Here is a 144,179-nt window from a genome sequence, read left to right as displayed (position 1 = left end):
CAGTTCTAATAACACCAAACATTAGCCAAGCGGCACGAATGCTGGCCGACTTTGACCATGAGTGTGGAAAGGTTGGACTGCAGTGAATCTCACAAAGACAATGTTCATGAGAAATGAACTAGTTCCTGACATTCCATTTGCTCGCAACAGAACGAACATCCCTGAATGCAGCAGTTATGTGTACCTATGTCGAGATTTCAACATGACCAACAAATTGGCACCAGAACTGCACAGGAGTAAGAGAGCAGTGTGGGACGCCTTCAAGAGTATGGAAGAAGTTCTTAAGAGGACGAAGAACCTCCGGCTCTGGGCACATCTTTTCGATTCCACCATTCTTCCTGCACTAAATTACGCCCGAGAGACCTGGGCCTTATGAAAATGGGATGAGAATGCTATTCGAGTCTCCCAAAGAGAAATTGTAAGAGCTATGCTTGGAGTATCATATTTCATTCAATGTGAGAGAAGGAATCCGAAGTTCTGACCTCCATCAACGATCAAGAATCAAGGATGCCAATTCGTTTCCCAAGGTGTCGAAATCAGATGGGCTGGACATGTAATGCTATTTGGAGACGACTGCTGGACTAGAGCTGTTACCGACTGGTTTCCACGGGACACCAAAAGAACGCTTGGCCATCCACTACGAGATGGTCAGACTTCTTCGTCAAGACCGTGAACAAATGGTTTGATGCTCTTCGTGTTCCTGGAGCGAGCAGATGCCGTTGGGCTACTCTAGCACAGACAGGGACGAATGCAGACCTTACTGGAGCCTGCTCGAGCAAATTGATGAGTAACAGGATGACAAGTGATACAAGTGATACTTAAAAATAATTGCTTCAAGTTTTTGTTATTATGATTAAAGATGGTGCAAATAGTCCTCAATAGGTTTAAGTCCTGTAAGAAAATACTAAGAAAAATAAAATAGTAAGAAAAATATTTTCTGGATTATATTCTAAGACTACATTTAATTTTGCAAAAAAAATCTAACTTTTTAAAGTTTTTATCATTTTTAAAAATTCCAAGTACCTATGAATGAAAGTCTGATTCTTCACATCCTCACAAGCATTTGGTGTTTTCAGTGTTTTGAATTTTTCTTATTCTGAGGTTATCATTTTTCTGATCAGCATGCAATTCCCAGTACAATTGAGCATCTTTCTCAAGATTTTCTCTTTAGATATCTCCATACACCACTACTTTCTATATATCTGTATTCATTCTATTGTCTTGCTTGATGATTTCTTTTGCACATTTTTAATTGAGTCCTGGTATCTCTTGTTTTCGGTTACTGTTCTTTATCAGATGGCTTTAGCAAATATTTGACAGCCTAAGGACAGTCTTCAGCTTGTCTGTTCCTTTTGCCAGACTACTGATCATTTTTGACAAATAACTTAGGCCTAGAACTTTCTCACTGTGTGAGTTCTGAATTAGGTTAAATAATAAACAACTCTAAACTGGCTTTTCATGGGAATTGTCAGGTGAAATAGAGCAATGTGATGGGGAGAAATTTTTTTAAGTACGCCAAACCCTGGTTGTCCCCGCCAGCAGCTGCAAGGCCTGTTTTCACACAGACAGAGATTGCAAAGGAATTGGTTTTCAAAGTTGCCAAAAAGAAGGGAATGAAAATAGGGCAAGTTAAGACATCACAGAACTTCAAGTTCTTAACAAGATTCAGCGCTGTTTCTTCTGGAATGTGTTCCTTGACTTACTGCAAAAAATTGCTAATTTCTAGAATTCTAAAAAATCTGTTTTGACAGTTTGTCACCAGTACTCTTGTTGTCTTTTCTGATGAGCATATTTTTCCGAGATCCTTTTTCTGCTTCTAGAAGTCTGTCTTTTTTCTGCTTGTGTTTTAAGAGGGCATTTTCCAAATGGTCTGAATTGTGAAAAGGTGTTTTGTTCCATGAGAATTCTATGTGCAAAACTAGTTTAGGAAACAAAATATATGTAGATTTTTTTCAAAAGTCCTCTTTGTCACTTTCTCTTGCCCTCTTGTTTGTTTTCAGTCTTGCATGCTGGTAGTACTAGTTTCTGCAACAGTGTGTGTGTGTGTGTGTGTGTGTGTGTGTGTGTGTAAGAGGGGGGTAATGAGGGAGCAGAGGAGAGTGAGAGAGGGAGAAGAAGAGAGTTAGGGGGGAGAGAGGGAAAGAGGGAGAGAGGAACGGAGAAAGGGAGGGAGAGAGATTATTTCCCTTAAGCTGTACCAGGTCCTTGAATGAAGAGGGCTGGGGGAATATGAGCAGTGAGTTTAAGCTTTGAGAATCAACTCTCAACAGGGAACCAGATTTAGTGAATAAGTTGCTGGCTTGTTGCACACTGAAGAGATAGGCATGAGGAGTACTGAAAACCAAATAACCCTTCCAGATTACCAATTTCCAGGTTGCTTTAGGGGCTAAGTAGTTCAATGTTTCAATTATTGCTTTTCTTTTTCACTCTTGCCCCCATTTTGTCATTATTTCTCTCAAACATCTTATGATCACGTGCCAAAGAATTTGCATAAATCTTTATTTCACACTTTGCTTTAAGATAAATCTAACTGAAGATAAGATGGTTTTAGGAAAAGTTAATTCTTTTATATTACATTTCTTAGGTAATTTTATTGGTTTTTTAAAAAAATTATTTGCTGCCACAAATTATTACAAAAGAGAATAACGTGGTAAGCTTTTAGTTACTGAAACTTTTAAAATGTATCATTTTGAGGGTCTGGGCCTCCTGGAGTATGAAAATGCTTTCAGATATGTTGGTTAAACATATACAAACACATATCCAAGCTTAAAATGTCTTTTACTTTTAAAATATATTTTGTTTAGACATCATTATTTACATCATTGTTGACAGTAGGGTTTCAAGTATATAATGTTCCCAGCTCCAGTTCCACCAATTGTCACTGCATCCTTCCACAATGACTCCAACTTCTTTCAAGTGCCCCAAAACTTGGCTCTAGACAGACACATTTTAAGACTATTTTAGTTTGAGTCCTATGTGTACAGTAGTATTGGTCTAGTGGTTTAATATGATTTGCCTCTAGCACAAACTATTCTAAGCCCTTGACTCTTGTCCCTGTGTTACTTCCAGAATTCTTTTTCCTGTGTCCACTCTCCATTTCTCTCCTTTCCTTGAATTTTCATTCTGTAGTTGAGAGTTAATGTTTGCCTCATCTTTCACTTTGATATTTTCTGTTTCCTGGCTATGTTGTTCTATACACCACAGATTAGTGAGGGCAACAAGCTAATAACATTTTTAATGCCAATTAATGAGAGGTAAGTCTCACCCAACATTAAAGACATATGGTGTTGTAAGGATACAGTCACTGTCACTATCACTGTCATCCCATTGCTCATCGATTTGCTTGAGTGGGCATCAGTAACGTCTCCATTGTGAGATTTGTTTGTTACAGCTTTTGGCATGTTGAATACGCCACGGGTAGCTTGTCAGCTCTGCCATGAGGGAGAGATTCTCTCGGTAGCATGATGGGCTCTCCGAGAGGGGTGGAGGAATCGAACCTGGGTCGGACACGTGCAAGGCAAACTCCCTACTGCTGTGCTGTCACTCCAGTCCAAGGATATAGTAGAAAAGTAATTTAGGGGCAGGGAAAAATATCATAACATCACAATCCTTCAATGCTACAAACTTTATAATATCCAAACTTACATTATAAGCCAAGGCACCATGGTTGGCATTAGTCAGTCTAATGTAGAATTATTAGCACGCTCTATTAAACAGTTAATAGTTAATATGTGCTTTATTTCATATTTGATGAAAAATTAAGTATTCTGAAGTAGAATTTAAAAATTAAAACTAGGCAGTTTTATGTTTTTATGTTTTGAAGTGCTTTATATTTTACCATTTAAACGTTTTAGAAATACTAGAATTATGTTGTAATATTGCACTGTATGTAGGTATGCATTATGCATGTAGCATACTTGCAGAACGTGGGTTAGAGCTTGGGTTGGCCATACACCTCTTGTTTTTGTTGCTTCATGTTTCCCAGGGTGATTAAAAATGAACCATGGTTTTCAGCCACTTGGAGATGTTCCCTGGGCATTTCCATATTGGCAATGGATGAGGAGCTGTCTTTTTCTTTTGAATCAAGTGCTGTAAGCATGTAAGCCTGAGGCTGGTACTGACTGTTTTCCCTGTCATGCTTGACTATAGTAAGAAAATAAAACCACTCAACAAAGGGAGGAACATAATGGGACAGAAAGATGGAGTACTACTGTCATTATTTGAGCCCTTATATATAGCTATGCCTGAAGGCAGCTTTATCCTAGGACTTGCAAGTTGTGAGAGTCAATAAATTATCTTTATTGCAACTTGCCGAGCTACTTGGTCTTGGAATTCTTTCACTTGTGGCTAGAATTCTTGACTTAGAGTAGGTTGTAATATAAAGTGAATAGTAAATATCTTGCTTCATTGGCTCAGACTCTCTCCTTCCTCATCTACCACTTTTCCAAACACAAACCTTACACTCCTTTGCTCTTGTAAGTGGAGAATGTGTTTACTTTTGGTTCATAAAGGCCAGGTTATACAATTTGATTTTAGAAAATGTAATTGTCAAGGACATTTTGAGATATAAGCATCCCAGTTAAAGTACAGAAAGTATGCTCTGAATTGATAAAAACTGGGATTAAAATCCTGCATATGTCTCTGTCTGACTTTAGATTTTATAATCTAAATACACATATGTCTCTGTCTGACTTTAGATTTTATAATCATTTGAAATGTTTCTTTAACATAACGTGTGAATTTCACATCTTAACTTTCGTGGCAACTTTGATAATGAGAATGATTTAATTTGTAAGACTGATACTTGTTATGTTTTTAATGTATCTTTCATGTCTTGTTTCAAAAAGCAAGCTCTTTAAAAATCCTTTGACTCTAATTTATGTACAAACACACAAACAAATGGAATAGATCAAAAACATTCGACCTTGGAATCCTATATGATTAGAAGCTTAGAAATATGCATTAGAGGATATTGTGACTTAGATATACAAGATACTATTTTCAGTTTTGCTGAAAGTACTAAATTGATATAGCAAAAGTCCTAAATTAATCTTATTGACCCATGAAAGTATGATATTCACAAGTCTAATAATATATTTTATTTGAAAAAACTCCTTTTTCTTGTCAAAATAACAAAAGAAAGAGATTCCTGTCCCCCCCCCCCCACATATCCACTTCATCCCACATTCTGTTGTTGATCCTCCTCAGAATCGAGGGAACACCTGATTACTCATAAAGAAAGAGCAAAATGAAATTTCTTGTGCATCAATTGTATGCTAAGAATTTTATATTCCATTGCTCTTAATTCATCGTGAGCTATCCTGTAAGGAGCTATAGATATATTTTGCTTGAGGAGTCTTCTAAGAAATTAATTTTTTTTCTAAAAAGTCTATTCAGTACCCTCAATTGGATAAGGTAATAGTGGAAATATTTAAAGGATTCATTCAATTTTTCTGGATGAGTGGGTATTGAAAGGTTAATTTGAAATTGAGAGGTACTAAAATGATATCAGAAGTACTCTGTAAAGGAAGGAAGTTGATAACAATGAGACACATGAAGGAACATGTGTATTTTAAAAAAAATTTTATTAGTGAATCACCATGAGGTACAGTTACAAAATTATGAATTTTCATGTTTGCATTTGGTTTACATCCCTCCACCAGTGCCCATTCTCCTCCACCAATGTTTCCAGTATCCCTCTCACCATCCCCATCCCAACCCCCACCACCCCATCCTGCCTCTGCGGCAGAGCATTCCCTTTTGTTCTCTCTCCTGTTGGATGTTGTAGTTTGCAATAGAGGTATTGAATGGCCATTATGTTTGGTCTATAGTCTATTTTTGGTATGCAGCTTTCAAACCGAGTGGGTCCTCCCAACATTCTCTACTAGGTGAAGAACACATGTATTTTTTAAAGAATAAAGTATCACATGGTATACAAATAAGATTTGAATGAAATTTTAATTTAGAAACTTAAGATCAGAAATTTGAAAAATACATTATTAGGACTGCTATAGTGAGACGATGGTTAGAATTAAAATTAATTTTATAGTTCCTGGGTAGTCTAATCTAAAAATAAAAGTTTAAATAATAAAATATCCAATGGTTATTGTGAGAAGCTCAATAATAATAAAACTTCTAATGGTTATTGTGAGAAGCACAATAACAGCCATAATGAATTTAGAACAATACCTTAGGCAAGTTAAGACACTTGCCTAGCAAATGTTCAATCAACCTTGACTTGAATACTGGCATTGGGCCACTAGGCCCGGGCCCTGAGCACAGAACCAGGAGTGTCCTCTGGGAGCTTCTGAGTTTGACCTAAAAATAAAAGTTCTAATAATAAAAATTCTAATGGATATTATAGGTGTGTATGTAGTATAGGTGTGCACACCTCATGGAATTAATTGAATAAGTATTGGCTAATGTTAGTTTTTGTTTTACTTTATTTTTATTTTTGAGATACGTGCCCACACTGTTCAGAAGGCCTGGAGACCCCTTGAAGTCAACTGTTCATCCAGTGATTTAGTGTAAACTCCCTTGGGCTCTGTGCTGTTCAGATCCTGCAGAGTTTACCTGAGTTATTTTGGTGGTTCTTAGTGGCCTCTAAGTCTGCATCCAGTGATGTCTGGGGAACCATACATCACTCTATGTTGGGAATTTAACCAGTGTCCACTGCATACAATCATCTACTTTAAACCTATGCTTTCTCTCATGCAGCTATTTTTAGTTTAGTTTGGTTTTGAGGGATCAAACCCAGAAGATTTTAGGGTACACTCCTGGCTCTGTGCTCAAGAACTCTGACTAGAGTCCAATGATCGTATTCAAACCAAGGTTTGTTGAACACTTGCTAGGCAAGTAAGTGCCTTAAGGTGCTTTAGTATATAATCTTTTAAATCTTATTTTAAGTTTTAAATGCACAAAGTATTAACATATATTTTGCTTTTAAAATAACATTTTTATAGATACATAAAGTATTTCAGCATAATATGCATATGTTGATCTATGGGACTACATGCACACCTAGTATTCAGAGTAAATTAGATAACAAAAACATGGAAAATCAATAATAGTTAATACTTCTAGTTGAACAGCATGCACACAAATAATCTTCTGATGTATGCCTTCTTATCTCCTCTATGTCCTGTTTGTCTTTTAATAAAAAGGAGAAAGATGCTCCTGAAAAGAAATTGACAAATCAAAGCCACAATGCCATAACTGGGCAGCCATTATATTTATAGATGTAGTTTTGCTGGAATAAAGCCATCACATTCATTTGTGTATTGTCTATGGCTGCTTTTATGCTTCAAAGATCAAGTAATTGTGATAGGAACCAATTGGCTCACAAACTAAAAATATTTACTATGTGGTTCTTCACAGGTAAAAATTGCCAGCTCATGGTCTATAATATAGTAGAGTTGCTTGGAAAGAACAAATATGAAGAGGAAGGAGTCTGATGAGAAATTCTTGCCTCATTCTGCCCAGATCCACCCAGTGGTCTGTATTTAGAGCAAAATACAGTGCTAAATATCTGATACTTTTGGTATAATAATTACCTATGCTCCTATGCTTTTTAATTTAAGTTGTAACATTTTCTGAAGTGCATAAAGGAAGCATTCAATAAGGAAATATTAAAGAGAATAAGACACTGGATCTGTTGTTAAAGGGTGAATGAGTTCCATGGGAGAATTGGTTAGATTTTCCATAGTGGTTGTATATCAGCCAGTGTTAATTATATGTGTAATGAGAGTTCTTTTAAGATCTAGAATTCTTGTGGAAATGTGAGATTCATACATAGGACCTTGCCATTGGTTACATAGATGAGGAAACAGTAGCAAGTGTGGGAAGCTCTTAAGTGCTCTTAAATGAGTTTTGCTACTTTTTCTTTCTTTCATTTTTAACAGGTCACTGGATTTATTGATATCACTTTAGGGTCCATATCTGCTGTACCCTCCTTCCTATTTTCTCAAAGTATTTAATGGATTAGTTCCTATAACTGAGTAAAAACGAGTTAATATAAAATCCCCGGCAGAAGAGTTTGTGGGTTCTGCATCACTAGAATTAATGGAGAGATCTTATGTTTCAATAAGCCCATGATGCTGACATATAAGGATAAACTGCATAAAGGAGAAAATGGAACCAGGAGAACATTTACAGATGTTTCCATATTCACTAAAATTACATTAAGAAATGAGAATAATATAGTCTCTTTCACATTCAGGTGAGTTGAAATAAAATTCATGTTCATCTGTTTTGTATCTTATATCTTATATATGTTTTGTATTTTATATCTGCTACTGTTCATTATGCGTGACAGTGCTAGGAATGGAACCCAGGCCCTCACATATGAAAGGCAAATAGTCAACCCTTCAACCACTCCCCAAATATCCATAAATGTCTTATCATTAAAGATAAGTTCAAAAGCGTCTTGGTGTCTTCTTTTAGTGGCAAGGTTGAAAGGAGAAATGTCAGTCTTGGACCCATTCTGGTAAAAGAATGAAAAGTCTGAGCCAGCACTTGGCTATAAAAAGTAGAGTATGAGCACAATCGATCATTTTTCTAATTTAACCAAATTCTAGTTTAGTGATAAATACATAGATGAACAAACCTGAAGCTCCTTCTGTGTCCTCCATTCCTATATGTGCAAAAATTGTTAATGGGATGATAGCAATAGTAAGAAATGCCCGTGGGTTTGGGATTTAAGTACCCAGTTGTCCTTTGTCACTTTCTGCTTTTGTTAAAAACCAGAAGCCCTCCTTGAAGTCAGCAGAAACTTTAGGTTCTTGGCATGACATAAGCTCAGGCCTTGAGACATTCTATTTTTAATAGACAGGCATGGTTGAGCTTTTGTAAATAAAAAAAATCAATAAGACTTTGATATCAAGACTTGGCTTTTAAGATTTTTTTGGTCAGAGTGAAAGTAACACTGTACCAAAGAAAAATGATGTCCACAGATGAAACATGTTTTTACTGATGTTTTTTGATCAGCTCAATGCATACCAAGTGCCTTTAGGGACTCAGAATCCTGCAGAAGCTGGGGCAGGCATGTGGAAACCGAATTTGTGCATCTGTTGGCATTTTTTGTGGACTCTGTGTTATTTGAAGGCATATATTGAAAGTCAATCTTTTCATGGCTTATTGGACTTAGAAATAGAGCTAACTAGATAAATGGTGACTGCTCATCTGGAGGGTATGAACTCTTCTTCTAATCTGGTCCTTGCCAATTTTTACATGCACTTGGTATCAAACCTTGATGGATGAACTATTGTGTAACTTCTTGAAATCTTTTCTAGCTCTCTTTAAATGCAGGACAAAATCAGAGTACTCAGACAACCACTCTTGATGTAATACAATTCGTAGCAAATGAAAAACTCTTGCCTAGATACTCAGTCATCTAGGTCATGGTGCAATGAGGCTACTGATTGACCCTACGGCTCTGCATGAGACTCCATATCTCTCTGGGATTCAAGAGTTCACTAAATAGGTGAACCCCTGGGAAAATGAAATCTTTAAATTCTTTAAAAAAATTCTTGGCTTTTATTTAAACACTTTTAATCTGTGCCTGAAATTTTCAAACATTTCTTCAAATAGTATTTACAGTGTATGTACTATATTCTAGAAATTATAGCTAATTATATTCACCATCCACTTTGTAATGAGATATTTGTATGTTTGAGGAAAGAACAGAAATTCAAGGTCACATGGCTGGAATGCGGCAGAATTGTGACAGACAGAGCAAAGGTTCAGGTGATGTTGGTACCCTCCTTTGCTCTGCCTGATGTTCAGTATTATGAGTCTTACTGAGTTGACACCACTTCTACAAATGAAGGCTGAAAGGTCTCAGTGTCATAATAAGGTGAGAATTGACGCTAGTTTTCATGAATAGTCTAGGAAATTGTTGTTTTTTTTAAAGAGATATAAAAATAAATATGCAAGAACAGTTTGATCTAGTGGAAATAATCTTGTATTAGCCACGAGGAGCGAGATTTTTCTGAGTCATGTGTGTTCAATGTGTATTGCCTAAGTGAAAAGGCTTTGTTAAAAAAGGATTCATATTCTTGAATGTCATTAAAATCTCCATCATTAGTATATAATTGTACTTATTATCACCTACGCTAAATGAAACAGAACTCTAACCTTAGGTTTCTCATTATGCAATAGTAGAGCTAAACATCAAATAGTTCTTGACATAAACTACAGAGCAGTGGGTAATGCTATAATAATCACTGTATCACTGTCATCCCATTGCTCATCGATTTGCTCGAGCGGGCATCAATAACATCTTCATTATGAGACTTGGTGTTACTGTTTTTCGCATATCTAAATGCCACAGCTAGCTTGTCAGGCACTGCCATGTGGGTGAGATACTCTCGGTAGCTTGCCAGTCTCTCCGAATGGGAGAGAAATCGAACCTGGATCTGATGAATGCAAGCAAACACCCATCGTGCTATCACTCCAGACCCAATGCTATAATAATAATAGTTAAAAATATTGGATATGAAAGAACCATAGAAATAAATGTATGAAAAAGGGTGGGCAACATTTTTTATCATAAGAGTCATTTGAATATTTATAGCATCATTTGTGGACCATATAATACAGGCAAACAGGTCTCGAGCAGCTGATGAGAAACATATTATCATGCACTAGTATGGCACCAGTCCAGTCATACACTAGGGCTAGATGATATGATTTCATGGACCTTATATGACCGGTGGGTTCAGATGTTCCTCACTCTTGGCATAAAAGAACATCTTCGTCTGAACAGGCAGTGGGTTATTGGAAGATATCAATTAATTCCAAAGCAAATATCACCAAACTTTTAGCCAAAAGGAAAGAGGACATAAATTCTCTCCCCTTGGAAGACTTTTGTTCTGTCCATTGAGGGCTGCTATCATATTTTAAAACTTCATTTGCATTAATTTTTTCCTTCTCATTTTAATACATTTAAGTCATTGCATCTTTAAATAGATGATCTGTTGGACTGATATGATTTCTATAGAAACCTATCATTTCTTTCTCTATATATCAGCTATTTGTTTTTTCTTCTCCACTTTATTATCTAAATGCTCATCATTTCTTATAATTATTTACTTAACCTTTTTAATAGAACCTGATAATTAAGACTGCTGTCCTCACCACTCCCACGGTATTGCATTTCCCAAGGTTTCCAACATTCTTTCTTGATAATTAAAACGAGTCAATGTTTCTACATTTTTGTAGCATTGGATGGTGTTTGAAATACTTTGTGTCCATGCTGCCATGTCCTTGATTTCATAATGTCTTAGTCTCATCTCTCTCATTCTATATTTTACACGGTTTAATTGGTTTTTATCAACCTCTTTTTAAAAAAAATTGAATTGAATATTCGTGAGATAGACCATTACAAAGCTGTTCATAATTGGGTTTCAGCCATGCAATGATCCAGCACCCATCCCTCAACCAGTATACATTTCCCACCACAAATGTCCCCCGTTTCTCCATCACCATACCCCAACCCCCCACCCTGACTCCAGCCTCCCTCTCTGGGAGGCACTTTCCTTCTTGCTCTCTGTCTTCTTTTCCTTTTGTACATTAGGGTTTGCAATACAAGTGCTAAGAGGTCATGGGTAAAGGTGTTTGTTCAGAGCATTTGGTATTTTGTAATCCCATCAATGGCCAACATCCAGAGACTATAAAACCAAGCTTCCAGAAGAGAGCGATGCAGTCTCTTGTCCTGTGCCTGGCTGTCTTCACCAGGGCACATCGGAGGGGGTGGGTTGAGTTTCCCTCCCTGCACCAAGCAGAGTCCTGGCAGCCAAAGAACTCTGGAGCCCAGCCACAGCCACGCTCAAGGCCCCTCTCCACATGTTTGGATAAGCCTCACGCATGAAGGAACTGGCAGAGAAATACAGGTGTGTGGGACCTGGGGCTGAGGTCTCCAAGCCTGTTCAGGTTGAGACTGGCCCTCTTCCACCCAGATCTCAAATTTTCCAGTAGCTAGGCGGTCACACCCAGAAACTGCAGCGGTGCCATATAATCCCATCAACAGCCAACATCCAGAGACTATAAAACCAAGCTCCTTAAAGCATGTGGTGCTTTGGGGGGCTGCACGACATCTTATAGCCTTGTTCTCCCTCTCAGAGAATCTGACAAGCTACTGAGAGTTTTCTGTCTGCATGGGAGAGCCTGGCAAGCTCCCCGTGGCATATTCTATTGCCAATACCAGTAACAATGATGGGTCTCATTCCCTTGACACTGAAAAAGCCTCCAATGTGGCACTGTTGGGAAGGATGAGTGGAGAGAGGCTTCTAAAATCTCAGGGCTAGGACGAATGCAGACATTATTGAGACTGCTCGAGAAAAACGACGATCAACGGGATGATGATGATGATGATATGATGAGGAGGAGGAGGAGGAGGGGAAGGAGGAGGAGGAAAAGGAGGAGGATAAGGCTAGAGTAGCTTTTCAATTGGGTGACCACTTTGGTCTGTGAATGTGACTGCTGAGGCTTCCGGAAATACAGGGAGGTAGGGGGAGGTAGTCCATCCTGATGCCGAGAAAGCATAGAGATTTCAGTAACAAAACTTGCATACCAGAATTTTCAGCAGAGTATGTCGCTGTGAAATTCGTCCTGATATGGTGGAGTCAGGCAGGGCATATGGCTGTGATTTTGGATTGTGGAAGCAAGCAGTTGCTGGGGGCTCTGCTTGGGTAAGCACCAGGCCAACCTGTCCCCCTCCAATTTACGTTGGTCTCTCTAGCCATGCATGGGTCTGAGATTAACTGTGGTTTTTGATATCTTTCAAGATTTATTTATGGGTGTCTGAAGCAAGGCTGGTAGTAAATCTTAAAGGGTGGTGCTGGAGTTAGTTCATTGGGGTGACTGCTAGTGCTTCTAGGAGTATTGGGAAGTGGGAGAGGTAGCCCTTCCCAGCTCTAAGAAAGTCAGGAAATTTTAATCACAAAACCCACATACCCGAATTTTCAGCACATTATGTCTTGGTGAGGTCCATCCTGGGGAAGTCAGGCTGGGGGTATGGTGGTGATTTTGGATTGTGGAAGCAAGCGGCTTCTGGGGGTTCTGTTTGGGCTCAGGCACCAGGCTAACCCACTGCCCTCTAATTTATCCTGGTCTATCCAGCCATGTGTGTGTCTGGGATTAAATGTGCTTTGGATCTCTTTTGAAATTTATGGGTTTCTAAAATAAGGCAAATTAATTAGCTTGTATAGCTGAGTCAGAGGTGATTTGTGGGTGTGGCTCCCACATATTACCTAACTTTTGACTCTTTAATGTCTTGATAAACTTGGCCCCAAGTTGTTGGGGTCCAGCCAAAGGCACAGTGACAATTTTGGGGTATTTGGAGCCTGAAGGCACCATCAGGCTGCTGATGCACTTGCCCCACAGGTACAGGTTGACCTGCTGGGGGCACCATCCCCCCTTTTGATTGATTTCTTTAAGTAATTTGTAAGTTTTTTCCTTCTCTCTTCTGACTCATTCAATACATAGGCAAGCATGTCTTTTCTTAAAGTCTCATTTGATGACAGCAATCTCTGAATGTCATAATTCTATAGAACAGCCTCTTGTATATGGCGTTTGTGCCCCTAAAGCACCATGGTCTCTTGAAACTCTTCTGCTGGCCAGAACATGGGTCTGTCAGCCTGCATAGTTGGGACAAGCATGGCAAGGTATTGCTCTATTTCCCACCTACCAAGCACTGCAAGGGGAGGCTCCTGTGGATGAAAAAAGACCTGATAACTACCTATTGTATGACATTTTTTATTTGTAAAAATAAGATAAGCAAAACTGAATGGCATAAAGTTTATGCATATGTGTGCTTGTATGTAAGTGTATGATGAAACTATACTAAAAAGATTTTAAAAAACACAAAATTAAGAGCCACTATAATTTTTGGACTTGGGCTATTAGAAGGCAAGGATAAAGGATGAAAGGAGTCTTAGGTACCATTTTTATTCATGTGTTATGCAATTACTTGTATCATTGTCATCCCGTTGATCTTCAATTTGCTCTAGTGGGTGCCAGTAGCGGCTCCATTCATCCCTGTTGAGTGTTAGTGTAGTCCAATGGTATCTGCTCGCTCCAGGAACATGAAGAGCCTCCAACCATTTGTTCCGGGTTTTGATGAAGAAGTCTGACCATCTCCTAGGCGGGCGTCCACATGGTCTTTTGACATCCTGTGGAATCCAGTCGGTAACAGCTTTAGTCCAGCGGTCATCTCTAAATCGCATTGCATGTCTGGCCCATCTGATTTTTGATGCCATGGCAAACAAGACAGTGTCCCTGATTCTTGACCATTGATGGAGGTCGGAACTCCAGATTCCTTCTCTCACTTGAGTGAAATGTGATATTTCAAGCATAGCTTGTTCGATTCCTCTTTGGGAGACCCAAATAGCATTCTCATCCTGTTTTTGTAGGGCCCAGGTCTCTGAGGCGTATATTAGTGAAGGAAGAATGGTGAAGTCAACAAGATGTGCCCAAAGCCAGAGGTTCTTCATCCTCTTTACAACTTCTTTGACGCTCTTGAAAGCGTTCCACACTGCTCTCTTCCTCCTGTGCAGTTCTGGTGCCAAGTCGTTCCTCATGTTGAGTTCTCTACCCCGGTACCCATAGCTGCTGCATTTGGAGATGTTCATTCAATAGTTATACAAATAATCTTGCTTGATAAAATAGCAGTAACATAAAATAAATCTTGGAAAATAGTTTTTATTGAGTAAAGTATTGTAATTGATATAATTTGTGTGTTTTTTGTTAAAAAATAAACAGTACAAAACTAAAATCCTGGTTTACTCTTTCTTATATTTACATGTCACTATGTCCCTGCCCTAGCTCTCCCAATGCCTACTCTCATTAGAATATTGCTAGGATTTAGAAGGGAATATAAGAAATGTAAGTTATGTGAAGATAATAGAATAGATATTTCCTTTGAAATTTTTTTTATTGTTTTTTGGAAGCATACCTATCTATACTTAGGATTTTCTCTTGGTTCTGTGCTCAGGGATCAGTCCTGGCCATACTTGAGTGATGAGTGGTAGTGCCATTGAAATAAAGAATATATATGAAGGATTTGATTCAATTGTGGAGAAAGATAACACCAGGGTGAGAAAATCACATCTAACAACCCTTTAGTTGTGGAAAGAATAATGAGTTGGGGTGCTAAGTGGAACTAACTTCATTTTACTGTTAGCTTAGTATTAGGATGTTCTAGATATTTGGTCTTTTTAGCACCATAAGTATGAAGTGCTGTTTTTTTAATAACCACTGTCCGTTGCCGAATGTTATCCTTGCATGATAGATCTGAAAACATTTCACTATTTGTGAGATACTTTGCTTCCATACCAAAAGCATTAGTTTCACGAGGCAAAACCTTCATATGAATTGAAAAAAAAATCTAGGTATAAGATATAGTCTTTATGCCTTATTCAATGAAATATTTATTTTAGTATATTACCTGCATTTAACTAAAATCACCCCATATCTGCTCTTTCTTACCATATTATAAAAATAAAAAAAAATTACACTTAAGATTGAGATGTCAGTGGGAACTCTTATCTAAAGTATTTTTGTATCAAACAGAATGTAGATAGTACCACACTTGATATATAGAAGAGACTTATTAAATAAATTTGTGGAGTGATATATCTGTGAAATATTTGAATTTGGCATCAGAAACCATCCCTTCTTCACTCCCAATGGTGAAGCTCTGTCTGTATGCACCTTAATTTGATTTATTATTTCAAAACATTATTTCATAGGTTTTTACAGCTCTCCTTCAACTCTAAGAATTATGCCGAGATGAAGAGAAGTCATTCTGATTAAGTCTGCAGGATGTCCACAGCTCGGTTTATTGGGAAAAGAATTTACTGGAAATGAAACCTCATACAAATAAACATAAAAGATTATCTTTTTTTCAGCTGCCTAACAGCTTCTTCTAGATCAGAATTTAAATACTGGTGCCTTATATAAAAGATAATTTCAGGAAACCCTTTCAAAAGGGGCAAGTTAAACAAGGAAGTCAAAGAAGTCAAGGAAGCCAGTTATGTACATATAGTCAAAAGTTGCTGTGGTGACCTTAGCAGCTCAATCTTGATGTAGCACTTTGTAAAACAGGATTGAACATGCAACTTTGAACTACAAACTATTTGGTTGTTAATTCACTACCCTTGCTTCTTTCTTTGAGGAGAGCCACTTCCAGGGCCTTCTAGTAGGAAGAGGTATGCATATTTAGTAAGAACCTTTCCAAAATACAAGTAAATTCTGAACAGCTGTGAGGGGTCATTAACAGTGTCTGCCACAAAGTTGATTCCATTGAGACTTGACTAGTCAGTGGTCCTGAGAAAACAAAAAATTACCCTTAGAAACAGCAGAATTGAATAGCAAATTAAATGGAATCTTGGATAGAAGTTTTTTTTGAGAAAAGGTAGGCAATTCCTCTAATGAGGATATGTAATATCAAATAAAAATCAAATCAGAACATTTAACCACATGATGACACAGTAGCATTGCCAATGTATGTCAGCACTTTTTAATTTACAAGGGTGATGCTGCATAATTTTATTTTCAAGCTAATAAGTATCAGGAAGTGTTAAGTTATTTTTCTTGTTTTTGTTTTAATCATGCCAACATTTGTTGATTTGCTCTTGGCATGCAACAAGACCTCTATGTACTGGAAATGGGAAATCTGCGAAAAAGTTCATGTGGGACAAATGTCAGACAGAAGAGGCATTTTACAATTTAATAAAATAGGGACTGCGATCTTTTTTCAAACAGAAAATGCTAAATAAACTGAAAGTATTACAGCCTTGGTTAGACTGGAGATAGAGAAATATGCCTTTCAAATTCTGCTTTTTAGGAACAGAGGGTATCATTTCTTTTGAAAGTTGTTATAAAGTATGGAAGCTATTGTCATACTGACCTTAAGTCAGCTTGTTGCTTAAAATCATTTTGAATATTGAATTAGAAAAAAAGAAAAATAGAAATCTGGTATAACTGTGACTATGTAAACAATACTTTTACTATGTAATTTTAATGGCAGTCACTTTTCTGTCAACTCTTTACCACAATCATTAAAGTTGTTTTAGGGCATGAGAGAAAAGTAAGAAAGGTTAGGACCATCTACTTTCTATTTGCTGATACTGTTAGGTAGTTCTTTTATGCAAAGGTTTGTGTTGGCAACAGAAGTGATATATCAAAGTAGATAACATTGATCCTGACTCTGGGAATGTTCTGCTTGTAGGAAAGATGATGAGTGGTCAGGAATTTATATAATAAAAACTAGTAGTTATTCTAGTGGATTTTTTAGTTTTATTTTGTTGCCACACCAGGCAGTGCTCAGAATTTACTTACCAGGCTTTGAGCTCAAGGATCACACCTGGTAAGCTCAGGGAACCATTTGAGGTGCCAAGAATTGAGCCCGTATCAGTCACATGGTAGATAAGTGTGCTTTCTCTCATGCCTATAATGGATTTTTTTTTTCTACTGTCCAGAATGAGTGGAAAACAGTGAAGTTTTCTTTGTTTGGGGTTTTTGTTTGTTTGTTTGTTTGTTTGTTTTGGTGCCACACCAGTGATGCACAGGAATTACTCCTGGCTCTACACTGAGGAATCACTCCTGGCCATACTCCAGAGACCATGTGGGATGTGGGGGATTGAACCTGGGGCAGCTGCATGGACGGCATATCCTCTACCTGCTGCACTATTGCTCTGACCCAGTTGGAGGTTTTGAGTGAAGCAGATGGGCATTGCAGAAGATGTGACTCATCACACACATGTTTAGTAAGAAAAGTAAATCTGGAATTAGCTTCTCTTGCATGATGGTTAAGAAATAGGAAGCGATAGATAAAAAATATGGTACTTAAATGCAAACTTAAAAAATATAAACTTATTATGGACTATAGATTTTTAAAAAAATACTTTTTAAGTCACCATGATTTGCAACGTTTTTCATAGTTGAGTTTCAGGCATACAATGTTCCAACACCAATCCCATCACCAGTGTCAATTGTAGTTTTATGTGTGTTAACTGTGAAAAACTAGGATTTCACTGCTGACTAGAATTTGCTATTGATCACCTCCCAGTCAATAACATGTCTTATAGAGTAGGCTTATATAGTAGAATAGCAGGTAGACCAATCCCTATATACAAGGCCTTTCTTACAAAGTCAATTGTCAGATAAGTCATTTCCCCTTTTGAAAAGTGAATGATGGGCAGAGAGGAAATGGAAGAATTTCTAGTGATTTTTACCTTTTAGAAATTAGAGTAGATATTTCTTCCTATACTGGAAATTATAAGTAATGGAAAAACAAATAATTTTTTTTATACTCAGTGATCATGCCTGGTGGGCTTGGGACATCATATGGGGTACTGGGGATGGAACCCAGGTTCCATAACATACAAGGCAGTCATCCTACCCCCTGGACTACCACTCTGGTCCCTTTAGCTAGTAAACTTTCAATGGGTCTTGATTTGACTGGTTCTTGTGTTCATTTTTGCAAAATGAGACATTTCTAGGCATATACCTATCTCTCATGTCTAATAATTTATATGGATAGTTCATGTGGATCTTTTTAGGAAGAACCATCTTTTTGGAAATCTGACCCTGGACTCCCTTTCTAGCTCTATCTCAGCTATCTTTGTGTGCCCTGTGATTTTTCTGCCAGGTCTGACTTTCTCCTAGAGAAAGCAATACTAGAGGGTAGACTAAGCTTGCAGATCTTATTTTTTTCTTAACTGGTATTTGGAATAAGTGTTTCTGTTGCTCCATTATGGGGAACAAGTTGCAGTCCTTGCATAAAAATACTGGAGGTTTTATATTTTCTACTACGTAGCTAAGTACAATAATGGGATAAATACAGGATACTAAAATATTGAGTGAATGTACTTGACACAATCTGGGGAGGTTTCCCAGAAAAATTGACAATTGAGTTTTGTTTTAAATGGCAATTTATAGCCATCTATGAAAAGAGGAAAATGTAAATACATTTTCATCAGACGGAAGAATACTGATCAGAGATCAGAGGTGATGAAAAAATTTAAGGCATTTTAGAAACTCCAGGAAGTTCAAGGTGATTGATTAATAAAGGATGGAGCAACCCAGTCCTGGGGCCGGTACAACAGTGATGAAGATGAGAAAGTGGGTCCTGGTCAGTGTTAGGGCCGGGTTCTGCATCCGACCCCCAACAAGGACCACACAGGAATGCAATTAGCAAGTGGGTAGTTTATTAAGCTGGTTAGCCAGGGTCGTGCACACGCACACAGCGACACGCAGGTTCCGTGTGCGAGGCAAGGCCCTGACCCAGGGTGCAGGGGTTACTTATATAGGCCAGTGTCGGCCGTTACCGTGAAAGCGCAAAAGCCCGCGCATTCCCTAGCCAATAAGTTCATAATTCGACATGCCTCTCCCTCCAATCCCATTGGGCCCATCTGCTTGTCCAGCCTATAGATTTACAGATCACAATTGCATAAGCGCCTGCACGGGTCCGAGGGCTGAGCCCGGGCCCTGGAGACTATCTGTCTAGATTATACCCTCATATGGTCGTAGCTCAGGAGCCCGCACATTCCTCTTGGAGCAAGCAGAGAGCAGAGGCCTGAGTGGAAAATACACGGTTTTCATTGTCTTTGGCCCTGCCCAGGGCAGTCCTGCCCTAACAGTCAGATCACACATAGAACTTCACTTAGGAGTGATCCCATTGACAAAGCTAATCTTCTGCAACTGCCCCCTTGTCCTATGCAGGCTACATTCCCTAGTACTGTACCAAGCCTAGGATGTAACCAGATACCCTGCTTACAAACTGTGAGTGCAGCACTCTGGTCAGCCATACTCTGCCTGTACTATCCTCCCTGGCTGTTTCCAAATTCACGTTTTTCTGAATTGAATTCTTCTTTCCAAAATACCAAACAGACCTTAGGACCGCATCTTTTTCTAGAAACAAAAAGTCATTCCAGATCATACATAATTTGGTTTGCTAGTGTGAGAATATGGGTTGAGTCTTCTTTTAGTTTTCTTAGGTACCATGATTTATAGAGTATTTTTAAAGAAGAAGGAATATCTTTGGTCCTGCTACTTTGGTGCACTCAGTCATCCTAATGTAAAGAAATTAGATTTGAGTGACACTTGTAATGAAGAAACAGAGGATAAAACAATACAATGCAAAGCACTTAGTGTTGCATTCGAAATCACCTAGGTCTCTTTCCCTGCTATGCCCAGAAAAGTAGGACCATTTGCAGACAGGGCAGAGCTAGGACTATTGCCTGAACTTGGGCTCTGTCTCATATCTCAGTCCCACAAGAAAAAGTTATTGAGTCTGTGGGAGAATGTTACCCTGCTGACACTAGCAGAGAGTCGTTGCGTAGCCAATGCACTGGACCACAGAGACTTCCCCCAACCTGGGTTGTTCTACCCTGAATAATGTCTAATTATATATTTCCATGGTTACTTTCAGAGATAATAATGAGTCCCCCATCCCCCTAAAAACATCACAAGGACTTTTGGAAGCATGTCGAAGAGAGAGCAAAACAAAACCACACAATTACCATATTCAAGCAAATAATCAGAGGCAAAATTGGCTACTGAGGCATATTATCTCTCACTAATTATAATTTTAAATGATGAAAAACTCAAAATGAATGGTACTTTCTCCACCCCTGTGCTGCACAGAGTCTGCCTTTTCCCAACTCCAGGAACCCAGGGCCTAATTACTTGCACTTAATAATTCAGCGCCATTTCCTTTGCACAAATTCCATTTGTTGCTGTAAATGAGGTCCACATTTTTCACAGAAAGTTCAGTTGTTAAAAATAAAACTCTCTCCCTGCCTCCCTTTCCCTCTCATAGAATGAAGAATGACTATAATTAAGAATAGCCCGATTAACTGTAAGAACTCAGATTCCTTTGACCCCTGAACCAACAATTCCTTGCCTTGAGTGGAATGTCGTACCTAGAGAAGTCAAATTCAGATATTCAATCGAACCACCTTGGGCTCAATAAAATTATATATTAACTTCATCTGTCATCTCACCTGTCAGGTGTTTCCAAAGAGATTTAAATAAATATTGGAATAATAAATAAAAATTAATTATTTAAGTAATAAAAGAGTCCTCTTAAAATGTTATTTAGCTGGCTTGACACTTTTCATGGGCTAAACATGGTACTGGCAGTGACTTGTCTCCAAAATATGTGTTCAAGAAGCTCATGTTCACTCAGAGGGAGATGAGTTTATAAAAGACTCTGATACAGGGATAAACTACGTATGAGCAAGAGCTTATGCTGGGGGACAGATCAGGGAATACAATGCAGGGAAGTTAAAAAAAATTCATAGGCACTCTTCTGAAGTGAGGTTCAAAAGAGTGGATATGGAATTGCTAATGGTGAGAAATACTATGGAAATGGAGCCAGAGGCTGGCCAACCACAAAGGACTTTTATGCTTTGTCACAATCTCTTTAGAAAATATGACTAAAGCACTATAGCACTGTTGTCCTGTTGTTCATTGATTTGCTCAAGCGGGCACCAGTAATGTCTCCATTGTGAGATTTGTTACTGTATTTGATATGCCCAAAACAGTAACAACAAGTCTCACAATGGAGACGTTACTGGTGCCCGCTCGGGCAAATCAATGAACAATGGGTCAACAGAGCTACATTGCTTTAGTCATGTTTTCCAGGTAAATCTACATTCACACTCTGCTTTGGCAATGTAAAAACTCACCCCCACCCCCATTTCCCTGATACAATGTTCTTTCATGTCTCTAGCTTCATTGTTTTCATCAATTGATATCTGATATAAAGCTATGGAATTTATCTGACTTGTTTGAGGCAGCCTGATCTCCTGAAAGTCATGTCTTAGAGAAAATCCCTGTCTTTATTAAAGGCTCTGCAAGTGACTAACCATGGACAAGTTGTTTATTCCCTCTGAGCTCAGTCTTGTCATATATTAGTATAGGTACATGATTCCGACTTCAAAGAATAGTTATAAGGATGAAGTGAGCAAATGTAGCAACAAAATACAGCATAGAGGAGACTTCATTACTGTTACTTTTCTTTCTGCCTTGGTAGAATCAGTGGCCATAACTTAGATTGAAGACACATATAAGAATTTGTTCGTAGAGAATGGAGAAAATATTGTCATTTTCAGAAATGTAGGTGGACCTTGAAGACTTTGTGGAAATTGAGACAATTCAGAAGTAAATATGATATTGCTTATATCTTACATTTAAAGAAGCTAACACTGGTAGAGAAATGGGTGTTGGAACACTGTATGACTGAAACCTAATAATAATTAGCTTTGTAAGGGACTACCTCACAGTGATTCAATAAAAAAATAGAAAAGCTGACAATTGGTGGATACTAGGAGCTGAAGATATGGGGAATAGATATTATTTAAATATATAAATTTATTAGTAAATAAGTCCCAGAGATCTCATACATAGTATGGGGAATATAAAAGAGCATTTACTTATACTCATAAAACATGCTAAGAGATTAGATTTCAATTATGCAAACAAACAAAAGGAAATAAAAATTATCTAATATGTGTAATATGATAGTGGTGCTGACACTACAATGACAATCATATTACAAAATGTACAGGTGTCAATCAGTGCACTACACATCTTACACAAGTTTATACACTTTTATGTGCAAAATATTTTAATTAGAAATAAAACACAAGAAAATGCATACACCACTAAGAACAATAACAAAGGAACATGTAAGCATTTTGTTTATGTACCAACAAGAAGATATAAACCATCTCCTAAGGTCTAAACCTCAATGAAAGCAGAATTATGAGACTGGAGTGCTCATTAAGGTACCACTTATCAAAATATAGAGATAGATAGTCTTCACATGCATGAAACATAGCAGGTCAACCTGTGTCAAAGCATTTAACTGTGAACAACCCGAGGACAAGAGTTTTCATTTGGAGTACCCAATGTCTAACAAGTTCTTACTTCTGTCGAATGAATGTGCCTATGACTGAATTGAATGAAGAAACAAAGACACAACATTTCATTTCTACATAAGAACTAATCTAAATTGTTATATGCATAATAAATTGCTATTATTAGAATGCAAAGTGATTTGCCTTATATATAATAGACAGCTTATCACTGTCATACCATTGCTCATCGATTTGTTCAAATGGGCACCAGTGATGTCTCTCATTGAGAGACTTATTGTTACTGTTTTTGGCATATCCAATACGCACGGGTAGCTTGCCAGGCTCTGCCACACAGGCTCGATACTTTTGGTAGCTTGCTGGGCTCTCCGAGAGGGGCAGAAGAATTGAACTCGGGTCAGCCTTGTGAAAGGCGAATGTCTCACCACTGTTCTATAGCTCCAGCCCAATAGACAGCTTATGACTATAGTATATGCTAAAAATTGGGGCTAAGATAGAGTACAAGTTATATCGGATTTGGCTACCACTTTCTCTCCAGTGAATATTTTACATTGATAGCTCCTTAAGCTTTAGAATAGAAGGTGTAAAAAAACCAAAAATCTCTTCCTCTCTGAATGAATTTCTGCCATATGCCACCGTCTCCTCCTTTCTCTGTAGTCATACTCTTCACCCACAGATTAGATGCTTAAGTAATTTCACCATGGGCCTTTTTCAAGAGTCCTTCTTGGGTTAGGATAAGCAGATAAGTAGGAGTTAATTGGAAGTAAATGAGGGTAAGGGAGCTATGTTTCAGAGACCATGCTTCCTTCTAGAGGCAGGGAGATGTATAACGATGAAACAGATTGAATTACATCAGGAGGCTAAGCTGAATGTACAAAGACAATTAGAGATGAAGAGAGAATAGCAAGTGAAGGAGCAGGTGAAGCGGAAACGTTAAAGATCTTACAAGAAACTCTAAAACTCTTGATTTGGATCAATTAAAACTATTATTTAATGAGGCAATTTTCTTATACCTGGTCCATGTCAGACAAGAAAATTATGGACCCTGCATAGTTATACTGGGAACAAGAAGAGGAGGGACAGAAAAAGTCAAAGTGACATGGTTAATGCCATAATAAACATAAGTATAGGCTTCTGGAAAATGCAGTAAAATGTAACTATGATATCATTGCGCTTTACAGATAGAGAATTCAAGCTTTTTCTCTTAAACTTGACCTCATTCCACTGCGCCTGGGATGGCAGACAAAATGCCAATGACAGTGATTGTGTTCCGAGGCAAGTTTTGGGAATAAGATCTCTCATGTTGGCTGAAGGACCAGGGAAACGCAGCATCTCCCTTGAGTTTAAATAGCTGTCAGAAGATTGGGGAGGGCAACTTTCCTGAGCTGGTCTTATGTCCTGCAGTGCCCGAGCCTCAGTGCCTTTTTACCTTTCCTCTCCCTTTGCCCCCTGACATATTGCCTGGCTGTTGCTTAGCAACGTCTCCAGCAAGACTGTGCATCCCAGCATAAATTGCTGTTATGCACAGGAGCGATTTCTCCCTCCTCTCTCTCTTGTGTTTTAAGCAGACATTCTAAAATAGGGCATTTTTTCTCTCCCCCCCACCTCATTTTTTTTTTGACAGACAACTCTGTGTAAATGTTGAAACCTGTGTTGTCTGTCAGGAGCAGTCAATCTGAAAACTTTGCTGAAGAGAATGTATATTTAGTAACGGGTGACAAAGAGAGGAAGACATTGAGATGTCAATTATTCTAGTGAGTTAATGCAAATGCTGGGTATTTAAATCAAGTGGGTTAGAGAAATGAAAAGGAAAAAAGCGAGGGGATCAGTACAGATCTTTGTATTTTAAACAGTGCAGGGCTTTATTTTGTCTGACTCCATCTGTCGCTTCGGATGTCCACCGCGTCAGTCTAACCCCGTGAGTATCTGTGAGGGCATCTAGGATGCTAAATTTGTACTCACTCTGCATTCTTTCAGAGAGAAGGCGCTTGAAAGCAGCAAGTCTAAATTTGAGCTCCAACCTCTGCGGATTTTATTTAACAATGGACATGGCTGTTCCCATTGTTAAAATATCAAAGTTTGCTCAATGAGTTGGTAAATAGCCTGCCTACCCACCCACTGCTTTACTATCTCCCTTCCACTCATTCCCCGGAACCCTCAAGCCCTCCATTATTTGTCTTCTGTCCCTTCCCTTCTCTACATAGCCAGGGGGAACCTCCAGCCTCCATTCCAGTGTTCTTTCCTGTGGTCAGCATGCAGCTATCCTGTTTATAAATTCTGTCCAGCCTCCTCCTAGCAACTAAGAGTACTTGTTCTCAGCAGGAAGACTGTGTTGCTGGGGGATATTTGGCAATGCTTGACATCTTTGGTTCCCACCACCGAGGGCTTCTGAATCTCATGCCTGATACCTCACGATGCATAAGATAGCCCCTCACCATGCAGAATCTCTAGCAAAATGGTTCAGTGGTTCTGAGGTTGCGAAGCCTACTCTTGAGTGATCATTAGAAGGAGAAAAACTGGGCTGGTTCAAACTAGCATCTTCCAGCTGTTCACACTTGGCTGCTCAGCAAATCAGTCTTTAATGAGTAAGTAGTTGTCTGAGAGATGAATGAATCTAATGATTGCTCCGATATTTTTCTTTTCATCTCTAAATGCTAAGACTAAAATCTTTTTAGTGCTCGGTTTGCATATAACTTCATGATGGATTTATTCTGGAAATCAGCTAGAATTCAAATGTAGCGATGGGACGTTGAGAAAAAGATTTATAAAAGTTGCTATTAAAAAAAAAGTGTGGTACAAAGAATTGAACACAGTCCCTTCGCACGTGCCAAGCAAGTGCTCCACCACTGAGTTATGTCTCTGCATCAGGAATAGATTTATTATAAAGTAAGGATGATGAGAGAGTAAGTATAATGTACTTACGTATAACGAGTCACGTGAACATAATTGTGCAATTAATCTACAGTCTCCTGATCCCCACAGAATTGAGTCTGAATCCCAGTCCAGGGCCATACCCAGCAATACTCAGCCAGCCGGATTGGTGGTTTAATGCTAAGACTAATGACCATCTTTCTACTCAGGCTACTCAGAGCTGGGAGCCTCCAGTGTCATCCTAGTGATAGCATTAGGGGGTTTACCCAACAATGCTCTGGAAGCCATGTGGCGCAGGTGACTGAGTCAGAATGGGTGCCTGCACAATCCCCAAACCCTGTACTATCTCCCTGGCCCCAAGTGTGACAGTTTATTTACATATGAATGAATCTGAGTAGGCTGAGAAGTTCCTACATCTGGTTAAATTCCGTTTCAGGGTGGTTCTGTGAGAAAGCTCTCACAGAGAATGGCTTTCAAATTGTTTTTGTAGATTGGCCTTCCTAGTGGGGCGGAGATTATTCTAGCTTCAGAGGTTCTAGATAAAATAGAAGACAAATTAGAAGGCATCAGCTAAGGGAAGTCAGTCTGAAGCAGAGGGACAGGTAAAAAGATGATTTCTTTCCTTTGTGGGATACAAAGGAACAAAGTAAAAAATACAAATGTCCCAAAGCAACAGAACTTGAACTTTGGCATGTAAAGCTCGGCCTATGAAGGGAGGGGCAGTGAATGGGACAAGTGCTTGTGACATTGGCGAAAGGTAGCTGACACTCTGGTGGTGAGAATGGTGTTAGAACTTAGTATACATGAAACTATCATTAAATGTATTGTAAACCATTGTAGGCTAATAAAGATTGGGAAAATAAAAATAAACAAAATATTATTGTATTGGGGCTAGAGAAATTGTCCAAGGGGTATAGTGCTTACATTGATTGGGTCTACTAGTTCAATCTCTGGTACTATGTGTGGCATCCTAAAGCATAACTAAGAATAGCCCCTGGGGATTTGAGGGATGGAGTGGGGTGTGGGGAGGAGGAGAAACAAGCACTTCTTTTGTCTGAATGCTTGTGTTGGAATATTTTCTTCTGCCACTAAGCTAGACCTAGACCTGCTTTTTCTACTTTCAGGCCTTTGGGAATGAATTGAAACTTCCCTGGGTTTACAATTTAGGGATAGGAAAGACAATAAGACTTCTCAGCATCTGTAATCCTATTAGCCCTTTCCTTTCTCTCTGTGTCTCTGACCAATACCCACCCTGCTGACCACTTGATTTCACAGTCCTGACCTTGTAAAGGAGAAGAGAGTATCTGAGGCTATCAGCTACCCAATTTGTAGTAATCTATCACAGCAGCCCAGAAAACACATCTGCATACATCTTCACACCTTGTGTTTCATCTCCCTGAGTGGCACTGTTGACCAGCTAGTTGTTCAAGTCTGATTCACACCCTGACTTCTTCCTGCCCAATGGACCTCTGGCATCTGGCCAACTAACAAATTCTGTCAAATCTATCCCCTTAATAGTTTTTCACTCATGCTCTGAACATTGCTATCATCCATCCACTTGAGGGTTTAATAATGCCCATTTTTTTTTCACCGCACCAGCTTTTTTCTACCCCCCTACTTTCTTCTGTCTGGTTAGTCTGTTCTCCATCCTGCTGCTTTGCACTTGCAGATCTGACCAGAGGCTGCTTAGCACTCGGCATCGGGTCCTTCTTATGATCATGAAGCATTTAGCCTCTATTATGCATGTCTTTCTTGAACAGACTTTCTTTTTTATATTTATTTTATAAGAATGAATATCTTTTTATAAGAATTTAAATATTTTACTATTCATTCATTTTTAATTTACATTATATTTAAACATTTTAGTAGCTACAATGCACTGGTCCTGTTGCTTGTCCTAGGATCAAAGCCTTATAACTGAATGCAGATACTGACTTCATCCCAATAGAGGTAAGTGAAAAATGCAGAGATTAGTATCTGAAAGTGATGGATTGTGTGTGTGTGTGTCTGTGTGTGTGTCTGTGTGTGTGAGATGACTCAATTGCTAATCTCTGTGGAAATCTTTCCTGAGAAAGAAGTGTTTCACTGATAGCTGGGAGATGAGCTAACAGAATAGAGTGGGAGGAAGGATCGGAGTAGAAATCAAGTAAATAGGATGCACTTTGGATTGGAGGAATCCTTGATGGGAGTGAGTAAGACTGAGTGATCCTTAAGACAAAGACTATCTGATGCTCGTGGGAGAGCATAAGGGACCACAACACAGGCTCTGGAGTGGGTCTCAAAAGGGGAATCTGGCTTTTATTCCAATTGAAAGGAGAAGTTCTGGAAGGGTTTTATGTGGAGAAAAGATTTGTTGTATTTGTCTTCCAAAATGCCATTTAGGCTGCCTGTGAAAGTGGACTAGAACAGGGCTAAGAATGGTCTACAGAGACCTGCATACATACAAGAGGCCTTGACAGTGGCAGAATTGATGGAGGCTCTATCCCATCAGTAAGACTCAAGAAGTACAGTCAGCAGAATCTAGTGATGGATTGTGGGGTAAGGTTATCAAAAAGGATTCTTAGGATGCTGGCTGAGAAACTGAGGTTGGCCATCTCCCCGGAAACTGGATGGTTAGTCCAGTTTGCTGAGGCAGAGAAGACAGGAGAGCGGACAGATGCTGGGGAGAGAAATCATTAACACTCAGTGCGAGCTCCTTGTCTCTCTGAACTTCCCTGCTAGTTTTTCCCATTTTCTCTACCATTTATCTGGAAGTTCCGAGAGTCTTTTGTCTTTAACCTGTCAGCCTCCCCACCTGCTGCCTTCAGCCTTGAATATTTGATGTGGTTTTTCCTTCCCTGAGGTGACCTTTCTTTGGAAAGTTTTATCTAACCATACCTTCCTCCTTCCCAGACAGACATCTGGAATTTACTTCTTGACATCTCCTTTCACTCCTCGAACTGGAGTATGTTCTCATTTTGCAGTTATTTTTCTCAGATAAATATGCCCACTGCTCACACACACATGCAGTTAGATGAAAGGAGGGTCGCCTACTGTTTCCTATCAGCACATCTTTGCCCAGCTCATGTCTAACCAGGACTCGAGGTACCAATCATTGAACAGGAATAATGCTGTTCTGCCTGCCACAATAGAGATGCTATGAGGGCACCATGAAACCATGGATGTGAAAATGTTTTTTATAAACTCAAGGAACTAGTTATGATGAATTCTATGAAATAAAATACAGTCAGCACTAACTTCACTATCTCTGGAATGTTGGATCCAGCTATGAGAAATGGAAAGGGGTCTCATTTGATTGCTTTAGTACATTATCAAGTAATCACTCTAAACAAAGAAAAGCAGAAGCATTATGGAGAGACTCTGGCTGATATAATTTTTAGGGTAACTATTTCTAATTAGTCTTTGTGGAATGAAACTAGTATATGTTGAAATTTGACCTATCACAGTAAATAATTGAGTGAATGGTCAGTATCACATTACCAGCCTACTTATTCTGGTAAAAACACTGTCACTGTCACTGTCATCCCGTTGCTCATCGATTTGCTCGAGTGGGTACCAGTAACGTCTCCATTGTGAGACTTGTTGTTACTGTTTTTGGCATATGAAATACACCACAGGTAGCTTGCCAGGGACTGTGAGAAGAGTAAGAAGCTGTGATTTATTAGGCTCTGGGTACAATGTACCTTAAAGTTATCTAATCCTACATCCCAAGAGATGCTTTTCTGTCTTCAGTAATGTCCCAAAAATCTGTGACCCACTTCTAGAGGCCAAATATCCTTTAGATACTGAGAAGGCCATGCCATCTTTGAATAGTTAGAACTCTTTTAATGACTTTTTCTTAACTAGAGCCCCATATCACTTAATTCCACACATTTATCTAAATCACCCTTATAGACTCTCAGGGAACATTTAAATTTTCTTCATATTTTTTATTTAAAAGTCAGAAGTTAGTTATCTTGTGTCTTTGCAAAATCAGCTTAGATTACCTGAAAATGCATGGGAGTGAATCAAACTGATTATCTTCTCCATTTCAGTGGTTCTTTTCAATCCAATTCTATTTCCTACTGCTGAGTTCTGATGGCCCTGTACAAATTCCCTCTGCTGATACATTTCATTACTTAGGCTGTGCATTCCTACGTATATTATATACAGTCTGCCTCATGTCCCTCCTTGTTTGGCAATCTTGCCTGATGTTTGTCCCTGTCCATCTCTCTTTCTGATTTTCCTCTGCCTTTTTACTTGGTTTACTTGAGTATGTGTTCATGAATGAGACCCAGAGGGTCTGCTTTGCTCCAGCAGTGTCCGTGTCCCCCATAGCCCACTCTAGTTCTCCCTACTGTGCTCAGTTCTGGGAATATTGGTTCAAGCTTTATGGGAAAGAATATGGACTCCTTTCAAAAAACTACAAATTGAACCTTCATATGATCCAGCAATTCTACCTCTTGGCATCTATACCCGAGAAGGCCCACAACTCTATGCCAAAAAGACTTTTTCTCTATGTTTATTGCAGCACTATTCAAAATTACCAAAATCTGGAAACAACGCAAGTGCTCAAAAACAAATGACTGCAAAAGAAACTTTGGTACATATGCAGTGTCAGTGTTTTGAGCACAGTACTTCCGATCAGTGGTGTTCCCTGAACATGTTGTTCTTAGACTTGAAATGGACTTTTTGTGCACTTTGACCTGATGAGTAAAGGGAAAAATAGTTGGGCCTCTTATTATTTATCCACCAAACTAAAATGGATTTTATTTATACCTTCTTTTAATAAAAGAGCTCTTCTAATTATCTCTTATCTACCCATTGGTGAATGCCACCTTAAATAAATAGTACATGATCACCAAAGACACTGGATGGAAGAGATTGATAGCAGATCGTATATACTCAAGGCCAAAGACAGGTGAATGTTTGATGCCATGTTGCGTCACACAGAGAGTCACCTTGGGAATAAAGGTTACTGGGACTGTGGGAGATGGACTTTCTAGTGAGAAGAGAGTGAGGTGGCCCCTACTTCCTATGGGATGACATGATGACTTCTCTGAACAATTCTATTGGTTCGTGAGGAGATGAACTCTGTTAGGTTAAGGTCTGGGCAAAGTGTGCTTGCTGGTATCATTCCTAAGGGGAACTTGGTGTGGGTAAGAGTCAAGGAGAGTCTTTCCTGCTGGCTGGGAAGAATAACTGAGGAAGGCAGGGGGATTCATTTTTAGGTCTTTGGAACCCTGTGAGGCTTAGAGGTGCTAAAGAGGCACCATATGAAACAATAGACCTTACAGCAGAGGGAAGAAATCTCATTTTGAGATTCTTGATTGGCAAAAACATTTTTATATTGATCAAGTTTGAGGATGTGTATGCGATCAGCATACAATGTGACTGGATATTTGTATATTCCCCTATTTCTGGCTAAGTGTTAGAGTGTCTTTACTGAAGATACTCAGGGAAGTTAGAGAGCAAAATTATGTTATGTGACTTTTGGGATGGAGCAGGCAGAAAGAATGGAGAGGGTAGATGTGACTGGACCTAAATTTACTTTTCATTGGAACCTGTGAAAGAGTGGCTATGCCAGTTATGACCATGATGTCAGTTATGACCATGATGTCATATTATCACGGTCAATCAAGGTGGCCATGGTTAGACTTTTCTTGGGGCCCAGAAAGAAAACAAGAGTTTCCATATTTACATAGGGATAAAAATAACCCTGCTTAGTCATTTGGGTAGAAAAGCCATTGCTATCAATAAAACAGTTCTGTAAGCACAATGAAAATTTCATTATTGCTATCTAAGACTGGCTAAAATACATAGGTGAATCCTTAAGGAGAGAATACTATTATTGTGTTTAATTTGTGATTTCAAAGATATGGAGAATATGACCAAGGAATCAGATTGATTTTTCTCAACAGTTGTCATTTAATTCGGGGGAGAATTAAAAAACAACATACCCAAAAAACACTTTCACATATTTTTTAATGCAAAGCATAATATGTAAAATATGTAAAATCCTCAATCTTCAGGAGACGTGAACCTGAAGTGAAATAAATTATGCTTCATACCAGGAATATTCATCTCCAACCATGGTTAATGAGTTCTGCTCTGCAGACATATTAGGGAATGGTAAATTGCTGACACAAAGGAGAAACAAGGCTTACAAACAGTTGAATTCAGTTTTTTCCCATGATACTACCCTCCAAGGTTTTCTTGGTCTTTTACCCCTCAGTTTTATTGAGCCATAATTAAAAAATAAAATTACGAGAGATTTAAAATATGCATTGTAATGATTTGAAAATGCATTTTACATTGTGGAAGGATCCCACAGTCTAGTTATTTAATACATGCATTATCTCATGTAATTTTTTTTATGTGTGAGAACATTTAAGTTCTGCTCTCTAAGCAAATTATAGTTATACAATGCATTGTTGTCAGCTATATCCTCTAAGTTATACATCTGATCCTCAAACATTATTCATTTCAACAGACGGATGCATATATACGTATATATATGTATATATATATATCACTGTATCACTGTCATCCCACTATTTGTATATATACTCAAGCGGGCATCAGTAATGTCTCTATTCCTCCCAGTCCTGAGATTTTAGCAGCTTCTCCTTACTCGTCTTTCCCAATGATTGGAGGATCTTTCAGAGTCAGGGGAATGAGACCTATCGTTACTTTTTTTTTTGGCATATCGAATACACCACAGAGAGCTTGTGAGGCTCTGTCCGTGAGGGATGGATACTCTTGGTAGCTTGCCTACTGTTTGAACTCCATCAAACATGGTGTGGTAATTATGGAAAATGGGTAGGAAGTGTCTTATAATGTGTCCAGTACAGAAAGTGGCCTGGAGCATGGCGGTGGTTGGGTAGTGGAGGTTGACTGCCAGGGCTGGGTCCCTTGGGGCAGGAAGTGTTCTCACCCGTCCCCCTCTGGGGCACCCCTAGTGAAAAGAGCCTGGCGCAAAGTCCAGTGGCATGGCTATGGGGGCTTCATTTTATACTCCTGTCTGGGAGGAGCAGTCATTGAGATCTAGAGGGTGGCCAATGAGGAGATTATCTGGTGCTGGCAGGGTGTGGCAGGGTGTGGCTTATGGGTATAATTCCTGGATCACCGGAGATTGGATGATAGCAGGCAGAGGATCTCTGCTTCCTGGTCCCATTGAGTCCAGAGTCCAAGGTCACAAATTTCTGCATTATCTGTGTTCCATGGGACTTCATTCATGCGTGAGGCTCAGCCAGAGAGTCCAGAAAGTGGCCTGGAGAATGGCAGCGGTTGGGTAGTGGAGGTTGGCTGCTGGGGCTGGGTCCCTTGGGGCAGAGAGGATTCTCACCCGCCCCCTCCGGGCGCCTCTAGTGAAAACAGCCTGGCGCAGAGTAAAATAGTAAAATGGCTAATGAAAAAATGACCAGGGGTTAGAGGGAATGAAGAGAAAGCTAGTTATATATATATATATATATATATATATATATATGTACATATAAATATTTTTCTTATTACCTTCCCCTTTGGGCTGGGGCCATAGTACAGCAGGTAGGGCATTAGCCTTGCATGCAGACAACCTGGGTTCGATTCCTCCGCCCCTCTCGTAGAGCCCAGCAAGTTACTGAGAGTATCTCACCTGCACGGCAGAGCCTGACAAGCTACCCTACCCGTGGCAGATTCGATATGCCAAAAACAGTAACAGCAAGTCTCACAATGGAGACGTTACTGGTACCCACTCAAGCAAATCTATGAGCAACGGGATGACAGTGACAGTGACAGCTTTCCCTTCATTTCCTTTAACCCCTAGTCACTTTTTTCATTAGCTATTTTACTATTTTCTATTAGGCAGTTTTCTGTTAAGGTAGAATAAAGTATATTTTTTATGGATTTGGCTTTTGATGCTGTTTAATTCCAAGAAATTGCTTCAAGTCATCTTAGGACAATGATGTATTATGAAGGATTAAAACGATTTATAGAAACAAAAGTATCTTATTTGTTTAAGGGTGACTATATGATCTAAAGCATGAGAAACAACCTAACTTTGAGAATTATACATTTAGTTTGGATTCATTGTCAAATATAGGAGTCTTGTGTAGTGGAAAGTATTGTGTTATTTTCAGACTGTGTTAAAGCCTTCCTTTCATTCTTGTACAATAAGTTGATGAATTTCTGGAATGTCAGTTCTTCTTATGTTGACAAGAAGGACAATGAAACTATTGCTGCCACATTGTTGGGAGGAGGGAGAGCATGAATGGTAAATAAGAAAACATATGTGAACATACAAAACATACAAAGAACAAAGCCAGGCAGGTCACTGGGCCTCAGTTTCATCACTTATGAAACGAGAAATAGAAACCACTTCTGAGATTACTTTAAGCTGGAAATCTTAGAAGATAGACAGAGGTCAATGTGGCCTGATTATTGTTATGGTGCCTGTTATATGCAGTGTATTCCACCAACGGGAGAAATGAATGATGGGAAAGAAGATGCTGTCTTTCTTCATCTAATTCACAACTTAAAAAGGAAGATGGACATGAACATAACCTCAGTAGTTATTAAAGGTGGGGGTTGGGAGGTGGGCAGTGTGCTAATATGTGTTGGAAAGAGCATAATATATATTTGGAAATCTTCTCTCCTATATTAGAATGTGCTCTAAAGACTTTTTTGGTTGGACCAACTGGGCTTTTGGGGATTCAGTTTTTAAATGCCCTTCTGGTGGCATCATCAGATCTAGAATTCACATAGCAGGAGTGAAAAGGATTGGGTCTTCTCATCTTTGGCTAGCAGTGGGATTTCAGGGGCAACAACTGCTCAGCCTCCCTGGAATGAGGGCAGGTTGAGTCCCTTATTCGGGACTCAAATAATAAAAATATAATTTAGATGGGTGCTTAGAGAACATCCAGTACATAATAGAAAGTAGGCCCCTGGAGAGGGGAGCTCTTGATTATCTATCTTCTCCAAACCTTTTTCATGTCTACATCATCTAATCCAGGTTCTCAATCTTGACTGTATTCTCGAATAATGGAGAATAAACATTTTTCAATGGAGTCAGAAAATTTAAAAGTGGAACCTATCTATCATATTCTGAAATCTCCATAGATTGTTAATTCTAATACACAGCTAGGTTTGAGAAACTCTGATCTGAGATTTATCCTTCTTTCCTGTTTTCTCCTGTGTTTTTTAGTTATAGCCACTTCATCTGTACTCAATTTTTAACTGTGTTTGATTCTGAGTTAGTGCTTGCAAAGGAAGGCTGGCCACAGGCACCAGATTCGAGAATAGTATCATTGCTCCAATCCAGTAAGTTGGGCCATCTAAGCCCACCTTTTTGTCTTCTATAAGTGTCTCTTACTCACTTTACTTTTTTTCTTTTTCTATTCATATTTTATTTTATTTTTTTCTCCTTTAATTCTTTATTCATATTTTGTGACAAAGTGTTCCTCTACAGATGCTTCTCATAAAATTAGAAATTGAGCTTCCATTTGATCCAGCAATACCAATCCTGGGAATATATCCTGGAGAAACAAAAAAGTATAGTCGAAATGATATCTGAACTTCTATGTTCATTGCGGCACTGTTTACAATAGCCAGAATCTGGAAAAAAACCGAGTGCCTGAGAACAGATGACTGGTCAAAGAAAGTTTGGTATATCTATACAATGGAATACTATGCAGCTGTTAGAAAAGATGAAGTCATGAACTTTGCATATAAGTGGGTCAACATGGAAAGTATCATGCTAAGTGAAGTGAGTCGGAAAGAGAGGGACAGACATAGAAAGATTGCACTGATCTGTGGAATATAAAATAACAGAGTAGGAGACTAACACCCAAAAATAGTAGTATATAATACCAGGCAGTTGGCTCCATAGCTTGGAAGCTGGCCTCACATGCTGGAGGAAAGGCAGCCCAGATAGAGAAGGGAGCACCAAGTAAAATGTGATTGAAAATCCCGAGCGGGGAGGGAGATGCATGCTGAAAGTAGACTAGAGACTGAACATGATGGCCACTCAATACCCCTATTGCAAACCACAACACCCAAAAGGAGAGAGAGAGGACAAATTGGAATGCCCTGCCACAGAGGCGGGGTGGGGTGAGGGGATGGGATTGGGGTTGGGAGGGATACTGGGTTCATTGGTGGTGGAGAATGGACACCAGTGGAAGGATGTGCTCTTGAACATTGTATGAGGGAAACACAAGCAAGAAAATGTGTAACTCTGTAACTGTACTCACACAGTGACTCACTAATTAAAAAATAAATAAATAAAATTATTAAAAAAGTGCTCCTCTACCTGTCTTATTTTTTTAATTAAAAATTTTTTTCTTAGTGAATCACCATGAGGTACAGTTACAAACTTATGAAATTTCTGTTAGCATTTCAGTCATACAGTGATCAATTACATCCCTCCACCAGTGCCCATTCTCCTCCACCAATGTTCCCAGTATCCCTCCCACCACCATCACCCCATCCTCCCCCACCCCACCCTGCCTCTGGGGCAGGCCATTCCCTCTTGTTCTCTCACCTTTTGGGTGTTGTAGTTTGCAATAGTGGTATTGAGTGGCCATCATATTTGGTCTGTAGTCTACTTTCTGCATGCATCTTTCAACCTGAATGGGTCCTCCCAATATCCTCTACTTGGTGTTCCCTTCTCTATCTCAGCTGCCTTTTCCCTCAGCATGTGAGGCCAGTTTCCAAGCTGTGGGGCAGACCTCCTGGTCTCCAACTGACTTTCTTTAACATAGCCAATATACCAAACCAAATATTGCCTCATAACCCTGGATGCTGTTCTGTTCATAAGCTGCATGTTTCTTTCCTTCCATAATTGAATAGCAGTTCTTCTTTAGTAATCAGTTCTCAGCTCAAAATCACCATCTTGATATTTGTACTGATACATCACCATGAGGTACTCTGAGAACCATCATTGTTTCCCCCACATAGCACTTATTTGCCTAGTTGCTAATGATTCTCTTCATTTCATCACACACACACAGATACACACACACACACAGACACACACACACACGGTTCCAGAGATCAAACTCAGGGTCTCAGATAGGTGAGGGAAGTGTTTTATTTACATCTCTAGCCCCATTTGATTTCACTGTGAAAAAAAGGCCTGAAATGATAGCACAGCGGGTAGAGCATTTGCCTTGCACTTGGTCGACCCGGGTTTGATTCCTCCCTTCCTCTTCGAGAGCCCGGCAAGCTACCGAGAGTAACCTGCCCACATGGCAGAGCTTGGCAAGCTACCTGTGGTATATTAGATATGCCAAAAACAGTAACCAGTCTCACAATGGAGACATTACTGTTGCCCGCTCAAGCAAATCGATGAACAATGGGTCGACAGTGCTACAGTGCGGTGCAGGTTAGCTTCCAGAAAATGGTGTTGCTTTATTACTCTTCAAAAGAACTAAAAATTGATTAATATTTTTTTCAGTCACACAGGCTTTGCATTATCATTGTCTGTCCCCTGCTGATACATTTATGTTTTTCATTGTCCTTATTCTCACATAGCATTGTATTCACTGTTGGTGGACCTTCACTGATGTGGAGCACCAAGGGACAAACCCAGAAAGTGCTAAGTCTATAAAATTTTCCATTCACAGAAGCAGCCTGTCCCTAGAAACAATTTCTCCCTTCCAGCTGCATTTTCACCAAGTTTGGGTAAAATTTTTCTAGAACAAAATGTTTCAGTTGTGAACTATTTGTTTGCTCTGCTACATTTACTTCCTTGAGGGCTTTTATTAACTTAAAGTGGAAACTTTCTCTTGTGAAAAGTATTTAAATTTATTTTCAAAACATGTTGGACTGCAGTGTGTAGGTCGATCATAACCAGACCTGGTCCCTTCTCTCCATTTCCTTGGGGCTTTTGCTATAGGCAGAGAACTGAGGAACTCTCCATAATGGTGGGCCTGAGAATATAATTTGTCAGTCACAAAATTAAAAGCACTGTGAGTAAAAGGGAGTGAAAAGAAAATTTCAAGGCCAAAATCAGGACTGAGCCACCAGAAATGAACCGCATGGCTGAAGCAGAGAAACATGGATGAGATAATCATATTATTATTTCTTTCAACTATCTTTCTTTCCTTGCACACATTCCACTTTGATAAAGGAGTCCAGACTTTAGAACTTCCTTTCCATCTTTTTCAGTTACTCTTCCATGTCTTTTCTATCACATGACTCTCAAACACATGTGAGCAAGGTGGCTTTGATATGCTGATGGTTTCTTGCTTTGATTAAAGTCAAGTGAGAATGAGAATGCATAAAGCCATAGAGGTGATGGGCCAGTGCCTTCTGCGATTGAGTATACATTTGGTACACTGTACACCGTGTTCTGGTAGGTAACAAGGAGTAGAAACAGATTCACTAGTTTTGGGGCCATACGCAGTGGAGCTCTCTGTTCAGCGATCACTCCCAGTGAACTTGTGGAACAAGTGAACTTATGGGATTCTGGGGGTGGCAGTTGAACCCTGGTTAGCCACCTGCAGAGCAAGCACCCTATTCACTGTGCTATTGCCTCGGCCCCATCTTTTCCTCTATAAAATTTTTGGTCTACAATTTTTTGGTGGCTCAAAATAATTGAGCACCCAAGATTCTTTTCTCTTCATCTCATCTCTCATCCTATGTCACTGGCACTTTTGTATAACCATTCTCTATAAAATATTAAGCAATCATAGGGGTTTTTTTTGGGGGGGGGAGGAGGGAGGTGATCACATCCGGAGATATTCCTAACTCCTAGCATTGTGTTCAGGGAACACTCCTGGTAGGATTCAAGGATGCGCAGTGCTGGGATTGAGCCCAAGCTGGGCATATGCAAGGCAAGGGCCTCCCTCATACTATTTTTCTGTCCCCCATTATGGGTTTCTGTAGTAAGTGTTGCTCATAGGGGTCACAAAAGAATTTAAATACAGATGTCTAAATATTAAAATATTTCGGTAATATTTTCCTTGGGCTAGAGCGATAGCACAGCGGTAGGGCGTTCGCCTTTCACACGGCCGACCTGTGTTTGATTTTTCCGCTACCCGTGGCATACTGGATATGCCAAACACAATAACAATAAGTCTAACAATGAGAGACATTACTGGTGCCTGCTCAAACAAATCGATGAGCAACGGGATGACAGTGACAGTGAATATTTTCCTTGGCGAACAACTACAATGTGAATTAGAAAACTTTGTTATATTTCATGGTTTGTCTTCACTTGCTGTAATTTTTTCAGAGCTTAGTGTCCTGATCTGGGTGTTGTTTATGGTATTAATACTTAACTTTCACGAGATTGAAAGGACTAAATAAAATAATTAGCCTGAACATGTTAAATCCTGAACATTGGTATCATTAAGTGGAGAGTAAAGCAGGAAGCTCTTAGTGATAGGAATGGATTTACCTGGTAGTCCTCTAAGTCTGATGTCCTGTTTCTTACTGGGGACACCATGGTCTGATATTTGTTTGTTTCTTACTCTACCCCAGGTCCTGTGTCTGTCTTTATAAATGTAATGTTTACTTGTTTGCCTTAAACATGATAAACTTTGGTTAGACCAAATAGGTTTTTCTTGGCATTTTAGGTCAAACCTGGCGATTCACTGGGGTTACTCCTGGCTCTGCACTCAGGAATTACTCCTGGTGGTGCTCAGGGGACCATATGGGATGCTAGGAATCGAACCTGGGTCATCCACGTGCAAGACAAACACCCTACCCTTTGTGCTATTGCTCCAGCCCTGAGACCAAATACTTTTTATAGAGAGTAATAATACTATAGGTACCTTGTGCAGAGGGTCATCCTAGGCCCTGATCCTGCATGCTACAGGTAGTTTTTCCAGACCACCACTGAGACAGAAAACAAGCTGACATTATTCTGAAGTTCCCTCAGTATGTTCACTTTTCCTTTACTTTAAGATCATAGTCTGACTTCATCGGATTTGCTATTCATTGAATTTATCATTTTATTGGGATGCTGGGTAGAAAAGAGCAGTGTAATTTATTGAGCAGCATCACCCCTCGCCCCTTAACATTCCTCACTCCCAACTCCTACTTGACTGGGCTTGGACTTGCTTCTCAACATCTGACATTGAAAATGATTCCATCTCCTTCCCGGTGATCTTCAAGGGGAACAGATGACACACCTCATCCATCATTTCTTCCAGTGTTTCATAACCCTCATCGACATGTTCTCCTTCTGGAGTTAACCTACATTCTACCTACTGCCATTTATTATGCCCATTCCCTCCTGGTACATGGCACCCTGCCTTTTTCAGGGAAAGAAAAGTACTTCAGTCACAGTCACTCTCCTCTACTACAAAGTCACCTCTGCCTGCTGCTATTTATTGTTTAGAGAGATGACCAGAATGCAGCCTCTGTTGAGCTATTTTTTCCAAACACTGTTAAATATCAGACATATAGATTCTAAATTAAGAAAAAAATATTGGTACCTCTCTTCAGATATTCTTGGCCTCCTTTTAGGCATTAAGTATTTCATAATATGTAGGTCAATTTTATAAATTACTTTTTTCTGCTTTGACCAGGTGTGTCTAAAACACTTAAGTATGTTGTAGATATATAGCTTTGATATACCAGAAACCCTCTCTGTGATGGTTACTCAAATCTTACAAGAACTAACCACATAAATGACATCACAGAATGGTCTGGAAGTTTCTGGGGAATGGGGTCTGTGTGTATATGAAATGTGGCATTTAAATTTGATATAATTTGCTGGCCTGTTCTGACAGCTGGAACCTGTATCTATTCAAGGATAGTTGTAACTCTTGATCTCATAGTTTGTCCTCTGATAAGAGTCCTTTGCTGTGAAATCAGATGACCTATTCATGCTTCATTATGAGTTATTGAATCATAGAGTATAGTATAGTCTGTACAACAGTTCCTCCACTATCTCAGTGCCTTAATTCCTTGGTTAGCAGGGAGTGCTTTACTAACTCTGCGCATTCAGAGGTGGGAACTACAGAATAGCCACCATCTCAAATATTGCCAATTGTTAGACAGGATAAAAAATGAGATGAAATGAACTGTACTGGGTGGTCTGCTTAATCCTTAAGCCTATGTGACAATGATAAGTATCGCTATCTATAAGCACTATCTATAAGCACTAATTTATAATTTATAATCCTTAAGCCTATTATTACAAATGAAAAATGTCATTTGCTCATATTGCATGGACCAAAGTGTTATATGGACACATCTAACTGGTAGGATTGACAACAATCCTAACACATGTCTGTAAGCAAAGAACCAGAGATTACAGGTAGGGAAGCACTTCATGACTATTACCTCACTGACTCTCTCCCCAGAGTGGATTGGGGAGTTATCGAATTTATCTATTACATGAAGAGACTATCCAAGTATGCATTATGATTTACTCAGTTCAAAGAAGAAACTACGTGAATTAGGAATAGTAATTTTCTCAAGATCAGACAATGCATAATGGCAATTATTACTGGAAATCAGGCCTTCTGATGAAAACATTTTTCTCTTTTTCTACTAAAAAGTCATTGAGATATATAATTTTATTGATTTATCTGCATATCTATATAAGCATCTGAATCAATAAGTGTATTACTGATTTTATTTTGAATGTTTGAGGGTAAGGGTACTATATATGATATAAGCAAGACTTTTTAATAACCTGTCCCCAGCTTGCAAAATAAAAATGAGGTTAATATACTTCATAAAAGCATATGTGCATCTAAATAGCTAGATGCTATCTTTCCCTATCAACATACCAAGTCTCATACCAAGTCTATGTAAGCTGAGTAGCTACTCGTTGTGCAACAAAATTCTAGGCTCTTAAATTTGGAAAAGCACCTGAAACAGTTACCTTAGGCAGCATCCCAATAACATCTAAAGATATCCCACTACTTAAATAATGTTACTTGTTCTACTTTCATTAGTTTATTTAATAGACCTGTGAATTTGGTGTGGAGGGATTGGTAGTCACAATTATATTGAAGACATTTTGGCCATACAAGTTAAATAAGTAGCTGAAATAGAATAACTAGTGCTTATAGATAGCAATACTTATCATTGTCACATTTACTCCAGTCAGTTGTTCATAATGTTTAAGTCAACTCTGGACCACAAATATTAATGGGGGGGTCTTAACTGGCAAACATATATAGCTTTTGTGTATAGTGGGTCTTAACATCTAGCTTTGTAAAACTAAACTTTATCATGCATAATAATAACATAACCCAATTAATTTCTCAGACTGTATCCCTGTTGTTAACTGATGAATGATTGTGTGATATAATTTATTGTGATAATTTGTTTAATTTTTATCATCGCAACCAGTGGTGATATGCAAGTCTGGTGAATATAGAAACCGGTCTGTATTGTTACCTCCCATCTACACTTCCTAATGGTTAAATTCTGAAATGAGAAAGTACAAGTATACATCAGAAACCAACCTTTGATATGGCATCATGCAATCTCACTTAATATCTATGCTCATTACTGCACTGAAATTCTCCTTAATTTTTTTATTCATTTCATTTTAATTTTGTAATTTAACTGTGAAATAAAATAATTGGGTTTGGCATATCTGAGCCCTACTGAAAAATGGTGCAGCTTATAACATACTTTTCATCTGTGCTTCAGTGACTTGCCAGTTTAGTAGCAATGTTAATAACCAGCGAGTTCCTTAAGCAAGTACTAAGTGTCACATTTGGCATGGTGCTGATTATGGTGGCATAATGAGTTGGACATGGTGCCTTGCAGCAAAATATTTACACAGATAATCAGGGATAATGACACATAAACAGAAAATCATTATGTTTGCTTAATAAATATCAAAGTAAAAGAATGTATGAGAGTATTTGGAGTTCAGAGGAGGATCTGTGATCCAGTCTTGTTGGAAGTGATAAACTCTGAGATCATCCTTAATAATTCTAATAATCATGTCCTTGCATATGATCTCTATGAGGGATTTGAGACTTTTTTCTATCCAATGGAAATCAGAAAAGGCGACTGCTGTCACTTTATTATAAAATATGAGGGTTATATAAATCTGGTTACCCAACTTACTTTCACTGACTTTGGCAAAGAATGTGCCCATATGAATTGTCCCAAGAAGATATCCCATAGGGAATTCAGAAAATTCTCAAGCCATGAGTCAGAGAAGAACTAAAACCTTTAATAATCTTCAAGGAAGCAGTTACTACCAGCAACCAGGTGAGCTTGTTTCAGAGCCTTCTCCATTAATCTTGGGCTGACATCTAAATCATGGCTGAAAGTTCCACTCTAGACAGTGAAAAGCAACACCAACCCATGATTGGACTCCTGACCAGTGGGAAGTGTAAGATAAAACACGAATATTGACTATAGTTGAAAATGTCAGAGTTTCCATTATCTATCAATAGATAACTGATAAATAATTTTAGAAAATCTTCTTGGAGGAAACAATGCCTATACTTTGCTTAAACCAGTTAGTAGTGTTTATTCAGGTAGTAAAAGGAGGTATGTGTGTTATAGGGAAAAATACATTTACAACATTCAATATAGAATGCACAGCTTGGTAAAAGAGCAAGAAAAGACCTGGGTTGTAAGAGAGCGTCTTAGAACATATGAATTTGTTGCTTTTTCACATTTTTTGATTCACATAAACTCCAACTTCATTGGGATCAGCCTATTATAAGCAACTCAGTGCTAAAATCTTGAAATGAAGTCAGTCCTATAAATATTCACTTTGGCTCATCTAATGTGTTTTTACTTAAATAAGAATGAAGACAGTCTTTTTTATAAAATATATTGTATTTCTTTGAATTAGTTCAAAATGTTGATATTTTTCCAGGCATGTTTGAGCCTCATAGACCTGCATTTCTTCATGCTCCCAGCACCGGAGCTTTGCCGGCATCAGAGAGTGCTCTCACACCTCTGCGTTCATTGCAAGCTGGACATACTTTGCCTTCATCTGGTGAACAATAACATTGTAACTTACGGAAGTTAGTGTCCAAAATTTAGGGTGGGAATTATCTCACTTTGCTAACACTATCTTTCTAAAACCACAGTTTTGCATACTTTGCTCTCAGTTAATTATAGTTAATTTTCCTATCATATAAATCCAACCATTCCCCATTGAGCATGAACTTAGCCCACTCCCCATACTCCTTCATTTAGCAATGATACTCTCCCTGTATGCTTTATCCTTTGTCCCTTCAGCAACTTATCCTTTTATCCTCTAAAGATGGCTAAATAGTTATAATTCCTAAATAGAGTTTTCTTTGAACTGTATATTTTCTAGATCTGCTTTTAGTCTTTCTCTCTCCTTGTCCTTAAAAAAGAGCAATCCTTAAATGCATGGTGAATTCTCCCTGGTTTTTTTTCTTCATCTCCTGTCTCCTCTTCACTGCACTGAGGTTTGAAAATTGAGTTTGAGTTCTCTCTACAACTTACTGGTTCCCAGGTCAGCCCTTCACTATTGTAGATGGCATGGTTAATCACACCTATTTCTTTTGTACATTCTTTGCTCTTGGTTTCAGTGTTGGCATTTTGCCTTTGTTCAATTCCTTTCCTTATACTGGGCCATTTTTCTCCTTTTTCTTTTCCCTCTCCACCTTTTCCCATTCTGCCCTTTAATTAAACAGTGATATTCCCCTGTGTCTGGGGATGCTCGCATCTCCTCTCCTGGGTTTAGCCTCCCCTGTAAGAAGATGGCCATCTGATACATGTTTCAGCCCAGACCTCTGTGAACCAAACACTTCAGAAACATTGATTGATCTTCTCTCTCCACGAAATTAAAACTCTGTACAGAATTCACTTCCCATAAACATTAGGGAGCTCCCTCTGTCATTGATTCATGTTGCCAGGCCTCCTTAAAGCCTCATGGATCTCCGGAAGGGTCTAGTGAACTTACCCAAATAAGCCTACCCATACTCCTACTGTGGTGACAGTGTCTCTTTGTGGCTGTCTCATTTCTTCCCTAAAAGGTGAGAGACAAGACAGATTCCTTTTTCTTCCCCCATTTCAAACCAAGAAATGATCAACGTGCCATTCATTCATTTAAAAATTGATGACATGATGCCTAAGTGTCCTCCCATGCACTGGTGACCTTTTGTGAGTAGTATGATGGGGTCTACCCTCAGAGAGCTGAGTGTAATCAGGACTCAGGAGGAAAGCTACAATATTACAGGGTTTGTGTTTGCTGTAGAATTTGGAGAAGTGCCAGGTAATTCAGACGGGGGAGCTTTATGAATATAGCTTCTTAAAGCACTTGGCATAGGGATTTATGGAGTAGGAATAGTCCAGGTACAAATGATATTTGTAAAATTGCGCAGAAGGGAGAGGAAATCAGACTTGCTAGAAAATGTGGAACTGGCCCTTAATACTTGACCTGGTGTCTGAAGTGGGTCTGCAGGAAGAGGAGGCAGAGGAGATCTTAGAACTCTAACAATATCTGAGGCATGGGTGGAGATGACCAGAAAGCACACATGTTGGATTCATTTTATTCTACTGGTTGCTTCAACATAGCATCAGAGAGCACCCAGAAATGCTACTAGGAGGTGTTATGCAAACTGAGGTGGGAGATACTGGTGCAGAGAGCTTCCTAATTCAGACTCAGTGATATTGGATTGTGGAAGATGTGAACAGATGACAAGTGGTAAAGACCCAATGTTGAACTAATGCCTCTACAATGGTCCATTTATACTCCACTGCACAAAGTCATGGAACAGGGCCAGCAATAGTTTTGATGGGCATTTGCTACTGAGACATGCATGTCTCAGTAACTGATTCTGACAGGAGCTGACTGTGAATTTCCCTCTTAATAGAAGATGGCATATATATTTTTTTTTTGGGGGGGGGGTTGGCGGTGGTGCTTCTTGTATTTAGATTTTACTTTTGTGCTAGTTTTGAGTGACCACATTGGCTGCAGGAATTTTGCTGACTTAAGTGACAGAAAGAGAACAGATGTCCATGCTTTGCTTTCCTCAGTCTGCCTTGATCAGAAACAATCACAGCGAAAGGCTGCTGCTGGGATCTGTGGGGAAATCAGCTTCCGCTGGCCTTAGCACTGTCTAAGCTGAGAAAGCAGGAGCATTACTGAAGGCAGTCTGCATCCCAGCTGGCCCAGATGCAGCCTTCCTAAGGCGGGTAATAAAGCCGACTCAGCAGGACAATTTAGAGGAATATTCGTCTGTTTCGAGAAGCAGACGGGAAAGAAACCCAGAGAAATGACATTAATGTTAGATGTTACCTTTCTGGGTTTTGCTTTGGAAGCTTGGATGATTTCTTTTTATGTGGCTCTTGGAAAGGCATTTCTAGTGCTCATCTTCCGGTAGAATGAGGCTTTGTGTGTTGATATGAATCAGCTGAATAGAGAAGAGGGTCTACAGAGGGAAGATAGCTTTTCACCTTTTAATAATAATAATAATAACAACAATAATAATAAATACCCTAATATTTTTCAGCTGCTTACTTATTTCTGATTTATCTACCATACTACACACACACACACACACACACATACACAGGCAGAGCACACAATTGCCAGCTAACTTTGCACACTTTGCCCCAAGACTGTTTGGAATGCGTTTTTTTTTCTAAAGGTTTTTCATGGCCAACTCATCTTAATTCTATCAGAGTCAGAACTGAACACTGTCCGTGACTGTGATGGTTAACTACTGGGTAAGCCATGGTGCCCATGCACCCTGTGTGTGTGTGTTGTGTGTATGAACTTAACATTTGATTCTGTGACCTTTAGTAAGGCGCATTTCTCTCATGACACCAGCTGGAAGTTTTACAGAAGAGAGATTGTCAGCAGGCATCTTTCAGATTCAACCACAACACATGCCCTTCTCTGGGTCACCAGTGTGCCAAACTTTCTTTCAGAACTGGAAGTTGCTAGTTTCCACCACCACATGACTCAATTTGTTGAAATACATTTTTTTCTATATACATAAACACACATGTATCCCCTACTAGTTCTCTTGGTCTGGAAAATCCTGACCATTATACTCATCACCCCCACTAAGTACTTGCTTCTCTTTCAACATATCATTGCCCTGTATTCATGTCAAAATTCTTGGCACTACCTATTTTTTTCATCATATAGGGGAAGGAATACCTAAGTGGAGTGTAGGTGTCAGTCCCAGCAGTGATTGAGGGTCATGCCAGTGGTACTTGAGGAAAATTGCAGTGCTGGGGTTAGAACATGAGGCTCCTACAAGCAAATCATGAGGTCCAGCCCTTTGAACGATCTACCTAGCTGTGATCATCACAATTTTTCTTAATATATTTATTTATTTATCTAACTATTTATTTACTTATTTTAATGAATCACCATGAAGTACAGTTACAGGCTTACAAACTTTTGTGATTGCGTTTCAGTCATTCAATGATGAGTACCCATCCCTCCACCAGTGCCCATTCTCCACCACCAATGTTCCCAGTATCCCTCCAGCCACCCCTCCTCCCCGCCTCTGTGGCAGGCACATTCCCTCTTACTCTCTATCTCTCTTTTTAGGTGTTATGGTTCACAATACAAGTACTATGTGGCCATTATATTTGGTCTATAGTATACTTTCAGCATGCATCTCTCATCCCAAGGGAGCCCTCTAAGCATCATTTAGTTAGTGGTCCCTTCTCTATCCCAGGTTGCCTTTTCCCACAGCATGTGAGGCTGGTTTCCAAACCATGGAGCTATCCTCCTGGCCCTTATCTCTATTGCCCTTGGGTGTTTGTCTCCCGTTCTGTTACTTTATATTCCACAAATGGGTGCAGTCATTCTATATCTGTCCCTCTCTCTCTGACTCAGTTCATTTCCATGTTGATCCACTTATATACAAATTTCATGATTTCATCTTTTCTAACAGCTGCATAGTATTCCATTGTGTAGATGTGCCACCACAGTTTCTTTAACCAGTCATCTGTTCTTGGGCACTCGGTTTTTTGCTAGATTCTGGCTATTATAAATAGTGCTGCAATAAACATACAAGTCCAGATGTCATTTATGCTGTGTTTTTTTTTTGCATCTCCAGGATATATTCCTGGAAGTGGTATTGTGGGGTCAAATGGCATCTAAATTTCTAGTTTTTTGAGGAATGTCCATATTTTCCAAAAAGGCTGGACTAATCGGCATTTGCACCAGCACTGAACAAGAGTCCGTTTCTCCCCACATCCACGTCAACACAAGTTGCTTTTATTCTTTCGGATGTGCACCAGTCTCTGTGGTGTGCGATGATATCCCATTGCTGTTTTAATCTGCATCTCTCTATGATTAGTGACAAAGAGCGTTTATTCATGTATGTTTGGCCATTCAGAGTTCTTCTTTGAGAAAGTTCTGTTCATTTCATCACCCCATTTTCTGATGAGATTGGATGTTTTCTTCTTGTAGAGTTCAACCAGTACCTTGTATATCCTTGATATTAACCCCTTATCAAAAGAGTATTGTGTGAATATCCTTTACCATTCCAATCCTTTACCATTCCATAGGTTGTCTTTGTATTTTGATCACTGTTTCTTTTGAGGTGCAGAAAGTTCTTAATTTAAGATAGTCCATTTGTTTATCTCTGTTTCCACTTGCTTGGTCGCTGGTGTTTCATCTTTGAAGAAAACTTTATCATCAATGTCATGGAGGATTTTGCCAACCTTTTATTCAATGTACCTTATGGATTCTGGTCTGATGTTGAGGTCTTTAATACATTTTGATTTGACTTTTGTGCATGGTGTTAGATAGAGGTTTGAGCTCATTTTTTGCACGTAGTTTTCCAGTTTTGCCAGCACCATTTGTTAAAGAGGTTTTCCTTGCTCCACTTTATACTTCTTGCTACCTTATCAAAGATTAGATGATAATATATGTGAGGGTGTGTATAAGGATACTCAACCCTGTTTCATTGGTCTGCGTATCTGTCTTTTTTCCAATACCATGCTGTTTTAATTATTACTGCTTTGTAATACAGTTTGGTGTTGGGGAAGGTGATGCCTCCCATCATTTTTTCCCCAAGAATTGCTTTAACTATTTGTGGGGATATGTTGTTCCATATGAGTTTCAGGAGTGTTTTATCAATTTCTTTTTTTCTTTTTGCTTTCTGGGATATACCTTGCAATAAACAGGGGTTACTCTTGCACTCAGGAATTACTCCTGGAAGTGCTCAGGGGACCATATAGAATGCTGGCAATCGATCCTGGATCGGTCATGTGCAAGGCAAATACCCTACCTGCTGTGCTATTGCTACAGCCCCTTGATCAATTTCTTTGAAGAATGTTATGGGAATCCTTATAGGGATCGCATTGAATCTGTATAATGCTTTGGAGAGTATTGCCATTTTGACACGTTAATTCTCCCAATCCATGAGCAGGGGATGTGTTTTCATTTCCTTGTGTCCTCTTTTATTTCTTGTAGTAGCATTTTGCAGTTTTTTTTTTTTTGTACAGGTCCTTCACCTCCTTAGTTAAACTGATTCCAAGGTACATAATTTTCTGAGGCATGACTGTGAACAGGATTGCTTTATTCAAATCACTTTCTTCTCTCTCATTATTTGCATATAGGAAAGCCATAAACCTTTGGGCATTGATTTTATACCTTGCCACTTTACAATGCAAGTCTATTGTTTCTAGGAGCTTCTTGGTAGAGGCTTTAGGATTCTCTAAATAGAGTATCATGTCATCTGCAAATAGTGACAGCTTGATTTCTTCATTTCCTGTCTGTATGCCCTTAATATCTTTTTCTTTCCTAACTGCTATGGCAAGTACTTCCAGTACCACATTGAATAGAAGTGGTGAGAGTGGGCATCCTTGTCTTGTCCCTGAACTTTGTTGGAATGCTCTTAGTTTTTCACCATTGAGGATAATGATTGCCATGGTTTTGTGGTAGATGACTTTGACTACATTGAGGAAAAATCTTTCAAATTCCATTTTGGTGAGTGTTTTCATCATAAACCTGTGTTGGATCTTGTCAAATGCTTTTTCTGTGTCTATTGATGTGATCATATTTTTTTCTCTTTTCTTTTATTGATATGATGGATTGTGTTGATTTACTTCTGAATGTTAAACCATCCTTACATTCCCGGGATGAATCCCACTTGGTTGTGGTATATGATATTTTTGATGAGTTGTTGGATTCTATTTGTTAACATTTTGTTGAGGATCTTCGCATTTGTGTTCATCAGGGATATCAAACTGTAATTTTCTTTTTTGTGGTGTCTTTGTTTGCTTTTGGTATTAGGGTGATATGTGCCTCATAGAAACTGTTTGGGAGAGTTTCTGTTTCTCTAGTTTCCTGGAAAAGCTTGAAAAGACTGGAAATAGGTCCTCTTTAAATGTTTGGAAGAATTTGCTAGTGGATCCATCTAGACCTGGGCTTTTGTTTTGGGGAAGACTTCTGATTAGTGTTTCAATTTCCTTTATACTGATAGGTCTATTCAGATATTCCAAATCTCTTTTGGTTCAGCCTGGATTCCTATAGGAATCCAGGAATTTATCCATTTTCTTCTAGGTTCTCTTGTTTCGTGGCATACAAACTTTTGCAATAATCTCTGATGATCTTTTGAATTCATTTGGTTTCTGTTGTGATGTCCCTCTTCTCATTTCTGATTTGGATTATTACGGTTCTCTCTCTCTTGTTCTTTGTGAGTCTTGCTAGTGGTTTATCAATCTTGTTTATTTTCTCAAAGAACAAGCTCTTGGTTTCATTGTTTTTCAGATTGTTTTTTGGGCTTCCATATAATTAATTTCTTTCCTAAGTTTTATTATTTCTTTTCTCCTGCCTGGTTTGGGCTCCTTTTCTTGGTCCTTTTCTAAGATATTAAGCTGTGAATTCAAGTTACATTTGTGGGCCCTTTCATCCTTCCTGAGAAATGCTTGCAGAGCTGTAAATATTCCCCTTAACACTGCTTTTCAGTGTCCTACAAGTTCTGGTAGCTTGTGTCTTCATTTTAAATTGTTTCCAGGTATCTTTTGATTTCTAATTTGATTTTCCCCCAAACCACTTGTTCAACATTGAATTGTTTAACGTCCTGTTTTTTTTTTTTTAATTTGATTCTCTGTTTCTGTGTGTGATTAACTTCTAACTTCAGTGCATCATGGTCTGAAAAGAGAGTTGATAAAATATCTATCTTCCTGATTATATTGATTTATGTTTTATGAGCCAGCATGTGGTCTATCTTGGAAAATGTTCCATGTGAACTGGAAAAGAATGTGTATTCAGTTTTGGGGGGATGGAAAGCCTGGAAAGCCATATATATATATATATATATATATATATATATATATATATATATATTAGCCCTCTCTCTTCCATTCCTTTCTTCAACGCCAGCACTTCCCTGCTGAGTTTTAATCTTGTTGATCTGTCAAGAGTGATAAGGTGATGTTGAAGTCTCCAACTACTATTGTGTTGCTACCAATGTCCTCCTTGAAGTCTATTAGCAGTTGTTTTAAGTATTCTACTGGTTCCTCATTGGGTGTGTATATTTTTAGGAGTGTGACTTCTTCCTGATGTACATATCCCTTGATTATTAAAAAATGGTCTTTGCTGTCCCTTCTAAGCTTTTTTCACCTGGAATCTATGCTTTCAGATACTAGTAGGCCCACCCTAACTTTTTTTGTGGGACTTGTTGAAGGATTTTTTCCATCCTTTGACTTTGAGTCTGTGTTTACTCTGACTGTTTAGATGTGTTTCTTGTAGGCAGCAGAATGTTGGGTTCAGTGTTTTAGTTCATTTTGCTACTCAATGTCTCTAGATTGGTGCATTTAAACCATTGTCATTGAGAAAGATTATTGTCATGGGTTTTTGTGCCATCTTTCTGTAGAGGTTTGTTGTGTTTGTAGGGGTTTATCTTGTCTTACAATAGCTCCTTTAGTCCTTTTTTAAGGCTGATTTTCAGTCTGTGAAGTTCCCGAGCTGTTGTTTATCCATGACATAATGTATTGTTCCTTTAAGTTTAGCTGGATAAAGTATCCATGGTGAGGTGTTCACTTCATTGAGTTTTTTCACTATAACCCACCATTGTCTTTAGGCTTGGAAGGTTTCCTCTGATAAGTCTGCTGTGAATCTAAGGGGTGCTCCTTTGTATGTGATTTCCTTCTTTGACTTGCTGCTTGCAGAAATGTATATTGTGTCTCTATCTGTGGTATCCATCATTATGATTATGTTGTGTCTTGGAGTCTTTTTATTAGGGGCTCTTTTAGCTGGTAACCTTCAGGCTTCTTGGATATGGATGCCTGCATTCTTCAGTTCTGGAAACTTCTCAGCAATGATATCTTTAATTATTGCTACTTCATTGGGGTTGCCTCCCTGTCCTTCTGGTTCTCCGATGATGACAAGTTCATCCCCTATGTCTCTGATTTGCCCTCAAGCTATTTTGAGAACTTTTCCCATTGTATGTCGTTCCCTGTATGCTTTCCGTAGCTCAGCTTCAAGCTCACTGATTCTGTCATAGGCTGTTATCATTCTACTGTTGAGGGCGATCATTGAGTTTTTAATTTCATCTACCGAATCCTTTATTAGTGACACTTCTGTTTGTAGCTTTTATTTTTCTGCTCTCATTTTTTTCTGTATTGTATTGGCTGTCCATTCCACTGTTTCTTTCATTTCTGACTTTAATTTACTGGACACCTGTTTCACCATTTCTTTGTGTTCATTAAACATCCTCAACATTTTTTGTAAATTTTTTAATTTTTTTTAATGAATCACCATGATGTGCAATTACAGACTTACAGACTTTTGTGATTATATTTCAATCATAAAATGATAGAGTACCCAACATTTCATCTCTGAATTCTTTATTTGGGAAATTGTATTTGTGGGTATTCCCTGTTCAGGCTTTGGGACTCTTTTCTGTATCCACTCCTCATGGTGGATTTGCACTATTTCTTCATGTTTCTGTGGTAGTATGGAGGTGGGATGCTTCAGTTCACTATCAGTGTTCCCCTCTTGCTTCGAGAAATGATTCTAGATAAGGTTGGTCGATGGCTGTCAACTTTTCCCCCTTCTGGAATACTATCTTCCTCTTTGGTGTTCCTCTGTGACTTATGTGACTTATGTGCAGCTTCAGAGGATGTGTTCTTTTATATTTGGCTTGTTTAGTTCCTTGTGTTCACCATTATTTTGGTGAGATTGGAATAGGCTAGTGGACTATTGGCCTAATGTGTTTGGGATAGCCGGGCTGTCCTCCTCCCAATTAGGTAATGGAGATTGAGATATGAGTCCAAAATGCTGGGAAAGGGGAAAGTAGTTCTGAGCATCCCAGAGGCCTTGGCCCTTGCCCCTGCTGTACCTGTGGTGGGCACTTGTGCAGGATTGAATTCCCACTTCTGATGCAGTCCTAAAACTTGGTGGAATCCCCTCTGGCCTGGGTGCTTGGGAGGCACAATGGCTAAGAGGGGGTCTTGCAGTTCCCTGGGTCAGCTTTTTTCCCCCCTTTTCTTGTTACCTTTAAACTTAAAGTAATGTTGTATTATGTCACAGAAGTTTCAGTTATGCCTCGTTGAAAATCAACTTGTACTGGGGCTAGAGAAATAGTTGAGTGTGCAGGGTCCTTGACTTGCATGTAGTATGTTCCTGAGCACCACTGGAAGTAATTTCTGAGTTAAAAGCGGGGACTAAGCCCTGAGTATCACCAGGTGTGGCCCCTAAACAAAACAAATCAACTCCTGCTTATACTGCATTAAGTTTACCACTGAATGTCCAATTCTACCTTTCAATACACATTGTCACTTTTTCTGTTACCCACCCTTTTTGCTCTTAATAACCTCTAACTAGTTTTGGGGTCTAAAGGTTCATTTCTTGCATTGCATGCAGTAAAGGGGGCATGCTTAGATCACACTTGACTCCCAGTGTTTGGAGAAGAGAAAGACAGAGTAGGGGGGAAATCAATAGGGCAAGAAGAGAATGGGAAGTAATGATGAGCAGGCAACAAGGGTTCAGTTATACTGGTGATAAGGGAGAGTGGTATAGTCATATTTCCAAAACACAGACTGAGCACAAAATACATGAGATCTAAGCTGCAACCACTGAAACTTTATGATTTAACTATCAAGTTGACAGGCAGGGATGGGGAAGATTTAGGGTGGAGAGGGAACACAGAAAATTGGTAGAAGGAAGTTGACACTAGTGGTGGGACCGTTGTTGAGATATTATATACCTAAAACTCAACTATCAATAACTTTGTAAACCAGTTCTTTAAAACATGAGAGATGAACTTTAAAAAAATTTTGTTTAGTGCATCTGTTTGTTAACTTTGTATACCACATGAATAAAATCATATGGTATTTATCTTTCTCCACATGGTTATTTCACTGAATAGACTAACTTCCAATTCTTGTATATTATGGAAAAGGATGAGATGTATTTTTTAATAGATAAAAATAAATTTTAAGAGTTATTATAATACATATAATTCAATAGATAAATTATTTTAATAGTATTCTATAGCATGTAAATGCAACACCTTCTTTATTCATTTTATTCATAATTTTATTGTTATTTGCTTCTACATTTACTGTTTTTCTTCACCAATAATATTCTTTCGAAAGGCAGATATCATACACATACTATGGATTGCAATAACCAACACCTCTAGTGCTTGAAAAGTGTTAAGTAAATTATAGAATGAACAAAAGATTTTTTGCTCAAGCATGAACTTAGGAAGAAATTCCTACACAAATGTTTAAATCACATTATTCTGAAAAGCCCTAAAGAGCCAGCAAATTTGTCAATCATTGAATAAGTACATAAAAATGGCGTCGCCATACAATTGAATATTACTCGAGCATAAAAAAGAATAGTCTTGGTATATGTTTCAGTGATGATAAATCTCAAAAACATTATGCTAAATGATAAAAATTACACAGAAAAGGCCACTTATCCATTTAATTTTATCTAAATGAAATGTCCATTATAAACCTATAGCAAAAGAAAAAAAATTAGTTTTTACCAAGAGAAAAATTTTGTATTGGGAGAAGAGCAATGGGAACTGACTATTGATGGTTACCACATTTTATTTTGTCAATAATGAGAATAATCTTAAATTAGATAATGAAACATTATGATTCACTAAAAATCATGATGGATGCTGAAAAGATGTTACGGTGGGTAGAGTACTTGCTTTGATTACAGTCAACTTGGGTTTGATCCCCGGAAACCCATATGGCTCCCCAGAGCAATGCCAGGAGTGACCCCTGATTGCAGTGCTAGGAGTAAAACCTGAGCACTGCTGGGTGTGGATCCAAAAGCAAAATAAATTTTAAAAAATCTCTGGATTGTTTGAAGTGGCGATATTATGCTATGTGAATTTTGCTTCAATGAAAAGAATTCACTGAAAGTCACTAATTTGTTTACTTTAAAATGGTGAACCTTGGTGAAGGGATGGGTATTCGAGCATTGTATAACTGAGATTTAAACCTGAAAACTTTGTAACTTTCCACATGGTGACTCAATAAAAAATTAAAAAAAAATAAATAAAATGGTGAACTTAATGTCATATGAGTGTAAGTTTGAAATAAAGCATTTAGGTATCCACTTATTTAATCATGGCATTTACTCTTGAGTGAATCCATCAGTTATTACTGGGCAGAAAACTGAAATGAATTATAATTGATTTATAAAATGAATTGAATGAATTATAATTTCCCAGAGTTATACAGCTAGCAAGTGGCAGAGTCAGGAACTCCATCCAAGTCAACTTAGCCAAATAGTTTTTGAAGCCATCTGTGTCTGTACACACCCTCTCTAATGTCTTTGATTCAATTCCCTATGCTTTGCCATGTCCTGCTTGATTTGTCTCCTTGAAACCAGTCTCTCCACCTTTATCCTGTTGTATTCCTTCTACTACAATGATCTTTATTGAGAAAGAATGAACCATACTTTCCTTCAAAAAATTCAGGTTCACAATGTACCCTTATATGGTAATACTTTCCACTTTGTAACAACAATGGCTCCTTTTCTTTAAAATTACATCTATTCCCAGGTACAGAACACTGTTATTCACACACAAGATCTGACCTACATGTCTGTCATCAGATAAACACATATGTATATGTTTGTAGAAGCACACTGTATATATCTGTAAATGCACACTGTACATATGGTGGAATATCATTCATTCAAGAGAAAGATACTCTGCTATGTGCCACAAACTAAATGGAATTTAAGAGCCTTGTGCCAACTGAGATGTCAGGCAGAAAAGTAAATTCCATATAATATTTATACATGATATCAAAACATGGCAAATTATAGAAAAAGAGTAGAAAAGTGATTAGCAGAGCCCTGAAGGTAGGGGGACCAGAAGATGTTCATAGGGGAAACATTTACAGCTACAAGATGAACAAGAACTGGACATCACCATATTACATTTCTCAAAACTTTAGTGGACTAAGTAAATGCTCTCGCCACACACACAAAAAATAAAAACAATGAGATACAACAGAGGTGATAGTAAGCAGGATGTAAGAATGATGCTGCAATATATAAATGCATTAACTTGACATGTTGTAATCCTGAAAGTTACACAATTTGTACATTAATTGTATCTTAGTTAAAAAAGAAAACAAAAAGGCTGGAGGGATAGTACAGTGGGTAGGGTGTTTACCTTGGTCTTGGGCAACCAGAATTCAGTCCTTAACAATCCAGGTGTTCCCCTGAGCCCTGTCAGGAATAAGCCTTGAACACAACATTGGATGTGGCATACACACACACACACAAACACATACACACACAAAGGAAAGGAAAGTGAAAAGGAAGCCCCTAACACCTGTTATTTCTATTTTTACCCCTTTCAAATGAGTGTTTAATCACAATTAGCTTATTCATTGCTCAGGAATATTTCTCTGCTGTGACTTCTCTGGGGTTATTCTCAAGTCAGTCAATCTATTCTCTAGAATTCCCTTTTCTTCCTCTACTTCTAGTCAAAGTCCTTAGCTCAGTTATCTTTGGTGTGGATTTCTTAATAGTTTATTTTCTGTAATTCCTTTTTTTTCATATGTAACTCATCTTAACTTCTTACCTGTTAGAGTTATATTTTGGACTGTTGAAAGTCTGCTAAAGAATTCTGCTCATGCAAACTGAATTTTAAGCTGATTGAAAACACTTTAAAAAGCAAAGCAGTTGGAGAACAAAGTATCTGTTAGATGTTACATTAATGTAAGAGAAGGCAGTTACATATTGATATTAATGAATATCAGGGTCTTCCTACTATGGAATTCAGATAAATACATCTGGATTCTGAAGAATACTTTTCACCAATCCCAGAGGCTAGAAAACAAGTAGTGTCACCCTTCTGCATCTAGCACATTTCAGGGGAGAAGCTCAAAGACTGAGTTCCTTAGACTCCAAGTTCATAATACATTTACTAAGTTAGAGGTTCAGGGAAAACGGAGAATAAGGAAAGGTGTGCAGAGAGCCATGCACAACCACTTGGTTGGGTCTGCAGTAGTCTCTGGATGTAGTGCAGAGAACATGAATGTAAGAATGACACATAACATGCAACAATGGCACATAGAATTTCTAGCTTTTAATAACCATGTTCATGAATTATGTGTGCAATCTGTGGCCTTTTGTCTAGTGCATAATGTAATCATAGAACATTTAGGTTGAAGAGTGTATTTTTGATCATTGGACTGGAGCACAGCGGGTAGGAAGTTTGACTTGCACACAGCGGTTGATCGGGTTTTGATTTCTCTGTCCCTCTCAGAGAGCCCTGGCAAGCTACCGTGAGTATCTCACCTGAATGGAAGAGGCTGGCAAGTTACCTGCAGCATATTCGATGTGCCAAAAATAGTAACAACAAGTCTCACAATGGAGATGTTACTGGTGCCTGCTCGAGCAAATCGATGAACAACGGGACGACAGTGCCACAGTGCTATCAACATGCTGCAAAACTTCCGTTCTCTCAACTGTTTATGAGAGTGACAATGAAAGTAAAATTAATATCCAATATCTTAAATGTTCTTACAGCATAAAAGATAATTATGTGATATGTCATTGGACACAAAAGATTTAATTTTTGAAATATAAGTTATATTTTTTTGGTGCTTTTAGTGTAAGAAATTCTTATCTAAAATTTTCTAAATTATAAGGTTATGAATATTTTTACCTATAGTTTATTCTAAAACTTTAATAGTTTCAACACTTATGTTTAATTTGATACATTTTGAGTTAAATTTATTTACTCAGAGGTAAGGGTTTTCTTCATTTATTCATATGTTTCTATCTGATTTTCTAGTATAATTTGTTTTAAAATAAATCTTTTGGGAGTGGGTAGGCTCACACAGGGTGCTCTTGGGGCCTGAAAATTCTAAGTCAACCTGACCAGCAGTTCAGTACTAGGACGTAAAGAGTTAGTCCTTCTGTTGAGTCTTTCCATGACAGGGACTACTAGGGGGACTCTAGCAGTTCTGGATGTGGGCCTCCAAGACTGGACCCATATGTGACTGAGAGGCCATTATGCAGTAATAAAACCCAGTTGGTTACATGCAGAGCTTGCACTTTCATTCCTTACTAGATTAGCCTTATCTGAAAAGTATATTGTTTTACCATTGAGTGATACTGGTACTATCAATGATTTAAGAGTACACACATTTTAAATTGTGTTGTGTTGAAATATTGATTGAATTCTTTATTATAATGCTTACCAAAAGCAAAATCATCATTACCATACTCTACAGTTGTTATGATTTTGATTCGGGGCCATCCTCAACTGTGCTCAGGGAGTATTCCTGACTCTGCACTCAGGGGTCACTCCTGATGGTACCTGGGGTATCAGATGTGATGCTGGGGAATCAAATCTTGGTTGGCAACAGATAAGTTAATGCCCTACATGCTGCTCTATCACTCTGGTCCCATTTGCTCTACTTTGATAGTTGAAGAAAATGCTACTAGGAGAAGTAAAGAGACTCACCCTAATGTTACATAGTTGGTTAGAGACAGACTACGGGGGAGAAATCAGCTTTCCTCATTTCCACCTTATTATTATTATTTTTTAATTTATTTATTTTTAATTAGAGAATCACCGTGAGGGTACAGTTACAGATTTATACACTTTTGTGCTTATACTTCCCTCATACAAAGTTCGGGAACCCATCCCTTCACCAGTGCCCATTCTCCACCACCCGTAAACCCAGCGTCCCTCCCACCCTCCCCAATCCCATCTCCCCCCCACCCCACCCTGCCACTGTGGCAAGGCATTCCCTTCGGTTCTCTCTCTCTATCCACCTTATTATTTTATTATAAGATTTATAAATCCACCTGATCAATGACCACTTTATTGTTAACCATTCTGCATAATTTAAATGTAGATAATTATTTTAATCAAATTTTCTGCAGCAGTAGAGACTTGAGACAACATTTTTAATTTCAAAATAAGAGATGTGTCAAATGTCTTTTAAAAAATACTAACTCATCTTATTCTGATGCGATTTTATAGGGTGGTACTTTGATTGTGCACATTTCAACATCTCAGGAAATAAAAGGCATAATGAGGCTATGTAATCTGCCACCAGCACATTGTGGAGAGTGTGGACAAATCAGCTCCATGGCAGTTAGTCTGATTTCTGATGTGGGATCCCCCAAAACTGTACATTGTTCTTTGGGGCCCCAGTCATTGGTGACAATATCTGCCTTTCTCTTTTAAAGCTTAAACCATTATCTGGGTCCCCAAATAGGTTGTGTTTTCTCTACTATCAGTCATTCCTCCTGCACTAAAGCCAAAACCAGAAAGTAAGAAAAAGTAAGAAATGAGCTCTCCCAGGTTCATTAGCTTAGAAAGCACCCAGAATCATATGATCCTTCATAAAATATTAATAATGGAACTGTTGACATTATTGACATTATGGACTGGGTGCAAGGAGAGAAGGTTAGTCCCTAGGAATTATGAGTCTAATGGAAAGGGAAACTGCACAAGATTATGTCCTGCAGTAGTATTCTTGCTATGTGATGTACAGAGTGTTGGAGTACACAGCACCATAGAGATCAGGTATATGCACCATAGAGATCAGGTATATGCACTTGCACTCAAAAAGAAAGGTGGAATGGAGCCAAGACTAAGGCACGATGGGGCTATGTCCCAGGAAGTGAACAATTGAATAATATTTGTATCAAAAATGTAGGTTTTCAGGCAGCCAATATGGTACAACATGCATCTTCACTTTGATTAGCTCTGGGATCACTTGTTATTTGACTTCTTAAAACTTATTTTCACCCAACTAGATTAGATTACAGATCTAATGAAGGAATTATGAAGAATTAACAGGGAAATTCCTGCGCAGCCTTCATTATAGTGCTGGTAGCCATATTTTATAGATCACCCCTATTGTCATCATTTCAGACTAACCATCTATCAGGGCCATCTGTGGGTATGCTCTTGGAGCCATCTGAAGAGATAGAGAGAAGCTTCACCTCTATTGTAATCTCTTTGGTAAGTGGTGGGGAAAAATGAAAGGGCTTAAAGGGGATTATGAAGGAGCTCAATCTGTAGAAAGAACATGTCTTTCTGGCCATGTAGGGGACCTATTGCAAGAGAGTGGAAGTGTATTTCAGGAATATGGAGCATCGACCCCAATGTATGGCTGGGTGGGCCCACAGAGAAGGTAAAACTGCAGTGACAGCAGCTTCAATTACACATGAGAGAGATGGATTCTCTTTGAAGTAAGTGGTGGTTAAGGTTAACCACTTTGTTGACTCAGTACTGAATAATTTCAAAAAATTATGAGAGTCAGTGGCAGCAAATGGAGATTTGAGTATTGCATTGTGCTGTATTGCTTATTTCCTTATTTTCCACTTGGGAAAGATTCACAAGTCAGATTATTTTTTACTAGATTCCCAAGATGTGGCATTTGTTCTGTGATCAGCTTTCTCAGTGCAGACATTGGATCGCCTCTGTACAAGGGTCAGAGGCATGGAGTACTGGAACAGTGTATATCATCATATCTCAGACCCAAATATTTCTTGGGTTTACTGTTAAAGTGGTGAATAAGAGTAGAGTTGTGGGATTGCTTATGTTTTCACAAATTATTTTTCTATATGCCATTACACTCATTGACTTCAAAATTCCACGCTTTAGCTTGTTTTCCAAATAGGTAATTGCATGAACATCAGTTCAATATTGAAAGTCAAGACTTATAAAGAGTATTCAGTCTCAAAGCACCTGCTAATAAAGTGCTTCTCTTTGCTTCTCATACACAATACTCAGAACTATGTCGGGTCAGCATAAGACATCTACAAATGTTTTCTGAAACTTTTTTATTTAATGAGGTAACATTGGTTTACAAGGATATAAATATCTATATGTTTTAGAGAGGTGTAAATATTCCCTCCTACTATTATTGGACTGTCAACTTTTGTCATTCTCTTAGGTGTTGCTATGTACTTTGATGCTCCTTCTTTGCATATGTTATGTGATGATCTCTCTTTCAAAAAAACCTTTAGTCTTTTTAAATTTTACTTCAACACTATGGTTTACAAACTTGTTCATAATACAGTTATTATAGGCTTTTGATGTTCTAATCCAATCCCACTACCTAGGTGACCTTCCCTCCACCATTGTCCACATTTTTCCAACCATCCCCAGAGTATACCCCTTTGTAAGGCACACAATAATTTTTTTATATTGTCTGTTACAAACAAATGGGTAAAGGAATTATCAAAATACTTCAGTAAAATAAAATTGTGAGAATCGTTATCTCACCATGGGGTTGTTTCATCCTTGAAGTTTTACTGAGCTGTACATCACTAGTTGAGTTGTCTATGTTACTATATTTGATTATCAGCTTTAGTTGTCTTCTATGTTGTTTTCTGATCTCTTAATATTTCTATAGCACCACCCAGTCTCTTATTACCATTTTTAGTTTGAAATCTATTTTGTCTGTAATAAGTTTGACTCTCCCTTTTCTTAGAATATCATTTGCTTGTTTTTCAACTTTTACATTTATCTACAATTGTCATGAAAGTTCAAGTGTGTCTTCTGAAAGCAGAAGGTGGTATTTCCCAAATATCTAGTCAAATGGTGCCTTTTTTTTTTTTTTTTTGCTTTTTGGGTCACACCCGGTGGTGTTCAGGGCTGACTCCTGGCTCTGCACTCGGGAATCACTCTTGGTGGTACTCGGGGGACCATATGGGATACTGGGAATCGAACCCGGGTCAGCCGCATGAAAGACAAATGCCCTACCCGCTGTACTATCACTCCAGTCCCAAATGGTACTTTTTCTTGATGAGTTTAAACCATTGGTTTCATTAAATTATCAAAATAAAAAAAATATTGCCATTTTTATATGGACTTTGGGTTTGTTTGAAAATTGTATTTGCTTTTTTGAACTTCCTTTTATTATAACTTTATCTCTATCTTCTGTATATTTGTCAGGTTCTGTTTTTCTCTTTTTGTTTCTTATAAAATTTTTATCTTCAGTTTATGTAGTTTTTGTCTAAAGTTCTAAGCTTACAAAAAAAATAAAGTTCTAAGCTTACATATCCTATTAAATTTAAAGTAAAGTTTTAGTTCATTCTGATACTTTCTTTCCTACTTTACTCACTTTATGTTTTTTAAGTATATTACTACTTCTCAGTAGTGTTCATAAAAGACCACTTAGAATTTCCCTCAGAGTCATTTTTGTGGCCATGAATTCCCTTAACTGTTGTTTTTATGAAAAACTTTTTATCACACCTCTGACTCAAGTGATAATATTGCTGGATAGAGTTTTATTTGGTGGAAATCTTTTTCATTCAACACTTTGGATGGATCATACCATTTCTTTCTTTTGGTCTATAGAGTTTTATTTCATAAATCTGTTGTGAGTATTATGGGGCTTTATATGTGAGTCTCTTCTTTTCTTGTGTTGTTTTTAGTATTCTATCTCTATTTTTGATGTTTTCCATTTCAATTACAATAGTATCTGGGTGCATTTATTTTGTTTTGTCTTTTTTGGAATTTTTAGAGCCTCTTGGATCTGCTGTCTCCTTCCTCAAACTGTGTGTATATTCTTGGTTATTACTTCTTTCACTAAGAATTTTCATTCTTTTCTCTTCTTCTGGATTCCCCAATGGTATCATTGATTTGCCTCTAAATAATGTACTATAAATATTGTATTTTTATTTTTATATACATATTTTTCATGAATTGCTCTCTAATCCTCAAAGTAATTAATTAGATCGTAGATTTTTTTTATTATTATGATGCCAACCCCCTCTATTTTTTAGATCAGCTTCAGTCCTTTTATATTTATTTATTTATTTTTTGCTTTTTGGGTCACACCTGTCAATGCATAGGGGTTACTCCTGGCTCTGCACTCAGGAATTACTCCTGGCAGTCCTTAGGGGACCATACGGGATTCTGGGAATCGAACCTGGGCCGGCCACGTGCAAGGCAAATGCCCTACCCACTGTGCTATTGCTCCAGCCCCTCTTTAGAGCAGTGATTTTTGCATGGAATTTTCTCATTCTTTATTTGTATATGTTAAATTTATACTCCTTTGGCATCCTTATTTCTATGAGCATGATTAGAATTGTTGTTAGGAAATGTTTAAGAAGCTTGCAAGTCTCTGCTGAACCTGAGCTTCTTAATTTGTGTTCATCCATCAGTGCCTGGTGAATCCCTTCTTTTCTTTTTTATTTCCTGGTGTTATACAGTGTCATAGACATCTCTTTTCAAATAGAACTTTATTTTCCATAGTGGTATTTCTTGATATTCTCGATGAAGGTTTCTCTCTCTCTCTGTGTCTCTTTCAGTGTCTGTCTCTGCTCTCTCTCTCTCTCTCTCTCTCTCTCTCTCTCTCTCTCTCTCTCTCTCTCTCTGTCCCTGCCCCCCCCCCATTTAACCTAGGAGATATCCTTTTACTCCTAGCCAATCAGTGTCTCAGCTATGCTTATCCTGATACAAATTGATGTGAAACTTCATACATTGAGCTAGTTTTTGCTGACTGCAGCTAAAGTTGCAGTCCAGACATCTAACTTCACCGATCTCAGTAGACCTGGAAATCTCCCAGCTACGGTCTATAGTTGAGCACTGGGTCTTTCTCTCTGAGAATGACATTCCCTCGCTCACTTCATTCAGATCAGAGAACTTTACTTCTGCATTTGACTTAGAGTTTTAGGCACACTTTTCTTGGTCTCAGAGGTGGTGCGGTTTTCTGTATGAACTAGTTCCCCATGCTTATAATTTGAGCATAAATTGGCTAAAGTGTGTAAGCATCAGCAGCCTGTAGCACTCTTTTCCCTGCTTTAGTCTTATCCTCTGAGTTTCAGTCTTTCTTCTGGCAAACAATTCCTCTATGAAATCTGCACAGGGAATGTCCTGTGTTTCTTATAATAGTTTTAGGTACATTTCTGCAATTAATATTGTGAGTTCACACATATATGAGTTCACAAAAGTGTTGTGTGGCCTGTGTGATGATGTAAGTGCATTTGATGGCTGAGAGCTGCCTCCTCTCCTCCTCAGGCCTCCCCAGTAGTGAGACAGAGAGACGGGGGACCATGGACTGATGGTGAAAACAGCCCATTTAATGAAGAGTTGCTAGCATACTTATAGAATACCTGATGGGGGTTGAGGTAAGGATACAGGTGTGATTTATCATAGCTATAAGATTTGGAAACTTACCTAGATCATTTATATAGATAAAACATAGCAAATTCTCTTGGGGAGATTAACGCAAGAAGACTCTGTCTTCCAGGAACATCTACACTGCTTTTATCTTTCCCTCTAGATGTATATGTTATCAGTACTTGTAGTTGTTTGTATAAACACGGTAATACAAAGATTCCAACACTGAATTCTTTGGGCTCTTAGAACAAGCAAATTTTTAACACTTAGTTCTCTTGGCTCTGAAAGCAAGCAAAGCTTTTACCATAAATCCCCAACTATGTCTCCTCAGGTCAGTTCAGCTTGTCCTTCCCCATGGGGGTCCTGTCTCTTAAGTCATGACATATTGCATTAAAACCTTGCATTTATGCTTTCTAGACTGTCCCATTTCGATGCCATGGTAGCTTTACCATTTGCCCTGGGCCCACCCCAGACCCACAGTGGGATGTGCATTTTGGGGAGTTAGGAACTACAGAAACTAAAGCCTGAGTCAAGTAATTATGATAGATGCCCAGGAGTAGATTTATTTCAGAGTCAATCAATTCCCAGATATTAGGAGCATAGCATTAATGGTCTTTCTGTGTTTAACCAAAGAACATTGCTCTATAGTGAAATATTAAAAGGCTGTAGGGAAATAGAAAAGCAGGCACAAATACACAGCACTTCAAATACACAGCACTACAAATACAAAGTTCAGAATTACCAGAAACTTTTGGCTTATAATTAATCAAGACTGACTTGGGGAATTGTGAAAATGAAAGGTAAAATACAAAGGGAGGGGCTGGAGAGATAGCACAGTGGGTAGAGCGTTTGCCTTGTATGTGGCCAACCCACGTTCGATTACCAGCATTCCATATGGTCCCCTGAGCACTGCCAGGAGTAATTCCTGAGTGCAAAGCCAGGAGTAACTCCTGTGCATTGCCAGGTGTGACCCCCAAAAGCAAAAAATAAAACAAGCAAAATACAAAGGGAATGTTAAAGATAAACTTTAAGTTAGGGACACTAGGAGGAGCACAATAAACTTCTCTGGGAGGAGGAAAAGGGCCAATTCACTGATGAAACCTAAAACAGTGTTAATATCCAACATACATGTATGCATATATACACATATATGTATATATATAGATATTTTTATATATGTATATAAAATCAGTGATTGCATCAAGTATCCCAAATATTCCCTATTTGCCCTTTGTGTGCCAACAAATTCTCTTCTGAAGGAAGATATTTAATTCATGAGGGCCAGAGAGATAGTATAGTGGGTAGAATGTTTGCCTTACATGCAGCCGACCTGAGTTCGACCCCTGGCATCTCATGTAGTACTATGAGCACCACCAGGGATATTTCCTGTGTGCAAAGGCAGGTTTGGCTCCAAACAAACAAACAAACAAACAAACAAACAAAATAGACATTTAATTTAGTTCTTATGCTGTTAAGGTCAGGAAACAAAGGCTTAATGCCTTTGGAGAACCATATAATATTCTGTGATGTAATAGGACCAGAACACAATCCTCAGACAGTTCAGAATTGTTCTCAGGTTCCAGAAGCCATTTCATGAGGTTTAACCATCACTAATAGGACTTTGTACTACCCTAAGAAATACCACCTGGTGATTGCTGTTGGAAAGAAATATGCAGTGCTTTATTATTCTGTTTTTAGATATTAGTAGCTCATTGTTCAGAGCCAAGTCAGTTGGTCTACATAAACATGAGTGAGGGTTAGCAGTGACTATATTAGGCAAGACTAGAAGTAATGACCTCTGCCTGCTAGTTTGACCCTGATGTAAAAATTAGAGAGAAATTCAGACATTAGTCTGAAGCCCATATGGCTTCCAGATGCCTTGAGATTACTTCACACATAGAACTACATTCTCACCATGCAAGTAGCATGATTATTGGATGGAGTCAGAATCGCCATCCCTCTTGGAGAGCCTGGCAAGCTACTGAGAGTATCCCTCCACATGGCAAAGCCTGGTTAGCTACCCGTGGCATATTCAATATGTCAAAAACAGCAACAAGTTTCACAGTAGAGACATTACTGGTGTCTTCTCGAGCAAACTGATGAATAACGGGATGATAGTGTTACAGTGCTACAGTCAGAATATTGAGGTTTAAATCTAAGCTCTGACTCTTACTAATTGTATAGCCTTAATTGAGTTATTCTATATTTCTGTGTTTATATAAACTTACCTGTGAAATGCCTATTTCCAGGGGCTATTAGTATAGTTATGCTAATAGACCATGGGAAATAAGAGACATCCAACAAATGTTAATTTTTGTTCCTATTAGTATTTACCAGGATGGGGAGAAATGACTATAAAAAGCATTCACGCCGGGACAGAAGCTCTGGACTTGGACTTCATTGTTTCCATTTCCAATGATGCCATTCATAGTCACATGATCATGGACTTTTTAAAAAGATGGGTTTTTCTTGGGGCACAATCTTCCTTTCCAAGCCCTTTATGACATTACCCATCACTTCTCCCTTTGTAAACAATGGTCCAGGTCCTCTAATCTCTTGCGCTTCCTGGACCTGTAAATTTGCCTCCATACCAGTTACTTTGGGCTCACATTTTATTTTCTTCCAAACCTCAAGTTTGGCACATAGTAGGTACTCAGTAGCTCTCTTTCTGGGTTTACTTGTTTGCTCTTCTCATAAAGAACATTAGGCACCTGTTCTCAGAAGTTTGACACTGACACAGAAGCCTAGTGAGCTGTTTAGGGTTTTTTTTTTCTCCCTGTTTAATACTTAGTTCTGTGTCATGCATCACTCAGGTATCTTTTCCTAGGGCAACGAACCTCCAGGAGAAGTTACCCACCTTCCCACCCTCTTGCCCAGAATGGTCCTGGTTGACTCTGTAATTCTTTGCTACAATCAGAAAGTTGACTGCAGTTTGAATAAGGGTACTTCTTGTGGGAAGTAGTGATTAAAGCAAATCTTGAGGGAGAGAGATTTTGGGGTGAGTGAGGCATGGAAAAGAAACCCAGAAATAAAAAAAAGGATAAAATCAGTAAAAGAGATTTTGTTTGTTTGATTTTTTTCCCTTTAAATCTAGAAAGCAAAGCTATAGTGGGATTCAAGCCACTGAAGTGTGTGTGTCTTCTTGCTCAGCTGGCTTTCATTCTGCATCCAGGGAGGTAGTGCTAACTTAAAAGTCTTTTGATTTCTCTTTCAAGCCCAGGAGCCACTTCAAAAAATTCTTACTCTGTCTGCCTTGGCACATCCCACTCCCTCCACTTTCTTTTGAAAAAGTGAGTTCAAGTTTTGTGCAATAACAGTTCACATGTTAAAGCTGTTGCTCTATAGCAGGATGAGTTTAGCAGTTCCCATACCCTCAAACGGAATGATCACATCTAATCTGCACAATCCTACAGAGAAGAATCGCCTCGCCATCATTTATACTTCTCATGTAAGTAAACTTAAGTAAACTGAGATTTAGAAAAGTTAGCAACTTAGGAAATGGAAACTCCAAAGGGGCCAGGAGACTCTGAAATTCCCTAAACAATGATGTTCTCATACTCTGGCCCTTATCTGAGGAAAAGGAAAGGCTCTTTCTAGATCCCTACACTCAATTAGAAGGTGGGAAGGAGAGCTCATAGGTGTTTCTGTAGGGACTGGTCTTTGCGTGAATTTGTTTGGCTGCAGAAAGCCCTTATAATCCCCTGGTTTCAGTTTTTCACTCTTAGGTGGGTGAACCTAAATTCACTTAATATTTGTTCTGTAGCAGCACTGTAGCACTGTTGTCCCATTGTTCATCAATTTGCTCGAGTGGGCACCAGTAACATCTCCATTGTGAGACTTGTTGTTACTGTTTTTAGCAAATCAGTTACACCACAGTAGCTTGCCAGGCTCTGCCATGTGGGAGGGACACTCTTGGTAGCTTTCTGAGCTCTTCAAGAGGGATGGAGGAATCGACCCCGGGTCAGCCTCATGCAAGGCAAATGCCCTACTTGCCCTCTTGCTCCAGTCAAGTATTTGTTCAATCTACAAAAATTAAGATTTGTATTTTGGCACTTTAATTTTAGCTTCAAATTCTCAGTGAACCAGTAAGAAATGAAGAGGATTTTCCGAAGGTATAGTAACAACTTTAGTGCAGATCAAAGAGAAACACATACTACAGGGCTTTTATTCCAAGGACCTGAGAATTGCTCTTTACTGCTCAAAAAATGTAAAATTTGGTAAATACAGACAGTTCTTTCAGAGTCTATGCTTAGAGAACACATGGCTCAAGGAAGCTTGCATATTCCACTGTCACAATCTCAGCAAATCTACTCTTATGAACTGCCTTATTCTACTGGGAAGCATGGAATGTGATATCTATTAAAGATTTTTTATTGTAAGTGAAAATATCTAACTAAAGTGGTATTTTGAAATTACATAAAGGAAAAGAAGATTGGGTAAGTTTTAGGTACAGATCCATTTGGATACTCAAAACCCAATGCTCTGTCATCCACCTTCCGTTCTTCACACTGCTTTTCTGTGTTTTAAATTCACGATTAGTCAAGCTTCCTTTGTGTACCAGGAAAGGACGTTTACCACAAACTGAGTTCATCCTACGGGCATGTTTCTGAGAGTTAGTGAGTTGTTCAGTAACTTGGAAAAAAGTCTCTGTGAGGTCTTTCACTGCTTCCTTTTTGATCATGAACCCATCTCTTTAACCTTTAGAAAGCCCAGCTCTAAGCCTGACCACAAAAGCATGTAGATGCTCACAAGGGCAGCGCATTTGATATTGTTTTTCCCTTGGGGTACACAATCACACTTTTCTTTCTAGCATATGACCATATCTTCTATCTGTACATATGTTTGGGCTGATAGTGAATCGGACTCAGCATTTACTCAACAGAACAATAACATGAGCATGGTAAAAACTAATTATGGAAGATGGTTTGTCTCCATGCACATCTTTGTTAGGACACAAGCAGGGATATATTCATAATTAAGATACAGGAGTGGTTATGGATGTGTTAGCATGAAGAGCAACATGAAGCTATAGGAGAAGATGAAACTGGGTGGATGAGTAGGGCCTTGCTTAAAAAATGGGTACTGGGAGAAAAGAGTACTACTTACTTATTGTTTAGTGGGTGCTTAGTACTGATTACTCCATTTTTCCTTAAATACAAGAAGTTATTAGCATCTGAATAATTTCTATAAAGTTCAAGCGCAGGTTCAAGGAATACTAGCTTCATTCTCCTGAGGTTTTATATTTGGAGGAAGACATTACTACTCTGTAATGCTCCTGGGACTAGAATTGAAAAAAAACATCAGCTTGACCTCTAACACTCCTTTTAAGGGTTGGCAGGGTGAATTTTTCAACTGTGTTATCATGCTCAAAATTCTTACACAAACACTATTGTCCTATACTGGGTGGGTGAATGAGATTTTGTCATCTCAGCATTCAGTATTATAATGGTTCACAGACACATGCCACATTGTCCATTATCAACTTTTGTTAAAATTTAAAGGTGAGGTTATAACTTGTATTAACTTTAGCACATATTTAATTTTTTATTATATTGGATGGAGAGTGGAAGAGCTATACATTAGTCCTCTTTAAATGATAATAACATTTGACTTTATAATGATAGCAATTGTTTTTCGTAGTAGTATTTTACATCTTTGTCTTTTGCAAAGGCTGATACCTCAAAACACCTTTACTAGTGTCAAGTGTATTAGAGAGAGATTCTTGTTGTCTCCTAAGCATATTCTAGACTATTCATAATTTCTGGGAGCAATGAAAAGTAATGAAAGATTTTTAATTTCAATAATCACTTTAGTAAATTTTAGGCAAGCAGAGGTCCATAGAAACTTCCTAGTAAATTTTCCATTTTCCTATTTAATTTCCACTATACTCCCACAAATGTTATATATATTAAAATATATATACACATATGCATATATATTTAAAATGCATATATTCATTTGTAAGGATTCTAAACTTAGAGAAAAAAATTGACAGCTGCCCAAAGCTATACAGCTCCTAAGTGGTAGGCTTATAACATTTGTATCACATCCTATGGCTGATGACCTGATTTTTTTCAAATTTGAGTGTTTTGGTGTCCTAGAGACTGTGTAAAGCTGTGAGACTTTGAGAAAGTATAAAAATTGTTCCTGAATCTACATTGGCTATAATTTAACTGAGGACACTAGAGACATGTTCCTGAAAGACAAACAAGTAATTTTGGCACAAATTCAAAAGTAAAGAGCATATTACACACACTGTCCTCCCATTGTTCATTGATTTGCTCGAGCGGGCACCAGTAACATCTCCATTGTGAGACTCGTTGGTTACTGTTTTTGGCATATGGAATATGTCACGGGGAGCTTGGCAGCATATACTAGGGGTTAAAATAGTTTTGGGAAAGGATCGCTGATCTGTGCTAGTACAGAAGAAAATTCCAGATGAGAAAAACACTAAGGAGAAAACATAAAATTTCAAAGGATTTCAAAAATCCTTTGAATTTTTGAATTAATCAATCAGAGCAATCCCTAGATTGACCAGATCCGTACAGGTAAGGGGAAGGGAAGAGAAATTACCAGATCTGCAAAGGAAAGGGGGAGGAGAGAAAAATGTTTCAGGAGGAAAGGAAAGTTTGGACAAATATGTGGGCTAGGGAATTATAAGCAAGTTTGGGAGTCCTTCCTGCCGAACCCCATCAGTCACACAGCTGGCAGGCTGTAATGACTTGGGCCTGGCTTATTAAGCACATTTGAAAATTGGGTGAATTGCTTGATTTGGTAAAAAATTACATGGTACATTTAATCAGGCCTCCTTTAAGGAACAAATGTCATTAAACACCACTTAATTAGCTGCCCCTGCAGCCTTACTGGGTGAAAATTACATCCTTGACAAACTACAAAACATTTTTAAGGTCAAATATGGGGAATAAAAATACCACTGGATGCCCTCGGGTAATAGGCCCATAAAAGCTTGCCTCATTTTCATTCATTGAAAAGATTCATTCTGGATTGCAGCTAATCAGGGCTTGATGGGCTTTCTTTGGAGTAGAATCTTAAGACTCTGGGTATGTGCATCTTTATGCTAAAGAAGTAAAAACAAAAAGTGCCAGAAAACCAGACTGATGCACTTTCAATAATACACATGTTTATCAACCTGCTGATTTGTCATGGGAATAAAAATGTCTACTTGCTCTATTAACCCAGTACTCTGTAGTATTTTATAGCAATCTGAAATCTGACTGTGCCTAGAACAAAGAAATAAAATCAGAGAATGTTTAAGAGACAAGTGAACAAGACATTATTTATTGCATTTGAAAAATGTCCTGAGTAATGAATGACATTCATGTGTAAAATGCACGTCATAAACACAGCTTAATAAACTAAAATCACTCTTGTAACCAGTAGCACCAGGTCAAGAAGCATCATCTGCCTAGAAGTACTCTAAAGCACCTTTTCTATCACTCTCATCCATGGTAATTAAAGTGCTGACTTCTCACAGGAAAGATTGATTTTTTTTCTCCTTCCAGACCTTATATGAATGGTCTCATATAGTGTGCATGTCTTTCTTTGTTTTGGCCTGGCTTCATTTGTTCATAATAGTTTATGAGATCCACACTGTATGAGTAAAATGCAAACACAAAAGTTCATAAGTTTGTAACTGTACATCACAGTGATTCTCTAATAAAAAATTAAAAAGAACAGTTTATGAGATCCAGCCATATTGACATGTGTCCTTGTTCTCTCATTGCTATGTTGCGTCCTACTGGGAGAATGTGCAATTTAATATTTCCTTTTGTTTCATGGGTACTTGCATTGTTTATTCATTTGCATGTACTATGAATACCATTACATCTTGTTGAGTATGTTTACAAAAAAGAATTTATTTAGATATGAAATTTCTGAGGTTCAGCATATGCACATGTGTAGTTGGAGTATATTTGAGTTCATTGCTTCATTGCTTTATGCAAATGTATAAAAAGATATTTGTTGTGTCTGCCCATATATCTATATTCATGTTCATATTTATAGCTGTGTCTTTATTTATGGGTATAATGATTAATATAAATATGTAACAATAATATATTAAATATTTAAATATGTCATCATTAAGAATATATATGCATAAACTTATGTAAAATTTTTGTTTATATATAAACTCACATACGTGCACACCTACTCATATATACAAAGCATGTAATATATACACATAACTATATTTATATAACTTGTCTCTATACACCCTCTGCTCTTTGAGTTTAGAAATAACCAACTTCAGATTTATTTATTTCTCTGTATTATAAATATATGAACTGCTGAGTACCTACTCAAGAAGTTTCAAAATGTGTTTATTCAATAAAAGAACTCACAGTGAGCTTAAGTGAGCTCAGTTATTTAGGCTCTCTGAGTATGCATTTCTTCATCTGCCTAATGGATGAAAATTGCTTAACTAAAGGGTGCTGTCAGTTTAGTTTTTTCCTTAAGGAAATTATACAACAGTACTCCTCACTTTCCTTTATAGTTGCATTTAGAGTCGATTCTTGTTTTTCATCAGACTTATTGAAGACAGTGTCTACTTAACCTAGATTGGAATTCTGACATGATATCCCCCCAACAGAGAAAGCATTCTAATTGCAATCAGTGAAATCAAGCCCTAATTAAACAAGATGTTCACAAGATGTTTTATTAGTTAAAAAATTTTTTTCCAACATTTTGGTCATTGTTTTCTCCATCTTACATTTTACCCCACTAAGCCCCCCTTGCTTCCCCTCAAAATCCCTGTTTGGCATTTGCCAGGTCCCCCACCCCCATTTTTTAGTGTTTACACTGTAACCTAAATGATGTGCACTGATAAATGTAAATTTACAGCAGGCAAGCAGATAGGAGGCAATGTGTTTAGAGAAGAATAAAACCCAGGTATGCATTTAAGAAAATAATCTACTTTCTTACAAGTCTCAAGGCAGCCATGAAACATAAAGGCTGAAACTCCCATAGTAATGTAGGGATTGAGGCCAGATAAGGTGACAGTGGCAGCCCAGACAAGACTAGAACCCCTCATGAGTGAATCAACTTCAGCAGAAGCAAATAAAACTGTGTATCACTGTATCACTGTATCACTGTTGTCCTGTTGCTCATCAATTTGCTTGAGCAGGTGCCAGTAACATCTCCATTAGTCCCTGTCGCATTCAGGGTCAGGGAAATGAGACCCATTATTGTTACTGTTTTTGGCATATCGAATACACCACGGGTAGCTTGTGAGGCTCTGCCATGTGAGATTCTGCGTGGCTCTCTTTTGGGAGCTTTGTTTTATAGTCTCTGGATCTTGGCTGTTGGTAAGATTACATGGCACTGGGGCAGTTTGTGGGTGTGACTGCCAAGCTTTTGGAATGAATGGGGGGTCTAGGTGAAAGAGGCTCAGTCCTGATCCGAGCAGGCTTGGAGATCTCAGCCACAGGTCTCGCATACCTGGGTTCCTCTGTCGGTTCCTTCATGAGTGGGGCTCGTCCGAGTGTGTGGAAAGTGCCCTTGAGCATGGCTGTGGCTGGATTCTGGAGGGTTTTGGCTGACAGGGCTCTGCTTGGGGTGGGGAGGGAAACTCAATCCGCCCCCCCTCTGAAGGGGCCCTGGTGAAGACAGCCTGGCATGGGGGCAGGAGATTCTATTTCAAACCTTTACCATAAATATATACTGTAACACTATATAATAATACTATAATACTCCCATCATCATTACTTCACTAATACTTTCATGACTTCCACCATTATGCCATCTTCACTGATGCAACTTTTGTCAACATAATCAGCATTCAATCAACTACCTGTCACCTCCACTGGTAACATCATTTCTACCACCACCATATTGTTACCATATTTATTTATTTAGCTTTTATTATATATATATTTAAACTTTATTTTTATAAAGTTATTCACAGTAATTTATTACGTTTAATATTCCAACACAAATCCCACCACCATTATACCATCCCATTACCATTATTTCAAGTTTTACCACCACCACCAAAAAGAAGGTACTAAATAATTTATTTTTTGTTGCTTGTTATGAATAACCCACTAAAAATGATCCAAAAAGCTTTAATACAGGAAATTGTGTGAAGATTGTCGTATCTGACCCTGAAGCCCTTAAAACCTTGTGTAAGATATTACTAGCATGTTGTTACATTTTGAGACCTGTGTGCTAACACACACACACACACACACACACACACACACACACATATATAGGGTTATCTAGCTGGAATTACATTTTTAACTGGATATTGACTTCGAGGTCAAGAGGCATCTGCCTGGTGTTTCTCTCTTCTCAGATTTATGTATAAATATGATATAAAATAAGAGTATAAAATATCTTTTGAGAACAGGGAGATTGGGGGTCACATGGAGATTTCAGTCACAAAACTTGCATACCCGAGTTTTTCAATGTACCACCATTATTATTATTGTCACTATTGCCACCACAATCTTATCACCACCTCTATCGCTATTCCTGTTAACATCCCACAAACACCTGCATGATCTTCCCAATTCAAATATCTCCTTGTGCAATGACTTATATTCACTATAGAAGATATTCAATGCACATGAATTCCTGAGCACTAGTGTAAGTTGTTCTTTTTATGGGGGTCATATATGCAGATTCAGTACTTTGCCCCGTTTTCTCTTGACTCTTACACCAATTTTGCTTATTTTTCATTTGTTCTTCACATTCCCCCAATCTTATCCCCTCACAACTCCATGGAGGAAAAAACTCAAGGATTTAAATTTTTTTCTCTTCGTAAGATTTAATACAACTAGAAGAATTTTCCTGCCACTTTATTAGTTGCACCATCATCTCTTTATTTAATATAGAAGGAGAGTAAGATAATTCCTATGTATTCAAAGTTTGGTCTTTGGAGCAACAGATTTAGCCTATTCAAAGGTTTTATAGAGCCAGAATATCTAACATTACTCCATATTTTCTCAATCAGAAATTATATTTTAAAAAGGGCATTCTTAATACAAAGTCTGAGGAGCACTTCTCTGACTAGTTACTTTTGGTGGAAGATGATAAATGTTGGAAATACAATTAAAAATCTATAAATAAACCTGGAGATTCAAAAATATTTGCCACACATAGAAGATAATTGAGACTCAGAGGGGTGATTGTGTGCTTCATATCCTACTGTATCAGACAACAGAGAGCAAAAAAAGGCCTTGAACTTCTGACACTAAAGTTTGAGCTCTTTTTATGACAACTTAATTCCCCTTACTGTTCAGGACAGAAAACTGATCTATATCTATAGTCTAATGCTTTCAAACATTTGGCATGGGCAGAGAACAGATACACAACATCAGAAGTATAGAATACAAGTATCAGTGAAAAATAACAAGTTAAGCACAAAATATTAGATGGATTCTCCTGCATCCTCATTCCTATATGATTCTTCTCTTTCACATCTTTCTGGTTATATTCTTCTTATCTCGAATTACTGTCTTGCTTTATTTTAACTATTTACTTATTTCTTGTGTCTTTTATCCTCCAGGTAATTATGGGAACATAAACCCTTCCAATTGCTTGTTGCTATATTTATAGCTTTACTGAAGGTACTTAGTAGTAACTTATAGAATGAATAAATATAGAAAATAAAATTTTTAAAAATAAATATATTTACCTCATTTGCTTAAATAAATATATATGAACATTTCTGTCAGGCAATTCTATTTGGAGAAACTTTTATGATGAAAACTATTCTTTTGATTTATATAATGATGTATTATCCAGTGACAGAGCTACTTAAGAAACATAATCTTCCAATGACTATATATTTATACTTTAAATCAACCTAAAATTTGAATCTGAATCTAAAGAAACAAATATGGATTTTTTTAGACACAGGGACCCAAAGTCTTGAGCAAAATATTTGCCCACCATTGATCTGACAAAGAATATCCAAGATATGAAAAACACTAGCAAAACTTAAACAAAAAATAAACAACCAATAACACCAATAAATGGTGGGGAGAGATGAACAGAAACTTTCTTAAAGACAACTACAGATGGGCAAAGCTATATGAATAAATGGTGTATCACTTTTCATCAGTATAACTCAAATCAAAACAATGAGATATCATTTGATATCAGTGAGACTGGCACATATCATAAAGATCAATAACAACCAGTGTTTGTGTGGTTGTGGAGCAAAAGGGACTGTTTGTGTTAATGTCCACCAGTCCAATCTTTATGGAATACGTTAAGAACACTTCTCAATCTAGGAATTAACCTCCCATATAACCCAGCAATTGCAACTCTTGGTATCAATTCCTCAAAACTCTATAAAAAATGCAATCTTATGTTCTTTCTAGCATTATTTACAATAGTCAAAACATGGTAACAACCTAAATGTCAAAGATAAGATAACTGGATATGGAAACTATGGTACATATACACAATGCAATGTTGCTTGGCTTTAATAAGAGATGCAATCTTGAAATTTGTTATGTGGATGGATCTCAAGAGTATCACACTGAAGGAAGTCAGCTAGGAGAAGACTGGGTAGAGAATAATCTTCGCTATATGTGAAATATAAAGATACACAGTAATGAAATAGCAAATGCCCATAGGCAACAGAAACAAAACTGGTTTCTAGTAGAAAGACTAAATACCATGGCAAAGGATAGAATGAGAGGGAACACGAGGCAGTAATGGATATATGCTGACGCTGCTGCAAAGTTTTAATTAGTTATTGTAAATGAACAGTATTGTAAATCATGGTACACAAAATAATTAAAATGAAAATAAGGAGAAAGGCATAGTTTTTCATCTATATTGACATTAACTATTCTCTTTCAAACTACCCAATAGGGTTACAGATATAGAGTACCATTACCCAAAATCATAGAATTTACTGAGTCAGACACCTTTGGTCTAGAAAATAACTGATAGATATTTTGAAATCAAGACTGCTTTATTTCTAAGAGTATGTCATTTATCATAATTAATTTTATTTCCTGTTTCATTTTTACTTAAAGGGATTGGCCTGTACTAGAGAATAGTCAAAAAACCTTCATTTATTTTGGCCACAGTTTTATCTTAAGGAGGAAAAATGAAAACAAATATAGTATTGAGCAAAGTCATAAGGCAATTATTTTTGCAGTTTTGTTGTGGTCAACCCACTTCTGTTCATTCCTATATCATTTCCTTCTCCTCTCTTAGGCAATGAGTCCTTACTACATGTGTTGCTTGTGTTTTGGAAAATACCCAGATGTACTATGGGCTATGCACTATCTTGGCTCTGCACTCAGGAACTGCTGCTCATGGTCCTGGAGGATCATATGGTATGCCAGAGATAGAACCCAGATCAACCATATGGAAGGCAGGCACCCCACCCACTGTCTATTGCTTTGGATCTTCTTAGAACTATTTATGTTCTATATCCATTACTCCCTCAGCAGCACAGATTGTATGATGTACTTTAAGAAGATTTCTAATGAACTAAATTGAATCTTTGGTAGATATTCAATGAGTGAGATCTCTTTCCTCAAAGAAAGACTTTGGGTATTGTTTCTATGTAGATTTGGATCACTGATTTGATTCTGGTACTAATATTATTGCTTCTTGTATTTTTCTTTTCATTGATATTTGCTTGCTTGATTACTTGAGGATTATAGATTCTTGAATAAAGTACCAGGCAGTCTCCTTATCTTCTTGTGATCTGAGAATAATTTCTTCTACACATGTATGGAGTAAAGAATGAACAACATATTAGAAAAGCAAAGACATCTCTAGTCAGCTTATGTCTCTCAGTGCGACACATTTGGATGTAGAAAATTGCAAGAAAAGACAGCAAGAAACTGCTACTCTTCTTATTTAGAGTAAGTTTAATTTGTGGCATTAGTGAGAAAATGGGTATCTTTGTGGAACTACAGGCAATAAATATGTTTTAACAAATCAACAGAGGTAATCATGACAGGTTCCATATAACTTAGTCAACACTGTATCACTGTATCACTGTCATCCCATTGTTCATTGATTTGCTCGAGCGGGCACCAGTAACATCCCCATTTGTCCCTGTCATGTGCTAGTGTAGCCCGAAGGCATATTGGGGGTTCTTTCAGGGTCAGGGGAATGAGGACCATTGTTGTTACTGTTTGTGGCATATCGAGTATGCCACGAGTAGCTTGCCAGGCTCTGCAGTGTGGGCGAGACACTCTCTGTAGCTTGCCAGGCTCTCCGAGAGGGCTTTTGGGGCAGCCTCTAATTGCCTTTATAGGTGTTGCCAGTCTACCGAATGTAAGCCTTTGGTTGACTGGTATATTGTAATGATCTGCACACTGAGAAACATGCACCTGACTGCATCTCTGGGCAGCACCCAGGACATCTGCAGTCTCCTTGAGGTTGATGGAGCGTGCCAGGAGGTTGTTGAGCAGCTAGCAGAGTCAGACCCTATCCCAGAGGTTCTGTGCCAGGTTGAACACCTGTGCTGAGTCCCAGGTCATCCGGTGCTTGGCTGACAGCACCTCGTAGTGGATGAGCCACTGCATGCACTGCCGCCGTGGCTCCTTGTCCAAAGGCGCTGTGACTTGGTCCAGCCAGGGCATGCGGACACTGCTGCAGTTTCTCCATGCCCCGCCAATTCCACTCCGTCCAAATCTTGCAAAACAGCCGGTGATGTCCATCAGGAATCACTCGTAGAATTTCAGCAAGGATCACGCATAGAGTTCCATGCCTCGCATGCGGAGCCGTGCGTTGTTTAAGGTGACATGGTGAGCTGGGTTTGGGATATCTCGAGGGGTTAGGGCGGCGACGGCGGCATCTTGCCTCCAAAGATGGGAAACTCTCTTAGTAAGACTGTAGTAGACCCAGTCTACTTATATGTAACTTAGTCATATAACAAGAAATTAACTGAACTGAGATAAAGGTGGATAGGAGAGAGATGCCTTCTGTGCTCACATTCATTCTAGAGTACTTAGAGAGTGAGAGCTCATTTGATAAAAGACTGGCCTAAAGGTTGTTTGAGACACAGAAGATTATTAATTAGAATATATAACATTAAAAGACTTTAGAGATGAATGTGGAATTGCAACATTTAAAATTTTTTTGCACTCTCCAAATCATCTGTAATGCCACTTGCAAGTAATGGCATGTTAATTATAAGTATAGTTCATTAAAACAATGCGAGGAATTCTATGGGAAGTAATTTTTAAGTGAAAAATAGATATATTTCTTTGCAAATATACATGGTGACTCAAAAAAAAAAGCTCTTACTAATCTACTTCCAATTACCCTGTGTTCTCAGAAGCACAAGTAACACATTTCCTTGATTATAAATGTGAAATTCACACTTTTCTCTAACTCAGACTATTGTCCCCTGGGCAGTCTCAATTAATGAAGTTTTACTCGACTTGTCACATGGTAGCAAATTTATCCACTGGAAAATTAACAGAAAGACAACCTGGGGCCTTTTAAGAGTAATTAATGTGTTTGGAATTGCTGTGAAACTCTAATTGCTAGTTCTAAAATGTACAGTTTTGTTACCTTCCTTACTGGGCTGATGTAGTTTTGGCCTAGTTGGTTGGGGAAGGGCAGAGAGGAGAATTACAAACTATTAATAATTCTGTTTCACAGACAGACTATTGCATGGCAGGTCCTATTGATTTATCTTTCTGATGCCATGTGGAAGTCGGCTGAGAATTTACTGCTGATTTATTTTGGCTCTGTTAAAATGAGCTACGTCACTGGAACTAATGATTAGGTATTCATAGTTTACTATAAATTACTCCCTTTCTTTGCTTTAAATAATAACTATTTTTCACCACTTCTGAGTGTGAATTATAAAGGACAGCTACTTCTTTAATCTCTGGCAAGCCTAGTTTGAAGAGGTTTGTGGTTCCAGTCTCTTGCTTCTCAAGAAGGCAAGGTGCTGCTGCAGCTTCTGAATTTTTTGTAAACATGAATAAATAAAATGTTGATCTGAACATTTAGGCATTGTTGACTGCCGGGATGAAAATATCAGATTGTGTATAAGGAAATTAGAATGTTTGCCAAACTGTGGCTGTCAAACATTTCAGGGCATAGCTAGAAACAGTTTGTCTAAGTTTCAATTTTCTAATCTATAAATCAGTATATTCAATACAGAAACCCAATATATTGCCGATAACTTAAAGTTATTATTAGGATCAATGAGAACAATAGCTATGTCCTATAAAAGGAAAATTTTGTGTATACTTATCTATTTGTAGTGTGTAGGCCTTATCCTGAATTAGCAATGAGTGTGTCAAAAAATTGCTTTTCACTTTTGAGTAAGTCTAGAAAAAAAAAACAACTTTTCCTACCACCAGGAATATATCTCCCTTGGGAAATGCGGTTTACTAGCTGGAGATGCTGCTCTTTTTGAAACTATTCTTAAAATAGAATTTTCTTGAATGTTTAGATTTGTCTCAGGGACAAAACTGGCAATATTTAGGTTTAACTCCTGGTCATGCTTGGGGTTTACTTCCCTGGGAGCCTGGGGACTATGGAGTATTGAGGATGGATCCTGGAGCTCCCACACGCAGTGCATCTTACGTGCAAGCCAGGCACCCTACCAATCAGCTTTTCCCCTGGCTCCTTGAATATCCTGCCAGTTAGTGTATCACTGAACAAAACTCAGACCAATGCCTAATCAAGTTAATGAATTACAGAATTTAAATTAGACTGTTGTGTTTTTACATCAATCGAGGTCAGAAAATAGAAGCCAGAGAAACACATTGGTTTGTCCTCACACTTCTGAATGTTTCGACAAACCAGATTAACCTATTGACTATGACTTTTGGTTCGGTGTTCTACTTACCAAGATTCTTTTCCCTATTGCCAACCCGACACAGGTTGGCCTGGCAAGATACCCTACCCGTGGCGTATTTAATATGCCAAAAAGAGTAACAGCAAGTTTCACAATGAGACGTTACTGGTGTCCGCTCGAACAAATCGATGAGAAATGGGATGACAGTGATACAGTGATTGTAGTGTGTACATATATATATATATATATATGCATATGTGTATTTGGAGGGTATGTAGTGGTAGCACTGTAACACTGTTATCCCATTGTTTATCGATTTGCTCGAGTGGACACCAGTAATGTCTCCATTGTGAGACTTGTTGTTACTGTTTTTGGCATATCGAATACACCACGGGTAGCTTGCCAGGCTCTGCCGTGGGGGAGGGATACTCTCAGTAGTTTGCTGGGCTCTCAGGGAGGGACAGAAGAATCAAACATGGGTTGGATGCATGCAAATCAAATTCCCTGTCTGCTGTGCTATCACTACGGTACATATATTTATACATATAGTTTTCTCATTACTATCTCAGCTAAGATCTTCTTTGTCATCTCTAATTGGGGGAATATGAGAGGGTTTTGCAATTTATATTTATCATTCACTGATAATTGTCAATGTCAACTAGCTTTAGTTAACCACAATTGTATGAAAAGCACCATATTGAATACTTAACCAAGATTAATTCCCTTGGTTTTTTTATAAGTTATTTCCATTTTCAAGATATTTATTAGGTATCTTAAGACTTTGTTTAAGGTCAGATTGCTAAATTTGTACATAGTTTGTTGAAACTTAGTTGCTGGATTGCTATCTGAACTTTCACCCCAAATTATAAGTCATTTGTCACTGTGTACTGAACCACAGTTATGACTCTGCAAATTACTTGTTTTTAGGTTTTAAAGTGGCTTTTTAATTTTTTTGCAGTTGAAAAAAGGATCTCTAGGGAAATTAAACCAAAATGTTTAAGTAAATTTATGAGGATTTAGAACATTTGAGATCTCAGGAAAGAGTATACTACACATGGGAGAGGATAAGGAGATATTAGCCATAACTTGGTCTAAATTATTGAGCCCAGAAAACTTAAGGGAAGGGGTATATGTGACTAAGATGATTAGAAAGTTTAAAAGTTGTATCATCTTCAAGCACACAATTGGATCAAAGGAGGCCATTAATGGGCTGGAGTGACGGTATAGCATTTTGGTCATTTGCTTGGCATATGCCATATTGGGATTCTATCCTTGACTCCTCATATGGCCCCTCCTGAATGGGCCAGGAGTGTGATCCCTTAGAGCAGAGTCAGGAGTCAGCCCTGAGCACCACAGGGTGTGGCTGCCATCAAATCAAACATCAGAAAAGAAGGTCATTGACATCAGCAGGACATTTCCTTATTCCTCTCTTGACAGCACTCTCCCATGCCTTTAGACTCCTCCTCGGTGGTCCTGTTACAGTGGAAGTGGAGGGGGCAGAGAATGGATACTGGGTAATCTAGGAAACTTAATTGGCCATTTTAAACCTTGCTTGCATGAGGTGTAACGAGTCAAGAGAGAGCATTGGAAATGGCTAGGGACATAGTGATACAAACAGAGAAAAAAGGGGCTTCAGGCCAGGAAATTTCCTCTTTGACCACTCACTGGTGCCTGAGCAGTTGGTAGGAAAAGCATCAGTTCTTAGCCAAATCCATGTGATTGGTGAACAAAGGAAAGCCTAACAGATTAAGAACAGTGGGGCAGAGGGCCTTGAGAAATTAGCTGCTAAGCCCCAGAGAGGGACTATAGTGCAACAAGCTCCAGATCAGCAGGGCAGCCAAAGGGCTTCTCAGAGCCTTATAGAGCAGAGTGAGTGGGGTCACCGAGTGGAAAAGTCAGTGCAGGGACAGAATAGAAGATAAAATCTACTCGAAAAGTGAGGACAGCAAAGGGTTCATTACATCAGGCTTGGGGGGTAAAGAGAGAGAAGCCTTGACATCAGCATACTGGGAGATACCTAAAGTGACCTACATATATTGTACAATTAAGAAACTCTTAATAATGTGAATATTGGAAGCTTTGTACGCTAATTGTACATACAAAACTCAAGGACCCACATAGTTCTGCAGTAACAGTCTTAGAAGAAGTTTCAAATTGCTCTTTCCTCCCACGCTGCTTGTTCCCTTCTTGATGACATTGACCCATCTTACTCTCACCATTTCCCTACTTTTCAAGGAAACAAGATAGCATCCATTGGTAAAGGAGAGCCAATTTATGAGCTATAATTATGAAAGAATTAAAATCCAAAGCGAAATAATCGTAACATGAAACTACTTTTTAACAATAAAGCAAGCAAGTGTTCTGGGAAAATCCTAAGAATTGAAATGAGAATGGCCAATAAAATATACTTTTCATTTTTATTAAGGACTGGAGCGATAGCACAGTGGGTAGGGCGTTTGTCATGCATGGGGCTGACCCAGATTTGATTCCTCCGTCCCTCTCAGAGAGCCCAGCAAGCTACCAAGAGTATCCCGCCGCACAGCAGAGCCTGGCAAGCTCCCCGTGTCGTATTCAATATGCCAAAAATAGTAACAACAAGTCTCACAATGGAGACGTTACTGGTGCCCGCTTGAGCAAATCGATGAACAACAGGATGAAAGTGCTATAGTGCTACTGTGATTATTAATATTCTCAATGAATTTTATGCATAAACCATTCCAAAACATACCTACTACGAGCTTATCTCCCCAGGATACCCCCCCCATAGATTTGGAGTCTCTTAAGGTCAGACATTATGTGTTTCATAATTATGAGATAATATATTTGTATTTTTGGCATTTGGGCAGCAATATTTAGCCACATATGGATGCTGTAGAATTGATGATATATGTTCAGGAAAAGGAACTTTAATGTAAATTGAGATAACGTGCATAAATAGTGAAATATAATGTGAAATTGAGTCTGTTACTCATGCCTGATGTTGAGAAAATTCATTTCACCAAAAGATACCATGAATGGCCCTAAAACAAATTTATGAATCAAGATGGGGAAATTATACATATGTATATTTATATCTACAAGTGTTATTTTGTTTTTTTTTTTGGTTTATTTTGTTGTTTTTGCTTGATTTTTGGGGGAGGGTTGGTACTATTTGGGCAACAATTGGCTGTGATTCAGGGTTGTCTCTCCATTTTGTGCTCATGTAAGATTCTTGGCAGTGCTCAAATGACCTTAAGTGCTACTGGAGATCTAACCTGGGTTGGTTGCAAGTAAGGAGAGTGCCTTACCTGCTGTACTATCTCTCTTGCCTTATTGTTGTCTTTAATGCTAGATCACTTTTCACATAAGGAAGAATTTTACTGGCTACGGTCTCCAATTGGAGTTAGTGACACTGGGAGGTGTCAGAGTTTAAAGTAATCGGGAGCCTTCCCAGACTGTATAATCTATGTGACCTGGGAGTGACCTCAAGCAGGCAGTGTGTTAGAACGAAGATCTACTTCCTTTGGTATTCTAGGAATCATTTTGTATTTGTAAAGTTTGCATGTCATTCTATTCCTTATACTTTCAAAGCCACTACCTGATGACTGTTTGCATCTGCTTCACTATGCTCAGTGATAAACATCAAAGGTATCTCAAAATGGAGTGCTTTATGATGGGAAGATAACAGATGAAAGGCAGCCATCAAGTGGCTGTCTTTGAAATCAATTTGGGAGCTGAAATCCGGAAAATAGATATAAATGTAAGACTTGTAGAAAGATTTTCATTAGCCATTATAAACCATTGTATCTAGAGGCTTAAAGCTTTGTGGAGGGGTAGAAATTAAAGGTAATAGAATAAAGCTCTGAGGGTTTAGATGTCTTTAATATCAACTACATTTGTGTATTGGTTAAGAAATTCAAGTAACTTGTTAAGAAAAAAAAATCTCAGAATGGACAATGCAAAAAATACCAATTATTGAAGTGGAAGGAGCAGTTGAGGGACAGGAAGAAGATTTTTATTTTTTAAATTATTCTATTCTATTTTATTTTACTTTATTTGGTTTTGGGGTCACACTCAGCGATGCACAGAGGTCGCTCCTGGCTCTGCACTCAGGAATTACCCTGGAGGTGCTCAGGGGACTATATGGGATGCTGGGAATTGAACCTGGGTTGGCTGCGTGCAAGGCAAACACCCTACCTGCTGTGTTATCGCTCCAACCCCAGGAAGAAGATTTTTAGGAGGGAGCACACCCCCCAGAAATCTTAAGAATAGTTTACAAGTAAACATATGGCTGAAAATTTTCAATATGCAGAAGGTTAAAGCTGGGCTTAGCAAATCAGCAGTTTGTGTAAAAGCAATTTCTGAGGGCAGGTTACAGGTAAGGAAGAATTACATTTCTTTTATCAGACAGATTTAAAATGTTCCCCAGTTAGCTGAAGGTGTACAGGACAATTGGAGAGAAACATGGTAGGAGACCCTAGAATAAACTTATCCTATCTAAATGTACGAGCATTCTTGGAAGTGTGACACATCATCTCCACAACATTCTGTGCTTATGATCACACGTAAGGTTGCAAGGGGAGTTCGGAAGTGATGTCTTTCTTTCAGTGGTTATGGACTCCGCTAACATCGGGTTTTCTTATACAAAGGAGTGAAGGAGAGGATGCAAATAGACTTGCAATCAGCAGCTTAGTCACAAGAATCATCCCACAAGCAAAAACACCTTAAAATCCTTCAGAACTAATGTTCTCAAAGGTTGTTAGCATACAAAAGGTCTAACTGCCGTCTCTGTCATTTATGAATTGTATGATCCTTTTTAAATGGCCTATAAGTATGTGCCATTAATTTTATTTGTAAAGAGGTCACGTTAATTATTTTTATCTACTTCATTTCAATTTATTACAGGGTTCAAATAACAAAAAATTCCTTTGCGCGATGCCCAAGATAAATCTAACTTTGTTTACTATTGATATACTTATTTTACTTATTGGTAATTACTATCATCATCTGAAAATTGTACATTTTATTAATGATTTAAAATAAGGTTAGATTTTAAACATGTTTTTAAAATTGTAAATGTTTTCTCTCTGTTGCAGTTGTATTTGCCTCTTAAAGCAAAAGTTTGCCTGTATTGTTTCTAGAGTGAATTCCTAGAACCTGTAGAGTGATTCAGATTGCAGAGTACTGCTAGAGGATTAAGAGAATAAAAAATTCACAATGAGATTCTTACGCGCTTGACCCAAAATGCAGAGACAATTGACAATTTTCATCATTGAGGTCGTAATATGAACTGATTCTTTCCACATTTTATATTCATAGCAATTATACTTAATATCCTTGTATGAGGGCTGGAGCGATAGCACAGTGGTAGGGCATTTTCCTTGCACGTGATGACCTGGGTTTGAATCATCTTCCCCTCTCAGAAAGCTACCGAGAGTGGCTGAATAAAAAACAAACCAGAAACAAAATTCACTTCACAATTTGTAAAATCAGGTTCCAAGCTTAGACTTCCTGACTCTGACTGCTGAAATTTTTTGCTTCGCTACACAAGTCCACTCACTATGTCTTTTCCAGTGGATAACATGACCTCTCTTAAACACTTGCACTGTCTGACTTCAGAGCACAGCAATATTTTCTACTTGTGCTTATCTTGTGCCATGTGCCATGATTAAATTGATAAGTTCCATTGAAGTTTGCAGGCAGTGCCAATCCTAAGGGATTTCCTTCAAAGATAGTAAATGCAATCTTTGCTGCATAACTCCCAGGTCTTTGCATAGTGAAACAACCTAGCTGGAAAACAGATTCTTATAACTTTAAAAATAAATTCTTGTCTGCCAACTACAAACAGCCTCTTAATGTGCCACATCCCACATGCATTTGGATTTAATTTGTTTGCTTTTTCTCAGTGATTGCTCTTTAATTATTGCAATGTTGAAACAACTTGCTCGATCTCCAAAAATATGCTGCAGTAGGTGGGGTGGGGGAAAGTAGAGGGATAATGAACAGGCAGAGCCTGGAATGTTTGGATAGAAGCTCCCATTGATTGTTCAAATTCTTGAGAAGTAGATGCTAGCTAGATGGGAACACATGTTCAGGGACTTTTATTATTGCTACCCTACATTCCAAAGGATGGATAACTGTACAAAGGGGATTGCGTAGCAGTAAATTTTTAGTTTTCTGAGATATTGCAAGTCTAGTTTTACAAAGATGGTGGGATAATTTGACACAGAGGAAGTTGGTAAGAGTATGTGAGCAGAGGCTTCAGGAAGCCTACAAATTCCATTTTATACCAATCAAAATAACAAGGTTCAAAGCATTTTGTCTCAGATTCCTACCTTCATTCTCCTGAAACGACTTTCTTGAGAAGAAATTCAGAGACCTTTGTCTCATATAGACTTTTAGGTGCAGAGGTGAGACATAAGAATGTTTCATAGCATCAGTATAAGCCCACCGGAGTCTACATTTTATGATTATTGACAACAACAACAAAGAGCAAATATAATTAGCTGATGAGTTAATTTAATGATTTCTCATTTTCTAGTAGCTAGGTGGTCACACCCAGGGACTGCCCCCAGCGATATGTAATCCCACCAGCGGCCAACATCCAGAGACTTAAAACCAAGCTTCTGGAAGACAGCGATGCAGATTCTCTTTCCCGAGGGCCTGGCTGTCTTCCCCAGGGCCCCTTGAAGGGAATGAGCTTCAGCCTCTCCCTGCCCTGAGCAGAGCTCCCGCAGCCAAAGACCTCCAGAGCCTAGCCACAGCCATGCTCAAGGCTCCTCTCCACACGTTTGGACGAGCCTCACGCATGAAGGTACCGGCAGAGGAACCCAGGTGTGTGGGACCCGGGGCTGAGACCTCCAAGCCTGCTCGGATTGGGACTGCTCCTCTACCACTCAGATTCCCCATTTTCCAGTAACTAGGCAGTCATACCCAGGGACAGGCCCCAGCACTGTGTAATCGAACCAACAGCCAATATCCAGAGACTTAAAACCAAGCTCTTGGAAGCTGTTGGCTGCTTTGCAGCCATGTGACATCTTATAGTCTAGTTCTCCCTCTGGGAGAACCTGGCAAGCTACCTCGAGTTTCCTGCCCACATGGGAGAGCCTTGCAAACTCCCCATGATGTATTCATGTGCCAAAACCAGTAACAATGATGGGTCTCATTCCTCTGACCCTGAAAGAGCCTCCAATATGGCATTGTTGGGAAGGACGAGTAAAGAAAGGCTTCTAAAATCTCAGGGCTAGGATAAATGGAGATGTTACTGAGACCGCTCGAGAAGTTTGATGATGATGATGATGATGATGTTGATGGTGATGATTTAATTACACTTTAATTTAAATGACTAGTTCCTATCCACTTTTTCTTTAGAAACTGAAGAGCCAGACAAATTAAGAAATTTCCTCACAGTTACACATTTTGGAATTAGTTTGAACACAAACATATATTAAACATATAAATTTTAAAAATATAATATTAAAGCCTGTGTCATTGGTTGAATTTCAGGCTCTCCTATATTTGTGTATGATAAACTTACTGGGAAAAGTTGTTGAGGACAACTTTTCTAACAGATGTCAGAAGCAGAATTGAGCAAAGAACTTTAAAACAAAATGCAGTTGGATTAATAACCATTCTTTTAGTCCTGGGAGTAGGATTGTTCTTAGAGATACTCAAAACTGAAGAATAAGAATTAAAGTTTTCAATATATTTTGTTTATTTTTGTTTTAGGTTTTCACATGGCAATGCTCAGGGGTTACTACTAACTCTGTGCTCAGGTATCACTCCTGGCAAACTCAGAGGACCATATAGGTGCTGGGCATTGAACCTGGGTAGGTGACATGCAAGGTAAGTACCCTACTCTCTATTTTTTCCTTCCACTCACTCCCATACCAGATTTTGGTTGTAAGCTACTCTTTGTGAAGGAGAGGAAGTTTCTTTTGACAAAAGACAATTCAGCTGAGAAGTTCTAGTACTGTATACTAGAACTTGTAGTATTGTTTTATATTGTATTGTAGTATTGTATTGTACTGTATACTAGAACTTGTAGTATTGTTTTGTATTGTATTGTAGTATTATATTGTAGCTGAAAATTAATATATTTGATCTTAAAAGGGAAGGATGGGTTTTGGAAGTAGGTTAGGGGACTCTACTATAGTCCATGTTTTATTTTTTTTGTGTGTGTGTGGCACTTGAATTTCTTTGCTCCTTTATACTACACTTTATCTTAGCCAAAAGGCCGAGGAGCGATCTTTGCTCTTTCATGACACTTAATGGTCTCTTCTTGAAAAAAAAAGTAAGTGTAATAGTACAATGGAAAAGCATAACCCCTACTTTACCTCCTCTTGAAACTTCATAGTCTCTTGAAGATAGAAGTAATACATATCATCTCCCAACTCTCCTGCTGACTCTAAATTCCTTTACCCCAATTTGCACTCTCCTAATTGTAGAATTCAGCCCAGGCTCTCTTCTCTGAAACCCTTGGTTATCAGTCTTGTTGGGATACAGGAGGTTCTGTTCTTCATTTTCTGTCACAATTGGACATGGAGAAGCAAGAGGAAGTCTTTTGGATCACTTGTCTGCCAGATAACTTTCTCGTTGATTCAATGTATAAGACAAACTCTGTGACTTCTGGATGATATTGATGTAAACAATATAGGACTTACAAGTCCTATAAGTCTAGACTAAGAGACCGAACAATTTTGGAGCAGGAAAAGCATTTTATGACTGAGAGAGACAGTGATAGAGGATGTCTTTTCTGCTTGGTTTTTAAAGCTGTGTATTCTATGAAGATGTAATAGTCATTTTATAAATAGGTACTTTTTGCTTTATACTGATTTATCACAAATATGATTATTTAAACAAACTCATTCGTTATCTCACGGGTCTGTTGATCAAAGGTAGGGTTAATTTAGTTGAGTTCAGCCTGAGGTCTCTCAAAAGCTTAGAATACAAATGTATGTAGACTGAGCTCATATTAAAAAGTTCTAGAGAAAAAATGTGATCTTAGATTATTAGTAAAATCCAATTCCTCATAGTTGTGAAACTAAGTTAAGTTATTCTTCAACAATATACAAAACGTACACAGGTGAGGTTTCCCTGATAATATTCTAACTTTAAATTTTCCATTAATACTTGTATCCACCTTATTTTGAATGGTCAAGTGATTCCACTTGGCATCTTTGATATCAGAAATCAGACATACTCACTTCTATTAGGAGGCAAAAGAAAAGAAATATTGGTTTCTACCCCCAGTCCTTGACAATGATCTCCTGAAATCCCTATAATCTTCCAAGTGATAAAAACATTTGCACCATCTTCTGTTCTAATATGTGTCTTTGACCCCCTCATCTACCCCCTTCCCGGACACAAAGACCCTAAAACCCTTGTAAATTCCTAAGTAATAAAAGTATGAGTGTCTTTTCTATTGAGGTGACTAAGAGGTTCTGGGTTAGGGGATAATCACCAGAAAGACAAGTAGTGATAAGAAGATTAGAATTTCAGGACCATTCCTCACACCTCTGCTTCTCCAGAGAGAGGAGAGGGAATAGAAGAGCAATTAATGATGGATTGTGCCTGTCTAAGAAGGCCCCATGAGATCACAATGTCAGGGGGTTCAGAAAACTTCTGGAAGGATGAACCTATCTCCCACAAAAGTATTCTGTACTGCCAGCTCTGTGTTCTGTTTGGGATCCTCCCACACCTTGCCGTATGTATTGCTTCATTTGGCTGCTCATCTGTATCCTTTAGCAAACTGGCAAATGTAAGAGTTCCCCTGAGTTCTGAAGAGCTTTAAGAGCTAATTAGTTGAACCCAAAAAGGAAATTGCTGGAACTCAAAGTCTGTAGCCTGTTCGGAGTACCTGGTAAATTTGTATCTGAAATGTATATGTATATGGTAACTTTGTGAGACTGAGACTTTAATCTGCAAGATATGATGCTGTCTCTAGGTATTGTCAGAATTGGGTTACTTGACACCTGATATTACAGATAAATGCTTCGTATAGTAATATCTGTAAAATATTTGGAGAAAAGAAATATATAGTTGGGAATATATAGTTGGGAATATACAGTTGGGAATACGGGCTCTCTCTCACCGCCCGTATTCAGTGCTCTCGAGCCGTTGTGTATGGACTGGATCGGGAGGGCTGTTGGTGATGGTCAGATGAAGGAAGAATGAGGATCAAACTGGTTGCTGATTAGTTGCCATTTATTCAATCTCTCGTCTCTCCCATCAAACACACTCTTCCTTCCTCGCCCCTCATTCTTCAATCCCAGCTCTCCAGATTTTGCCTCTGACTCTGACCTCTGGATTCTGACTGACTGCTTCTCTTCCAAGGACTCCCTGACTCCCCTTTTCTGCCTCTCCCCACTGTCTTTCCACCCCTCACCCTCTGGGCCCATGCTATATCTAGTCTGGTAGTAAAATCAACATAATAAAGCCCTTCCTGACTGCCCATTAGGCTCAAGGGCAGAACCACCACCCAGGGTATTCCTCTTCTCTTAGCATCTTAATTAACATCTTAATATAAGTTATTTTTGTATAGTCACAATAAGAGGTACATTAGGGATTATATGGCAGTTCTCCTAGGAACATCTCCCCACAGACTCAGACTACAGTTCTTAGGCAAGATTAATCATTCCTAACCCTAGCAGCGTTCGAATCTGGTTATTACTTTTAGGATCATGATAGAATTTGTCCATGACCAAGCTCTTAACTTAGTTAAGCATTATGGCACCTTGGCCAGGCCCATCTCGATGCCAGGGTAGCATATAGCTCACCACTTGCCCTGGGTCCACCCAGTCCCTCATCGGGACCTGAGTTTGGGGACTATGAAGTATGGGAGACTGAGGTTTAAGTTGAAAGAACAGATGCTCAGGAGGTAAATATCACTGAGAGTCAATTAACTCCCACGTTACAAAAGCATAGCATTTACTATCTTCCTGTGACTATCCAAAAAGGACATTGCTCTGAACAAACTATGTAAAGCACTTAAGGGGAAGAGGAAAACAATATTTACAATGCAACAGAGCACAAAGAAAGAAGTTACAAATAAACACAGAGAAATGGGAGCACTGTGATGGAAGTAACCCAAATAAAAACCTAAGCTTCCTGTGGCAAGGTAATCCTATAGGAAGAAATAGGATTTTTCCAGACCTTGAAGAGAAAAACTGAGGTTTTTCCTTCATAGTGACCATTTTTCAACGACATGACTATTTTTAGCCTTCAACTCCAGATACCTTTCGCAGACTGTATGCTGATCCCTTCCAGTGAGATTGGCACTCTTTGTCTTGGTAAAAGGTGTGAACATTTTGGGATGGAACATGGACCAAAAACTGAATGCAGAACCTTCAGGGTCTAGCCCAATTGGTACAGTAATGTGTGTGTGTTTGTGTGTGTGTGTGTCTATACATGTGTGCATTCACTAGTTTGCTTCTTGTGGTGTTCTCAGTATAGAGGGATTTTAGCATACAGTTCAATTTTCATAGTTCAATTATATAGTACTTGTCTTCTTATTTTTTTCTTTACCAAATAAATAGGGATCAAATCCTGAGTAGGCTCATATTTTTTAAGTCAAAGTTTCCTGCATCTTTTTCAAAAGAGAGAGGGTATTAGTCCCTCCAAGCCACTTTTTATTAAAGCCTACATATTTCAAAAGAATCTGGTAATTTATTTTTAGGGTCATCAACTGAGATTCTTACACCAAGTCTCAAAATCCCTCTTTTTCCCAACTAAGGACCTGACTTTGGTATGACACACATTCTGGATTCGAGAATTCAAACATTTACTGAACGATTCAACTCTATAGTTAGGTCTTCTGTCTGGAAGAGGTGAAATTTCCCTTATGTACTGCTAAAATGATCATCTAATTTTTATGCCTTTAAAAATTCGTGATTATTTATCCTCAGCCATTTCAGCCACTCACTATCTTATTTCAATGCATTGATAAGTAGCCCACAGCAACAGTAATTACCAAATTCCCTAAAATTTATACTTTCTCTTGAAACTTTCACCCCCATGGATGGTTGTATTACACCAGTATCTATCCCTCCAAGATAACCCCACCCAGTTTGAAAGGTGAAATTATAGCAATTGCACTATTGTACTTTTGTGGGATGCAATAATCATTGGAACGTCACCTATTAGTTTACTTCCCCTCATTGTCTTCCAGCTAATGAAAGTCATGGTTCAAAATTCAGTTTTAGAATTGTTTTTTCACCATTACTATAGATTTCAACGATCTTAGCTCAAAATAATGGGATGAGACAATATGAGATAAATTTTTATTTCTGAACTTACTTGTAAATATTTCTTCTCTCAAAAGTAATTCCTGGAGGCAGTGGGAATTAGAAAAAGGATAAAAATGGATATAGATGGCATTGCAACCATAATTCAGTAGACTTGAGTGTGATCTGCTGCTGTAATTTGAAGGAAAGAAGTCAGGTCTTTGTAGCTGTTCATTGAATCGTCACTGGATGATCTAGCACTTCTATTTGGGTCTCCTGCTAGCCACTCAGTTGTTAGAGGTTAGCGTCCTAAGATCAGGAAATTTTTGCCTGGGTTATGAAAGCTGCATCTAGAAAGTATGTCACAGTAACTACAACATACTGTGAGTTCTGCCTTACATCTGTCATGAACTAATGCCTTAAACCGATTGCTTTTTTTAATAATTATGCAAAAGTTTATTTCTTGAAGGTTCATATTACATGGAGATAAAAGGGTCAATTATGAAAGTTTGATTAAAATATTTAACCCCTTTTCATAGCATCCCAGAATCTTTTTCCCCAAATTTATTTTATTTTAATAAAGTAGCTCACAATAATTCATAATATTCAGTATTTCAATACCAATTCCACCATCACAACACCTTCCCACCACCTTTAATGATCCTCACCACCACCCAAGCCTGTCATGTGGAGTGAAATTGTGGTTGCACGCTCCAGTGATTCTGAGATTCTGGATAGGGTACCATTTAAACTCATTAATGGCCACGATCCAGAGACTGACAAATAAATCTCCCAAGAGAGCCACAAGTTGTGTCACCCTACAGATTTTGTTGTGACTCTGGATCTGTGGGAGTCACATGCTCTTGGAAGCTGGATTGAATAATGTACTAGGAACTCCCTTTTCTCCAAAGTATGATTAAGTAATATCCTTTTAGCTCTATGGTTTGACTTGTTTAGGTGAATGTGATGTAGTGTAAAACAATTGAAAAGTGCTCATTATACCTCTTTTAAGATCTTCTATCACTTGCAATCTTGGGTTTTGGGCTAAGTTTCATAAATGTTCTTGGTGCTATAGTCTTAGCAGTAAAATGGGCTTACCAATATTAAGCTGATTGATTCCTGTGAGGCTAAAATGAGGTTAATTATTCTTATTTTTCTATCTCCTTTACTCTCAGCTAACACTAAGAGAAAACTTCTGTTCATAATAATCTGCTTTATTTTTCTATAGAAGTCCATTTGTATAATCTCCATCACAACATCTTTAGTATATAGGTAAATATCTGGTCATTTTTCTGCATATGATTCAATGTATCTGAGTAAATATAAATATACATCAATGGGCACTGGAGGAATTATTAGTGTTTTGGGGAACAATCAACACAGGTCATGCATAGGAGATAGGTTATCTTGCCATTGTGCCTCCCTCCTGGTGATGAATTGCCCTGACATCACCACCGAAGGAACATTACTCTGAGAAGCCATCACTCCTTTATTCTGCTTGGATGACTTTGTTTGATGAAACACGTCCAGTGGCAGGTCTTCAGAGAGAAGCACTCAGGTGAGACCAGGAATTGTCTTCCACAGAAGACGAGGGCAAAAAGTCAAGGCATAAAAGGAGATGGGCTGGAGGACAAAAAACACGTGCTCCTCTGGGAGATAATGAAAATATACTTGTAATGATATTTACACAGTTGATAGCGATCAAAGGAAGACAGGTCTGCGGGGCCAGAATAGAAGGCAGAATTATCTAGTAAGTCATCTCAAAAGAAAATTGAAGAAAAGTTTTTCCTGGGCCTGAGTGATAATACTGCGTGTAAGGTACTTGCCTTGCATGTAGATGACTTGGGTTTGATTTTCAACACCCCACATGGTCACTTGAGCACTGCCAAGAGTGAACCGAGCACAGATCAAGGATAAACACAAGCACATATCTATAGCCTAAGTATAGCTGGATGTACTCCCAAAACTGAAAAAATAAATTTTAAAACTTCTTCTTCATATAGGACTGGAGCAATAACACAGTGGGTAGGGTGTTTGCCTTCCATGTGGCCAACCCGGGTTTGATTCCTTCATCCCTCTCAGAGAGCCAGGCAAGCTACCGAGAGTATCCTACCTGCACAGCAGAGCCTGTGGCATTTGATATGCCAAAAACAGTAACAACAAGTCTCACAATGGAGACGTTATTGGTGCCCACCCAAGCAAATCGATGAAAGACGACAGTGCTACAGTGTTTCTTCATATCTGTGGCCACTTGACCTTCTTCCCATTTGAGGACAAAAACCTACCATCAAAATGTGTTAGACTAAGAAAGAAGGCTCAGAATACATTGGATATAATTACAATCAGTGAGCCAGAGAAAAGAGCACTCATTTTGGCACAGATTAAGCTGATTTTTAACTTTTAGCTCTTATTTACATGACGATGATTTAGGAGAAATTATTTACCTTCTCAGAGTATTTTTGACTATTGGAGATAAGCATATCTAATTTAAAGACAATGACATTGCAGCTAGAAGTCTGTAGACCTTGTGAGGGATCCAGGGATATAATTCTAAAGAGGTGCTGTCCAAAACAAATTGAGCCATAATTTAAAACATCTGCAAAATAGCAGTTGGTCAATAAAATGTCACTTATTATTAAGTCATTCTGGCTCTTTTTCTTTATCTTTTGCATTAATTTTTTTTTTACAGAATCACAATGCTATACACTGTTGCAAAGTTGTTCATGATTAGGTTTCAGTCATACAATGTTCCAACACCTATCCCTTCACCTACTCTTTTTTTTTTCTAACACTTTTTTAGAGGAACAATTTTATTTTTCTTTAAATTTTTTATTAGAGAATCACTGTGATGTACAGTTAGAAACTTATGAACTTTTGTGTTTGCATTTCACTCATACAGTGATTGTTCACCCATCCCTCCACCAGCGCCCATTCTCCTCCACCAATGATCCCAGTATCCCTCCCACCACCCCCACCCCTTCACCTACTCTTGTTATTTTTTAATTCTTACCCCCAGAGAGTCTTTCTCTTTGAAGTAGAGCTTTAACTTTAGTCCTTTACCACAAAGATAATGGTTTTGACTTCTTTCAATGGTTACCCCATCCTTATGGTTTATAAATTAAAGTTTATAGATTAAAACATAGTGTCAGTGAGATGGGATTTGAGTTAGTTTACAGTTTATTAGACAGGAGTCAGGACATTGAATGGAAGCTATAGATTCCAATTCCCGTGATTCAAGGACTCATGTGGTTTTGGAATATGCAAGTTAGTTTTGATAACTGGAATGTAGTGATGTAAGTATATTGCAGATCCTGATAGAAATGGAAAAAAAACTTTAATCTGTTATTTATTTATTTATTGCTTTTTGGGTCACACCTAGCGATGCTCAGGGATTGCTCCTGGCTCTGCAGTCAGGAATTACCCCTGGCGGTGCTCAGGGGACCATATGGGATGCTGGGAATGGAACCCGGTTGTCTGTGTGCAAGGCAAACACCCTATCCGCCATGCTATCGCTCCAGCCCCTAATTTGTTATTTTTTCTACTGAGTAGTGAAGGGCAGCAGGAATATTTGGCCACATCCCATGAGCCAGCACCCTAATGCTTTCATTCTACCATACTTGTGTGAAACTGAGGTTATGGGCTCTACATTACATATGAGGAAGTGGAGAGTGATGAATTAATGACTTCTAGCTTAAGTCTTAACATGTAGCTAGCTTATGGTTTTGCAGCTATAAGCCAGGAAGTATGATCAGAGTCTCTATACATACTTTGGCAACATGTCTCTCTCTTTGCAACCCCTCTAGTTTCTCAAGACAGCACCATACCATCTCTGAACTATTTTTCATGATGCTCTGCATTTTCTGTTCAAAAAAGCCAGTGGGAATAGATATTGAGAGGCAATTTAGCCAAATATCCTTTTTAGCAAATGATTTATTTACTGCTGCTAGGACAGCATTTCTCCTATTCTTTCTCTGGCCCTCTTTGCTGCTTCCTGTCTTTTTTGTTCATTTCTCGCCAGGAAGCCTCTTATCTTTGCTGATTTGGGGCCAGTACATCATCTCCCAACAGTATATCTGAGGCTAATGGGTGTCCAGATGAAAATCAAAGCTTGCAGCACTCAGAAACAGAACTGTCTTCTCAAAGAAGGGCATTTTCCCCTTTAAGTCCTTAGTGGGAAACCTCCTAATGACCTCTTCTTTTCCTACTGTACTTCACATATTCTCTCACATATGCATCCTTTTCCTAATCAAAGACAATGAGTAAATTTGGAATGATTTCCTGGGTAGAACGTACCTTTTTAAAATAAAAATTAATGTGTCCTTGGTCTTTGCATAATTTTCTAGAATCTAAGAAGACACATTTAAAAGAAAGGAGGTTTATGTTAGATGTTGATGTAAAGGGAAGAAGCCTTTCATTGGTTGTGCCTAATCATTATTACCCACTTAAATGCATTCAAAAGAAAGCACGGGTAAGCATTTGTGAAAATAAAACCAAAATTCAGGGTGCAGAGACATAGTTCAGAAGTTAAGCTACTTACCTTGCATGTAACCTGCCTAGGTTCAATCCCAGCACTATATATAATCTCCGATACTGCCAGAAGTGATCCCTGAACACAGAGCCAGAATTAAGCCTGGAGACCAGTGGTCTGACTCAAATACCATCCCCCCAAATATTTTATTGAAAATTTTGGACATTATATTTTTCACCATACATCCTGCTTAGATAAGAATCATGACCTAACTTTTAATGAAGTAGCCTTCACTGATAAACCAATGAAGGACAAGCCCATCTTATAAGACATGACCAGCCAATTCCACCTGGAATGCTCTCTTCTATATGTAACTATAGATTATTTCCTCACATCCCTAAGGCTTTTACTCAAGTATCACATTTTCAGTGTTGTCCTCTCTGCCCACTCTTTTAAAGTGGTTCCTCCAACCAATCCTGTTTCCTTTCCTACTTTATATTTCTTGATAGCATTTGACACTGATGTGCTATATATTATATTTATTTTTATTGTCTCTTTCTTCAGTGAAATGTAAGCATCACAAAGGAGGAATTTACAACTTTTTTTGCTTATTATTGTATTCTCTCTGACTAGAACATAGTGATTATCCAATTAATAAATAAATGATGAGAAAAGGACAACTAGATATTTACTAATGAGGTAACTCTATTTTGGTCAGTTTTTAGTAAACAAAAAATTCAATGTGCTTCAGGTTTAATAATTTGCATATGAACCACTACTCCACTAGGATTTCTCATTTTGGAAGATTAATATCAAATTTATGAAATCAACATGGAGACCTTATATTTGTTTTGTGAAATCTTAACCTTGTGGTTGGGAATCTGAGATTGTATCAAGATTCTTTTATGTCTTGGTTCTAATCTCAGAAATCTAGATTGCTTTATCTTCCATGTTTTGTATGGAACCCATGTATATTCTGGTGCCATTTTTATTCAGCTTCGTAGCTGATATTTTACTTCAGATATTTATAATAGGACAATACAAAGTAGTTACTACAACTTATATTTATTATGTATCATTATAAAGAATGAAAATGATATCAAAATGACGTGGTTTAGTTTTCCTTAGGTGAATGATCTTTTTGTGGTATGCTAGAAGGATGGCAGTATGGGAGGGGAGTGGTCATCTTTTTTGGTGTGTCCTCACAAGCTAGAAAGAGAACTAGCTAGTTCTTAGAAGAAATCTGTACTACCATCAGAACTTAATTATCCCTCAATAAAGAATTCATTTTTAAATATCACAATATTTATGTTAAAGTTCAACATATGAATTTTGAGGGGTTAAAAACTTTCATCCTAGAGTCACTTATATTCAGTTTTGCAAAATATCAATCATCTAGTCTTCAACAAAGTCTACTAAACGGTTGCTTAATTTTAAAACAATATGTTTTATTTTTTATAATGTACATCATATAATAGTTCTATAATATCAATCCTCATCAAAACCCAGTTTCCAGGAACAGCCTACCATGTGGGACAAGTTGCAAAATGTTAACCAAGGAATTAACTATTCATTAATAAATTACCAGCTTTTAAATATGTGATTTATTTTCTACTAACACAAAAAAGGAAGGAATGGAGAGAGGAAAGAAAAGAGTAAGTAAATATAATCAATGGGGATAAAGCACAAGAACTGTTCTAAGCAGAGCACAATGAAACAGAGCACAATGAAAAAATTTATTCAAGGGACTAAAAAGGACTAAAATAAAAGTCCCTTGAATAAATTTTTTTTTAATTTTTCTTCATAAACTTATTATTTATATATTTTTAGCTTTAATTTTCTTATTGAGATTCTAAATCTATTCACATAGTGTCATTATTTTTTTATGAAAACGCTTGCAAAACACTCAGCAAATTAGGAGATTAGGAGTAGTAGGAAATCTCTGAAATTTGATAACAAGAATATCCACAGAAATCCCCCACAAAAACAAAATGCAAACCAAACAAGTCAGAGAGGAATCTTGCATGAAAAGTAAGCACTCAAACCATTTGACTATCTCTCTTGCCCTAAGTGTGTGTGTATGTCTATGTGTGTGTGTGTTTATTTTCTGTGTTTATTTTCTGAAATATTTAGAGAAATATTATGGGAGTGGGAAGAAAGATGTACACATATTATATTTTTACTTTTATATAAAATTTGATATGTAAATATTTAGATCTGAAAAATCTTTCATTATCATCATCACTCATACAATTTACAAAAATTATGATCATAATTTTATTTTCACATTTGAATACTATCTTATTCTATTTTTTTTCTCTTTGGTTCACACCCGGCATTGCTGAGGTGTTATTTCTGACTCTACACTCAGGAATTACTGCTGTTGGTGTTTGGGGACCACATATGGCATATATAGTGTGCTGGGGATGGGACTTGGGTTGGCCAAGTGCAAGGCTAACACCCTACCTGTTGTACTATTGCTCTATCCTCCTCATACTCTCCTCATAGAAAGAGTTCGTTATCATATGTGGTGGATTGTTTCACAATTTAATAAATCACACTAAGCGTTCATCACAGAAATAGTTTCTCTCTTGTTTATCAGAATCAACATTGCATTTGTTAATCTAAATGTTCTCTTATTGTTATTCTTGTGCTTGGTGCAAACTCATGTCAAGTACCTTTAATAAAATTTGGCTTTTAAGTTTTCTTTATAAACTTATTTTTGTATATTTTAGCTTTCATCTTCTTGTTGAAATTCCAAATCTATTCACTCAGTGTATTTATTTTCTTGTAAATATGTATACATGATTTTTACAAATGCTGTTTGATGTTTTTGTTATTTTTCTCTACAGTGTTATTTTATGGTGAATGTTGCTTTCTTTACGTTATTTGTTGTATTTTCTTGCTTCCTCACAAATCTAGAATATTTGTTGTATGTTGGCTTTTGCAGAGTATGATGTAGGAAGTATAGCATAGTCTTCCTTTAAAAGGATTATTTTAAAGAGAAAAATGATTTATGCAAACAAATATACATATCTGTTAATAAAGTGTAAAATATTTAGATAACTATTTTTGTATCCTTTCTAATATGCTTTGTTTTTATACTTTTATTAGAGCAGTGTCTATATCAATATATTTATTAATAAGAAATGGCCTTTGCTAAGAAAGACTTCCAAGCTGAGATCTTTCTGGGATCTAATATGGATGACGGAAATGCTTAGCCAAGCCAACATACTCTGTACAGTGCTTCTTGGAACTGTGTAATAGCATGTTCCTTTGCTTTCTGTCTCACAGTACCTACTGTGTGTTATATATGTAGTGTTTTCTGTGACTATCTGTCCTCACTTCTAAACCCTACAGTCACCTTCACACAGGATTTTTGGCTGCACTCTATGTTTATAATCCCCTTAACTAAACTTCCAAAATCCAGCACATTCTGCAAAAACCATTTTAAACCTTAAGCTGAACATTGTGTTATGTTTGTGTCTGAGTCCATGGTTAAGAACATATAGTTAGGAAATAAGGGTGACTGTAGCTTCAGATCAGGTATGTCCCTTAGTATTGCATAGCCTGCCTCTTTCTAGTTCTTAGGAAATAAAATGCGTTATTTAATATTGTGGCTGTTTTTAATTTGTATTTCATAGTTTAAGATTGTCACATAAATTTGACGACAGTCTCACATGGTCATTTACCAACACTCATGGTTAAAACAGTATTCACAAACATTTTTATAGGGACCTTAGTATCTGTACTTGGGTGCCCATGAATCACTTCATACGATATTTAGATGAGAGTAGAGCTGAATATTAGGAGTTTATTCTATGCAGTGCTTCTTTGCCCAGTGGTGCTGAGGTCTATAAGGATTATACTACATGATTCTAGGAGCTAGGTGAGGACATGCAGTGCCACAAATTGAACAAAGGGCCTCATGGGTCCAATGAGTTTGCTTCACCTCTTTAACTTTTCTGCTTGGTCCCTTACCTATTGATTTTTATCCTCTATAACATGTTTTATTTGTAGAAATTGGAATATATTTTGAACACCTGTTTAATTCTGAGTGTATTTTTCTTATCTTTGTTATAGATCTTTATTTCTTTAAACATTTCATAATCGATAATTTTAATCCATGAAGTAAATGATTTAGTTCTAATTTTTGTTCAATCTAGTACATGGTAATTTGGAATATTGGGTATTTTTCGAACTCTCAATTTGAGCTCATAGGTTGGTTTTGATTTGCCAGTGTCTAAAAAGTCAATGTTGGCCAAACTTACCCTGAAGTTCAAATGTCTTTTATGGCTTTGAGGGCTCTATTACAACCAGTGAACACTTTGACCCCCATGGGTCAATGTCAGAACTCAGGGATCTTATCTTCAGCACCAACTTTGTCCCATAGTTGCCATTTACATAGTTTGAGTTATTGGAACCATGCTTTATGGATTTTTAAAAATAATGTGACATCTATATGATATTTTAACTGTTAATTATTTATCTTTTTTACTAAAATGGTAAAAATAGCTAAAAATATTTCTTATTTTTAAGAGAAGGTAAGAAGAATTACTTCTTCACGATGTTAAAGAAGGGGTATTAGTGGGTGTTAGAAATGCACATTGCCTTACTATACAAATTTATTTGACATTTTAATATAATTGTTAAACACTCCGTGTGCTTATTGATGACATATTTCATGCATATAAAGAGCATAATTCAAGATTGTATATTTAATAGTCATACATACTGGAAATTTGTGTAACAAGAGGTCAACAATGTACTTAGGCAGCGTAAGATGAGATATAGCTCATGGAAAAGTGAAAATGGATAGAATGTATATTACATTTATCTACTAAAACCATTAAAAAAGTCTTAGAGGCTACTATTCTACCAATTTGGATTTCACACATACAGTGTATTGTTAAATACATCCTTATTTGATCCACATGTTTGCATCCTTAGATAAAATACATACAGAAATAAATTTTCATGTCTTAAATATAAACTCAGAGGTCCTATTGCAGAAGGATTAACCTAGTTAAAATAGACTTAAATTTGAGATAGTAACAGAACAGTGTCTACGAAATGTTCAACAGATAAAAGCAGAAGAGTGAATAAGTGACACTGACGTTTTTGTTATAGTCAAATTGTAAAAATTACCAAAAGCAAACCTCTAGAGTTTGAATGCTGTGTACATCATCTAAGGATCTGAACCACTTTTTAATTGTTTTCTTTGTTTCTTCTGCAGAATGTAGCAGTCAGTGAGTTAAATTTAACAGGTAAGTTTGATTTAACATACATCTCAGATTATCTATCTCTACCTAGCTTTCAGATTTTAAAAAGGCCATTAAAAGTACTAGAAGGGATTGAATTTTTAATATTTAATCTAGGGAGAATAGATAGAGCACAGGACTTGAGATCAAATAGATTTAAGTGATCTCTAGGACATTGGCAAGTTTTCTAATTGTTCACTTCTTCAGTCTCATAACCTATAGAATGCGATTAGAAACAGCTTCCTGGAAAATATGTTTGAGAGTAACTTCTGAAGTAACTTAGTGAGTCTGAATCACAGAAGCTTTAAAGTATTTAAGGGAATTTATTCTCTATAAATTAGGTTAAACACTCAAAGTAAAAAGTAATTTTCCATTCTGCTACTTTCTGGAGGATATTTAACTACTGGGAGTTATGCTTCTGAGAACCCTCAGGCTCATGAAAAATGTGACCATTTGCATATTGGACCTCAGAGACTTCTTCCATAGCTGCTGCTTTACTCATGCCCTCAGGGTTGGAAAAACCAAGTTGTTCTTGGCCAAGCAAGTTGTGTTTGGTAAAAACAAGGAAATAAATAAAAATCAGACAAAGCAGTAATGTAAGAGTAGGTCAGAAATCAGGTGATGTAGATGTTTGTTTCAGCTCTGCCTGCCAAAGCAGTGTGGTCAGTCCCTGGCTTAGAGGGAAAAGCTGCCCATACTGGTAGGGTCTTTCCTGTCCCACTCCTCTCTCATCTGAGTACATTATGTGTGAAAAATAGGCTTCAGTTACTTACTAATGACCACGTAAGGTTTTCCCAAGTATCACCTTCCATCTTCCATTTTGAGCATGCCCCTGCCCTCCCTACCTTTTTTGTTGTCCCTGATTTTATCCCATAGAGCCAGCAATGGTTCTCTGTCTCTGTCATAATTTGAACACACACACACACACACACACACACACACACACAGTACTTCACTTTTTAGGTTATTTTCTATCTGAATGCAATTCTCTGCTGGTCCATCTTTGTTTTATACCCTAAAGCTACGTATTCTGTGCAAAATGAGCACAGGTCCTGTGAATATGTCCAAACAAAACTCTAGATGGTATTTCTCAGTCCAATACTGCTAGGTAAATATTGATCTTAGTGCTAGATTATCATCATTTTGTTCAAATATTTCCGGCTTCAGTGAACTTTCCCTATAGCTTACAGCCGTAAACTCTTCTCCAAAATCTCATTATTCTTTTTCTTGTATGTGGAACTTAACACATTGTCAGCAGACATGTCTTATCTTCTGAGCAGGATGTAATAAATAATGATGCAAGATTTGTGAACGATTTATTTTGCATTTTTTTGCTACTAGTTCTTGCATAATAATCCTTCTCATGTGCCATTGCTTGCACAATCACCTATAGAGGTATTAGAGGTAACATTTCTCCTCATTTTCAGAAGTTCATTGATTGCAAATGCTTCTTTATATTTCTAGAATATATCTTTCTTCTTGTATTTAGTCCCACTCATCCTTTAAATATACTCTAATCATCACTTACCCAAATACAATCTCTAACATATGCAGATGACCCTCTGACTCCTGATGTATCTGACTTTCACAACACTTATCTCTGTTGTGTTTCACACTGTTTTGTGGGACATTCAGCTTCATGCTTAGTGGAAGGAAGAGTAGGTGATTTTGTTCATTTTATTTTTCTCAGCATTTATTTACAACACGGGTTTACCTGTTGTTTCAGATAGAATAAAATAAATGGTTCACAAGTGTCAAAAATGTTTATTGTTAAGCGAATAAGTAAATAGTTTCATGGGTTGATTGTTTTCATCAGTAGTGATAGAGTCTTTCTAACTTTGTCACCCAAGAGCATTGGTTTACATAGGAAAGTACAACCAAGAATTGCAGTTTCCCAGCTCCTGCAGGCCTCCTGATGTCAGGAAATTGCTCTCTCTGCAATGAAAACAGCAGGCATCAAGTCTACAAGCCTGTACATAAAAAGATCCATTATCCCAGGAGCCAAATGTCACTGCTGGAATGGCTTCCAAATGCTGCCAAAAAGAACATTATTAATAACAGTAATGATAATAATAGTGATCATAATAACACATATTAAATTTTAATTCATATGGCACCCAAGCTCCTCTGCTCTGGGAGGGAATCACTCTCACAGCAGAGGTGAAGGAATAAAGTGACACTCCAGTTGAAAGGAAATATGATATAATTTGGGCCCAGAGCCAGGCTTAAAGCTGCTCTGTGGGGATACAAAAAGAAAAAGACCTCCCTAGATGTTAGAATAATTCATATTTGATGGCAGTGTTCTGAATTTCAGAAATGCAGCAGAGAATGGTGGAAACGTATGTTTTAGCCTTATTTCAGTATAAGCACCCTTCATCTTCAACATTTCAACCCAAAGCATTCATAACAGGTCCAGGGGTAGGGATCGGCTCAGAGGTAGAGCACATGCCTGGTTTGTGTGAAGCCATGAGCTAAATCTCTAGGACAAGGGCGTATTAGTACATGTAAATACATAAATGCACACCTGTGTGTTCTTTAGGGTGTAGGAAAGGTGATATATATATACATATATATAATCAATAATTCATATATAATACATAGAGAAAACTAGTTTTGAGGCAATTTTAGCTTTTATCTACACTGGAATTTCACACAACAACATAATTGAATGGGTTGAAAATCAAGGACAGTTATCCAAAAACTGCCAGTAATAATCTAACTTTTGTGAAATGACAAAAAAATAAATATTTTAATTGTTGCTAAGATCCTTAATTTTTTTAACTGAGCGGACTGGAGCCATAGCACAGCGGGTAAGGCGTTTGCCTTGCATGTAACCTACCCGGGTTCGATTCTTCGGTCCATCTCAGAGAGCCCAGCAAGCTACCAAAAGTAACAAGTCTCACAATGGAGACGTTATTGGTGCCCGCTCGAGCAAATCAATGACCAACAGGAGGACAGTGCTACATGACAGTGTTTTTACTGAAATGTAGCACTGTAGCCCTGTCCTCCTGTTGTTCATTGATTTGCTCGAGCGGGCACTAGTAACGTCTCCATTGTGAGGCTTGTTGTTACTGTTTTTGGCACGTTGAATACACCACGCTTAGCTTGCCAGGCTCAGCCATGCAGGTGAGATACTCTTGGTAGCTTGCCAGGCTCTTCAAGTGAGATGGAGGAATTGAACCTGGGTTAGCTGCATGCAAGGCAAAAGCCCTACCCATTGTGCTATTACTTTAGAAAATTTAGTGATCTTCAAAATGGCTGAGTCTTAAAGCCAGAAGTGGTCAAGAACTAAAATCCATGTGTAGTTTTGTATTTCTTTTGGCAACACTACTTAATGTTAGATATGTAACTTGGAAGGCAATCTATTGGGTTTTGTCTTACCTCTATGCTTAATGTATGACCTTTTATATAGCACCTAATTCTGTAAATTTCTATTTCATATTTTTAAATATGAGAGCAAGAGTAGAGTTTAACTTTATAGGTTAAAAATGTTCATTGCCAGTGTCTTTTGCTCAGAAAATGTTATTAACTCATCTAAAACCTTTTATGGTTTCTCTTTGTGTGTATGTGAAAGTGAGGAGAGGAGAAAATTGTGTGCATATAAATTTAGTGATAAGAGATTTATAAACAAGTTTTAATAAATCTTGAATAATACTATATTTTTGACTAGAGGTACTATGTCTGTTATTTTGATTGTAATGATGGTATCATGGACATTTTTATATGTGAAAACTCATCAAATTATATACATTATATACATAAATTTATCAAATATATGTTCAGTTCTTTCTATATTGTATAACAATAAAGCTATAAAATAAAAAACATGAATAATATATTTTTGAAAATTATAGCATAGTCAATACTTGAAACAAAATAAAAATTAAATCAAAACACCATACATAGGAGTAAGATTAAATGCAAAGATACTCAGTGAAACCATCTTAAAGTTCTGTTGAACTATGGGCAATTCATTCCGAGACAGAATTTGGACAACAGGATTCATGTCTGATATGTGGATATGGTAGTGGAGTTAGGGAGGTAGAAAGAGGCAAATATTAATTTGTTTAATACTATTTATAACCTTTCCCACACCACAGTTTATCCCAGGTTGAATTATAGTTCAAGGTATTATCCAGCCAAAATGAGAAAACTAGAACTAAAACTAGAATCTATAGTTCAAACTTAATCTATAATGAACAGACTTTCTTTAAAAATAAAGGTATGTTACATATTCTAAAAATTTCACCACCTAAATGACATTCAATTAAATTAAGCCCACCTTTCTTACCAAACGTCTGTCTTTCTCATTAGCAGTTCTTTGCTCTTCCTTCTCTAGTCACTCTTTTTTGATTTTAGTTTGAAATGTGACTTAACATAATTACATATATTAGACATACTTTACAAACTTTGAAAATTTTTCCTTTATGTATAGCCTGATGGCTAATGTTATTGAATGCACATGTGCCATCTTCATTATTTTTTCAAACATATATCCATAGCACCCATAATATTCATATCTGGTTTATAAGCTATCTGACGAGTTTAGTCTCTTTTTTCTTTCAAATTTTATTTTATTAAAACACAATTATTCATAGTTGAGTTTTAGACATAAAATTCCTACCACTGATCCAACACCCGTGTCAACATTCCACCACCAATATTCTCAATTTCCCTTCCCTAACATACCCCTACCATACACCAGTCTGGCATCTTTAAAGCACCTTTCTAAGTTTGATTATTAAAGTTTGGTCTCCTGATTTCAGTGTTGCTGACACTGTGGTTCATACTATTTATTTCCTTTTCCTCCCTATTGAGTTTAGTTTTTAACATTTCTCCAAACTAGTGTCATTTGTGGAATGGGGTTAATTTGGTTATCTTAGCAAAGTTTATCCACTTATAGTGTGTTGTGTACTACCTTGTGCCTAGCAGCTCTACCATACGGAGATAGCATCTTCCTCATAGTCTATCCAACTCCAATACAAGCAAATAGATTTGACTTTGGTTCAATTAACTTGTTTATGATGTTTGCATAGGAGGAACCATATTATTTAAATTGTTTGGGTTGACTTATTCTAGAAAAAGATGCCTGAAGCATATTGGTAAGCATATTGGTTCTTGATTCGATAGCTGCAAGATTCTCTAAATATTTGAGAAAGAGCTAGTTGGGCAAATGATCCCTTTGTTGCAGGTCAGACATTATATTATATGGCTATAGACAAACTCAGTAAAATCAGAGTCCTTCAGGTGACGGTATGAAAAAAGCAATGAGTACTTCCTGCGAGTTTTTTGATTTTGAAGCTATCACCCCAAGTCTCTCAGAAAGTTTTCAAACTTATCATTGACCAGGTTATGCATTTATCATAGGGAGATATGTGTTCTGCCAACAAATTCCTTTCCTTTTTCCTTTGCATGAGGACAATTCTATGCAAAAATTTACAAAATACAAATTTAAGAGGCTTAAGTTGTTGTTATAAACTGAGTTGATTTATATATTATTCAAAAAATTCAAATAGGGAATATATACAAAAATTGCTAACAATTTGTATTGAATACAATTAAAGCATACTGATTATTTATATTTATCATAATTTATCTATGGGTAGGCATTTTACAGAGAGATAAGAGGAAGAACTATTTTAGGTAGACTGAGTTATCTGAAAATTCATAGACATATGAAGTAGTATTTTATTCTTAAGGAGCTCAAAATAATTTTATTGAATTCTTGTTATCCTATTGGGATTTCTTTTGAATCACTCTTAAGTACCTGTGTTTGTTTGATAGCATAGTGGCATGGCTGATTAAGATTTTAAAGCAAAGATGTAATGTTGATTATGTTTACATTTTACTATCTTTTTTTATGTGAATCAAATCATAAACTAGATGAAGAGTCTTGAACTAAACTATGAGAGACTATTTTTATTAGATTTTGTATTTTAAATTTAGCTTTTTTGTTTCTTTATTTGAGACCAAATCCAGTCATGCTCGGGGCTTACTCCTGGCTTTGTGGTTCAGAGATCACTCTTGGAGGGGCTTGGGGACCATATGTGATGCTAGAAATTGAAGCTGGGTCAGCTGTACACAACACAAGTGTCTAACACATTATACTCTCTCTCTAACCCCAATTTTTTATAAAATTTTAAATTTTATAAAGTAGTTCACAATGTTTCAGCACTGTTAGTATTCAAACACCAATCCCACTGCCATTACAACTTCCCACCACCATATTTCGCATGTTCCCATCCCGAACCCCAATCCCTGCCCCAAAGCAGAACCAAAATAATATATTTTGTGTTGTTTGTTATGAAAAACTGCTAAAAATGCTACGAAAAAGCATTCTTAGAGGAAAGAGTGTGAAGATTGTTGTACTTCACCCAGGGGCCATTAAGCCCCTCTATAAAAGATCACTAACATGTTATAGGTTGAATCTTGTGTGCTTTTATGTGTATATCTGTAAAAATATATATATTTCCCTCTAGATTTGGTTGCCTCCTATTTTGAACTCCATCAAATGTGATGTGGTACTCTTAGAGTATGGGCAGGGTGTGTGGTATGAAGTGTCACATGGCAGCGAAGGCGGCTGAATGATTGAGGAGTAGGTTCACTTGTGGGTGAGGTTTTGCCCGAGCATGTGAAGAGTGGTGGTTCATTCTGGAAGTTTTCGGCTGCTGGGGCTGGGTCCTTTTGGGTGGGGGTGGGGTCTCACTTGCCCCTGTCAAAGACGCCCAAGTGAAATAGCCTGGTGCACGGTCCCTCAGCATGACTATGGTGAGTGTCATGTTATGCGCCATTCCAGGAGAGAAGGACAAAAGATCTGGATGGTGGCCGATGAAGAGATTATCTGGTGCCAGTCAGAGGTGGCTTATGGGCATGACTGCTGAGTTGCCAGAGACAGGGGGATACAGGCAGAGGATCTCCATTCCTGGTCCCATTAAACCCAGAGTTCTCAGTCACAAAGTCCCACATATCTGGGTAGCCCCCGAAATTTTTGTGGCTTTCTTTCACATATTCTTCTACCTCATTCTAGAAATACTGAGTTTTTCCTGAACTTATTTTCATTTCCTGCTTATGACTTTAACTTAATTTTTGTAATAGTTATAAGATTTAATAAAGATTATTAGACATTTTTACAATCTCTAAAGTCAATATTTTATTCTCCCTCATATATGCAAAAAATGTCAAGTTTTTATTTATTTTGGGGTGAGGGCCATACCCAGTGGTGCTCAGGGTTTATTCCTAGCTCTGTATTCAGGGATCACTCCTGGTGGTTCTAAGACACCACATGCAGTACCAGGGATTGAATCAAGATCTGTCATATGCAAAGCAAGTGTTTCAACCCTTGTACCTGCTCTCAGCCCTCATTTTTGCTTTTATTTTTTATTTTTTTTTCCTTTTTGGGTCACACCCAGTGATGCTCAGGGTTTACTCCTGGCTCTGAACTCAGGAATTACTCCAGGCAGTGCTTGAGGGACCATATGGGGTGCCAGGGATAGAACCCGGGTGGGTCGCGTGCAAGGCAAACGCCCTACTGGCTGTGCTATTGCTCTGGCCCCTCATTTTTGCTTTTAAACAATCTAAATTACCAGCATCTTAATATTTGTACGGGTGTGGAACTTCTAAACAGTGCTCAGGAGGATTCAGGGTTCCACTTGTTATTGTCATCCAAGTGGGCAGGTGGTTCAGTGCAAGAGCCAGAGGATGAAATGCTACCCAGGACACCTTCTGTAGTTATATGAACTTCCAGGATTGTATCTGGTGATGCTCATGGACTATGTGGTACCAGGAAATCAAGCTTGGTTTATGTTATGCTAGTCATGCACCTTAACCTCTCTACTATCTCCTGGATTCTTATCCTCATAATTCTTATAGTCATAATCAATGCTTGTTTAAATAAATTATATCTGATATAGGAGATAGTTTTAATAAAAACCAAGGGTAACTGGGAAAAACAAACGCAACTGATAAGACCAACAAAGTCTTAGAAAGACTGAAATACTTTCCTAAATTGAATGAATAATAAGAAATGCATGACACTAAATGAAGAAGAAAGTGATTGCCTAACACAAAATACTTTTTAAACTCATAGATTTGAGAATTATATTTGCTCATGTACACTTATTTAGTTTCACTCTTTGTGCACTCAAATTTCTTTATTGAAATATTCATTTTTAATGCAGCAATTTTGAGTAAGAGCCTGTGAGAATTGATCTAAACTTTATCTTGCCCTCACTTTTGAATGGAAATTTATCTAGCTCTAGGAATCTGAATTGGCAGCTATATTACTCAGTACTTTGAGAATATTTTTTTTCTGGCATCTGTTGTTGCTGATGAAAAGTCTACTGATATTCTATTTGTTGTTCCTGAGATTAGATTTTGCTTTCTTTCAGGTTGTTTTCTTTAACGTGCTGTAGTTTGTTTTTCTCCCCCTATGGTGAAACAAGGAATTCTATGTGTTTATCTTGCTGAGAATTTGTCACTCATCAAGGTGGAAATATGTCTGTTTTCAAAGTAAGGAAATTGTCATGATGTTTTTTCAAATCTGAGTCTTCTCAGTTTCTCTCATTTTTTTTTAAACACTTAGATATATGTTAGACTTTCTTAACTTCTATTTCTATCTCTCATAGGTAAGGATTTTCTATCTCTATCTCCCACAGACAAAAGCATTTCATTAAATCAATTATTTTGCATATACTATTATAATGCAACAGTTTTAGTTACATGCTTTTTACCCATAAGTTTAATTATTCACTTGTTAGTGCAAGTCGTTTGCTAGAAAATTTTAAGTTACTTATTTCCTTACAATGTGCTGATGTTCAATTTTATGTTTATATTTTAATCTTTTTACCATACCAATTTTTTAGTTGTTATTTTTTCATTTTGTTGCTGCTATTGCAATTTCTTTTTTAAATTTTATTTTAGGTGATATCCAGCTGTGCTCAGGAATTACTCTTGATTTTGTACTCAGGGATCACCCTTGACGGTGCTTGGTGGACCATATGAAGGCTGGGAATGAAACTCATGTTGGTCATATGCAATGAAAGCATCTTACCTCTGTACTATCTCTCTGACCCCTAGTACAAGTTTTTGACATATGTGTCGTAACATAATACACAACCTAGCATTGTATACTCTATGACCTTGGACCAATTTCAAATAATTTTTATCTATAGATTTCATGTTAGTTTTTAATGTTAATTTTTCATTTTGCTGATACATTCCTGGGTTCTCTATATTAATGGTGCCATATAACAATGTCTTATGCTATTATAGAGTCAAGATTAAAAAAAATCCAGAGCAGTAAGCAGTTTTTGTGGAAACTACAACTATTTGGGATTATGGATTTTTCCTTCAAGGTTTTGGTACCAGCTTTGTGCTTAAAGAACAAAAACATATCTTTTTTTAAACTTCCTGGATTGCATAAAGTTTCCTCATTCTCAGCTCCTATGGACCTAAACCTTGAAGACCTCCCATCATTGATTCTGGCTTATATTGGTCATTTTTTTCTTTCAGTCATGACAGTTGAGGACTTTTCCTTCTTTTAGTTTATTAAAAGAGCGTTGAAGAAGTGGTTATGAGAACAAAGAACCTTCGGCTCTGGGCACTTTTTTTCGACTCCACCATTCTTCCTGCACTAACATACACCTCAGAGACCTGGGCCCTACAAAAAGAGGAATGGAAAGAGCTATGCTTGGAGTATCACATTTCACTCAAGTGAGAGAAGGAATCTGGAGTTCCAACCTACATAGACAGTCAAGAATCAGGGGTGCTGTCTCATTTGCCAAACCATCAAAAATCAGATGGGCCGGACACCTAATGCGATTCAGAGATGATGGCTGGACTAGAGCTATTACCGACTGGATTCCACAGGATGTCAAAAGACTGGTGGCCTCCCACCAACGAGATGGTCAGACTTCTTTGTCAAAACCCTGAATGAATGGTTTGAGGCTCTTTGTGTTCCTAGAGGGAGCAGATATCACTGGGCTACACCAGCATTCGACAAGGATAAATGGAGACGTTACTGGTGCCCGCTCGAGCAAATCAAAGATCAACAGGATGACAAGTGATACAAGTGATGCAAGTTTATTAATGTGTCAAACTCATATTTATTAGCATATAGCCTGGCAAGCTACCGAGAGTATCTCACCCGCATGGCAGAGCCTGGCAAGCTATCCGTGGCCTATCCATTATGCCAAAAACAGTAACGAGAAGTCTCACTATGGAGACGTTACTAGTGCCTGCTCAAGCAAATTGATGAGCAAGGGGATGATAGTGACAGTATCAGTGACATATTATTTTATAGCAGGAGGATTTTTCTATATCATCTCACACTGCAAATGTTGCTATAGGTATACTTTACATTTGGCACAGATCCAGTATCCAAGCACAATGGTCAAATAGACTCAAGAGTGTATCTTGCTCACAGCATGCAAATTCTACTTAAAGATATTGAAAAGCAGCATCTAGTGATCAGAGAGGCCTCAGAATGAAACCAACTCTTGGCTTAATAAAATCAATCCTCCCATAAGTAGGAGAATGTATTTAAATTTAACTCTCATATCACTTTATTTTCCCGAATATTTTAACATAAAAAGAAAGTTATTTTTGTGGGCTTAAGCGATAGCACAGCGGATAGGGCATTTGCCTTGCTCATGGCCGACCGGGGTTCGATTCCCAGCATCCCACATGGTCCCCTGAGCACCGCCAGGAGTAATTCCTGAGTGCATGAGCCAGGAGTAACCACTGTGCAATGCCAGGTGTGACCCCCCCATCAATCAATCAATCAATCAATCAAGTTATTTTTGAAATGAAAAACTGACTCAATGAACAGAAACACATAAAACTCCCAAGTTATTGGGTGATGTGCTTGCTCCATTATTTCTGCTTTTGTGGTGCTTATATCACCTCTTTTTCTGCAGAACTTGATTTTTATCCTTAAATTAAATAACAGTAGAATCTGTGTTCCTCTTCTTAGTTACACCATAGACTGGGATAGGAGTTGAAAATTGATTGTTGCTTTCCTTAGATTCTCAAGCATTCGTATTTGCGTAGTTTTGAAGGACAAAGGGATAGAAATTCTGTAAAAAGAGGACCTGTTTCCTCTAAACAGCAGGGATGAATAGGCAACCTGTCCTGGGGTTTTTCCCAGAAGTTGGATTTCTGCCACGCCTGGCATTTTGCTTTTGGCAATTGTGTGTTACTGTGGACAGTAAACCATTCTCTTTTCCACTCCCCTGAATACATCCTGCCATTGTCCTTTGAAGAAGAATGCATGATAATTAAAGTAAATATACATGTATTTAAGTTTAAATTCCTTCTGTAACATTACATAGCTAAGACTTATTTAATAAGAAAATATTCCTCCACTAGTATGAAGGAGTCTGCCATCTCCCTTATAGATGTGAAAACTGTTTTATGCATTTTTTCCTTAAAGAAAAAGCAAAAGAAGTTAGAGTACTCCTAGACAACTGATACAAAACACCCAATGAGTTCTATAATCAATGAAACTTTAAAAATAACTTATTAATGAATCACCGTGAGGTAGTTACAAACTTATGAACTTTCACGTTTGCATTTTAGCCATACAGTGATCGTTTACCCATCCCTCCACCAGTGCCCATTCTCCTCCACCAATGTTCCCAGTGTTCCTCCCACCACCCCCACCCCATCCTCCACCACCCCATCCTGCCTCTGCGGGAGGACATTCCCTCTTGTTCTCTCTCCTTTTGGGTGTTGTAGTTTGCAATAGAGGTAATGAGTGGCTATCATGTTCGGTCTATAGTCTACTTTGGACACACATCTTTCAACCTGCATGAGTCCTCCCAACATCCTCTAAAGTTTCTTTACCCAGCAAGTATTCAAGCTAGTGTTTCTCTAATCCTCAAGATACATGTGCCACTTAGACTAAGAAATCATCTCCTTCTGATTGCAGTCTTTGAACATACCAAATTATGGTGCACTCTGGGGGGGCTCACACTTTATTTGTGACACTCTCAGATACTTGCAAGTGGTAGAGCTAGAACTGAGGCCATACACACTGGGTGTGCATGTGGGTGGCACTGGACCTTGAGCTTGAGGACTCATGCTAAACATCTCATTTAATGATTCAGCCTACGCTCAGCAGTTCTTAGAGAGATATGGTAACACTCCTGGCAATACTTACCCCAGTGATGTGTATTTGCTATGTTCTGGTCTAACAATGCAGTGCTCAGGGGTCACCAAGGCTACAGTTGGTGGTGCTAGAGAGCAGTGGTCCTGGTGATCAAATCAAATGCCATGCAGTGCTCAGTATATTGTCCACACCTTTATCTCTCTCCCTCTCCCCAATATAACTTCTCTTAACTGCAGTTTTATTTTGCTCCTTATTACTTCTCCCATTTGTCAATTTCACAGTTTTATCACAATTTCTTTTTTAAGAAACCTAAGAGGATTTTTGTTTGTTTGTTTGTTTTTGGTGAAGACTTCATTGAAGAAAAAGCTGTACTCTTAGACTTTGGATGCTAGCGTTGTTTGGGGAGGAAGGCTCCAATGGAATCATTATGCAGTTATTGAACATAGACATCACACATTTTCCATTCCCTGATTTCCTGATTACTTTCTTTTGAGCAGCCAATAGCTAATTAAGTTAGAGTAACACAAATTTAAAATATGTACTCTATTAATGGAGTGTAGGTTGCAGTGTAAATGTTACAACTAATTTAGAAAGAATGGCATTTTGAAAACAATTTGCCAAAGTTTTTTCCCCCTACTTGACTTTAGACTGGGGAAAACTAGTGCTTTAATTACAAGCTAAACAAATACAGTCTGGAAAATCTTGTTTAGTGAATTCACTTATAATGAGCTTTCAGAAAGCAGTGAGAAGGAAAATGATCATTTATTTATGTGGGTTTTGCTTCTTGGCATTTTGTGATTGCATTTGTTTAGTGTACTTGATGATTAAGAATTAAAGGCACTATTTCCAACATGAGGCAGAAATATGCCAAAGATTATTTCTTTCACAAAGCAATTTTATCTAAGACTAGATAGAGTCTTCACCATTGGCATCAGGAATCTAGAGCAATGTGGAATTCAAGGCAGTGTCATTCATATTATTGTTATTCTTATCTTTGGTTAATTAGCCTGGAAAATCTATTATTGATAGATTGTGTTGTCTGTTGTAACTCAACTAGAAAAGAAACTTGTTTATACCCATAATCTTCTTGTGTTCACTGTGACCTCCCTAGGTAGTCAATCTCTTATTTCAGTTCCTACAGCATTTGTACTTATCCAAAAATAGAATAACGGACTTGGGGACAGTAAGAGTTCCAGGTGTTAGTGGTGCAGTGAAGGTACTATTCAGATTACTGAGGTACTTCCTAAAGCACTTGTTTAGTGTACTTGATGATTAAGAATTAAAGGCACTATTTCCAACATGAGGCAGAAATATGCCAAAGATTATTTCTTTAATCTATACTGTTATAAAAATATAACAGTATTGTTAGGTCTGTCAACAGTTGACTTAAACATAGAAAATAAGAGATAAGGCAAGGAATAATAGTCTATTGAGTCAGTCACATCTACATTGGAAGTTCTATTTATTGTTTTCTTCAAGAAGAAAGCTAAGACTATGGAATGGAGCACAAATAAAACTTGCAGTTTGGAGCCTGTGTCATGAGTGGGGGGAGAAGGCAGCTGAAATAGATAAGGGATCACTAAGAAAATGATGGTTAGAAGGATCAGTCGGGATGGGAGATGTGTGCTGAAAGTAGACAAAGGACCAAAGGACCTCTAGATATCTGTGTTGCAAACCATAATGCACAAAAGTAGAGACAGAGTATGTGGGAAATTGTGTGCCATGGAGGCAGGGAGAGGGTGGGAAAGCGGTGGGGGGAGGTATACTGGGGATATTGGTGGTGGGGAATGTGCATTGGTGGAGGGATGGATGTTTGAGCATTGTATGATTGTAACTCAAGCATGAAAGCTTGTAACTGTATCTCATAGACTCAATAAAATAAAAAATTTAAAAAAATCTTTCAATTAGTATTGATAAAAAGAAGCACTTTTCTTGGCACAGCTATCCACTACTCTCTCTAGTCTCCTTGGCTACTAGTAACACCAACTATTATTCACTTCCCCTATGTAACACACCCTAGCTTTCTGTCATTGATCATGCTCTCTCCTATTGCTGCATATTTCCGCTATTGCTATTTCTTTGTACATATTTAGCTAATCTGACTTACCTTAATGAAAGTCATCTGGAGTTCTGCCACAGACAACCTTTACTTATTACCCCTTTAATTTGCTTTAGGTGACTTTCCTGTGCATATGTCTATCTCTACTCTTCTAAATTATAAGTAAACCTTCTCTGAACATCCATCTGGAAATTTTGCTGGAGATACTTATGACTGAGAATCAGACCCTTCAAATGTCAGACCTGGGAGTTTGATCTTAAATATATTGCCCAGAGAAGTTCACAAATTATTTCTGAGTTTTGAGTTCTTGAGCCTATGCGTTTCTCAAAATTATATTTGCTTGGCAGAATGACTCACATATACAAGCTGGGCAATTCATGGTCATTAACTGAAGTAGTTAAGTTTCATCAAAGCAAATCAACTAAATCAACTATCCCTTTCAACCCCATTTGATCTCTTTAAACTGTTCTCCTCCGTTAATCTGATCTTGCCTCTGAATTCCAATCAGAGATGCACTTGACTTCATTTTTACCTTATATTACCTTATGAAAACTTCCTGGGATTTGGCTATTTTGTTTATGCTAACTTGTGATATCATTTCTAACTTAGTTGACTTTTTCCTTTCTATACCAGAATTCACCTGCATAAAGACAGGCAGTTTTGCTAATTTCATTCTGTGTTGGACTGGACTTTACCCAGACCAGTGTCTCAGCAATATCTGATAATTAAATTAATGAGTAAATATGTTTCCTGAAATGAATGAATTTTTGTTCAGTCTTTGCTCTTTAAAGAGTCAGGTACTAACTCACTTGTTAACTTAAACAATATTATAATCTTCTCATAAATTTGTCTACTTAACAGCCTCCTTCTGTACACCTCAGTGTTGAATTTCTGCTCATAGTCATGTTAGCCAACCATAAGACTAGTCCTTTCTGAGATTCAAACTGACACTGGCAATTCACAGTCTCCAAGGAAGAGCCCTTTCTTTACAGAAGCATAATTTCCATGAAAGCCGAGGTCACAGTTGATGTATTTAATTTATCCCAAGGATGGGCAAGGAAACCTTGGCTTCCTATTTAAAATGCAAAGTGTTCCTCCTGGGAAATAAGGGTGACACTGGTTAGATACATCTTCACAGCTGCTACCCATTTTCCTAAATGATTTTCTATTTGGTCATGTAGGTTGGGACAGAATGGTCGGCTTTCATGTATTTCTGACTTGCTATGAGATACTTAGCTGAAGCTTTACTTTGTGATAATTGGATCAAAAAGAGTCCAGAGTTTTGATGATTAAAAGAATGCCTCAATTTGATAGATGGGTTATAATGGTTGGAGAAATGATCAGCTTTTAGGAAAGACCCCGTGAACAATTATCATTCTTGTGGTGGGGAGTTACCTAATATCAGGCCTGCTCCTTTCTTTTCTATGGGTAGATGGCAGGGGCTATCCATTGCAGAAGTTACAAGGGGTAACTTTTAGTCACATATGTGACTAAAATTATGGGGGAAATCAGAAGTTTGAGAGCATATTAGAAAGGGAACCTGAGGAATGGAGGTAGGTCACAGTATCAACAGAAAAGTATAGTCGAGAGCATAGTTTGGGTTTCAGGCAGGACTAGCTTCAGAGCTTGAGGCTGCCGCTTAATTGTAGCACTGTCATTGTCATCCCATTGTTCATTGATTTGCTCGATCGGGCACAAGGAATATCTCCATTGTCAGACTTGTTGTTACTGTCAGCTGCCAACTTAAGTTTGTATATGCACAAGTATGTACAAGGTACATGCTTAACTAGTAGCACCTTTATTACCTCTACTGTATAAGAATGAATTAAGTTTTATTCCAACTCCAAGTTTAGGATCTAAAGAAGACAGCATCTAGAAAAACAGGGAATGACATTGTATACTTGTGTCAGACACTGGTAAACCTAAACCCATTTGTATAAAATTAATACAGTGTATAAAAATGAATGTGGTTATCCATTTCCTAGAAAGCACAGGGAATATGAGACATTTCTTTAAAGGCTTAATGAAATCACTTCTATTTCATTAATTCACCCAATAGTTTAGTGGATATATATTGAGTGCCTCTCATATGCTGTTTTATGCCCTGGGATATTAAAATTAATAAGTCAAGGTTGTAACCTTTCTAGAATTATTGGAAAAAAGTAGGGAGTTTCATGACCATGGTTATTTTATTTTACATGCAAAAATACCCTGTTAGGACTATTGCATTCTGCTTCAAAAAGAGAATTTTACTCCTGGTAATTAATTTCAAGTAAAACAAATCAGATAGCATAAATGCATATTTAAAAGAATGTTATGCATGTCAGCAAAAAGTAGAGAATACTTAAAATGTCGATCACCAGGGAAAGAAATAAATCAACGTGTCTTCAAATTTATATTTAGATCTTCTATTGTCCAATCTGTACATTATGTTCCCAGTTTGATTAAAAATGAAACTATTTTTAATCTATCTGAGTAGATTTCTTTTATATATCTGTCGATATCTGTGGGAGAATTAAACATAAAAAGGATATCTTTAAACATGTTTCTATAATTCTCACAGAGATTATTAGTGAAATTCATTGTTTCCATAGAGCAAAAACAAATATTTGAGTTTGAACAGTCTTATGAGTGTGACCTTAAGAATACTATCCCTGAATATTCCTTATCAAATGGAAATAAAGAAAATCATTGAGGAATGTTGCGAATTTTCATAATGTGTACATAGCAGAGTAAAGTTTCAGAATTAAAAGTTAATAATGATACCCAATTTTTTTTCTCTAAAGTGTATGTAATAGATGAGTAGCAATTTTAATCAGAAGAAAACTCAATAATATTAAAGAGAAAAAGAGGAAGAAGATGGTTGAAAGATCATCTGACAAGCAAAATATCAAAAGTCTTGGATGCAATCTACTCTGGCAATGAACTTGGTTAGCAAGTATACGCTAAACTGGTCAGAGGAGAAAGTTGTCCTGAGAATTTCATTTTCTTGAAAAGACATGCAAAATACACATCAACTTGTATCCAAAGGTCACTTCTGTCCAACAGAAATTCAGACCAGAGCAGAGTGAAAACCAATGAAAGATTTTGTTAGTGCAATTTGGAGCATGCTAATTCATTATGTGGAGTGAGCTCCTGGTTGGCCGGAAGTTATCTGGTTGGAACAGGAGCTCATTCCTCTGTGAACTTAGCAGGAGAATTCTTGCTTGGGTGGAATTTGAATTGTTTTTCTGCCATCTCTATCATGCTATGAGTTAATCACCAACAATGTTTTTTTTAAAAAATATTTTTTTTTTAGATGCTGCCACAGCCAAACTTTTGATTTGGCATTTTCTATTCCTTCCCTTTATTCTTATCTCCCTTATTCTTTTATATTAATTTTTTTACTAATATGTTTTTTAACTTTATTTTTTGGTTATATTTTCCTATTTTGCATATTTATTTTTTTTTTGTCTTAACTTTTTGGCCACCTCAGTCATACCCCAGGGGTCATGTCATGTTGAGGATTAAACCCAGAGCTTTCACATGCACAGCATGTGCAATAATTCTCTGAGCCACTTCTCTGGTTGTTTCCTTTTAATCTCTCTCTCTCTTTCTCTCTCTTTCTATATATACATATATGCATATATACATATATATATATATGTTTTCTCAGTTCCTTATTTATATCCCCTCAAAAAAGGTAAGTTTGGGTAAGTTTGCAAAGTACGAATTATGGTGCAACAATAGTAAAGAATTAAAAGCTGGGTCACATATATAGTATAGTGTATATGGTACTTGTCTTGCAAACGGACAACCCAGATTTGATCCCCAGTGCCACAAAGGACCACTCCTAACCACAACCATAAGTAATCCCTTAGTACAGAGCCAAGAGTAAGTTCTGAGAATAGCCAGTATAGCCCCAGCATTACCTTACTCCAAAAAATGAAAAAATATGGAAACAATGTGAGGTAGGTGGTATGATCTTTTAGTAAAAATATTTTTCAAGATCAAGAGAAATTGCAGGATTTGTATAAAAACATATGGAAGAAAATGCCATTCATTTTCTCTGAAACTAAGGTACATTATCCCATCTATCCTCAGTTATTTGAGTTCTCTAACTTTTAAAATTGGAAACATATTAAACTATGATAAAATATTTGGTTATACATTTTATAGGGATAAAACTCACATTTAAATATTGAAAGTTTCTAGGGAAGGGGTAATTCTTAAAATATAGTTGAGATTCTTCTTAAGTATCACACTAAGGGGACTGGAGCAATAGCACAGCAAGTAGGGCATTTGCCTTGCACGCAGCCTACCCAGGTTCGATTCCCAGCATCCCATATGGTCCCCTGAGCACTTCCAGAAGTAATTCCTGAGTGCAAAGACAGAAGTAACCCCTGTGCATCACTGGGTGTGACCCAAAAAGCAAAAAAAAAGAAGTCATATACGGTGAAGTGACCCACTTCCTTTTGCTAGCCTATTCAGTCATCTCAGACTAGAAGGGTATTTCTGGTTGGAAATCAATAGGAAATGTCCAGATGCTTTGGCACACAGTGTCTGGTAAGCTTTTCAATTAAAATAAATCATAGTGATTGAGTCATCAGAGGAGCAGAGGTCTTCATAGCAGCAAAAAGAACATGCTGATATGTTTGGAAAGGATGGCATATTGTTGCATGAAGAATGAGAAATGAAGTGACAGGGCCAGGCCACTGACAAGCTCCAGAAGTCCTAGAAATTGTGCCATCACCATTATCAAGTGGGGCTCAGCCACAGACACAGCATTGTTCATTGGACCCCAGACTGGACAGCCAATTTGATTATAATTTGGCAGACACCAGGTCTCTGAAGTAATTTCAAACCAGCCCCAATCATGAGTGAATATCAAGTCATAAAATGAAATAGCTGGAAAGACAACTGTTCCAACCCTTCCATTTTTACAGATGAACCAACCGAAACTCAAGGGAGCAGAAGGTTCACGTGAGCGGATATGTTTGAGATTTGTGTCTTTTTTCTTACTGGCTATGTGGTCTTGGACATGTCCCCTAGGGGTCCTGGACTCTTGTTTCCTCGTGTGTTAAAAAAAAACAACCTATGATGGTTCACTGCCTTCAAGGAGTAGCAGAAACTAGAAATGCCAGATAGGAAGTCATGGCAGAAAGCTTAGCACTAATAAAGAGTGTGATTCAGCAGTTGAAACAGTTTTCTTGGGGCACATGTACTTGTATTAGAGCCTTCGACCCTAAATTAGTGATTCTTCCACTATCCCCTTCCTATATCTTCACACTTATATACAGGAATAGTACATTATTTGGATAGGTTTGAGATGAAAATTATTAGAGAAAAAAGTCTGAAAGGGAAGGCCATCATGAAATCATGAATATTGGACTGAGAGTTTTATTCCAGGTTTTCATCTAGTAAGATAAAAATAAAATCTGCGCAGTGTCCTGCTTACCACCTCTAACATTTCTCCAAAGATTACAACCTTTTCTGAATCTGTTTTCAGAAAATATTGGATTACTCAGTGATATTCAGTTGGATAATTTTGCTTATTATCTTAAGAATGTTCCTCAACTTATTACAACTTTGAACTAAAACAGTCAAATGCAAATTGTGTTATTATAGACTCAAACTAATCAGTGGAAGGGGACTTGTCATGTGTCTAGATCCAAGTCTTGGTAGACCAGTATTGCTCCTATGATTCTTGTTAATATTCTGGAATATTTATTGTGTTCTTTGTATCAATAAATCTTGCACATTCATTTAGTCACTTATTAACTTACAGCAGAGGAACCCAGGTATGCAGGACCCGTGGCTGAGATCTCCAAGCTTGCTCAGATCGGAACTGGCCTCCTCCACCCACGATCCCCAGTTTTCCAGTAGCTTGGCAGTCACACCCACAAACTGCCCCCAGAGCCATGTAATCTCATCAATGGCCAAGATCCAGAGACTATAAAACAAAGCTCCTGGAAGAGAGCACTGCAGAATCTCTTATGGCAGAGCAAGGCAAGCTACCCGTGGTGTATTCAATATGCCAAAAACAGTAACAATAATGAGCCTCATTCCCCTGACCCTGAACGTGACAGGGATGAATGGAGACAGTACTGGTACCCACTCGAGCAAATTGATGAGCAATGGGACAACAGTGATATAGTGATTGATTTACTCAGAATAAAATAATATTCTACAAGATTTTGTGCACAGTAACACAATGCAGATCCATAGCACCAGGAAAGTTGGCTTTGTGCATATGAAGTTCATACTTTGTTAGATGTGAATGCCAGAGGAGACATTGCAAAGGAGACATAAAGAGCAGTGACTCAAAGAAGTGTCCAAAGTTCTTGGAGGGGCGAGTGTCTAAAAAGGAGATATAAGCAACATCCAATAAGCTAAGAATTCAAATATACAGTTATAAAAATTCAAGAGGCTGATAATGTTCAGGAGACTATGACTTATAACTTTGTACTATTTAAATGTGCCAGCACTAAACATGCCATGAATTCTTTTGTTGTAAGGAGCTTAATTTTCCCACAAAGAGAAGAAGATTCTATAGAGTACAAGTTAGAACACAGGTAGGACACTTACCTTGCACACACCTGACTTGGACTCAATCCTGGTGCCACATATGGTTTCCCAAGCCCTGATAAGAGTTATCCCTGAGCACAGGGCAAGAAGTAAGTCCTCATATAACCTGGATATACTTGTTTGACCAGTGTGTGGTATTGAGCATGTTACTTATGTGCAAAAATGCATATAAAGTATTTTCTTCAGAGGTTTGTTGAATTTGATAAACTGAATTATGTAAAATAAATTGGAGTGGTGCTTTGAACTTAGTGTCATATTATTTTATTTTGTGGTTTCTATAGAGATAAAAAGCTAGATGGTTTACTAACAATTGTATAGTTAAGAAAAAATATATTTGAAAAAGATAAAATTGCAAGAGACAACAAAGAATTACAATAATTAGGCTAAGCAAAAAACATCTTTATATGACAATGCTCAATATGGATTGAGGCAAGAAGGCTGTCTACTGACAATAGCCTTAGATACTGGAGCATCACATTACAACATTACCTCATTAGTTGAGATTTAGTCTAGATTTCCAGAAAAACAAAATCAATACAAGCAATGGGGTTTGGTAATAAAGAACAGAAGGAGAGTTGATAATGGTAAAGAGAGAGAAAAATGACAGAGAAAGTAAGAGACAAAAAGAGAGAGAAACATGGGGCTGGAGCGATAGCACAGCGGGTAGGGCATTTTCCTTGCACTCAGCCGACCTGGGTTCAGTTTCCAGCATCCCATATGGTCTCCTGAGCACCACCAGAGGCAGGGGTGATTCCTGAGTACAGAGTCAGGAGTAACTCCTGTGCATCACCAGGTGTGATCCAAAAAGAAAAAAAAGAGAGAGAAATAGACACAAAGCATGAAGGAAGGAGAGAGACAAAAGGAGAGACTTACTTTAAAGAATTGGCTGATATAATTATTGAGGTTCCTCCTTATTCTAAAGAATTGGCTGATATAATTATTGAGGTTCCTCCCTTCACAAGATGATCTAAAATATTGAAGTGGGAAACCATTATCTGTGATATTTAACATACTGAATTTTGAGGCAAATTTAAATATTCACTTACACCATCACAACAATAGAATATCTCAGATGTAAAGAATGACCTGGCACTCTGCAAGGGATTGTCGGAAGAGACATGACTTCTCTTTGGGTAACTATAACAAAATTCCAGAAACTTTTTTAGTCATATTTCTTTTTTAATGTAAGAAGTTAGGAGATTGGGCCAAATGTTATGCAAAATACTTCTTGACATGTCTATTTTTTATATCCAGTAAAGAAAAAAATTCAACACACATTTTGTAGCTGGGCTTTATTTCATCTCTGCACAGTGTCATTTACCTTCCTCTATTCTTGGCAGGAAGATTGGAGCTAGTGCTGCAAAACCATCAAGTGTTATCCTTGGGGATGGGATTTGGCAGGAGTAGCTGCAACAGTGAGTTGGTATATTCCTAGCCAGGAGGGTGCAAGATGAGAAGAGGTCCAGGACCGTCAGAAAGTCACATGTTGACACTGTGACAAAGGAGATGGACATTGCTTTCTTAGTGCCCCAGTTCCTAAGTAACCATTTCCCAGGATTTGGAATAGTTTTCAGAAAACTGCAATGAGAAGAGAGATAAGCACACCACAAATTGTAAAGGCATAGCAAACAACTATGTAGTGGGAATCTACTAATGCCAAGAGATGATTTTTTTCTGAAAGGATAGGGAGTTGTGTGAGGGACATGGTTACTACTAGATCCAGTATCATACTTTAAAATTTCTTACTAGTGTAATATTCACAGAGTGAAAAAAATATTGAGTATTGTGAATCAGTGATAAGGTTAGGTATATTGTATAATTTTATTTATTTATTAATTTATTGTTTTTCAGGTCACACCCAGTGATGCTCAGGGGTCACTCCTGGCTCTGCACTCAGGAATTACCCTTGGCAGTGCTCAGAAGACCATATGGGACCTGGGAATCAAACCTGGATCGGCCGCATACAAGGCAAATCCCCTACCCGCTGTGCTATCGCTCCAGCCCCCTTAAAACTCTGTGTTGTGCATTTATTTTGAAAAATAAATTTGTAATGAAATGATCTTGATTTACAAAGTTGCAAACTTTTCATGATAGAATTTCAGGTCTACAACGATTTAACACCAATCCCTTCACCAGAGTCTACTTCCCTTCACCAATATCCTCAGTTTCCCTCCCTTTAACTTTCATGTTGATTCTGTGCTCGGTGTCAATGTACCATACTGTCTAGGCTATGCAAAAATAAGTTTACACTTTTATATGAAAATATTTCTAAAAGAAATAAATGTTCTTCTTTCCTAGAAAGAAACACATGAAATGAACAAAACAAAACTGAAGGAGAGTTAACTATTTAGAAGATCTAAGAAAAGAATGTGAGTATGTCAAACTCAGTTTCTTGGTGAATTTTTCACTCATCAATGGACTAAGCTTGCCTGGGATAACTGTTGAGATTAGGGACTATTTCAGTCAGGAAGGACTGGAACATAACCATAACAAATGGCTCCAAGTCTTCAGTGGTTTTCAAGTGCCAAGTTATCTGTCAACCATGAGTCAGTTTTGCCACAGGTTTCATAAAGTCTTAGGGGCCGTAGGCTTGATAGAGACTGTTGCAGGAACATCACTTACTGCTGTGGACTGAACTAATCTCCCTGACCCACACTAATGAAGTTGTAATTACTTAAGTTCTAATTAATTAGGTTCTAATTGCCACTGCAATTATATTTTGATATGGGGTCTTTGGATAATTATGAAGTTGGGGTCTCAATTATGAGATTAGGGTTTTAATAAGAAAATTATCAGATCTCTCTGTCTCTCTGTTTCTTTTTCTCCTCCACCCTTCTCTCCCCCCCCCCCATTTAACTTATGCACACACACACACACACATATACAAGAAGTGAGCTGCTTGACATCTATAAGCCAGGAAAAGGGCTATACCTTTCTGGTACCCTGCCGGTACCTGATTTCAAACTTTTAGCTTTCAGAATTTTGAGGAAAATGTATTTTTGTTATTGATGTTAACCTGTTTGTAGTATTTTGTTTTGGCAGCCAGTCAGACCTAAGTCATACTGTAATCTTGTGGAAAGGAAATAAAAAAAAAGTCTGACAAAAATTTTCTGACTTTACTTCTTGGAATTTTTGCTTTTCATTTCTGCTTAAATATTTGTTACTCCCAAAATCATTTTCCCAGCTTGATATCAGAGAGATAATTTTTGTTCTTTCTCAATGTCAAAATTGTTTTTTCAAGTTGATTCAGGCTACCATGGCTGGCATATGAGGTCATGGGGGTAGTTTAGCTATGTCAGAGGCAGACAAACAGATATAACTAGCAGCCTTAGATGTGACCACACATCTAAGCTACCTTCTCTAATATGGTTTGCTCAATAATTCGTATTTAGATCTTAACTTATTTTATATGTCACAGTAGTTTCTGAACTTAGAAAAAAAACATCACTGTGTTGTGTTCCTCAAATCTAAGTTTTGTGGTGAAAAATTTGAACAGAGAAGTAGCCTGGGGAGGGAACAAAAAGGGGAACAGAAGAGAATATGTCCCCTGTCTCTTTATTTTCAAATGAGTTCATAAAAGTTCATTCTGGTTTATTTTTTCCTTAGAAAACCTCTATAACTTAAGTACTATAATTTTCAGTTGGCAAGATGGGAAATCAAGGCACAGCGATTTTGTGTGCCTGCACACATATGGCAGTCAAGCCTCCAGGGTCTGGAAGGTTAATCCCACAGATAGGACAAAACGATGGTTAAACTGTGGGAACATCTTATTCTTCCGGGAACTTGGATATATCTCAAAACATTCAGTAATATATCATGTCCAATTAATATTAGTTGTATACCAACTATGTGCCAGACATGATGTCATACTCTAAGCTGTGAAGGAGAGTTTTGCTTTCGTGAGTTCAAGGGTTTTCAAAGAAGACCAATGTCTAGCAAATAAGAGCAAATGTGAAGAAAGCCATAAAGAAAATAGTACTTGGTGGTTAATTCCATGTTGCAGACCAGAGGATTTCTTGGAGAAAGTGATGTTTAAGTTGAAAATCTGACTGCTGGATAGAGATAATCAGTAATTTCTCTGGGAGTTTGTCTTCAGCCACCTGATTCCTACATGTCATATCTGAGTGAGTGAGAGGGAGAACTTTGTAGAGTCCCCATCTGGCCCTCCTTGGACTACTGTCCATAGCAGAACAAGGGGGTACTCTGAGACTAATTCTTCATTTTAGTAAGTAGTTATTCCCATTCTATTATACTCAGCTTGCATCATATTAGTCAGAGATATTGGAAATGTGGTAGAATGATAAAAGCATATTTGCTTTTTTTTTCAATTTTAAGTAGGGTTTTTAATTATTTTGGGATTTTAAAATTATTTAAAAAGATTTCCTCTGTTCCCTTCCATGATCTTACTTTCCCTCTACTGAGTTGACCTCTATTTTGGTTTTTAGATTAGAAATTACTTTTGTAACTGTCTTAATATTCCTGTAAAGTACTGGAAGTTCTTTAAAGGGCTGAAATATTCCTTATTCCCTACTGTTGCTGTATGTCTGAGTATTGCTAGACACCAAACATCACTTGGGGAACTTTTAATATTTGTTGATCACCAATACCACCTCTAACAATTCTGAGTCATAAAGGCTGATAAGATCATAGGGTAGGTAGGGTGCTTGCCTCACACATGTACAACCTGGCTTCAACCCTTGGCACCAATTTTGTCCCCTGAGCTTCACCAATATTGATCCTTGAGCACAGAGTCAGAAGTAAGCCCTAGAACTTCTTACTTACTTCAAAAAACAGTTGAAAAAGCTATGCAGTATTTTTTGTTTGTTTTGGAGTGGAGCAATAGCACAGCAGGTAGGGTGTTTGCCTTGTACGCAGCCTATCCGGCTTCTATTCCTCTGTCTCTCTTGCCCCTCTTGGAAAGCCCGGCAAGCTACCAACAGTATCCCGCTCACACAGCAGAGCCTGGTAAGCTACCTATGGCACATTTGATATGCCAAAAACAGTAATGACAAGTATCACAATGGAGACATTACTGGTACCTGCTTGAGCAAATCGATGAACAATGGAACGACAGTACTACAGCGCTTTGGAGTCACACCTAATGGAACTCATGACTTACTTCTGGCTTTGCAGTCAGAGACAACTTTTGGCAGGCTTGGGGGACCATGTAAGATGCAAGAAATCAAACCTGGGTCGGCTGCACGTAAGGGAAAGAAATGACCTACTTCAGCCCCGGTCCACAATTTCTTAAGTGCTTCCCATGGAGATCCACAGATCCTTTTATCATCATATCTTCCTTCAAACCATATGCCATTTAAGGGAAAATTGTAATTTCAATAATTATTGGATTGACATGAGATGACACGTAATGGATAACAATGCCTTTCTGTGAAAAGAGCAATGAATAATGGAGAGACATGTTTCTTTAGTATTTGTGAAGCTGCACCCAGAACTTCAATATAGAGTTTTCAAGTTTTTTCCTGGGATCCTCTTCTTTATTTGATGCTTGATCTCATATCTAGATATGAACTGGGGTTTCAATTTAGCTTGTATCATTACTTACTTTGAATCAAAAAGTTTCTGGGCAAGCCACTCAATACCCCTTTCTAGTATTCTACTCCCTTCTAAATTCTACCTTGCATAGAAGTTGATTATATTATTCATATAAAAAGGGAAATTTGAAGAGTTTTAATAATATATATCAATCAGTCATGAAACTCAGTTGTAAAGACTTATCATGAATCTTAGCTCAATCACATACTAGTCCTGAGGCATTAGAAGGAATGGGAATTAAAAACGTAAAAAAGTCATTGATAGCTGTAAAAGAATATTTTTTACTTTGTGATTTCAGAGTTCATTATTTCATTTTATCTCCTCAGGTATTCAAATATATCACTGCCACTGTCATCCCATTGCTCATCGATTTGCTTGAGCAGGCACCAGTAACGTCACCATTGTGAGACTTGTTACTATTTTTGGCATATCGAATACGCCCCTGGGTAGCTTGCCAGACTCTGCCATGCAGGCGAAATACTCTCGGTAGCTTGTCCGGCTCTCCAAGAGGGGTGGAGGAATCAAATCCGGGTTGGCTGCGTGCAAGGCAAATGCCCTGCTGTGTACTATCGCTCCAGCCCATTCAAATATGTAGATATAATATATGTTTGCAAGATGAGGAAACTAGGCAAGAATCCTAGCTTTATAGATTCATTAAATCCTTATTTTTTGCGGGGGGGGCACTTAAATGGTTTCCTGATATGCACTATTACAATTAATCTCATTAAATGAGTAAGTACATTCTGCACTGCAAGCTTTTGCATCCTTATGCAAAAATTACTCCCAACTGATACAATGCTGTGAGTAAGATGGTAAATTAGGTGAACTTTAAGTTCAGGTCGAGTTGGATTTAAACTTCACCAGTAATTTCTTTTCTGACACTAATCATATGATTTAACTTCTTTGTGTCTTAGTTTTCTTATTGATATATGGGTATAATAAGAATTCCCACACCAGAAGTTTAGAAATTCTGATGAAATATATTTAGATTAAGTATCAGGTACAGGTTAATTTCAAAGACAAAACTTTAACAATTATTACTACTATATTTAAAGCTGTCATTATTGTCATTACTATTATATATGTGCAATATACTTTGGTAGCTATTGAACAACAGCAGTAGCAGTGAATTTTGATATATACTTAGTCCCAGAAAGCATGCTAAGTCTGCAATTTATCCAGAAGATAAGTAAACTATGAATTTAGTAATCTCTTCCATAAATTTGCCGAGTTGTCACCATGGATCCTGGACTTTCCACCTTCCCCTAGTTCTGTTCATTTCCTGGGAGACACTAAATTTGACTTCCCTGTTTGAATATTCCATAGACTGGCGTGTCCTTGACATTTGCCATTAACCATGCCACCAGACACTGCGCTAGGCTATTTGTTTCACTAGAGGTTCCCCAGAGGGGGGCGGGTGAGAGCCCTCCCCACCCCAAGGGACCCAGCCCTGGCATCCGAAAACCTCCAGAACTCAACTGTCACCATACTCATGGCCCACTCCCCACACGCCAAGCCTCACCCACAAGTGAACCTTTTCCTGGACCAGACAGCTGGGAATGACACTTCATAGCCCACACTCTACCCATACCCCAAGAATACTGCACCCTTTTCCATAGGATTTAAAGTAGGTGGCAACCAACTTTAGAGGGAAATATGATTTGGTTGTGCTTTGGGGCAGGGATTGGGGTACAGGATGGAAACACCCAAAATATGGTGGTGGGAAGGCATATGGTGGTGGGATTGGTGTTTGAATGTAAAATGTAATCAAATATTGTGAATTACTTCTGTAGCACTGTCTGTAGCACTGTCATTCCATTGTTCATTGATGTGCTCAAGCGGGCACCAGTAATGTCTCCATTGTGAGGCTTTTTGTTACTGTTTTGGGCATGTTGAATACATCACGGGTAGCTTACCAGGCTTTGCCGCGTGGGTGGAATACTCTTGGTAGCTTGCTGGGTTCTCCGAGAGGGACGGAGGAATCGAACCTTGGTCCACTGCATGCAAGGCAGACACCCTACCTGCTGTGCTATGCTCCAGCCCTGATTCATAAAATAAAATTTAAAAAATTCAATAGACTGACATGTCCCTTTACTTCCTACATTGTGAGAACTTGTGTTTGAAGGGTTCTTGCAGAAATTAAATGAGGCAACATAGCAGGTACTTCAGAAATTATAATTCCTTTCTTTGTATTAGGTGAGTGCACAGAATATTTTTTATAAACTATTGAACCACTGAATAAAATGATGAGATGAATCTTAAAGTCTTTTTCTCATATTGCACACTTGGCTTCTCAAGAAATCAGTATACATATGAAGCTCGGGCAGCTGTGATCTTATGAATAGTTAGAAATTTGGCCTTGAAGACCAGAGCAGGACAGATGGGATATTGGAATCCTGAATTAACAAAGTCATGAATGAGCTATTCAGCTGGAAGTATGTTAAGTAGAAGCTCTGGACTCACTTGTTAACTTTGCCTGCTCCAGTTAGAGTCTTTGTAGGCCAACTGGAACATGTTTAGCCTGAATAACAACAAAAGGGCATCTATGTCTACTTGGTTCTGAAGCAACCTTGTTTTCCTCCTCAGTGTAATATTGGACAATTGAGCTTTTCATAGTTTGGGTGAAGAGCAGTAGGCTGGATGAGGTCTGCTGGGATCCAGATGTATTCTCCAATTTATTCTTTGCTGTGGTATCTTTAATTGCAGAGGTCAAATGACAGTTATTTAGCCAATAGGATACAGGTATTCATAATCTTACTGCAGAACCACACCTCATTAGCCTGCCTGCCTTCCTTCCTTCCTTCCTTCCTTCCTTCCTTCCTTCCTTCCTTCCTTCCTTCCTTCCTTCCTTCCTTCCTTCCTTCTTTCCCCTTCAATATTTAGCAGTACTCAGGAATTACTACTAGATTTGTGTTCAGTGATTACTCATGGTAGGACTCATAGACCATACGTGGTTCTAGGGATCAAACCCAGTTGACAACTTGACCTTATCGATGGTATTATCACTCCAACCTTACTTTACAGCAGCTTTACATAGAAGTAGACTCTCCTTCTTGATTTAAGTAGTGATTGATTTTCTTAATTGATTTAAATTAAGAGTGGTTTTACCCAAAAGGAGAGAGAGAGTAGGAGGGGTGGGGTGGTGGTGGCGGGTGGGATACCGGGAATATTGGTGGTAGAGTATGAACAGTGGTGGAGGAATGGGTACTCAATCATTGTATGACTGGAACGTAATCATGAGTTTGTAAGTCTATAAAAAAAAAAGGTGTTCTGTTTTCCCTTCAAAAAAACTAGAAATTGAGCTTCCATATGACCCAGCAATTTATGGGTGGGTATATATGAGTGGATACTAATTATTGAGAATATATCCTGGAGGTGCAAAAAAGCACAGTAGAAATGACATCTGCACCTATATGTTTATTTCAGCATTGTTCACAATAGCCAGAATCTGGAAACACCCTGAGTTCCTGAGAACAGATGACTGGTTAAAGAAATTATGGTACATCTACACAATAGAATAATAACCAGCTGTGAGGAAAGATGAAGTCATGAAATTCGCTTATAAGTGGATGGACATGGAGAGTATTATGCTAAGTGAAATGAGTCAGAGAAGGACCGACATAGAATGACTACACTCATTTGTGGAATATAAAATAATATGATATGAAAACAAAGGACAGTAGAGACAAGGGCCAGGAATATTGCTCCATGGTTGGAATCCTGCCTGATGAGCTGGGGGAGTAGGCAGCTGGGATAAAGAAGGTATCACTACGTTAATGATGACTGGAGGGATTGCTCAGGATGCGAGATGTGTGCTGAAATTAGATAAAGGACCAAACATGATGGCCTCTATGTATCTGTATTGCAAACCATAATACCCAAAAGTAGAGAGAGAGAGTAAGAAGAAAACTTTCTTCCACAAATGCAGGGAGTGGGGTCGGTGGGGGTGGTGGGAGGGATCCTGGGGACATTGGTGGTGGGAAATGTACAGTGGTGGAGGGATGGGTTTTTGATGATCATTGTATGACTGAAACTCAATCATGAAAGCTTTATAACTATCTCACAGTGATTCAATAAAAGTTTTTTTTCAAAAAAGAATAATTTTAACCCTACAGTTGCAATGTCACTGTAACATGCCCATGCCCTGACCTAACCTCTGTAAGTAGACCTATTAAACTTCCCAAATTCCAATTGAAATTTATCTTCTTTTTCATGTTGGCATCCTTATGATGTTCGGAGAAGAATACTAGATTATCTAGGTCATTTACTGATCAATGGAAGGATGAAACTAAAGGAAGAACAAAGGAGATGGACCTCTAATTCAGAATATGGGTAGAAGGGCAGTTAAATTAGAAGACAGCATGAAGAGATTCACTATAAATTTAACATAAGTATACATGTGATAGGATTGTTAAGACATGTATTTTTTATAGATCAATTCTTACAGAACAGTTTATACTATCTTACCAAGAAAGGACTATAGAAAGAAAACAGTTATTTTTGTAAAGCAAATAAATGTTCCACTAAAAACTTATAATGGGATCTCAGCAGACCTGTTTCCCCATCACAAACCCTTTACTTGTTTATTCACCTTCTAGGTGAGGTTTACCTTCTGAAATCCTGCATTTTTTTAACCTGGGAGTGGATTTCCATTCCTGTAGACTCAGTGCTACAAGTCTACATATACGCCTGACCTCTGCAGTCTCAGCCAGTTTACATCCACATCTGAGACCATCTACTCGCTCTGCTTGCTCATTCAGTCTCATAGGTTTAAATTCACATCTTCTGCCCATCAGTAACAGTGGTTACTTGTACCCTGAAACACAGGGCCATTTACTGCACCTCACACTGCACACCCTAATACCTTCTGTCACTGGGTGAAGAGCAGAAGAAAAGTCAAAAAGTAATAATCAGACAAATCTTTCAGAGACTTACAGTGGAACTAATTGCAAGGGTTTTTTTCTTAGCGCACAACAAACATAATATGGAAGTCCACCAAGTTCAATGAGTAAAAATAATAGCATGGAAGTCTCCACCAGTACAAACCAGTTCTGTAAACTCTTAGAGAGTAACATTAGTGACACCATATTGAGCATGTTTGATGAGGTGAAGGAAAGGTCGACATGTCAGCAAAGCACAAGAAAACATGAGAGCATAAATGAGAAAACTACGATCAAAAGTGACAGAAATGGAGAATATGGCAGGTGATATAAAAAAAATTCAATAGAAAATCTGAGCATCAGAATAATAGCAGCTATGTCAAAGGTCAGTAAGCTCCAGAGTAAGATGCAAGAAACATCTAGACAATAACAGAAGATGCGTAAAAAGAGTGAAAAGAGATGTATAGCACTTTAGATAAATATGAGATAAAAATCAGAATAAGAATCATTGGTATCCTAGAACAGAGAGGCAAATTTGATGAAAAACTACTAGTTCATAAAATCACAAATAAGAATTCCCCTGAAGTTGAGGAATACAAAAGAGTCCTGAAGGGTTCTAGTGAAAATAGACCCACATCACAAAACTTCATGAAGCATTATTAAATATCTGTGCTTCTTACCAACTGACAAAAATTCCCATAATACTTCCTTTAGGTGCAGTTAAGTTGTTAGAGTATTTTTGCTTAATGAGATAACTAGCCTATTATGAGAGGATTTAAGTCAAAAATAGCAACTTCGAAGAAATGCAGAGACAAGACATGAGGATTTGGCCATGGGTTTCTATGCCTTTTAAAAATATTGTTTACCACTCTGAGATAAACAGTTACAAAGCTGTTCATGGTTGGTTTTCGGTCATACAATGTTCCAACACCCATCCCTCCACCAGTGTACATTTTCTACCACCGATGTTCCCATTCCCTACCCACTGCATCCATCCCCCCATCCACATACACACACACACACACACACACACACACACACACACACACATTATCCTCCCCACTTCCCTGCAGCCTGCCTCTATGGCAGACATTTGTTTGTTTGCTTGTGTTTTTTCTCTCTTTCCTTTTGGTTTGGGAATTTTGATTTGCATTTCAGATACTGAAAGGTTATTATGTTTGTTCCTTTACTTACTTTCAGCACACAGTTCTTACCTAGAGTGATCATTTCCAACTATCATCGTCATAGTGGTTCCTGCTGTATTCCAACTGCCTTCTCCCCAGCACTTAAGACATGCTTCCAACCATGGACCAATTCTCCTGTCCCTTGTTTATACTGTCTTTGGGTATTAGTCTCATATAATGCTCTTTATAGCCCATAAATGATTGCAATCATTCTGTTTGTTCCTCTCCTTCTGACTCACTTTACTCAGCATGATGCTCTCCTTGTTCATCCATTTATAAGCGAATTTCATTACTTCATTTTTCCTAGTGGTTGTGTAGTATTCCATTGTGTAGATGCACGGGTTTCTTTAACCAGTCATCTGTTCTTGGACACTTGGGTTGTTTCCAGATTATATGCCTTTCTAAGTGCAGTGCAGATCTCCACATCATCATCCCCAAAGTGCTCCTAATCTTCTTTTGGGTTGTATTATGAAGTCTTAATTACATAGTCATGATTGATTAAATCATTGGCTTGTGGTGTTAAATTCAGCTTCAGTTACACTTTCGTCCCAGAAGACCATTGGTTTAGGTGAATAAGATTATATATATATAGATATATTTCTATAAATATATAGATATGCTATTATAAATAAAAATATCCTAAAATATTTAGATTTTTTTAACATAAGGGTGAGAATTTTTTGGTTTTGGTTCTTTTTGGCCATGCATGGTGATGCTTAGGGCTTACTCCTGGCTCCGTGATTAGGAATCACTCCTGGCAAAGCTCAGAGAAGAGTGTAAGTATCCTACTCACTGTACTATCTCTTCAGCCCCCAAAGATAAGAAATTTTAATACCACATCTGGAAAATCTAAATTTTAGGGTTGACTTTAGGAAAAACTTTTGTTATCTGGTCTCGTGCACTCTAAGAATGGAGTGGCTAATTACCACAAATTAATTAGAGGTATGAATCAGTTTGAAAGTCATAATATCTTTATTAGCTTGGTTATTTTTTCAAAATTATTTTTGATGAAATTATAAACGAAATGTATATCTTATTCAAAATATATGCCTGCTTTTTAAAACACTACCTTACTTGATGAATAGGTTGTAAGGCCAATAATGCTTTGAGAAGCAACTTGAACTAACCCCACAAGAACCCTTCTGTGAATTCTTTTCACAGGGTTCTGAATCTGTTATTTATTTATTTTTGGCTTGCTACTTCTCAGTATATGATCTCCCTTCTACTGTATTCTTCTCTGGAACTACCCATAATCTCCTCTAGAGTATGATTTACCTATACAGTTTTTTGCGGGAGCGGAGGGCACACCCAGCTATACTCAGAGCTTACAACTGGTTCTGTGCTCAGTGATCACTTCTGGCAGTGTTCTAGGGACCATATGGGGTGCTAGGAGTGTAACTAGGGTCATCCACATGCAAAGCAAATAACTTACCCAAGAACTATCTCTCTGGCACCATAATTTACCTCTACATTTAAGCTTCACTCTCTCCACTTCTCTCTCTTCCTTCCCTTCCCCCTCCCTCTTTCCTTTAATCTTTCCCCTCCCCTCTTATTCTCCAATTCTTTCCCCTCTCTATATTTACTAAACAAAATTACTTAATACATTATTAATCTTCTCCAAAAATCCTTATCATAAAAGTCAAGAGCCTGAGCTCAGTTGGAGATTGGGACTGACTTCTGATTTACCAGTCCTGATCTGCCTAAACACTGTCCACAACCCCACCCTACTCCCATTGACAATATGAGGCCAGATAGGGAAAGGCAGGATAGATGGGGAAGGGAAGGGGTAGATTTGACTCCATAAGAGAACAGAGCTAGGATCTTTCACTTCAGGGCAGGATTTTGGAGGTTTCAGATTATAAACAGAAACTCCATGTCATTTGTAGCAAAGATAGGATCAAATCCTACACACTGAGGCCAAAGGGCAAGTTGAACCATGGTGGTGATCACTAAGACCAAGACATTTAATCTCTAGAATCCTCTGCCGCTGGCTGGAGGTTGCTTATTCACTTTTCTTTGTAGCATTAACATACATAAAACACTCTAGGTGCTCAGTTAGTATTCACTGCTTTCCCCCCCTCTTTATTCTATATATATTCACCAAAATTATGCTGGAATGAATTAAATTTAACATAAGCATCTCATCTGCCTGGCAGTTTCCCTTCCCGTTTTTCCCCCTGCATATTGTCTGCTGTCTGGCATGATTTTACTTCCATCTGGGCTTTTAAATACCGCTGAATACAAGTCATTGTGGGAGATGATGCTTCCTGGAAAAAAAAATCACACAAGAAAAGTCACAATCGAGGTTCCTCTTGCCTGCCTAAGCTTACCAAGAAGATGAGAAGATGGGGAAATAAAACATCTCTATTCTCTGAAAAGTACACACAGAGGAAGGAAAATAAACTTGTGTATGGCCCATCTATAATAATTTTCAATTTGAGCAAGGTGGTGACCTAGAGCTGGCTAATATAATGGAAAAATTTGATTGCACTGACTCTGGAGAAAGAAGAGATGTGTGGATGGAGGGGGAGGGGAGTAATGCTTCTGTGGTAAAGGCTGCTGTTACCCAGATGTATGACAGAACGAGTGACCAGATTCAGAAGTGGGGTGCACAAAAGCTTTCTGTCAGTAAGAGGAGCATCCAATGGTCGTCTTACAAGACAGAATCAAAACCAGGAGGGGATCTCTCTGAATCTAGCCTAAAGCATGAGTCACTCAGCATACAACACAGCTGCTAAGACTCAGACTTTAAACCCTAACTCTACATCTTATTCTCTGGGTGACTTTGGGCTCACATCCCTGCCCTTTTGAACAATAGCTTTTCAATTCAAAAATAGATTAAGTATGTAGCACTGTAGCAGTGTCATCCCGTTGTTCATCGATTTGCTTGAGGGGCTACCAGTAACGCCCCACCCACTGTGCTATCGCTCCAGTCCAGAGATTAAATCTACATTATAAAATTAGCTCATGGTTAACTAAAGCAGTTTATTGCCTGATACATTAAAATTGCTCAAAGCATCAGCATTTTGGGAAGCCAGTGAAAAGGTTCAAGTGTAATGAATTAACTTTGTTTGTGGCTGATCCCAGTTCTATACCCCAATTCTATACAGTTTGATACTGCTGAGCACTGGCAGAGGTCCTTTTTGAGCACCTCTGGGTGTGCCCATGCCATCTTCAGCTGGAATCTCCCTATTATAGTTTGCTATTCAGTGGATCCTGCTCTCTGTATCCTGAAGTGGGAGAGATTTAAAAAAAAATGTCAATAATCGTGAGTAAAAACCTCGAGTGAAAAACCTTTCTTTTCTTTGTTTAGCCATTAAGACCAGATCAACCTCTTGAGGATGCACATTTCCCCTTAAATATATTTTTTGCTCTGTTTATTTGTATAAAGGTGAAACAAGCTCCCCTACCCACATCCTTACCCCTAACCTACCCCTCAGCGGGAATCATTTGTATGAGGTAAAGTAGATGGAATCTGATTTGCCTACTCCAGAAGCTTTCTTTGCAAACCCAATAGATGAGTTAATTCAGCAATGTTTTATCATGTATTAGAAAGTAACTAGGGTTTGAGATCAGAAAGGCAAGAAATTTAGATCTAGCTAACCATCATATATATGTATATATACATATATATGTAAAAACTGGTTTAGTTCATAGTATGGGGTATAGAAAATGAAGGGGTCATAGAGAAACTAATTAGAGCAGTCACTACAATACATGCATGATGATAAGGTTCTCTAAAGGGAAAAAAGATCCATAAAAGATGCTTACAAAATTTTAAGCAAGTTTAGAAATGAAGGGATGCACAAGAGATTATGGAGTAAAGAAAAGTCCAGCTTAAGATGTTATATCTGTGCAAGTTTCCTGAAAAAAGATAGTACATAAAAATCGTCTTAAGGGATAAAGAGAATTTGGAATTGGGGGTAGGACAGTTTAAACAGTCGGAGGTTTTATGTTCTTGGAACTTCATTTCCCTGAATATGGAGTAGAGATTACATCTATTAATGGGGTCAGTGTGGGCATCGACAATACTGTGCATTGAGAGTGTGTTTCCCTGTAGTTGAGAAGTTGTATTTATTTAAACTATTTTGGTAACTTGATAAAGTGATATTTCAATATTGTATGCAAGTACATTTTTATAACTAATGAAACTAAATATTTTTGTTTATATCATTCACTTTAATCCATTTGTATTTTTACTTCGTGTACCTACTTTTGCTTTTGTCACTTACAAGCTCAAGCATTTGTAGTCCTTGCAATACAGACGAGAGTATGGAAATAAGAGTCAGAAATGATAATGATAATTTTATACACACTGGCCTGTGAACCATAAAAATACCCTTTATTTTAAATCTAATTATTGACCACTTACCTTTTCATGAGCTATTCTAGTCTCCAAGTGGATGTTCCGTGTTATCCTGGAGAACATGAGGACAGCGACTGACAAGACAGTGATTCTGACTTGAGGATCATAACAGAGGCAGATATCGTTAATACAGTGTCATAACTGAAGAGGCAGGACATGAGTAGGGGTTACAGAAGAGCTTGATACCCGCCATGAACGTTCAACAAGATCTTCTAGGGACAGTATCACCCTGGAATTGCATCTCAGTCTTGCAAAATGTAGTACCAAAACAGACTATTACATGTTGCACTTTCTTGGATTTAGTTTGATTCCTTGCTTTATATACAAAATCTTTCATCCCTTCTCTTTTTGTTGGAAGTTGAGTTTTTGGGCCATACCTGGCAATGCTTCTGGGTCTATGCTCAAAGGAGATGTCTGCAGTGCAACACCTAGAACATAATTAGTGACTAAATACAACATTTGTACTGATGAGAAAACCCAGTGTATAGTTCTGCATCTGAAAAGGCATCAGAATTCCTATAGTCATTACTGGGGCAGAGATTCCAAGTGTCCATTGCTAATAACATTTTGTATGGTGTGTTAAATAAAACATTACTCTCCCTTTCTCTCTAATCTCTACTCATTCAGTCATTCAACAAATATATACTTATCACCTACTCTGTGCCAGGCCGTAATCTAGTAGATTCTGGGTAAGTGAATATTTTACATAAAGTTTCAGAAAACAAATGATTTTTTCTTTTCAGGTTGAAATGATATTAGAATAGACTAGTAATTTATGAATTTTTTTAAAAAACAACACATTGATAAAGTTTTGGGGCTAAAGAGATAGTACAGGAAATAAGGTATTGCCTGTGAACAGTCAACCCGAGTTTGGTCCCTAGTACAACATATTATTCACTGAACACAGTCAGGGATCATTCCTGTTGACAGAAGAAGGAATATATCTGACCACTACTGGTGGTGAAAAGCAAGTTTACTAGTGAGAAGAAGAAAATTCTTTTTCTGGAACTTTGGTTGCTAATTTTATGTATGACCATGATAGAACCGAGGATCCTAGCAATCTGGTGAAAAAATCAGAAACATTTCCTTTGGATGTGTCTGTAAGGATGTTTCTGGAAGGATTTGAATCTGCAGAATGAGTAATGACAATTTTGTTCACCTGATACAAGTGGGCACTATTCAAACAACTATGTCCTTAATAAAAAAAAAGGGCAAAGAGAGGGAAAAATCTATCTATATACTTGAACTTCTTATCTTTATATTCCTTCTCCTGCCTTTGCTCTTGGTTCTTAAGTCTCTGGACTTTGTTTGCTTAGTTCTGCAGCTTTCAAATTTCTATTCACAGTAATTCATGCCAAATACAATTTCTTGAGACGATTCCTACTAAAAACTAAGTATTATGCATTTTATTGGTTCTCATTTATTGGAGGACCCTAACAGACGGTATTTAAAGTTTATGTTCTTTATCATCAAGTCAATAATCTCTGACTGATTGGAGGTCTTATTTTAGAGATCCAAACTAAGCAACCAAAAAGACACTAAAGAGTCATAAGAGAACAATGAAATCATGCACTTCGCTGAAATTCTGATGCAACTGGAAGGCATCATATTAAATGAATTAAGTCAGAGGGTCAGATGGAGAAGGATAAGAAACTGATATCTCTCATTCATCTGTCATAGGTAGGGAAAAAAACAAGGGAATGAGAGGTGCCAATGGCATGCCCATTGCCCTGGATCATAAAACTGACACTGAGTAAGGGAATAGTGAGTGGAAGGCAATGTGTTGTACTGAAGGTGGCATAGGAACAGTGAGGAAATGTTTTTAACACATGGTTCTGGAAAGGTACAGTAATTGGGCTTTAGAACCATAGGGGCAAGGAGAAAGTTTAGAGTTTAGGGAGCATGTCTAGTATGTGCCTGACCCAGGTTTGATTCTTATCACCACAAGGTTCCCCAAGAATCACCTGTTACAGCCTTAAAAGACTCTGAAAAATATTAGTGTGTCCCCGGTAATCTCCATTTTTGCAAGTACTGGTCAGCACCACATGCTCAGGCCCTTACATTTACTCACTTGTCAGTTGGCTGAGAATCAATGGTGGGGCGTGCAGGTCTCTGAGCACTGTTTGAAAGGACCCTCACAAAGGAAAGAAAAAAGAATTAGTAAAACCATAAACTTTAAAAGTATTGTAAATGTGTGACCTAAGCTATATTAATTTGATGCAAAAATATGAGTTTGCCAAGGGATTGGGGTGCAGGGTGGGTCGGGACCATGAGATATTTGGAATGCTGATACTGGAGGCGGGTATGGAGTCTGAACACTGGAAGTCTGAAACTCTATTATTAACAGGACTGTAAAAACAACATGGCTATCATTGGCCACGATCCAGAGTCACATGTCCTTCTCTCTAGGAGCATAACACATGTGCCATAACCATGCTGTGGGACCCTGCACTAGACTGTTTCATTCGAGGTGTCCCGGAGGGGGGCAGGTGAGACTCCCTCCCCACCCCAATGGACCCAGACCTGAGAACCAAAAACCTCCAGAAATCAATGGCCGTCACCCTCACGGCTGCTCTCCACATGCTTGGCCTAAGCCTCATACATGAGTGAACCTCTTCTGGGCCACATCATAGCTCATGCCACCCATTCTCCAAGAGTACCGCACCACATTTGATAAGGTTTAAAGTAGAAGGCCTCCAATCTTAGAGGGAAATATCATTTTTTTACATATATATACACATAAATATATATATGTATATGTATATATACATATATATATATGCACACAAGGCTCAAACTTTAACAACATGTTAGGGATCTCTTATAGAAGGCTTAATAGCCCCTGAGTGAAATACAACAGTATTCATACTTTTTTTATTGAGAAACTGCTACCCCCTTCTATCATATTCTAGCAAATTGCTGGATTTCATCTTTTCTTATATTTGAATAGTATTCCATTGTTTATATTTGCCACATCTCCTTTATTTATTTATTTTTAATTTAATTGAATCACTGTGACATGCACTGTCACAAAACTTTCATGATGGAGTTTTAGGCATACAATGTTCCAACACCCATTCCTCCAACAGTGTACATTTCCCACCATCAAGAACCCCAGTTTCCCTCCGCTACCCTCACCCTCCCATCACCCTCCCTCCACCTGCCTCGATGGCAAGCACTTTTCTTCTCCCTCTCTCTGTCTCTCACTGTTTCTCTCTAATTTGGGGAATTATGGTTTGCAATACAGGTACTAAAAGGTTATGCTACATCTCCTTTACCTAATTACATATTATTGAGTATTGGATTTGTTACTATTTCTATTAAATGATTCTAATAAATCTAAGCAGATATCTAGAAAAAATCTAGAGAGACTGATAGTATCTGGATATGAACAGAGAAAACGATAGTGAAAAAGCCTGATGAAAAATATTTACTGTTGCATTGCAAATATTATCAAATAAGCTAGGAAAATAGCACCATAGTGAGTAGTACTGCACTGTAGCACTGTCATCCCATTGTTCATCAATTTGCTTGAGCAGGCACCAGGAAGCTTGCCGGGCTTTCTGAGAGGGATGGAGGAATAGAACCCGGGTCGGCGGTGTACAAGGCAAACACCCTACACGCTGTGCTATTGCTACAGATGATAGTGAGTAGAAATAAATAACATAAAAAGTTGTGTGAAATGGATGTGATTATCAGTGTAAGACATTTGAAGTTAGAATAAAATGAGAATATTTTAAAAAGTTAAGGAGGTTTATTCATGAGATAGATTTGCAGGAATATATAGCATTGTGCAAAAAGCAGCACATTACTCTAGATAGATGGTGAAGACTAAAGCAAAAACTTTATCTGTAAGTACATAGAGAGTTAGTTCATCAGAAATTGACTCTATATGCTAGAGCTAATTATCAAAAATTCCTTAGATGTTCAAATTGGGATTCATTAACAAAAAATTTCTAGATAAGAAGGGGAAAGCTTTAGTCCTAGAACCTCATCCAGAAAATCTTCTAGTCCCTTATGACAGTGCTGATGATTGTATATTGCTTCCCTGCTCAGCTCCCAGGGCAAAAGATATTAGTAATATATCTGAGAGATACTTAATTTATAGAAAATATGGTTAGAAAAAGACCCCTCCAGCAAATGACAAATGGATCCAGAGTTTGCAGATATGATAAATGTACAGGAACGTTGCAAAGCAGAAGTTGATGAAGACAGTGTTTAGGGTGCATTTGTCTCGTATACCAAAATATATAACAATTACATATATGATCTTTTGGAAGAGATGCAGTTAGATCCTATAAAGCCAAAGTAAGTGGTGAATGGAGCCCTTTCATTGCTACTTAGGGAAATCACTTTACCTCAGTGAGTATTTGATTCCTCTCCCGTCCTCCACCCCCCATATAAGGGACTGATGCTTGGGTTTAGACATTTAAAAGCCTTGCCTTGGCTATATTTTAAGAAGACCCTTAACTGTATACGGAAGTGCTTTCCTGGACCTGACAGAGCTGGGGATGTGTAGCCTATTGACCCTGTGTCTTGGTCATCACCAAGGATAGCATAGCA

The sequence above is a fragment of the Sorex araneus genome, chromosome 2 (assembly GCF_027595985.1).
Source record: "Sorex araneus isolate mSorAra2 chromosome 2, mSorAra2.pri, whole genome shotgun sequence".
NCBI lineage: Eukaryota > Metazoa > Chordata > Mammalia > Eulipotyphla > Soricidae > Sorex > Sorex araneus.
Note: the sequence above shows the minus strand (reverse complement) of the source record.